The sequence below is a fragment of the Lepidochelys kempii genome, chromosome 6 (genome assembly GCF_965140285.1).
Source record: "Lepidochelys kempii isolate rLepKem1 chromosome 6, rLepKem1.hap1, whole genome shotgun sequence".
In the NCBI taxonomy this organism is placed as follows: domain Eukaryota; kingdom Metazoa; phylum Chordata; order Testudines; family Cheloniidae; genus Lepidochelys; species Lepidochelys kempii.
Window position 1 is genome coordinate 113,751,811 of NC_136385.1, and position 144,179 is coordinate 113,895,989.

The 144,179-nt window shown below is 42.3% G+C and overlaps 1 protein-coding gene across 11 annotated transcripts; it reads left to right on the plus strand.

The window, feature by feature from the left end:
• Nucleotides 1–9,435: 9,435 nt before the first annotated feature.
• Nucleotides 9,436–120,471, plus strand: MARK3 (microtubule affinity regulating kinase 3). 11 transcript variants are annotated; one of them, XM_073349738.2, is made up of 20 exons: nucleotides 9,439–10,146; nucleotides 24,371–24,409; nucleotides 33,532–33,723; nucleotides 47,245–47,298; nucleotides 53,495–53,543; nucleotides 56,310–56,375; nucleotides 62,089–62,159; nucleotides 72,909–72,965; nucleotides 73,856–74,092; nucleotides 74,188–74,307; nucleotides 75,674–75,773; nucleotides 76,031–76,143; nucleotides 81,434–81,587; nucleotides 90,864–91,081; nucleotides 97,831–97,908; nucleotides 98,692–98,795; nucleotides 106,023–106,280; nucleotides 110,230–110,256; nucleotides 116,707–116,751; nucleotides 119,912–120,471. In XM_073349738.2, the coding sequence occupies exons 1-20, from the start codon at nucleotides 10,096–10,098 to the stop codon at nucleotides 120,255–120,257; spliced, it is 2,379 nt and encodes a 792-aa protein (XP_073205839.1). In that variant the 5' UTR covers nucleotides 9,439–10,095; the 3' UTR covers nucleotides 120,258–120,471. The 11 variants fall into 11 exon arrangements, with proteins under 11 accessions (XP_073205849.1, XP_073205839.1, XP_073205842.1 ...); XM_073349741.2 differs by lacking the exon at nucleotides 116,707–116,751 and having other exon boundaries at nucleotides 9,440–10,146; XM_073349739.2 differs by lacking the exon at nucleotides 110,230–110,256 and having other exon boundaries at nucleotides 9,440–10,146.
• Nucleotides 120,472–144,179: the final 23,708 nt, after the last annotated feature.

Consider the following 144,179-nt stretch of genomic DNA (forward strand, 5'->3'; position numbering starts at 1 on the left):
GAAAGGCCACATGGCTATTTTTAGCGTGCTACTGCCATAGGCAGCAGGTATAATAAGCCAGAGGAGGCTATGGCTCCCCTGACGCAGCCGCTTCCAACCTGCCACCGGATGCCTGGGCCGTGGTGGCCCCACCTACGCTCTGCCTCTTCCCATCCCTGTTCTGCCCCTTCCCCAAGACCCCCACTGTCCGCCACTGCCTGGCTGAGTCACCTCCTCTCCTCCACTCCACCCCCCTCTCCATAGGTCCCTGCAACTCGCTGCATCCCTGTGGGCAGTGGGGGGCTTCACGGGGAAGAGGGTGGAGGGAGAAGGGATGCTGGGAGCAGCGGGCAGTGGGGGCCTCGAGGGGGAGGAGAAGGAGGAAAGTGACGAGTGGTGGCAGCGGGGAAGGGAGGCCTGGGGCAGAGCAGGGGTGCTGTGGGCAGAAGAGGCGGGACAGGGAGCTAGCCTCCCCCAGGGGAAGCTTTATCCGCTGCTCATGGCCAGTGCTAGTCTGTCTACCCAGGCTGGGAGGCTCGCTCCCAGCTTCAGTGTAGACATATCCTAGGTGTAAACCTAGTAAACTAAATTGCAAAATTATCTTAAGACAATTTTCATTAGAAAATTAAAACCTCCCAAAGTTTAGCAGTATAGAATCGTATCTGGTTTAAGACCTAAGTAATGCTTCACTAGTTTGGGTAACATCTTGTAATTACTATGGTTTTAAGCAAGAGGAAAATTCTTACATTCTTAGTGTTTGTATGTTTTTCCAGCATCCACTTCTTTCCCTGTGTTTTATTCCTGAGGTTCATGTGTTTTTCCAGGCTGTCACATCTTCCTTTGTGTCTCGTGTCTTTTTCTTGCTCCCCTTTTCCACTCCAGTTAGCGTCTCAAAGTCTGTCTGACCCATGCTGTTTCACTGAAGTTGTCCTTTTTCCCTGTAACTTAGCATCACAAGGTCCATCTCTAATGGAAAAATGATCCATTGCTGATATTCCTATCCCTCTCCCTATGTGGTGTTGAAATCAGTCTAACTGCTAGTATTGATAGAATAAAACTGCTGTCACCTAGAGCTAGTCAAAAAACAGAAATAAATGTTTGCAAAAAAGTCATTTTCATTCTGCTGGTTTCAAAAAGGAACAATTTTTTGTTCAGAATTTTTCATGAAAATGTTTTATAAAAAAACACAAGCTTGATCCTCCCCATCTCCTTTCCTTCTTTTAATCTCTTTTTGCCTTTCTTCCCCTTTCCCTCCCCATATTCCTTTTTTCATATTGGCACTAAAAAAGGTGGTGGGAGAGGAGGAAAAATGGGTGAGGGAAATGTATAAACATTTTCACAAAATGCAAAACTCAAAAATGAAAAAAACAGACTACATTTTCCACAAAATGTTGTTTAAATAATGGAAAATTTTGAAAAACCTCAAAGCCCCAAAACTATTTAATAAAAAATAAAGTGGTCTTTTTTTTTTTTTGACAAAAAAGATTTATGCTCAGAAAGTTTTCAGCCACTTCCATTTTCAATACCACAATGGAAAATGGAGAGAGACCTGGTAGAACATGAAGTCTATCCCATTTTTTGTAATGGTGCTGAAAGGTTGTTTTTTTGTTTTTGTTTGATTTGCACTGATACCATATTCAATTCCAGCCAAAGAAAACCCCATTGGTGGTAATCATGGATCTAATAAATATTTCCATCTCTACCTATGTGATCCTATAGTCTTAAGGGCAAATCTTGCCAGAGAATCCTCATCCTTCACACTAAGGCTATCAAAGAGCAAAGAGGTCTGGAAAAAGCTAGTACTTTTCCAATGATGAAGTGGGACACTGCTCAGAGAGGGCAAGGGAAAAATAACAGAAAATGGGGAAAGAGCAATAGCCAAGGGAAGAAAAGTAATTTGTGTTAATTTCCTGTGTTTATACTGATACATTTGCTATTATTTTTAAAACTTTACATAATTGTATGTAATATATAAAAAATAAATGAGAAACATACAAAGAGAAATTCCAAGATATATCAAAAATGAATAACTCCTGTGTGCACCAGATCTCAGGCCAAATTCTGCCCCAGGAGGATACATGTAATTCACATGGACTTCATCCTAGAAGGGAAGATTTTTATTAATTTAATTAATTAATTTATTAAACTGCATGAAGCACTTGATGATCCTGGCAGGTTGCACAAAGCTGGTCTGTCTAATAATAAAAATAACGAGGAGTCTGGTGGCACCTTAAGGACGAACAGATATATTTGGTCATAAGCTTTCGTGGATAAAAAACCCACTTCTTCAGATGCATGGACAAGATGCATCTGAAGAAGTAGGTTTTTTACCCATATATTAGTCTTTAAGGTGCCACCGGACTCCTCATTGTTTTTGTAAATACAGACTAAAACGGCTACCTTTCTGATGTCTAATAATGGCTCATGCTGGTCGCAGACCCAATCCTGTGACTTTTGCCATCACGTTCCATGAAAGCAAACTTGGGCTTCATGTCAAGTGGCAGCTAGTATCCTTATTCATTCTTTTTCACTCTTCATTGACTTGATTATTCTGGGACTAAGTTATAACCTTCTCTCAAAAATGATTAGTTTTAGGCATGTCACTCATTTTAAGGACCAGATCCTGCCCTGGTTTACATCTTGGGGAACCCCTGTCAGTTTCATTAGGGTTGCACAGGATGTAAGTTAGGGCAGGATCAGGTCCTATATCAGCAACTTCAGTTGACTATGCAGATAAATTCTATTATTAACCTAGTTTTGCATGTGTATAATTCATGTTTGCTTGAAATGATTGATGGTCCTTTCATTTGAAGATTTCTTTGATAATGTCAACAATTTCTTGTAATATAATTCACTTTTGTTTCTACATATCTTGAAAAGATTATTTTACTTGGATAATAAAACATGTCTTTCTATATAAAATGCGGCTTATGTGTGTATGTGTCATGGATCGAGAATTCTACCCAGGATTATTATGATGAATGTTAGAAACTATTCATATGATTTTGGTGGGATGAAACTGTTGTCCTTCCACCAAGTATTTTCATGTGAGTGTCTGATTTCTTTCCACCACCACTCCCATTTCCTGTAATTAAAAAAAGTGTTACAACATACCTACAGTTTGAAATCTGTAGTGAAAACTGAAAAGAACCCAACTGTTTGTATATTCCCTGCTGCACCCAACATAGACTAAGTGGAATAGCAGACAGAAGGAGGCTTAGAACTGGAATAGCAGAGGTGTTGTAGGTCAAGATTTAAGTACTTTGGTAAAGCTATGTTGGGAAACTTGCACACCATCTGCCTGCACTCAAGTCAGTCCTGTAAGTTCCTTGCTTTTATCTGCACTATATTTATTCATATTTTTGACAAGGAGAAATGTATTTGACGCAGCATATTACAGCAAAGGCACCCAGAATACACAAACAAATTAAATCCTTATTCCGACGTTTTTGCAGAAGGTTGTTTATATGTAGGACGTACCTTAAGCACTACATATAATTGTAAGGTTAATTCATTTACCTAAACAAATTTTACTTCACTAGAATTTGTAGTGTGCCTGTTTGTGTCAGTATGGAACTGAGGCCAAGCTGGGGACTTTGGAACAGAGTGTTTTTGGGAGCACATGGAACATCGTGGATGAGCCAGGGAGTAGGATGGGTTTGGTCAGTCGGATTGCCAGCTGCATGGATCCCCTGGCCACTAATCCTTCAGGGGGGAATGGGATGGCATATACTAATACTATAACCAGCTGCAGTAGCAGCCATTGACCAGACAGTCCAGTGTTCTACTTCAAGCCTCTAGGCCAGGGGAACAAGTCTATCTTCCAAACCTCTGTGTGGGTCCTTCACATAAAACCCATTTGCTGTTTACGAAGGTGTTGTGAATTTCCCCCTGCTGTGTGTCTAGCACCTGGAAGGACTATACATTTACGTGTTCTTATTTAACCCACATCAGTGCTACCAACTGTGGGTAATATGCACCACAAAAGCCCAGATTTTATCTCATTGTTATAAAACAATTTCTTCCCTACTATGTTCAGGCACATCAATTATTAACTTGCACTTGAAAACATTACATGTACTAGAGTCATCTATTCTCTTCCCATCATAGTGAATGGAGCCTTTGATTCAATATTAACCACACAGGAAACACAGTGTAGGTGGAACAGTTACATGCCTGACTCAGAAGGCAAAGCATCTGAAAGGATTTATGTTTAAGATGTAACTCCATCGGGGACATATGATATGCATAGAATATGAAAGGAAGCTCGTTATAAAACAACTCTGTTTTAAACATATTTGACTTAATTCATTGCTAGTGTCCCTTCACTGACTTCAGTGTAGTTACACCAAGAAAAAATTTGGCCAGTTGTTCTTTTGTATTTGTATGACCCATGAGAGTTCACTGATTTATAGAAGCTAAAATTAAGGCATTCTAAAACTTTATTTTTAGCTTTCTAAACCCTGACCTTGTACCTAACATGTAATCACACTGTTTTAACCATAGTTTCCTCAATTCAGTGATTCTGGCCCAAATCTTGCCCACCTAGCTGCTCCATGCATGCTCATGGCCCAAATGGCAGTGTAACTGGTGTGATTCTGCCATGTGTAGGAGATGGCAGAATACAGAGATACCATGTAGGAAGTTCACTCCCATTTTGGTCCATAAACATTGCTCCAAAGGCACTAGGTCTTCTGTAGCATAAGGAGTGGAGTTTGGAAGTTAGGCATAGACAGATCAGGAAAAGGTGCAGAAGTGTTGTCAATGGATCTGCAGTTATGCACCTCATAGCCAGTTCTCTTCTGTCCTTTCCCATTTGCAGGCAGGGGGGAAAGCAGTGGAGATGGAGCAGCTTTGCTACCATTCTGAGGAGATTCTATCTATTCTATGTTTCAAAAAAGAACTAGATAAATTCATGGAGGATAGGTCCATCAATGACTATGAGCCAGGATGGGCAGGGATGTTGTCCCTAGCCTCTGTTTGCCAGAGGTTAGGAATGAGCAATAGGGAATGGTTCACTTGATGATTACCTGTTCTGTTTGTTCCCTCTGGGGCACATGGCATTGGCCACTGTCGGCAGACGGGATCCTGGATTAGATGGACCTTTGGTCTGACCCAGTACGGCCGTTCTTATGTTCTTCCACCTCCAATGTCTCCCCTGTGGAAAGGTCATTTACATAGGCTTTGCACAGGGTCCAAGATTTGGGCAGTTCCTAATTATAAGTCGACATGATATATTGATTCAGCTTCTAGTTGTAGGCAGTGATCAGCTACTTGTCTATCAATAGCCTCATCGTGCACCATTTTTAAAAAAAATACATTTTCCCCTTTATATTATAGGACACCCCTAGGGTTTTGTATTCTTTAAAAGTTATTTGCTATTTTAAACACAAATACAAAGAGTGACAGAACAATCCAATAGATGTTCCATTGCACAACATTGCTAACAGGAAAAGTAGTATTAGGAAACTATTTCATATATTTTTTGTCTTTTAATGCTATTTAGCATCTGTGCACAGAACTGTCAATGACCTTGATGCTGCAAACACTTAGGCCTGTGAGTAACTACTTTCACCTGCTGATAGTTACTCACAGACCTAAGTGTTTTCAGGATCAGGGACACTGATGTTAGTGGGAGTCCCATAAGTGCAGTCTGAGACCATTAATCAGATTAATGAGCAAACCTGTCTATTTTGTTCCTTTTCTTGACTTCATCATAAGTCAATTACAGTTTTTAGAAACACCACGTAAGGAACATATTCTATTAGCAGCTGAGAAAGAAAAGGGTGAAGAATAGCTTCGGGGCTAACGCACAGGACTGAGTGTCAGAAGACCTGTATACTTTCTCTAGCTCTGCTTTAGACTTCCTTTGTAACTTTGGTAAGCCAGACAGAGGCAAATCCCTCCTCCTTCTGCAGAGGATCCTGCCTGCTACAAGAGAAAATTGTATGTGTGTGTCAGCATGTGGGGAAGCAACACATTTAGACAGCCTAAACTAGGTATGCATAGCCCTGTGTGGCACAGGTCCATGAGGACTTTCTGTGCAACTATACAGATCCACTGGCCATTGCCCCACAGATGTGGGCAGGAGGCAGGTGTTGTGGAGATTACTCTAGCTCTAAGGATAACAATGTGACACTCCTCTGCTTGGGGAGTGTTAGGACAGGATCTCTAAAAATAGGAACAATAATACCTATCCCCACAGGGGGTAGTGATTAAGTTCCCCAGACGCATTTTGGCATAGAATGGCAAGGTATTATTCTCATGGGATCAAATCCTCAGCAGTGCTGCGAAAGAAAAATGGACGGTACTGAGCACTTGTAGTAGTGACTTTTCTTTATGTTCTTTAATTCAAAATTAATTCTGCATCCAAGATAAGGAATATGAATATTCTTAAAACTGGTTATGCAAAATAAGTACTGACTGTCTGCAGTGTGTTTTTGTAACCCACACACCTTCTGGGTGTGGTGTTCTGTCCCATTTAGTGGCACTGAGACCACTAAGAGAGAGAGAATTAAATATGTCTGCTCTACACCCTTAGCTAACAGCCAGTTGGCTTTTAGCTCATGGGGTGGAGGCTTATGCACTAAGCATCAGATACCCCAGGTTCGATCCCGCCTGCCAATGACCAGGGTCTGTTGGCATTAGATTTTGATAACACAAATTCTCACCCCTTCCTACACACAGGAGCCAGCCATAATGTTAACACTAAAGCTCACCCATAATATTGTAGATCTCAATCTTACAAAAGGTCCACAAGTGCAGCCCCTTACTCCCATATGAAGTCCCACTGGACCTGTCACAGTTCTCTACTCACCCCTGGGGTGCCTTCTTGTTGCTGCATCTAGGGAACAGCTCCACCGAGTCTGAAAGCCCCTTCTGTCTTTCACTCACTTTGCAGCCCCTCTTATGATCCAGGAATTGCAGTGCTCCCTCTTTGTGGCTTGGGCCTCAGACCAAGTCACTATCATTTTCCCCTTTCGGGGAATCAAAGTCACTGAACTGGTTGACCAGGTATCATTCCTGCCAGTCCTCCAGTTCGAAGCTATGCCACTTCCCCAGTGACTAGTAGGGGAACTGAGGCCCATCCTGTACACTGGATTCCATCTTAGCAACCCTCAAATTAGTGTTCAAGGTCTGCACTATTTCAAACCTTACAGCTGTTTTCCTGATCCTTTTCCTACCACATCTCTATCAGGCTTTCACTCCACCACCCTTCTTGGTAAACCCTTCCTCAGGACCTGGACCTGAAGCTTCTACCTTCCCCCTGGGTTTCTTCCTTTCTCTGTCTAAACCCAGAGAAAGACTACAGGCGTGCACAATGCCACCTTTTGCTTCTTCAGTTCTGTGGTGTAGCAGACTCACTTCCTGAGTCTATGACAACATGCACTGTACTGCATATCTTGTTCATGACTTACAGTCTCACACCTTTCCCAGTATTCTTAAAGAATTGCAAAAGAGTAGTTTTTTTTAAAATTGGGCCTAGGGTTGCCAACACTCCAGGATTGTCCTGGAGTCTTCAGGAATTAAAGATTAATCTTTAATTAAAGATTTTTATGTGATAAAACCTCCAGGAATATTGCCAACCAAAACTGGCAGCCCTAATTGGGCCCCATTTTCCACCTCTTGCTGCTGTAAACTTTCTGACTTTATACCAGCCCTGCCTACTCCTGTCCAGGTGGGCTCCATGTCAGTGCTTTCCTGTCAAACATAAACTCTCCCTCAGTGTGGCCTATCTGGTAACTTAGCCTCTCCTGAGCCACACTGACTCTTCCCAGGCTAGTGTGAGGTGAACACCCCACCACAGGGCCATACTTACATAGCCCCTTTTTAGGGCTGGAGCCTTAAATATACCGTACCACAAAGGGAAATGAAAACTTCTGGATTGAGTATAAGGGCCCTATCTTGCAGTCTCTTGTGATTTTGCTTTCAGCAAATAAACTTCAGGATTGAAAACCCAGGGGCGTAACCCCTCACTTTGTTAATGCACAGCTGAATCAGCTCCAAAGTTTTCATTTCTAGACCAGAGATTTCCCAACATTTCATACTGTGGACCACATTTTTATAAAGAAATTGTCTCTGGCCTTCACCCCATCCATTCCCAATAGCATCATTCTGTTATTCTTGCTAACATAGACACCTCCCAATCACAAGTGCATGGACCACCTCCTTGCTGCTTCACAATCACATGTATTACCTTCCCCTACATCCTTCATGATGCACCATCTCCCCTTCCATTCACAAGCATGCAGGCCCCCTTCCTTCCCAGTCACTCTCACATGAACTACTTCCCAGCATTTCCGCGATCCTGTAACATTCTAGTGGCAACTACAGCAATTGTTTACAAAAATTAATATTAGGAAAGTATTTAATGTGTTTTAGTTTCAAATGCGTTAGCAGCAGGAAACAGAAAGGTGGAGTGAGCACTCTGAGATTGGCAAGCTCGCAAAGGCCACACTGAGAAACCCTGCAACACCCAATTGTTTTCAAAGGGAGTCAGTGTTAGACTGACCCTTATAACAAAATGGTATTGTATGTACAGGTTTCAGAGTAGCAGCCGTGTTAGTCTGTATTCGCAAAAAGAAAAGGAGGACTTGTGGCACCTTAGAGACTAACCAAATATGCTCAAATCAATTGGTTAGTCTCTAAGGTGCCACAAGTCCTCCTGTTCTTTTTATTGTATTTACAGTAACTGCCCCTACATGGCAGCATTGCTACTGGGCCACAGAGTGACTTGGGCCATTACCACGGAATACGCCACGCCGGCGGAAGTGGAGCAGGGCCATGGCAATGGCGCTATTGCCATGCAAGGCCAACCAGGGCAGTGCCCTGTGCGATGCAAGACGGAGCTGGGTAGTGCCACTCGGGCTGAGGCTGTGCGTGCCAGAGCAGAGTGTCACCACATGAGGTGGAGCAGATCCGAGCCGCTGGCGCCAACGCCACATGAGCTGCGTTGCCACCGGTACCAATGCCAGGGTGGCGTCAAGGCCACGCGAGGTGACTAGCGGGCTGCCACTAGGGCCAATGCCACAGAGGCAGAGCAGGGCAGTGCTGCCAAGGCCACGGAGGTGGCGCAGGGCGGTGCTGTTGGTGCCGCTGCCACGCGAGGTGGAGCAGGGTGGTGCGAATGCCCCGTGAGGCGAGGAGGGCGGTGCTGCTGGTGCACGCCAGGAGCCCAACACCTGGGCTGCGTGGCTGCTGGGGTGGGTGCGCCTGTGGCTGAGGGGCGGGGTGGGTGAGCTCAGCAGCCCCAAGCCAGGACTGACACACAGGGAAGCTGACTGGGTGCCACCCGCCCCCCGGGGCGCTCAGTCCCTGCGGAGGCCTCTCCCCTCCTGCGCCCCGCCAGGGCCAAGCCGCCTAGCAACAAGCAGCCGGCGCCGGCCGCCCAGCCCAGCGCCAGGGCAGGGGGCGGGCTCTTCCGGTTCAAGTCGGAGCGGAGGAAGCCGGGCGGCCATCTTGGATCCTCCATCCCGGAGCGGGCGGCGCTGAGCCGTGGAGTGGGGGCGGGGGCTGCAGGCTGCCGGAGCCGGCCCGCGGGGCTCCTGACACCCGGCTCGGAAGGCGCAGGGGAGCCCGGGCCAGCCGGGCGGCGGAGCGGGTGGGGGAGGCCCGGCATGCTAGCGGAGGCCCGGTGAAGCGGGGCTGGGGGGAGAAGGGAGGGGGAAGCGCTTCGGAGCGGGCCTGCCTGGCTGCCAGTGCTCGGAGCTGGCTGCGGAGCGGCGGCTTGTTTTCCTGGCCGGGCTCTGCAGCGCCCCGCTGCCTTCTCCGGGCCGCTCCCTCGCCCCCCCTCAGCCCGCTGCGCTCTGCAAGGATCCCCCCGCCCTCCCCCTCTGCGCCCTGGGCTCCTAAGCTGGCTGTAGGATGAGCCCGGAGGACTCCCCGGGGGAGACGCTGCTCCATCGCCAGGCTGGAATATAGCTCGGAAGTGGGGTGGCGGCGGTGGAAATAAGCAGCCCCCCCACCCCTTCCCTTTGATGGTGGCCCTTCGTAACCGCTGTCTCGCAGCAGAGTGACAAGCATTCTTGGGGGGGGGGTGGTCGGCTTTTGTTGGGGGAGGGGGTGTTTTGTTTTGCTGTCGCAAGCAGCCAGTGGCTCCGGCACAAGCGAATTAAAATGTCCACTAGAACTCCCTTGCCTACGGTGAATGAACGCGACACCGAGAATGTAAGTAACCCGGGCCGCCGGCTGGGCTTTCTGGGGCGGGGGCGAGTGGGCGCTGGGGTGGCCGGACCTGCCCGTCACCCAGGGAACGGGTGGGCTGATGTGCCTTGGGGGCTGTGTCGCTTGTGTGGCTGAATGTGACTGCTCTACACAAAGGACGGCCTGCGTAGAGAGGGGTGGTTGTATTGTGTCCAGACACACAAATGTCTCAGAAGAAAAACTGCTAGAGAGAAATGTGCATTTGTTTCAGCAGTTGTTGGCCCTCTCTGTGCCAATATAAACCCATAGTTGTAATTTGAGTGAAAGACCCTGTACAGAATCAAACTGTGTAATTTAAAATCCCCAAAGTGGAGCCTGGCATTGTGGGTATATATTATGTTCCTACTGTTGTGACACTGGTTCAAGGCACTGTCCTGGCAGCTGGATGCTGTTAAACATCTGATGAAGTGAGCTGTAGCTCATGAAAGCTTATGCTCAAATGAATTTGTTAGTCTCTTTTTCTTTTTGCGGATACAGACTAACACGGCTGCTACTCTGAAACCTGTTAAACAGATGTTTCACAGGTGTGTGAAGAGTATTGTTAGTGTGAGTGCTGTCATTGAGGTCCAATGCCTGCTTATTAAATTACTTAAATTACGGTTTAACTTAGTGTTTTTCAAGAGCTTGGTTTACTAGTGGTGGTAAAAAAAAAAAAAAAAGACAAACCCTGTAATGTTTTAATGATGTATCTTATATGGTGCAAATTCAGTACTGTCTCGTATATTAGTGATGCAGAATTTGAGAAAAATAATCCATCTGCTCTGATGTTTGTAAGCTGAAGTGTAAAATAATCGCTAAAACAAGCCAATAAAGCACTAGTAAACAGGGTGCAGAGAACAGTCCTGTACTGGCAGGGGAGGACTCGATGACCTAGATAATAAGTCTTTCCATCTCTAATTTGTATGATTATTAATGACTAGAATAATAGCTTTATTGTCACTTGTTCAGATGATATTGGAAGGTCCCCTTTTCTGAATTAGCAGCAAAGTCAGAAAGTCCTTCCTCTGTTAAAAGGTAGTATTTGGCAGTGAACGCTAAACATATTCTAAATAAAACTGCATGTTTTTAATGAGCTCAATCAAACAGTAATATAGTTAGCATTTTATCTGAAATATTTTTAATATGTAAATAAATTGTATGTAGAAACTTAATATAATCAAAAATCAAACTCAGTGAGACAAACCCTCTCTAAGTAGGAACCTTATTTGCTTAAAGTTGAGACCAAACTTATTTGACCTCAGAATAATCATTCTAAAAGGAAAAATTATTAGGGAAAAAACTGGTCTTTTTGTGTGAGAAGGTATGCAGATGAGTTGTAGTTTATACTGCTCTGAAGCACAAATTAGCAAAATCAGTGAGCATTATTCATATTTCTTTCTTTATGAATATAACCCAGTGTCCTTTAGAAACTATATGCTGGGTCTAAGTGAAAGTGATTGGGGAGAGAGATACCTGTTTTGGACTGAAATAAGGAAAAAGAAGATTTAGGCTGAATATTAAGAAAAACTGCTAGATTTGTTAGAGAGCAAGTAGTCTTCTAAGGGAATTGGTGGAAGCCCTATTGCTTGAGACATTTTAAAACAAGACCAGACAAAGCATTAGAAAACATGCTGCATAAAAGAATCACTGCATTGGCAGGATTTGGATTTTATTGACATAATACTCATTTTTCACTTCTATGTTCTTTATTTGTCTTAGCCTTTGGTACAACCTGCCGGCTAAGGGCTGTATTGAGCAAAAAGTCAACTAAGCATATTTTGTTGCAGAATCTCAATGGGCTTCAGCCCAAGGGCCAAAGCTGCCGTGTGGAAGAAAAGCATTAAAAATGAAAATTGTAGTGGCCTCTTGTATTCAGCTGAACTTCCAAATGGCTAAAACAGATTCCCCTGTGATGTTTTGCCCAGTCATCGTACTCCTAGCTGCATTGGATCAAAGTTTTTAAATTCCATTTTGGCCTCATCTTGATCAACCAGTCAACAGTGCCCTTGTTGCCAAGAAGGCCAGTGGCATTTTGGGCTGTATAAGTAGGGGCATTGCCAGCAGATCGAGGGATGTGGTCCTTCCCCTCTATTCGACATTGGTGAGGCCTCATCTGGAGTACTGTGTCCAGTTTTGGGCCCCACACTACAAGAAGGATGTGGAAAAATTGGAAAGAGTCCAGCGGAGGGCAACAAAAATGATTAGGGGACTGGAACACATGAGTTATGAGGAGAGACTGAGGGAACTGGGATTGTATAGTCTGCGGAAGAGAAGAATGACGGGGGGGATCTGATAGCTGCTTTCAGCTACCTGAAAGGGGGTTCCAAAGAGGATGGCTCTAGACTGTTCTCAGTGGTAGCAGATGACAGAACAAGGAGTAATGGTGTCAAGTTGCAGTGGAGGAGGTTTAGGTTGGATATTAGGAAAAACTTTTTCACTGGAGGGTGGTGAAGCACTGGAATGGGTTACCTAGGGAGGTGGTGGAATCTTCTTCCTTTTGAAGTTTTTAAGGTCAGGCTTGACAAAGCCCTGGCAGGGATGATTTAGTTGGGGCTTGGTCCTGCTTTGAGCAGGGGGTTGGACTAGATGACCTCCTGAGGTCCCTTCCAACCCTGATATTCTATGATTCTATGAAACCACTTTAGAAATTGTTTAAAACTGGTTCTATAATTTGGTTTAAATCCTAGTTTAATAAGTTGGAAACATGTTATTTGACATTGGAGCTAGAGATGAAGTTTTTTTCCACACAGGGTATTTCATTCTGGTTTCAAAATACAGAACAAACTCCTCAATAATTTTCTTAATTAATGTACAGTGCTTGTCACCTTTGCTTACAGATATGTCACTTTATACTCTGATCAAAGCAGATTTGCAAGTTAAGCAAAACTGAGCTGGGTGACCACTCAGGAATACCTGTAATTAGTAGTAGTGTGATTCAGTAAGCTAATTCTTCCTTTTTAGTCACACTGAACCAAAACCCAAATATATAGTACTGTACTGCTTGAGGTGCTGCCTTTCAGATGTCGTGACCATCAATGATAAAAACATTTGCTCTGTGATCTTTAATGTAAAGTGTTGTTCTGGCCAAATTTAAACTGATATTTACATTCTTTCTGCCTAAATTACCTCTAAATTCAGTTGGATACAAAATTAATTTTATTCCTATTTTAATTCTAAAATACAGTATCATTCACTCCTAGTCTAACTGTTCTTCCACCTCCAAGATGGTTGTATTTTATTAGAAGGTAAAATGAAGCCTTAACTACCTAGATGAGGCTTAATTAGTTAATGTTCCTAAAGAACTTTGATCTTTAGATGAAAGGTGCTTAGAAATGCAGAGTATCCAGGGAGCCTTTTGGCCATGGTCATGGGACTCCGTAATGTCTTCTGTATACTAGGAAAATTACCTAGTGCTGATAAAGGATGCAGTTTAACCAGTGTTAAGTCTGGTTTAACTGGACATATAGGCAAGGCCTCCTCATCAGTGCTTAATTTTTTTTAATCTTTTAATAAAAGGCAATGTATAGCTCTCTTTGTTACTGAAAGATCCTTCAAAACGTAAACCATTAGAGTGGAAAGTTTGTGTCAGTCGTTTTCCCTTAAGGCCATTGGTTATTCATGTTTCCCAGCCAAAAAGGGCTGGCCATTGAGGTTCAAGAATCTGTGACCAGGAGTCCCTTATATTTCTCAGGAAAAGGATCAGGGGTGACTCATATATAGGGGAGCTTTCTGACTTCCACTGATAACACGAGGACTGCTGCAGGCTGGCTGACTGCCTGAAAATGAGCTCTGAGCTACCATTGTAGCTTCTGGCCACAAGGGTGGAGCAGCTCATCTTAGGAACCTGCTAAGCTGAAGGCTGTTGGCCAAACCTACTAAGTCTCCTGGTATTTCAGGGAGACTCCCATATACCACCAAAAATTCCCAACTCCTGATTTAATAACGTCGCCCACATAAAGATCCATTTATGTCAAATTAATAAATTCAGTTATATTACCCAGAATCGTATGCATCAGCTACATATGCGCATCAGCCTCTCTTTCTCCCTCAGTCAGTGAGAGACTGATGCACATGTGTGACTGACTCACAAGATTCTGAGTAATGTAGTTCAGGGTCTGTAAAGTGCTATTTAAAGTAAGGGGTGAAACAAGGCATCTCGCGGTCCGCCAGGGGCTTACCCTGAGCAATCCGTGAACCAAGTTTGGGAACCCCTGCTCTAGAGAACAGAGAATGGGGAAAATAAATGGACAGAATGAGAGGAAGGTTTCTTCTTGAGGAGAGAAGATGAGGAAACTGTAGCTAGAAATGAGAGGAAATATAAATGGTATGGAAATCCTTAGAATCAATGAGATTTTAAAAAACATGAAGAAATGGAAGGGGTGAGAGAACCACTTTCAGGCTAATTAATTTTATTTATTTATACTTCTATTTTATTGTATTTCCATTACATAAACTGTATATCTGTAAAGGGGTGAGGTGACTATTTTGAGCATTTATTAATTTTGCTAACTACCCTGAATTCTAAAGTTTAAATAATTGGAGAAAAATAACTACAATTTGCCCTTTAGTAATCTTCATGACCACAGCGAATGTGGTGGATTACCCATTTAAAAATTGTTGAGATGTTGGCAGCTATTACTCCTGAGGGCATTCTGCATCAAAAAAATAAAAATTCTGCAAGTTTTATTTGTCAGTAAATAAATGCAGAGGCTCCACATGGCAGTGTGGCGCATAGGCCACTGGCTGCATGAAAGTGGGAGATCACCCTGCAGTTCCCCCACTCCCACACCGTGGACACGGACTCAGCGGTGAGGCTGCACCTGACTCTGACACAGTACAAGGCCTGGGTCTGCCCCAGAAACACCCTGGGGCCCTGCCCCTCTGCGCCAGGCACACCAGATGTGGGCAGGCAGGCTCAACCAGCAGGATGCAGATGTGAAGGGGCTCAGTGTTGGGGGGTCCAGGTGTGGCGTGAGAGGGTTCTCTGTTGGACAGTCTGGGTGCAGGCAGCTCAGTGTGGGATCTGGATACACAGAGGCTCGTTGGGGGGTTCCAGGTGCAGGGGCAATGGGACTCTGCAGGGGCTTTCAGATGAAGGTGGTTGGGGCTCAGTATAGCGGTGTGGGGGTCTCAGCAGGGGAGTGTGGGTCTGTGTGCAGCTAGTTGGGGGTAAGTGATGTGGGGGCTCGGGGTGGTATGGCTCATCAAGGTGGGGGTTTGAGTGCAGGGAGCTCAGTGCGGGGGTGGTCTGAGGTTCAGGGATGGGAGTCTGGAGGCAGGGGGTCTGGGTGAGGGGGGCTCCAATGCAGGAGTTGAGGTTCAGTGGGGTGGGGTTCGGGTATGGAGTGCTAGGGGGTTCTGTGTGTACGGGGTGAGGCTTGGCAGGAGTGTCTGGGTATGGAAGGTCTGGATGCACGGGGGTTGGGAGGATGGGGGAGCAGCTCCCCATACAGTGACCCCTCCCCCCCTGCCCCTGCAGCTGAGGAGTGATGGGGGCAGGAAGCAGGGGAGGATGCTGAGCTTCCTGCAGTTGGGGGAGGTTTCTTGGGGTTGGCCTGACACAGCCGCAGCCACTCCTTGCAGGGGAAGAGGAAGTCCCGTCTCTGACGGGTTCGGTTACAGAGACCCCCTTGGGAATGTCACCTGATGTGCTGGAATTACCTTTGAGCCCATTTTCCACTGTCAGCTTCAGACTCCAGAACCCTGCCTTGTTGAGCCAGACACGCTAGTCTGCTGCAACACAGACCCAGGTCTGGTCCACACACCCAAAGCTGCAGACTTCAACCAAAAACTGCTCAGCAAGTTATCTATTTCCAGCACCCAGACACCCAGTTCCCAATGGGATTCAAACCCCAAATAATTTCGTTTTACTCTGTATAAAGCTTATATAGGGTAAACACATAAACCATTCGCCCTTCATAACACTGATAAGAATGGCCCTTCTGGGTCAGACCAAAGGTCCATCTAGCCCAGTATCCTGTCTTCTGACAGTGGCCAGTGCCAGGTGCCCCAGAGGGAATGAACAGAACAGGTAATCATCAAGTGATCCATCCCCTGTTGCTCATTCCAACTTCTGGCAAACAGAAGCTAGGGACACCGTTCCTGCCCATCCTGGCTGATAGCCATTGATGGACCTATCCTCCATGAATTTATCTAGTTCTTTTTTGAACCCTGTTATGGTCTTGGCCTTCACAACATCCTCTGGCAAGGAGTTTCACAGGTTGACTGTGTGTTGTGTGAAGAAATACTTCCTTTTGTTTGTTTTAAACCTGCTGCCTATTAATTTCATTTAGTGACCCCTAGTTCTTGTGTTATGAGAAGTAGTAAACAACACTTCCTTATCTACTTTCTCTACACCAGTCATGATTTTATAGACTTCAATCATATCTCCCCTAGCTGTCTCTTTCAAGCTGAAAAGTCCCAGTCTTATTGATCTCTCCTCATACGGAAGCCGGTCCATACCCCTAATAATTTTTGTTGCCCTTTTCTGAATCTTTTCCAATTCCAGTATATCTATTTTGAGATGGGACGACCACATCTGCACACAGTATTCAAGATGTATTTCTTGAGTGGTAACAGCTAATTTAGATCCCATGATTTATATGTATAGTTGGGATTATGCTTTCCAGTGTGCATTACTCTGCATTTGTCAACATTAAATTTCATCTACCATTTTGTTGCCCAGTCACCCAGTTTTGAGAGATGATCTATATATAGAGAGAGATGCACAGATGTTTGCTCCTCCAGGTATTAATCACTTACTTTGGGTTAAATAACAAAAGTGATTTTATTCAGTATAAAAAGTAGGATTTAAGTGGTTTCAAGTAATAACAGACAGACTAAAGTAAGTTACCAAGCAAAATAAAACAAAACAGGCATGTCTAAGCCTAATACATTAAGAAACTGAACACAGGTAAATCTCACCCTCAGAGCTATTCCAATTTCACAAACTAGACTCCTTCCTAGTTTGGGCCCAATCATTTCCCCTGGTACAGTTCTTGTTAGTTCCAGCTCAGGTGGTAACAGGGTTTTTTCTCATGACTGCAGCCCCCTTTGTTCTGTTTCACCCCCTTTTATAGCTTTGGCACAAGGTGGGAATCTTTTATCTCTCTGGGTCCCCACCCCTCCTTCTAAATGGAAAAGCGCCAGATTTAAGATGGATTCCAGTACCAGGTGATATGGTCACATGTCCTGTGAGACCCCGCCCCCCAAGCCTCCTTTCTTCCCACCTGACTCTCAGGAACACTGGAAGGCTTACAAGTAAACAGAGCCATTTACAACCAATTGTCCTGGTCAATGGGAGCCATCAAGATTCTAAACCACCATTAATGGCCCCCACTTTGCATAATTACAATAGCACTTAAGAGTAATACTTCATATTTCTAGCTTCAGATACAAGAATGATACATTCGTACAAATAAGATGAGCACATTCAGTAGATTATAAGCTTTTGCATAAAGCATATTCCAGTTACATTATATTCACGCTCATTAGCATATTTCCATAAAACATATGGAGTGCAACGTCACACCGTCCTCTCCTGCCACCAGCCCAGCCGGGAGTAGCAGCTGATCCCGGCTCAGGGTAGGAGCCACTGGCTGGGGTGTCCCCAGCACCATAGTGATTTACCTCTCCGCTGGCTGCTCCAGATGCCTGAAACAATGTACCTGCACTGCTAGGGAGTGGTGTTTGATTGCTCTTGCAGCTTCCCTGTCAGAAAGTCATTTTTCTGCAGGGAAGCAAAGAAATCTGTGGGGGACATGAATTCTGTGCATGCACAGTGACACAGAATTTCTCCAAGAGTAAACTATGCTTGCACAAACCAAACCACAAGTAGGTGGACTCCACTTCTGCAAAAGGAGGTTCCTGGTAGCTCTGAAGTCCAATCACTCCCTTTTTATTTCAAATGAGTGAGTGAAGTTTGGTGTGGGCCCAAAAATTCATCTTACTAACCCTCCCAAAATCCTAAATCTGGCTCTGAAAGTATTATATTATTATTTAAAGTACATTAATTTATGCAAATTAGGGTGTTTGCAGACAATCTGGAAGATTAGATTTGATTTATGCAATGTTTACCAGAAATGTCCTATTATAAATAGAAGTATGTAACCGGAAGGCTATCTCTGGCAACATGAAATTAGGGTCAGAAAAATTCTGTGTACCTATTACCAAAAGAGGTTTTTTTTAGACTCCTCCCCCCCCCCCGAGGGATAGCTCTCCTTGAACGTTTTCATAAGATATTTTAAACATTGAGATAACTGAGAAGAGAAGGTTCAGAGGTGACTTGATTACTGTCTGTAAGTACCTATATATGGAACAAATATTTGATAATGGGTTCTTCAGTCTAATGGAGAAAGGTATGACACCATGCGATGGCTGGAAGTTGAAGCTAGACAAATTCAGATTAGAAATAAAGCATAAATTTTTAACAGTGAGTTTAACCGTTGGAACAATTTACTGAGGATCATGGTAGCTATTCCATACTAGCAATTTTTAAATGATGATTGGATGTTTTTCTAAAAGATATGCTCTGGGAACTATTTTTGTGGCAGTTCTATGGCCTGTGTTATATAGGAGGTCAGACTAAATTATCATAATGGTCTCTTCTGGTCTTGGAACCTGTGAATTGCTATAAATTAAATTGCCACCTTCACTTAGAAGAAATTAAATATTAATAATATTATATAGTTACATGGGAAACTAATAATATAGTTACATGGGAAACTCCACATGACATGTTTTGTGCTTATCACAAATTTAAATTAAGAGTGTGAAATATACTCCTTTGGATTTTTTAGTAATTGGGATACCTTTAAATACAGCATTGTACTTCTGGACTACATCTAATATATTTGACTATTCTTGTAGTGTACTAAGAGTTAATAGTTTGACATGTTAAAGTTAGGCATGTGACATGCCAATTTGAACTACCCTGAATCATCTAATCCAATGGTTCTCGAACTTTTTTTTTGCGGACCACTTGAAAATTGCTGAGGGCCTTGGCGGACCACTTAATTATATTTCCAAATATTGTTTGTACCGTTAGCTAACTATTGTAAAGCACTTTGGATAAAAGCGCTATATTAAAAAAACCCTTAATATTTTTTTGTTCTGCAAATAAAAGCACACAACTCATATTTTAATATCAGTAGTCTTACCTTTCTAATGCGATGGATGTGCCCTCTCTCCCCTGCCGTGGCAGCCCCTGAGCTGGGGCTGGGAAGGAGGAGGGTCTCTCCCTCTCTCCCATGCTGTGGCAGCCCCTGAGTTGAGGCTGGGAAGGAGTTGGGGGGGTCTCTCCCTGGCAGCCGCAGCCCTGGAGCTGGGGAAAGTCACCTCTTTATCTGGACACTGCAGCCCTACATGTCCCAAATTCCCCCCCCCCCACTTTCATCCCACTGCCCCCTCCCACCTACCCCCTATTCCCCCAAAGGACACCACCTCACCTTACATGTGTGTCTTCTCCAGGGTCCAGGCACCTAATTAGTGAAGCCATGCCTGTGCAGCTCCACTAATTTGGTGGGTGGCCCTTCATTGTCTCTTGTGCGGCTGTCCAGGCACGCACCTTAGAGGGATCTATCTGCGGACCACCTTAATGGAGCTTGTGGACCACCGGTGGTCCGTGGACCACTGGTGGTCCACAGACCACAGTTTGAGAATCTCTGATGTAATCTGTATCTCCCAAGTTAATTGGGTGTTGTGGCACGGCTAAAATACCTTTTTTGGGATGAGTTTCACAAAATACATTTTTGCATTTTGATTAAGTGGTTTCCATTCTTTCTGTTTTACACCACATTCACAAACAACTAAAAGAAAACTGTACCCCTCTAGCTTGACCCAGAAATCTTGCAAAGAAACCAAACAACTTCTCGTTGACTAAAAATCAAGAGTGGTGCAAGCATAGATAATTCTGGCTAAGATTGGAGGTAAGTGTCCCTCTCCATCCCCTGTTTCTCACAATAGCATATGTTTTCGCTACTTCCTCCCATGCTTGGTCAAATACCACATCGTTCTGGGACTGTGCTGGCACAAAAATGGGAGGACTAAGGGCTTGTCTACACTTAAAGCACTGCAGCAGCCGTAGCTGCGCTGTTGTAGCACTTAGTGAAGACGCCACCTACGCCGACGGAAGGGTTTCTCCTGTGCGTATAGATATTCCATCGCTGAGAGTTGGTAGCTAAGTCGACAGGAGAAGCCCTCCTGTCAGTATAGCACTGTCTAGGCCAGGGGTTAGGTCAGTATAACTACATCGTTCAGGGGTGTGGATTTTCCACACCCCTGAGCAGCATACATGTACCGACATAAGTTGCTGGTGTAGACCAAGCCTAATCAAGCTTCTTTTGAGGATGGGAGAATGATACCTTGTTCTATTTAGAGTGGAGAATGTCCTCCACTTAAATCTGTAGAAGTTGAACTGCAATGGAGATATACTTAATAGACTATATATGCATGTAGGGGTTGATTTTGAGGGGTGCTGAGCACCCTTAGTTTCATTTAAATCAATCTCTTGAGGTCCAATTTAATAAGTATATTTATGGGTCAAAGCATGTGTCTTCTAAAATGGCATCTTGTTGTGCCATTGTATATCTAAGCTTTTATATCAGATTTATTCCTGCAGGATTAAAAGTCTAAACAATGTTTTTCTAACTGCAAGCTTGACCTGGTGTCTGGGTCCTTTTCGTTTCATACATATTTACTAACGATGATTCTGGAACCAACTTAGTTGGCAATTTTATTGATGATGCAGAGCAGAATGTGGCTTGCTCCTCTTCAGCTATTACTCTCCAGTGCTGATGTTAGTAAATATTCATTTTGGTCAGTAAATAAAGCAAATATTACTTGGAAAATGATAAATTTCAAATCCAGATATGTGAATATCAAGTGCCTTAAACTTTATTTTCTAAACGCTTCCACACTTGGGTATATTTTGTATTAAACAGGATTCCTATATTGGGTTTTGTAACCTGTGATTAGCACTAGACAACAAAATACACTTTTATTTTCATATAGTATATGGAGTATGGCTCTCACTCATCATTTGCTGTGTCTGTTGGAACTGAGAAAAAACAGTGATGTGACTACACCGGAAGGGGTCTCCGAGGCGGAGTAGCAGCAGCACCCTTAGTAGCCTATTGCCCTACAAGAGCAATTTGTCTTATGTCTATGGTTATTGAGCCTTAACTAGCAAATTATTCCCAGGTCTGGATCTTTGGTGTTATGATCATCAGCTTTGTCACTGAGCTTCTGTCAACAGAACTCTTTTTGTCCAACACAGTTATTAGTATTTCTCATGCAGAGCTAACACAAAACATTTGAGGGATGGAAATTTCTTTGCCACATATGGCAGGGCATCACACATCCTGTTGTTGGCCAGTCAGTGTTGTTAGCCCTCGCATGTCTATTGAATGCAGTGTTTTGGGGCTCTGTCACATTTGCTGAGACTAAGTGGGTGTGTCCCCAATTCAATTATTTTCCTCCCAGGGGAATTAGGGGTATGTGTCATGATGTCTAGGCTATTTGTACTAAAGATTAATTTCTCGATTTTTTTTTTTTTAAACTGATTGTTGTTTGGCAAGTGTGACCTTGTTTAACTGGCCAATCAATTTCATTGAGTGTCATACTAGTTGGACAAATGGCAGAAGGTTATCTGTCTGAGGCCGTAACACTGTATTTTCACAATAAATTGTTTCTTTTTGAGAGCAAGACTCTGACTTGGAACCATCCAAACCATCTCACTAAATGCTTATGGTTTAGTGATAGAAGTTTCCTTTATCCACTTCTTTAGTCAAATTCTGCCTTAACTTTTATATGCTCTATTTGATCACATTGATCATAATGGTGTGATAGCACATGTAGAAACCATTACTCCTGGGGGAGTTCTGCGCCACTGCGCATGTGGAGAATTTATGTCCCCCACATATTTCTTTGCTTCCATGCAGAAAAATGACTTTCTGACGAGGAAGCAAAGGGAAATGACGAGCGGTCATGTGACCTTCCCCAGAAGTATGTTTCTGGTGCCCAGGGCAGCCAGTAGAGAGGTTAATCACTGTAGGGCAGGAGGCTGGACTGGGGAAGACCCTGCTGGTGGTTCCTCCCTGCGCCAGGCTCAACTGCTAGTCCTGGCTGGGCTGGGGAGCACAGGACTTCCTCTTCCCCTGCATGGCATCTAGGGTCAGGTCAGACACACCCCCACATTTCTCCTCCAGCTTCAGGAAGCTCTGCAAACTCCTCCCCTCCTTCCCACTCCCCCACCCCCCCCCTGCTTCCTGCACCCATTGCTCCTCAGCTGCAGGAGGAGGGATCCCTGTACAGGGAGCTGCTCCCCCGTCTGCCCAGCCCCTGAGCATCCAGACCCCCTCATACCTAGACCTTCCCACTGAGCCTCATCCCCCCCCTTCACTCAGAACCTCCCCCCCAATGAGCCCCCCTCCCTCTGCACCATCCCGACGAGCCACCCACACCCGGATCCGCACCCCACCGAGCCCCAACCAGCTGCATCTGGATCCCAACTCCACTGAGCCCCATTCCCCCAGCAGCTGGACCCTACAGTGAGCCCCCCCCGCCCAGACCCCACCATGCTGAGCCACAACCACCTTCACCTAGACCTTCCTTCAGAGTCCCATTACCATTGCATCCAGAACCCCCCAACAAGACCCTATGCATCCAGATCCCCCCCCGTACCCAGATCCTCCACTGAGCTGCCCGTACCTAGATTGCCCCACACAGAACCCTGTCAACCCACATCTCTATCCCCCCACACTAAGCCCCTCCACACTTGGATCCTGCCTTGCTGAGCCTGCCTACCCACATGGAGGGGCGGGGCCCTGGGGTGTTTCTGGGGCAGGCCCAGTCCTTGCGCTGTGTCAGGATTGGGTGCAGCCTCACCACTGACTCCATGTCCCAGGGAGGAACTGCACAGTGATATTCCACCTCTGTACAGTCAGTGGCATGTGCTCCCCAATGCCATGCTGGAGCCTCTACATTTGACAAATAAAATTTTGCAGAATTTTAAAATGTGTGCAGAATTTTTATTTGGAACAGAATGCCCTCAGGAGTAAAACTATGTACTTCTGCTAATGCTCTAGGGGCCAGATTCTGTCCCAAGTCCTTACTTGTGTTGAATAGTACGATGTATAGTCCCATAAATGTCAATTGGATTATGTGTGAAGTAAGGAACTACTACTCAGTGTGAACGAGGGGAGTGAACCTGGTGTTAAATACCTTATGGTGCTCTAATATTTCCAGTAACTTGATAATGTGACTTATTAAATGGTAATGGGAAATTAAATTACTTCTAATACAGGTGAAGTAGAATTTAACACTAGGTTACTATGAAACTGAATTTCAGACATCCAATATGTTATGTTTGCATTCTGTGTCCGGGCATGGACAATGAAAAAACTTGTCAGTTTCTTGGTTTTACTTAATTTCTCAAATATTTGCATGATGTTTGAATTATAAACACTGCAGGGAATGCGATTTTTAACGTTTTTCCATTGAAATTTTAAAAAGCACACATGGTGCAGCTAGTTAAATTGACAGGATTCTTATTGGCTCCATTACTTTCCAGAGGGTTCTATATAGCAGCCATAAACATTGATAAGTCAGGTCACTTTACTTCGCTGTAGCACAAAGCTATGGGTGACTGCAGAGGCAATGGAGATGTCTACAGACGTTGGAAGACAGCACTATATATTGGCTTATGTTTGCTTGCTATGTGGAAGGCTGTCGTCATAACCACATGAGCTAGAGACTTCAATTTTTTAAAAGACGGTTTTCGTTCTACAGAAATTGATATAATTGACCTCCCTCTCAACAAAGCTTCATAGAAAGCCTGAGTGAGCACGTATATGTTTTTTTTCAAACCCTGTGTGTAGTTTGTTTAATACTTTATGCCCACTGGAAGAATTTATAATAAAATTCCATTTACCCCAGGTTTTCCCAGCTCTGTTAGCAATTTCCTAGAGTACTATATTTAACTCTGAAATCTTACTAATTAATGAATCTAATCATCCTCTCTGTCTTGAGTGTTCCTGATGCACCCATCGGGGTGTCTAAGCTCTGAATATTTAGATGTAATGTAGAGCTAACATTGTCCAAAGGAATGTCAACTGTGTGCTCCTCCAGGCTTCATTTGCTTTTTCCTTTTTTCCTTCTTCTCTTTTATCTTTTTTCTCTTCATGCTTATCATTATCTGGCCTTGAGAAAGGATGTCGTCTCTTCACTGGGGGAAGGCTTTTGCGAAAAGGTGGGTTTTGCATTGTGTTCTGAAAGCTTAGGCTCAATCAGATCTCTTGCAGTAAGGTGTTTCACAACTGCGAGGTCCTGTGCACCTCCTCCTTAAATGTCTTCCTGAAGTCAGAATCCCTATGGAGAAAAGCTGTCTTCCTGGGTTGGAAATGGAGAGGTGGCTTCTAAGATAGCCACCTCTGTGCAAGAGCACCTTAAAGATTAAGACTTTGGATTAGGGTACTGCATGTATCAAGACATGGAAAAAGCGATAGTTTTGTGATAAGGGCGCTGAACTGGAATTCAGGAAATACATTTTAATACTGGCTGTGCTACAGACTTCCTGTGTGTTCTCTGGTTAGTCAGTCTCTCTCTGCCTCAGTTTGCTATCTGTAGGACAATGCAGTTGTTCCTTAACTGACCATGATGCGAGGATAAAGTCATTTTGTGACACTCTGCTGTGGTAAGTGTCATAGAAGAGCCTTACATTTTTTTAAACTGTTTCCACATATTTAACCCACCAGTCATTTAAAAAAAGGTTAATTGCTAATAAAACCCTAGATGGGGTTAAAATATTAATGTTTTATTTGTGACTTTAAAAGTTATTAAATGGCCCCAGCCTGCCCTTTGCTTCCTGTTAGAAGGCTGGGGCTGTTACAGAAGCCCTTACTAGATGAAAACCAGTGGGCAGAACTGCATGTATTAGGTTGGGACTCTGCCTGTGAAAAAAACAAAAGCTTCTCTAAGGATAAGTTGTGTGGGAGGGAACTGAGAATCTGCTTGTGCTGATGGGTTAACAATGTGTTGAAGCAGTTGGTCAGGAAAGCGGCTTTTGAGCTATGCTGCTTGCCAGGGGAGGTGGGTAACTCCATTAGCAGGATAGGAGATACTATACTACTTCTCTTGCTTCTCAGCTTCCCCAAGCTTTCCTGAACAAGTAGACTTTCTGGATCAATTACTCTCTGTACCACACCTCTGCTCCTTTGGGAATGTTTTGGATAGGTGGTAGGAGATTTCTTGTCTTTTTTTCGACATGTGGAGGAGACCCAGTGTAGCAGAAGGAACTTTGCCTGTCACCTTGTGCTGCCCTGATGACTTCTGCTACATGCATTGACAGAAGAGTACATGAAAACCTCCTCTTCAACCAGGGTGTGGAGGCTTGGGCTATTAAAAAAAATAATAATCATACACTCAAATTTAATACAAAAAGTGTATTTTCATAGGAACTCATACTGAGTAGCCATAAACGTTGACTTTTTTTAAAAAGGTGATTTGATGATAGAAGTAGTAAGAATTATAACTTAAAGGGTGGCTTTTGTCACCATCACAATTAATGAGGCTTCATCCACTCTCAATATGCTGCTGCATCATCCCTCTTTAAAAAAAATTTGCATCCTAATTTAGCAAGTTCATCGAAGTTGCTGTGTGGAAAATTGCCCTAGTTGAGAAAATGAAAGCTAGTGTAAATCCGATACTTCAGGAAGATGGAATAGAGGAATAATTACCCTTTCATATGAGAGGGGGACTTATTTAATTGTTTAGCATTTTACAGCTCTGAAAGGATGCATAGGAACAGAATTCTTTGGTAATTGATATCCCTGCCTTTTGCATTTTACCTGTACAGTGTCAGGCCCTCTGCTCTACCATCAGTTTCACAAGTAGAAGCGGATCTCATGCTGGAATTTATAGAAAAAGTTATAGATGTAATTTTCTACTTGTGGGGGAATTCTGCACCATTATGTCTGTGCAGAATTCATGTTCCCCACAGATTTCTTTTCTTCCCTGCAGAAAAATGACTTTTTCACAGGGAAGTCGCAAGAGTGATCACCTGCCCCTCCCCACCAGCATGGGCATATTGTTTCAGGTGCCCAGAGCAGCCGGCAGAGAGGTCAATCACTGTGGGGTGATGGAGCTGAGGACTCTCCAGCTAGTGGCTCCTACCCTGCACCGGCTCAGCTGCTAGTTCTGTCTGGGCTAGAGGCAGGAGACGAAAGAAATTGCTCTTCCCCTGCAAGGAGTGGCTGGGTCTGGGTTAGACCCACCTCCAGAAACCTCCTCCAGCTGCAGGAAACTCTGTACCCTCCCCGCTTCTTGCCCCCATCGCTCTTCAGCCACGGGGGAAGGGGCGGCGAGGAGGAGGAGCAGGGAAGCAGTCACTGTATGGGGAGCTGCTCCTCCATCTTCCCAACCCGTGTGCACCCGGATCCCCCACACACAGACTCCCTACACCGAGCCTCATCCCTTGCACCCAGAATCCTTCCACCAAGTCACCCGCACCGAACCTTTGCCCCACTGATCCTCACCCCCTGCACTCCGAGGGGCCCCCCCGTACCACTCCCTCCCACTGAGCCCTAACCCCTCTGCATCCAGACCTTTGTGCCCAGACCATCCCCCACTGAGGCCCTTGCACTTGAACCCCCACGGTGATGAGCCCTACCCTCCCTGCACCTGGACCCGCAACCCACTGAGCCCCAACCAGCTGCACCCAGACCCCCACTCCTTCAAGCCCCACTCCCCAATACCACTGAGTCCCCACATCCAGACACCCCTGCTGAGCCACATACCCCCCCAGACACTTTTTCTGAAACATAGCCACCTTAATCTGGACCCTTCTGTCCCTTCACCTGGAACCCCACAATGAACCCCTGTGCATCCTGATCCCCCCCTGCGTCTGGTACCCACTGAGCCATCTGCACTCAGATTGCCCCACACAGAACCCACTCACCCCACCCTGGATCCCCCTCCACACTTGGATCCTGCTGAGCTGAGCCTGCCTGCCCACACCTGGTGTCCCTGGCGCAGGGGAGCAGGGCACTCGGGTGTTTATGGAGCAAGCCTGGCCCTTGCGCTGTGTCAGGATCGGGTGCAGCCTAACTGCTGAGTCAGTGTCCTGGGAGCAGGGAGGCTACAGGGTGGTCTCCCACTTCTGTGCAGCCGGTGGCCTGTGTTCCCCGCTGCCATGCTGGAGCCTCCACATTTATTTACTGACCAATAAAAATTGTAGAATTTTAAAATATCGTGTGCAGAATTTTTATTTTTTTTTGGTGCAGAATTCCCTCAGGAGTAAGTTTTCTAACTCAGGAATCCCTTGCATCTCACCCAGGGGAATTCCATATTAGGCCTGATCTTGGCGGCGAGAGAGAAGAATTAATCACTTGCACTTAAGCAACCACTAATTTTAGTTCTGTGATTGATTTGACTGCCTTTTTTATATGCAAACAGAATAATTCCAAGCCACTAATGTGAATATACCTGGTGCTGCAAATGGGTCAGTTTCACAAAGCTGAAAACAGTTGAGCCAAATCAGTTGGGGGGAGAGAATATAAATAGAAAATTGAGAATGGTATATTGGGCACTGTATAAGAACATTTTACTAGATGTCCAGAAAGTACCATTGAGAGAGGATACACAGGTTAAAAAAACACAGCTTGTCTTAGGAGGGGAAGTGAAAGCAGGTATAAAAAAGGGGAAATTGATACATCGAGAGAGATATCTAAACGGGGAGAGTGAAAGCAGTGAATATAAGCTAGGAATTGTAGAAAATTGATAAGGGAAGCAAAAGGACATCTGTGACCTGCAGAATTAAGGACAAAAAAAGAGTTTTTTAAATATATTAGGAGCAAAAGGAAGCCTAACAATCGTTTTGGTTCGTTACTAGATGGAAATGGTAGAATTCTCAGTAATAATGCAGAAAAGGTAGAAGTGTTCTATAAGTATTTCTGTTCTGTATTTGAGAAAAAGCCAGATGATGTATTCATGTCATATGATGTTAAACACTTTTCTATGCCAACAATAACATCCTTCTTAATTATATAGCAGCCACTTTTAAAATCAGCCGCTCTAGACAACTTGCATCCAAGAGTTTTGAAAGTGTTGGCTGATGAGTTTAGTGGACCATTACTGTTGGTTTTCAGTAAGTCTTGGAACACTGGCTTTCTTTCTGTCCTCTGAAACAACCCAGCTAATTATAGGCCTGAATTGGTCCCAGATAAAATGATGGACTGTCTCAGATAGGACTCAATTAATGAAGAATTGAAGGACAGTAACATGTAATGCCTGTCAGCAGAGGGTTATGAAAAATAGAACTTGTCAAACTAGATTTTTTTCAAATGAGATTACAGGTTGGCTGATGTGATATAGTTAGATATCTGTATAAGGCATTTGACTTGGAACTTCATGACATGATTAGGAAACTGGAAGGATTCAAAATCAGCATTGCATACATTAAATAGATTAAAAACTTCTCTAATGACAGGTCTCAAAATGTAAATTTAAAGAGGGAATCAGTATTGAGCACATGTTTATAATGGAACCCCATAAGTATCAGTTTTTTGGCCCTACATTATTTAATGTTTTTATCAATGAGCTGAAAGAAGATGTAAAATCATTACCAATAAAGTTTGTAGATATTGCAAAGATTGGGAGACTGGTAAATAACGAAGAGAAAAGGTCACTGATACGGAGCAATCTAGGATGCTTGGTAAACTAGGCTTAGGCTAACAATATGCGTTTTAATACGGCCAAAAGTAAGATCCGTCACCTTGGCCTGCATTTTTTGTTCTTTACTTACAGGATGGGCAACGCTGTTCTCCAGAAACAGTGACTCTATAAAAGATGCGGGGCGACTTTGTGGCTAATTAGCAGAACATAAACTGCTCCCAATGTGATGCGATGGCCGAAAGGGCTAATGCAATTCTTGCATGTGTATATATAGGGTTATCGAATAGGAGTATTGAGGTTATATTACCTCTATATTTGGCACTGGTGGAATATTGTGTCCAGTTCTGGTGTTCACAATGAAGAAGGATGTTGATAAATTGGAGAGGATTCAGAGAAGAGCCACAAGAATGATTAAAAGATTGAAAAGCGTATCTTATGGTGAAAGACTCAAGGAATTCAATCTGTTTAGCCTATAAAAAGAGAAAAGTAAGGGATGACTTGATCAGTACTTACAAGGGGACCAGAAATCTGGTAATAGAGAGCTCCTAAACCTAACAGACAAAGGTATAACAAGATCCAAGAGCTGGAAGTTGAGGTTAGACAAATTGAGACTAGAGATAAGACACAGATTTTTAATAGTGAACGCAATTAACCATTGGAACATCTTACCATGGGTTGTGATGGATTCTCCATCACTTGAGATTTTTAATCAAGATTGGATGTTTTTCTAAGATATGCTCTAGTTCAACCACTGGTTTTGGACTTGAAGTATGAGTTAATTCAGAGAAGGGTTATGGCATGTGTTATGTAGATCAGACTAGATGATCACAGTGATCCCTTCTGTCCTTAAAGATCAGTGAAGCATTTTTCGTTGCAACTGACACTTGAGCATTTGCAACCTTGTCATACCTGCAGTCCATTTGTGATCTTGTGCACATAGCTGAGCTTGGAGCGAAATAGAATTCTGCTGGCGTGATTCTTCCAGATCAGTGAGGATTGCTGGGGCACTGGTTTTAGGCTGTCCCCAGCTAAAAGAGTAGTAGAAGCTGCAAGCAGAGTGAGGAATTGAAGGAAGAGGTGACTGGGATCCACTTTGGAGGTTGAGATGGGCAGCACCAACAGTGAAATGACAGCGGAACGGACATGAGCTAGGTGGCAAGAAATACTTGCGGTTGGGGACAGTGTTTAGATACCCAAGTGTGAAAGGTGTGTATGGTGAACGTCCTGGGGGTTGGGGTGGACAGTATGGAGGATACAGAAAAATATTGGGTAAGTGGAGAGTAGGAAAAACAGGATGGATACAAATTAATTTTTTTTGAAGGATTTTTTAATTTAAATACATTTTAATTTAAAAAATAAACTTATTAAATCTGAAATTATGGCAACCCGTGTTAAAGCCTAAATTGTCTACAATCAATCATTAAAATAAAATGTAAAAAAAATATCCAAGCAGTATATATTTGCCAAAATTTTAAACACAGTCAGACCCCTGAACTGGTGGAAGTTAGTGGTTAAGCATCTGGATCCAGAGTGTGTTCAAGTGCTAAACCAGCTTTTGATAGCAGTAGCCTATTTTGTAGGTGCAAAGAGAATATTTTCTTCTTCTCAGTTTATTCTACTAGTTCAGTTAAAGGACTAGTCTATCAAAGTTGAGAAACCAATTGGGAATCAAAAAAGCAGAAAAACTTTGTTTTCTTCTTTGAATCCGTAAATCAAAACGAAGCATAAGAAGATGAAATCTGTTAGTTCTAAAATCCTGAAGAACATTGTGACCCAGAAACAGTTCAGTTGACGACAGATAATCAATCTTAAATGAGAAATGTGTTTTGATAAACTTTTTTCTTATGTATTCAACATATTAAAGGTAGTTTTATTTAACTGATAATTCTGAAATGCTGTTTTTGTGCATGTTTCTTTGAATTCCAATTTCCATTCAAATGCTGCTCAACACAAATAATGTGTAATATATATTACACATTTGTGTGTGTATATATATGTATATGCATCATTTATATTTTCTAACTATTCAAATATTAAGACTGAATGTATGTTAATTTATATCATTAAATTAAATAAATATATATAGATATAGTATACCCTTTTGGTTAGCCAAAAGTAGTACTGAATTTATTGTAAAGACTATGTTTAGTTACAAATCAACATGTTTTAATGGTAACCTGGCTTTAGGAAAATAACTAAAAAAAGTACAAATGCAAAATAATATTAAAATTGATGATTTAAGTCAAAGTTTCCTGCTTGCTGATTTAAATAATTATTAAACTCAGTGATTAAAATAAATCCATCCTCAGGAAAAGGAATGAAGGGAGAACAAAAACAAGGAAGCCATAATAAGGCTTTGTTTTATAGAGTTTCCTTTAAATCATATATGAAAAAGAGATGGGAGGAGAAGCATGGAAAGAGGTTTCACCTCCTCACAAAATACCTGTTATTGACTTGATATACCAAATTAGTTCAGACAGCACAAGGGGACCCATATTATTTTATGCATCCAAGTGAGACCATATGGTGGGAAAGAGGAGAGAATTGGGACCAAAACCCAGATTCTCTTCCACCCTACCCTGCTGTGGTAGATGCTCCCAGCAAAAGCTCACTGGTTTCAATCTTGTCTGAGAAATGTAATTCAGGGGTTCGTCTAAAATTGGCAACTGTGCAAGAGGACGGAGGCAGTCAATTCCCATGGCGCTAAATTGAACAGACTGATTACTCAAATGCATTGAATCCTCCTTTCCCATATAGACTTCTTGGATACATGTTAACACTAGTACTACTTCAGAATGAGCAGTTGATCCAAAGGCCTTGAAACAAATACCACCATGATAGGATTTGACAATTAAACTCTGGGCTATTAGGGGTTATTTTCCAGGATACTTGAAGTTCTCTTTCTAAAGTTTGTGGATATACAAAAATGTATTTCTGTTGGCATTGCAGCATTTCTGTTATAGCAAAGTTTTTGTTAGCAGAAAATAGCTTGAAGGTTTTACATTCAGCTAACAGTTAACAAATGATATATACTGTTGGCTCCTTGCCATGAGAAAGTGCTACAGTACAAGTGAGTTCAGGGTACAAATAATCAGAAAGTTGACAAAAGGGTTAAAAAAAAAATTCAACAGAAATAGTTTTCCTTTTCCTTTTTTTTTTTTTTTTCAACTAGGTCTTGTTTGGGAGCATTTTAAAAAAACACTTTGAGGAGGCAGCAAACTCAGCCTGTGGAACAATTTCTTTAGAGCAACCCCATCCTTCCTTATGTGACCCAGGGTGTCTAGGGTAGCCCCCATTGAAAATGCAAGGTCAGAGCAGGCTGCAAAAAGGAGAGCAGATTCTTGCAAATTGGAGATGAGCACTGTTAGATTCACCAACCGGTCACAAACTATTCTCCTGGTCCCCCACACTAGTTATCAAGAAGCTGAAAAAAGAAATCACGCAACCCCCTTTACTGCATTCCAGTTCTCTAGTTCCCGATCAACACCTAGGTCCAGTAAAGTGAGAAGTTATTTACAACTCTGCTCACTATTACAAAAGGTTCTTCTAAACACCAAAGGGCCAGCCACGTTACCAGGTCAATATTAGTTTGGATCTTACCCAAAATACCACACTGCCAGCCAATCCTTTAGTATCTAAAACTAAAGGTTTATTAGAATAGAAAAGAACAAGGAGAGCGTTGTTAACTTGTCAAAGCAGTCAGATACATACATGAAACTTCAGGGTCCATATATCAGATTCTTAACTGTATTGGTGAGTTTGCTGGCTCGAAAATCCCTCTGGAACACATCCAAAGCTTGGATCATTCAGTCTTTGTTCAGAACTTCAGTTTGTATGTAATGAAGTTACTCCAGAGGTGAGGCACAGGATTGAAGACAAAATTGAGAAGATGCAGCTGCCTTTTATATCCTTTGCCATGTGGCTTGTACTTCCTTTGTCCCAAACAAACTCTCAACACATGGGCACTTGCAGTTCCCTGTACAGACTTGTCCTTACTGTCCGGCTGACTCATAGGTGTAATCTCTGCCTTCTCTCAATGAGTTAATTGTATGGCTGATTGCCTTTGATAGGCCATCAAGCAGGCAAGATAGTGCTGATGCCAATCTGTCTGGGGCGTGTCACCCAGAAACACAGCACACATTTGAAGTACAAATATACAATACATATTTATAGATTACAATACAAAGATGATACATACATATAAATGTGATTATTATATTTAGCGAATTAAACTTTTACACTGATATCTTACATGGCATATCTGGTAAGGTTAATTACATTGGCAGGATATTATTGATACCAATATTATAAGTGTCTCATGTATTCCATACAGCATCAGACCATATGTCAAAATCCTAAAAAGTACTGAGCCTTTGTACCTAATACTTTATTCAGTGGATTTTGTGGGAGTTCAGCACCTTTTAGAATTGAACCCTTAAACAGCGGTGTGGAATCAATACTGAAGTTGATCAGAGCTGCCTCTAACTGCTGCCATATAGGCCCATAAGAAAGGAGAGAGTGTGTGGATCAGATATACTAGTGACACCCAAAATGTGTAATTGTAGATTGCTGTAAAACAGAAATTTCTCCAGTTCAGGTTAATTACTCAGCGATATGTAATGCTTCAGAACTTCGTTTTTGTAATTGATGTACTTGTTTTATTTAACACTTTATCTTACACATTTATTATCTTTATCACAGCACACCTCTCATGGAGAAGGACGTCAAGAAGTTTCCTCACGAACTGGGCGCTCTGGAGCTCGCTGTAGAAATTCTATAGCTTCCTGTGCAGATGAGCAACCTCATATTGGAAATTACAGACTTCTTAAAACTATTGGAAAGGGGAATTTTGCAAAAGTAAAGTTGGCTAGGCACATCCTTACTGGCAGAGAGGTAAAATGCTTTTGTTAACTCTGTAAAGCATGCTCTATTGCACTGGTTCTGAAAGTGCTCTTTAAATAGCGTTATGTGGAGTCCAAGAATAACATGGCATTTTTCTTTAGAGAGAAATGGATAAACCCCCAAAACTTCTATGCATTTGCTGGAAAGTGAAATGTTGAAAACAAAAATATAGAAAACTAAAGTCTTGGCTTTTAGTGATGTATACAAAATGCTGTTTATTAAAAAGGGCCTGTTTTATACTGGATCTTTAAGAAATGTTTGTTAGCAAGTTGTTGTCTTTGGCAATTCTTCAAGGTTGAGGGTGATTTCTTTCACAAGTTCTATTTTTATTGAGGAGTCTGATTGTTGCCACAGGCTCGTTGGCAGACGTTGCAGGTGGTGTTGGCCATGATTGCTGGGTGACGGTTGTCTGGCATTTTTCTGTGACCAGGGCAAGGCAATTCTCCTCAAGTGGACATTCCTTCTCTGACAGGTCTTCACCAGTTATCCCTATCCCGGGCTACTGCCTCGCAGCGTGTGGCGTCAAAGCCACATCTCTTGATGTTTATCTTGAGGGTGTCTTTAAAGTGTTTCTTTTGACCTCCCCGTTTCCTTTCCCCTTTGGTGAGTTGGGTGTAGAGCAATTGTTTTGGTAAGTGTATTTCAGTCATGCACCCACAGTGCCCGCTCCGCCTCAGCTGGTGCTGGATGATCCGGGCCTCAGCACTGAAGATGTTGGCCTCTGTGAGGACACTGGTGTTAGTGCGGCGATCCTCCCACTTTATGTTGAGGATCTTCTGAAGAAAGTGCTGGTGCTGGCATTCCAGGTTTTTCAGATGTTTTCTCTAGGACATGGGGCGGCTCTCCCAATGTTGCTGCCCCAAGCAGTCGCCGCTGAATTGCCGCCGCTCCCAGAAGAGCGGCAAAGCTGCCGCCGAATTGTCGCCGCAGGACGTGGACTGCCGCCTGATTCCAAATGCCGCCCCAAGCACCTGCTTGCGAAGCTGGTCCTTGGAGCCGGCCCTGTATAGGACACCCAAGTCTCACAGCAGTAGAGGAGAGTTGGGATTACCACTACTTTACAACCTAAAAGTCGAGGGTGTGTTCTGAAGTATCTGTTAAGTAAATGAATAATATTGAAATTTGCTAGGAGAATTCCTTTGCATATGCAAACAGAGGCAGAATATATAGCACTTATAAGCTCTTTGAAGCAGGGAGCCTTTGTGTGTTTGCACAGAGTCTTGCACAATTGAGCCCTGACCCATAACTAGTTTCCTAGGTGCTACTGCAATACAGTTAATAAGTTGTAATTTACATCTGACAGTTCCTTTCTGTGGAAATAAATTATATTCCTACTAGTAAACAGTTTATTTGCTATAGAAGGTGTTTCTTGTTGCTGTACCTTCATTATCAATAGCTAGTTTCAATCTACTGCAGGGTAAAGACTTTTCCTTTTCAGCACTTCTTGTTGACTTAAATTGATGGGTTTGGAATGAACTTGGGCATTGTGAGGTTGAAGTGACCCTATTGGCCAAGATCTACAAGGAAAACTAAGTTGCTGAACGCAGTAGTATTGGGGATTTAGTAGGTGGCGTTTCCATACCTGAGTCAATACAGAACCAATGGTACTGGAGGCAGTGGAGGTGTCATCTCTAGAATGGGCCATGGTTGACCCATCCACCACCTATCTCCAGAATAATGCTGGTGTCCTGACTTCTAATTTGGGTAATTACATTCTGACTACTTAAATTCACTTTGCATTAATAATATTCATTATTTTGTGTCCTAAGCTGTTGTGTAATATTGCAATTTTCTGTTAAATATGGTTTAGAGAATGTGAATGCCATGGACTCCAGAGGTGGGATGTAGCATGTGACAAAGACCCAAAAAAGAGGATACCTTTTTCCCTTTGGTGTAAATCTTTTGTTTAACCTCAGTTTCATGATGTTACATTTCTGAAGAAAATAACTTTCAACAGTAAAAGTGAGGGACCATCATATTTGTGTGGAATTTACGTAATTTGGAGACTAAAATAAATGGCATCTCTCAAAATGAGGGACACTTAAGAGGTATGCTCTTGTAAGAGTAGCGTATAAAGTACTTTGAACTATTTCTGGAGGAAAGACAACATATAAATATGGCAGGTTTCAGAGTAGCAGCCGTGTTAGTCTGTATTCGCAAAAAGAAAAGGAGTACTAGTGGCACTGTAGAGACTAACCAATTTATTTGAGCATAAGCTTTCGTGAGCTACAGCTCACTTTGTCAGATGCATTCAGTGGAAAATACAGTGAGGAGATTTATATACACACAGGTTTCAGAGTAACAGCCGTGTTAGTCTGTCGGAATATGAACAAGAGGCTGCTCGGCAGCTCTCCAACACGAGTTTCTACAAGCCATTACCCTCTGATCCCACTGAGAGTTACCAAAAGCAACTACAGCATTTGCTCAAGAAACTTCCTGAAAAAGCACAAGATCAAATCCGCACAGACACACCCCTGGAGCCCCGACCTGGGATATTCTATCTACTACCCAAGATCCATAAACCTGGAAATCCTGGGCGCCCCATCATCTCAGGCATTGGCACCCTGACAGCAGGATTGTCTGGCTATGTAGACTCCCTCCTCAGGCCCTACGCTACCAGCACTCCCAGCTACCTTCGAGACACCACTGACTTCCTGAGGAAACTTCAATCCATCGGTGATCTTCCTGATAACACCATCCTGGCCACTATGGATGTAGAAGCCCTCTACACCAACATTCCACACAAAGATGGACTACAAGCCGTCAAGAACACTATCCCCGATAATGTCACGGCTAACCTGGTGGCTGAACTATGTGACTTTGTCCTTACCCATAACTACTTCACATTTGGGGACAATGTATACCTTCAGATCAGCGGCACTGCTATGGGTACCCGCATGGCCCCACAGTATGCCAACATTTTTATGGCTGATTTAGAACAACGCTTCCTCAGCTCTCGTCCCCTAAAGCCCCTACTCTACTTGCGCTATATTGATGACATCTTCATCATCTGGACCCATGGAAAAGAAGCCCTTGACGAATTCCACCATGATTTCAACAATTTCCATCCCACCACCAACCTCAGCCTGGTCCAGTCCACACAAGAGATCCACTTCCTGGACACTACAGTGCTAATAAACAATGGTCACATAAACACCACCCTATACCGGAAACCTACTGACCGCTATTCCTACCTGCATGCCTCCAGCTTTCACCCTGACCACACCACACGATCCATCGTCTACAGCCAAGCTCTGCGATACAACCGCATTTGCTCCAACCCCTCAGACAGAGACAAACACCTACAAGATCTCTGTCAAGCTTTCTTACAACTACAATACCCACCTGCAGAAGTAAAGAAACAGATTGATAGAGCCAGAAGAGTTCCCAGAAGTTACCTACTACAGGACAGGCCTAACAAAGAAAATAACAGAACGCCACTAGCCGTCACCTTCAGCCCCCAACTAAAACCCCTCCAACGCATTATTAAGGATCTACAACCTATCCTGAAGGATGACCCAACACTCTCACAAATCTTGGGAGACAGGCCAGTCCTTGCCTACAGACAGCCCCGCAACCTGAAGCAAATACTCACCAACAACCACATACCACACAACAGAACCACTAACCCAGGAACTTATCCTTGCAACAAAGCCCGTTGCCAACTGTGCCCACATATCTATTCAGGGGACACAATCACAGGGCCTAATAACATCAGCCACACTATCAGAAGCTCGTTCACCTGCACATCCACCAATGTGATATATGCCATCATGTGCCAGCAATGCCCCTCTGCCATGTACATTGGTCAAACTGGACAGTCTCTACGTAAAAGAATAAATGGACACAAATCAGATGTCAAGAATTATAACATTCATAAACCAGTCGGAGAACACTTCAATCTCTCTGGTCACGCAATCACAGACATGAAGGTCGCTATCTTACAACAAAAAAACTTCAAATCCAGACTCCAGCGAGAAACTGCTGAATTGGAATTCATTTGCAAATTGGATACTATTAATTTAGGCTTAAATAGAGACTTGGAGTGGCTAAGTCATTATGCAAGGTAGCCTGTTTCCTCTTGTTTTTTCCTACCCTCCCCCCCAGATGTTCTGGTTTAACTTGGATTTAAACTTGAAGAGTGGTCAGTTTGGATGAGCTATTACCAGCAGGAGAGTGAGTTTGTGTGTGTATGGGGGTGGGGGGGATGTGAGAGAACCTGGATTTGTGCAGGAAATAGCCCAACTTGATTGTCATGCACATTGTGTAAAGAGTTGTCACTTTGGATGGGCTATCACCAGCAGGAGAGTGAATTTGTGTGGGGGGGTGGAGGGTGAGAAAACCTGGATTTGTGCTGGAAATGGCCTACCTGATGATCACTTTAGATAAGCTATTACCAGCAGGACAGTGGGGTGGGAGGAGGTATTGTTTCATATTCTCTGTGTATATAGTCTGCTGCAGTTTCCACGATATGCATCTGATGAAGTGAGCTGTAGCTCACGAAAGCTTATGCTCTAATAAATTGGTTAGTCTCTAAGGTGCCACAAGTACTCCTTTTCTTTTTGTATATACACACAGAACATGAAAAAATGGGTGTTATCAAGGAGAGTACTGTTAGCTACTGTAAGGAGAGTGATCACTTAAGATGAGCTATTACCAGCAGGAGAGCGGCAGGGGGTGGAGAAAACCTTTTGTAGTGATAATCAGGGTGGGCCATTTCCAGCAGTTAACGGGAACGTCTGAGGAGCAGTGCGGGATGGGGGAAATAAACATGGGGAAATAGTTTTACTTTGTGTAATGACCCATCCACTCCCAGTCTCTATTCAAGCCTAAGTTAGTTGTATCCAGTTTGCAAATTAATTCCAATTCAGCAGTCTCTCGTTGGAGTCTGGTTTTGAAGTCTTTTTGTTCTAATATTGCGACCTTTAGGTCTGAAATCGAGTGACCAGAGAGATTGAAGTGTTCTCCGACTGGTTTATGAATGTTGTAATTCTTGACATCTGATTTGTGTCCATTTATTCTTTTACGTAGAGACTGTCCAGTTTGACTAATGTACATGGCAGAGGGGCACTGCTGGCATACGATGGCATATATCTCATTGGTAGATGTGCAGGTGAACAAGCCTCTGATAGTGTCGCTGACGTGATTAGGCCCTATGATGGTGTCCCCTGAATAGATATGTGGACACAATTGGCAACGGGCTTTGTTGCAAGGATAGGTTCCTGGGTTAGTGGTTCTGGTGTGTGGTTGCTGGTGAGTATTTGCTTCAGGTTGGGGGGCTGTCTGTAGGGAAGGACTGGCCTGTCTCCCAAGATTTGTGAGAGTGATGGGTCGTCCTTCAGGGTAGGTTGTAGATTCTTAATGATGTGTTGGAGCGTTTTTAGTTGGGGGCTGAAGGTGATGGCTAGTGGCGGGGTTCTGTTATTATGTGTGTTTATAAATCTCCTCATTATATTTTCCACTGAATGCATCCGATGAAGTGAGCTGTAGCTCATGAAAGCTCATGCTCAAATAAATTGGTTAGTCTCTAAGGTACCACTAGTACTCCTTTTATTTTTGCATATAAATATGAGAATTCATCATCCTACTGCATGTATAATCATCGATCTGAATGTCCTCCCCAAAGGTATTGCTCAGAGGTTTTTTTTGAGAGATATTACAGCTATTTTTGTGGTCATGTACCACTGTTTTGGTCAGTGATGTTTCTGAACTTCAAGAATAATCAGCATTATGTGCTGTTGGTTGTGCTGTGCCCTCTTGCTGTCAGTGAGATATGCACTGAGAGAAATCCTGATTCCTAGTATGAGGGGTAAAAATTTTACTTTAAAAGCTAATTTACTTTTGAGTCAACTCTTCCATAGAGTTTTAACATTGTGTGTAAAGTTTTATTGCCACAGTGAAAATACCTCTGTATACTTGAGTTCTGTATTTTAAAAAGCTCCCAACTACCTCATAATGACTCAAGAACTAAAAGGGAAAAAACTACTCATTCATGAAACAAGTACATGCTGAAGTTAGTTACTAAAATGCTATAGAAACTTTTCAACTATTTCTATATTTTTTTCTAACTGTTCAAGTACAACAGACCATAATAAACCATATTCTAAAGAGCTCAAAGTAAAACTGAGGATAAACATATTTTCAAAAGCATCTAAGGGACTTGGATGATGTCAGCTTTCAAGTACCTTTTTAGAAGTGACTTAGGCACTTGTCATTTAAATGACATATGTGCTTTTGAAAATGTTAACACCAGCAGGTCCCAGAGTGTGAATTCATCCCATCTTGATCAGCATCCAGTCAAGGAAAGAATCAGAATTATAATGGTATCTGTCATCTGCTGTGAAGTGGAACAAAAGATGCCCAGCCCTGTACTTCATTCTCTCCTAATTGCAAAGAAAACTGCTAGGATCAGAAGTTTCAAATTGGAATACCTCAATAGTTTAGCAGAAAAGTCAAAATTAAAATATACTTGAACCTGCTTGGGCACCAAACGTAGGCAGTGTTCCTATTTAAAGCAAGCTCTCCTTAGTCCCATCTGACAATTCAACAGGAGAAATTTGTTTTATTTTGGAATGACCATGTTCTCAGTGTAGGTTTTTGCCCTTTGCTTTGTTTTGGTTCTGTTCCCAGAGTATTTATGAAGATGTTCCTTGTTGTAGCAGCCATCAGGGAGGAAGGGATCCATTTCTATCTCCTCCTAGACAACCATTGGATCAGGGTACAATCCAAAGACCTAGCAGAAGAAAACTCTCCATGAGCATTCCAGACTCTGGAGAAGCATGGCTTTGTCCTCAATCAGGAAAAGAGCCAATTGACTCCTCCATGGAAGATTCAACATTTGGGACTAAAATTGTGATGGTACAGGTAAGTATTTGTGTCTCAGGAGAGAGAGAGAAAACTAAGAACACTAGTTTTGAGTGGTTAGCAGTTTCAGAGGAGCGTCACTATCCATTTGTTATGTTGTTTCTGGAAATGATGGGGTCATGTATGTGTTCCCTTCAGTGGACCCAGGCTCACATGAGACTTCTTCGGAACTGTTTTCTATACCAAGTTTTATCTTGTCCAGTATCAAATGTCCAACACCTAGGAGTAGTACTGAACTCACTCCACTAGTACCTGTGGGGCAGCAGATTTACATAAAATAGTCGTCATGCCTGAGGGCCAGCCTAGAAGGTTGCAATACCCATTCAGGAAACTAGAACAATCCTATGATCGTGGGTTTCAAAAGAGAGAGGAGGCCCATTGTAGATGTCTGGAGCTTAGGGTGATACAGTATAGCGCTGCTTCCCACCATGAATAATGGTTGGTTGTTAGTATAATGGAGAAATGTCTGCCACAACTTGCTTACTTGTAAGGCCTCTGTCTTCAGAGGGAGGCACAACAGCAGCCTCTCCTGAGTAGAAAGAACCTGGGAAGGTTAAATGTCACTGACGACTGGAGCAGCAGGAGGAAGATAGACCAAACAAGGTGGAGGGTTTTTCTGCAGATTTCCACAAACCTGACAAGAACATTTGGCTCTTCAGTGGCAGTCCTGGTTTGCTTCCCTTCAGTTTCAAGGTTCTCAAATTTTTGCCCATCAGAAGGACCCAAGGGTCATAGCAACAGATGTCCTGTCTTAGTCCCGGCACCAGAGTTCTTATATGCTTTTTCCATTGCTTCCTTCTTTTATTGAGGATTAGTCATTAGATCAAGAGGGAGAAAACAATAGTAATCTTAGTGGCACCCCTTGGCCAAAGAGGCAATGTTGTCCCAACCGAGTCATTTCAGCAAAGAGGTCTCCCTCGTTTCGGGTACACTGGAGGGATCTTTTATCTCAAGGCTTAGTGTTTGTGTGGTGGTTCCTGAGAAAGAAAGAGAGGATATTTGGAAAAGTTCATCTCCACTCTGGAAACCTCACCGTGATTCCTTTCTGACATATGAGAGAGCATGGCTGATATTCAAAAGTAATGGTATAAGATCTACAACACTCCTTCAACATTGACCACGATGTTTGGAATTCTTGCAAGTCGGCTTTGTATCATGGGTATCAAGAGTCTCCATTCTGAAGGGCTGACTGATGTTTTGTCAACCATACTTAGTATAACAGGTAAGACGAGGGTTTTATCTCTTCCCCAGGATGTCAGCTGTATGTAGGAGTGGCAGAATTTGGTTTTTATCGTTTTTTGTAATTTTGATCAATCATATTGATTTTTATCTTTGTGTTTATTTTTAACTTTTTTAATTTTCACAGGTGCGGGAAATTAGGGGGTGTATGATTAGGGTGGTGGTGGTGACAGTAGAGTTGCAAAGGGCTTTCAGCTCAGCCAAAGGACCCGAGATAACCCCTGAGTGCAAGGTCTGGGGGAGATTGAAGTCCTGGCCCAGCAGAGCAGAGATCCCCAATCAGGGCCACAAGGAGGAGGAGGAGCCCCCAGCTGCAGGGACCGCCACCCCACTGCTGAATGGCTCCTGCCCAGGGATGGGCCCTCTGCTCTTGGTTGTGAGTGAGTGAGTGGCTGTGACAATGGAGCTACAGAGGGCGCTCTACGCAGCTACTGGGCTGGTTTCACTGGATCCCTGCATACACTAGGTGTATGGGAGGCTGCACTTGCTGACTTTTACTGTTGGATTTTTTTGTTGATTTGTGTGTCCAGTGAAATTGATGTTTACTGATGACTGGCAAGCCAAATCCTGCCAGTTTACTGGTATCAGAGAGCTTTCTTTGGTGGCAGTAGTGCCATGTGTATAGAGGTGAGAGGTGGACTTAGTTTACAGGACCCAAATCCGTTGAGTCTTTATAGGTAGAATCAAGTATCTTTAAATGCCACCCAGAAACTAATTGGAACCTAGTTCATGTCAGAGAACAAATTTGATCTGCTTCCTGCAGGAAGCACCACTTAATCAGACATCTGCATTCTATGCCATTTCCAGGTGGTCTTGAGGGGCCAGCACCATGTACAACATGTTAAAGTAATCCAATCTACAGGTGGATCACTGTGCCTCCAGTCTGTATCCAAAAGAGGTCTCAAGGTGTAAATAACCTTTTTATCTAGACAAGTGTAATTTGACTGATGTGATATGAAGATAAAAATATGTCTTGATCCCATGCAAGGTAATGAATCAAAGGAAAGAGACTTATTACTCAGTGTGTTTGTAGGTTTTTTTTTCTAAAAGGGATGTTTCAAGATTTCATAATAGAATTTAACCCCAGAAAATGGTAGTGAAACTGAACTTTGTTTTTTCACAGCATACTCTGTAGTGGAATGTACTACCCAATCCCCTCCAACGTTAAAATGCTTTTTTTGTAGTCTACTGGTGACAGCTCACCACTGTCTTACATATAGAAAGAGGCTCAGAACAAACTTGAATCTGAACTCTCTTGAACTGTGGGAATATTGAGATGCTGATCTGGTTCTGAACTTCAGAGTTCAGGCCTATGTCTGTATATAATGGCTTCTCTGATAGTGAAGGTGGTTCTTTAAGTGCTGGTCTCTGTTTATTCCACTATGGATACTCATGTGCTTCGTGTACCTGAGGCATGAAAATTATTGCTAGCCGTGTCCTTTGGACCCTCGGCCTCATGCTCTGAACTTAGGATATAAGGGGCAGTGTGGACCGAGCACTTCTCCAGTTCCTTCCTGTGATCTAAGAGCGAATGCTTCAGTGTCCACAGAATTTGCTGCGTCCTTCAGCATTTTTTAAATAGTTTTATTTTACAATAGATAGCTAGAATAGATTGGGCTTGGAATGTCTGTGACAGGATGCTCTACCCACTGCAGATATAGCATCTCCTGCTGGCCCTTCTGGGAAATAGCCCACCAGGTTGACACCTCTCCCCACAGTTGCAAGCTGTCCCTCCTCCTCTGTCTTTGTCTGCAGCCCCTCTTTAGCTCCAGGAGCTGCTGCGGCCTCTTCGTGACTCACCCCTCCGGCTAGTTCACTGTCATGGTTCCCCTTCCAATTGGGGGCTGGAAAGGAAAGGAAATCTCCCAGACAGGCTCAGGCAGTTTTCCTATGCACTACCCCACTGGTGCTACTTCCACAGTGACTGGTTGGGGAACCTGGGTTCACCCTCTACTCTGGGTTCCTGCTCTGGGACCCTCTAGTCAGCAGTCAAGGTATGTTCCACCCATACCTTGCTGCATTCCTCTGAGTCCTGTCCTAACCTTCTGACTCTTCCTCCCTTCTCTGGGTCTGTCAGTTTCACTGCTCTGTCCTCCCATGGAGCAACTGCAGCCTAAGTGTGTCTGCAGTCTCCAAACGCTCCTCCCTCTTCCAAGGGAGTGACTACAGCTTATACCCTTTATACATGAATTTAAGGAGTACTGTTATTGCCTCTCTTCCTTATTCAGCCTTCCTGTTAAACTTTAATGGTTGTGAACTTAGACCAGTTTGATCTAGCCTTACCCACATAAACCCATGTTGTACATCTACCCTCTCATATTCACACCATTTATTTTCAGTTGGTTAATTTATTCATGGTAACCTGCATTTGTGCATTTCTCTCTTTGATAACTCAGATATTTAAACATGTAAAAGCATAAAGGTGGGCACTTCTGCTGTTGGACAATAATCTCCCTTTGAGAACTGTAAAAGGTGTAAAAATTGGCATGGTAGAAAAGGGTGTGTTGTTGGAATCCAGAATCTTTTTCACAATGTTGAAGTCTTAAGTGTATTTAAATAAACAAGAGATTCTTTGCCAGAAGCAGGAAGCCTGTGAAGAAGTCGGTGGGTTAAGGGGAGCAATTAGGAAAATAAGGACATTGCTGGAAAGCTAAGAGACTCATTGATCTTTGCTGCAGAGGATATTGGCGAGATACCTGCCTTGGAACTGCTCTTTTCTGGCAGTAAAGATGAGGTACTATCCAAGACTAAGGTGTCAGAAGAAGAGATGTTGGAACAAATTGATGATTTAAAAATCAGTAAGTCTCCAGGCTCAGATGGTACACATTCAAGAGTTCTGAAGAAGCCTAAGTATGAAGTGGCTGAGCCGCGAACAGAAATATGCAGTGTTTTACTGAAACGGCTGCTTTTCCAGAGAGTTTGAGGGTAGCAAATGTTTTACCTATGGTTAAAATAAGGTCTTGCAGAAGTGATCTGTGGAATTAGACCAGTGAGCTGTACATCTGTTCCTGGCAAACTGGTTAAAATAGTAATTAAAAATAGAATAGTGAACACTTGGAAGATCATCGTATCTAAATCTAACCATTACTGCTTCTGCAAAGGAAAACAGTCACACTAATCTATTACAATTCTTCAAATGTGTCAGTAAAGTAGTGGATAAAGGAGATTAAGTTGACAATTTTAGACTGTCAAAAGGCATTTGAGAGGGTCCCTCACAAGAGATTGTCAAAGAAACTAAGTAGTCATGCGGAGAGAGGCAAAGTATTGTTATGGATCAAAAATTGATGAGGTGACAGGAAACAGAATAGCATCCAATGACCAGTTCTCATGGCAAAACAGTGGGGTACCTCATGGTTCTGTACTAGGATCAGTGTTGTATATATTAAATTACTTGGAAAGGTAGTGAGCCTTGAAGTAGCAAAATTTGCAGCTGAGACAATCTTATTTGGTTAGTAAAGACCAGAGATGACTGGTGAAGAATGAGGAACATGATGGCAAATAAAGTTGTGTTGATAAGTAGAAAATAATGAAGACTGTAGGAAAAATGTACGCTATTCATACATAGGGCCATACCAAATTCATGGTCCAATTTGGTCTATTTCATGGCCACAGGATTTTAAAAAGAATAAATTTAATTATTTCAGGTATTTTAAATCTGAAATTTCAGTGTTGTAATTGTAGCAATCCTGACATAAAAATGGAGGGGGTGGGGGTCGGTGTGTGTTGTGGTACTGCATTCAGTGCTGGGCAGCTGGAGAGCAGCAGCTGCTGGCTGGGAGCTCAGCTCTGAAGGCGGAGATGCTGCCAGCAGTAGCGCAGTAAGGATGGCATGGTATGGTATTGCCACCCTTACTTCTGCGCTGCTCCCTGCAGAGCTGGGCCCTCAAGTCAGCAGCTGCCACTCTCTGGCTGCCTAGCTGTGAAGGCAGCAGCGCAGAAGTAAGGGTGGCATGGCATGGTATTGTAACCCTTACTTCTGCACCGCTGCTGCTGGAGCACAGCCATCCAGCTCTGAAGGCAGTGCAGAAGTAAGGGTGGCAATACTGCGATCCCCTAAAATAACGTTGTGACTCCCCCATAAGTCCTTTTTGGGTCAGGACACCCAATTTGAGAAATGATGGTCTCGCCCGTGAAATCTGTATAATCTAGGGTAAAAGCACACAAAGGACCAGATTTCACGGGGGAAGACCAGATTTCATGGTCCGTGATGCATTTTTCATGGCACTGAATTTGGTAAGACCTATTCATACACCTTACAAGGTCCTAAATTTAACTTGGAGAAGGGACCTGGTATCATTGTAGGCAGCTCAATGAAACATCTGCCTGTTGTGGGTTTCATACACCTTTCTCTGGAGCATCTAGTACTAGCCATCATTGGAGAACAGGATACGAGACTAGATGGACTTTGGGTCTGATCTGATAATTTCTATAAATGGGCTCTTTTTAGTCATAAGAAGTTGTCTAACTTATTTTGTAGCTCAGTTGAAACAGTGTCTCCCCTTCCTTACTTCCCTGCATGCTCTTGATTTAGAGATCCTTTCATGTCTTCCGATGAAGTGAGCAGTAGCTCACGAAAGCTTATGCTCAAATAGATTGGTTAGTCTCTAAGGTGCCACAAGTCCTCCTTTTCTTTTTGCGAATACAGACTAACACGGCTGCTACTCTGAAACTGTCATGTCTTATAGTGCGTGGCAGCCATGGCACTGAATTTTCGTTTGATCGGTTTCTTGAACTCTTACATTTCAGTTTTTAAGAATTAATTGGTTCAAAATTTTTGTGCAATGTTTACAGAGAAGATGGAAACCTGATAAAAGAATGAATGTTGGTGCGGTGTAGTTCATTTCTTTGTTATATATAAGATGCCATTTCTCTTCTTACCAAGAAGGGAATAACATTAATAGAATGCTAACGTTGAGCACATACTTCTTCAGTGAATGGCCAAAGGTCAATTTAACTGCTGTGAAATTTGTGTAGCAGTACCTGTAATTTGCTATGAAACTTTGCTTTTAAAACATTTTCACAGTTTGCCAGTCTATAGGTATCATTTTATAAGATTATAATCTAGAGGAAAATTATTTCCCTGCAATACAGTATTTAATATTTAAATTGCATTGCAATACATCTTACTTCCTACCATTTGAACTTTTCTCTGCTGTAATACCATTAAGTGCTGTTTTTTGTCTGATTTGTCCAATATGTCCAACAGAACTGAAGCCTACTTTTATTTTCTTCAGGAGTCATTTTGTTCCAAATACGTTTATTCAGAGTGTTTTATTAATAAAACTATATCTGTGAAATCTTCTTGATCTGATTTCATGCCTTGCATTTCTAAGACTAAACAACTGTAACCATGTTACAGACTAATCACATCTAAACTGGAAATACTGATCATAAACTTTTTTCTTCTAGGTTGCAATAAAAATAATTGACAAAACACAATTGAACCCAACTAGTCTTCAAAAGGTAGGCTTCTTTGTTTAACTGTTCTTATCTTTCACCTGTACTACAACTTGTTTCCCTTTACCTCTTCCTTCTCTGACTCCTAAATTCACATGTTGTGGTCCCTGAAGCAACACCTACCTCACATTTCATATAAATACACAACTGAGCTACTGCACCTTAATGCTAACTTTCCTTGTAAAAGGCCTGTTTTGGACAGTTTTGCAGTCTTGCAAGATGAGCACATCCTTCAAATAAAGAATACATACAAAGCTACAAACAGAGAAAATTACATGTCTTTTGCCAGTCTTACTTTGTTACGCAAATGACCTGAACTCTTAAGTAAATTGAAAAAGAGTTCATCTGGCTTCCTTTTTTTTTCCTTCCACATGTGTCCAATTCAGTAAAAATGGCATCCACGAGCATCTGTTTTATCTCAGTCACTTCAATAGTCACTTTGTTAAATTTACAACTACAAAGTTTCAGTCTCTGGGCTAAAAGTCAAACGGTGGCTATGCCTCATACATAATCACCAGCAAAAAAGATTCTGCTAATTGAAATGTAATTCTTTTGATGAGTGGGGGTGGAGGAGAGAAACCATCTCACTTTCTGCCATAGTCATATTGGCTCATCTATGCTAGCAAGAATAAGTGATAAATACTATTTTTGTCACTAAGTACACAGATACGACCTAGAGTTGTACACAGGGGGAACACCTGTTAGGCACTTTCCTGACTAAAACACTGATAGCCAAAGGCTTTTATGTATGTACTTTAATAAAAATATATGGATTTATCCTATTTTGGTAAGATATAATACCAGGAATTTGTTTTATGTGAAATCAAGCTAAATACACTAGATAACAGATATTTATTCAGATTTATACAAATGGTTAAAAGACCATATGCATAGGTGCTTTTATCTAAATTAATGGCACAAAAGCAAATGGGGAAAACACAAGCTTTTGGGGACTGGATGGCTCAGTTAATTAAGAGATGGAGTTTTTCATTTGGCTCAGGTAAACTATGACTGTAAGTTATCATCTGATGGCTCTTTAGCTTCTCTGAAAATAGTTTCATTCAATTTTAAGTAAAAGGTACACCCATCACAAAAGCAACCACCACAGTCCACTTTTTTGGGGGCTTCAGCAGAAGTGCAGAAAAATGCAAAAATGTATAAATATACATTAAAACATTTGTGATGCAATTTGTAATTATATGTTTGTTGGCTTTATTCATATTTTGTATTTAATTATATGAGTTTTACACTGAAGTTTTAAAATATTGTTATGAAAGTGTATGTCACTTTAAATAAGAGAAGTTACTACATTGTTGGAAATCTACACATGAAAGTCAAATGATTTGTTAGTTACTCGGAGCACCTTGGAAGAAGAATTGGGGGAGAGATGGAAAGACAAACAGAGATAGTGGCAGGTAATCAGGAATGTTCAGAGCAGCTTTTTTGTGAGTGGTGAAGGGGCGGCCAGAAAAAAGAGAGAGGCATGGAGCAGCTGAGGAGAAACAATATCCATATCTTAGTGTATTTCAAAGATCTCTACTATCTGGAACTTGTACCACTACGCGGAAAGCAAACACCTTGCAGGTCACAGGATTTAACAAACCAGGAAAACCCAAGGTTAGAAATATGTACTCATTGATCCCTTTCCAGTTTTCAACCTGTTCCATCTCAATTTCAAACCATTGTTATGGCTTGATGGTTCTCATTTTCATTTTATTTTTTTATATTTACACTTCAGTTGTGTAGCTGGTTTTAGTAGTTTGGGTTAGGATTAGATTTTCGGAAATTATTGCCACCTATTTCCTTAGTATCCGAAGATCAAATGACTTGTTATTTCTTAAAAGAGAGTCTGGCAGAATAGGGTCAAAATATTGGGATGTAGATGAGATTAACATTAAAGAGATGAAGTTGCTAACCTGTTGGTTTTGGTGAAGATCTCATGTTTTAAGAGAGTGATGTGATTGAATGATTTACTCTTCCGTGATCAAGCAAAGACGATAATTTATTTCTTGCAATAACTTTTCAAAAACTTGGGGCACAAGTGTAATTGTGGAAAATACACATGCCCAACGTAAGTAGAATTTGTGCATACAGAGAACCAGTTAGACATGTACCTAATCATCCACACACGCATGCAGCTGCATGTTTAAAGGGTGATGTTTCAAAAGTTTGCTGCATGTTGTTTGAAGTTAATCTTTCAGCATCAGGGTTGTGTAGCAGAGTTTATAGCCGGCTGTGAATCAGCAACGAAGATGTGCAGTGCAGTTTGCAAAGGTGGAAGCTGTCTCAGCCTAGGAACCTTAGAAGCATAGATAAAATATTTGGTGGTGATAAGAATGGTACATAGTAGCTAAGCACTGACACTCCAGCTGTATATGAGTCATCTTTAGGTGACAGAGCCAGTGATGGTGATGCTGGCGCCTTCCAGTCTACTAGTTTCCTCTCTCTATCCATCTCTCATCCCAAATGTTTGGGTTTTTTTGTAGGGACACTTGAGATTGATTTGTGTAAAGACAACTTACTTTCTAGAACCTAATTACTATGATAATACCTCTGCATATTTTAAATTTATTTGAATACTGTACTTCCCTGTTCTTGTAGCGTTTTCCCTGCTAGTATTGTTAGATTAATCAAATTTTTCTAAAAGCCCTCTCTTGCCCCCCAAAATATAACATGTAATTTTTTGAAAATGAGTTTCTATATTACAGAAATTCACTTTATTTTAGCTAAGATACTGTGTATCTTGTGTACATTATTAATGCAATGATTTATGATTTATAACTAGGTACTGTACTGAAAATTCCTTCCTAGTGAAGAACTTGACATAAATAAAATTGCTAAGTCATTCTGGAAAAATACATTAATCAGTTTTCATTTTGTGTGTTTCAACTGTCTTAGAAGGAAAAATAATTACCATACTATGGTGCAAATCACTTGTTAATTTCTTTTTTTAAGTTAAGTATCCAAATATATGATGGCTGAAGAACAGTGTGTAGTTATTTGGCAGTTTACAGGCACTTTCCTTTAAGGACTTCAAAGCATTTTACAAACAGTTAATTTAAACATACGGTGTCCTTTCTGTGACACAGTTTTATCTATGGTACCTACCTCAAGGATAAGTGTCCGGGACTAGAAATGTCCTGCCTGTTTATTGTAACCACTTGTCTTATGCTTAGATTGTGAGTTCTTTGGGACAGTGATAGAATTTAAGTTTTTGTACAGTGCTTAGCACAGCATGGTTCTGGTCCCTGATCAGGGCTCCTAAGCACTGCCAGAATTCAAATAACAAGCGTCTCTCACAATGAATCAGTTCATAGTTACAGATAGAAACAGAACTCCAGCCCCCTTTTCTGATCACTAGCCAACACTTCAGTTTGCATGCATCACTTCCTATATCTGTCCGAATATAGGTTTAAAACTTAATTTAACTTTAGGAACGTGCACAAAAGCCCTCTCCTCCTGAACTATTTCTCTTTGTGTCAAGGCTGTAAGGGTGTGCTTTTAGGCTAGCTGAATTACTGATTGTAATCTTAATTTTCTTTGTTGCCGCTTTTGTTACCTCTTGGTTTCTCAGTAAGGGTCACATGGGTTTTTAGTAATTTTTCACTGAAACTTAATACCTAATGCTAGCACCATTTTATTCTGCTATGTAAATAAGCTCTGAAAAATAGACAGGCTTAGTAAAAGTAGTGTGATTCTCAGTGTCTTGTTTTCCAGGTTATTGTGGGGGCCTAGGGGCACTCTGGGGCATGGTAGAGAGTCTGTATACACTTTTCTTGCCCGATGACTACTTCTGCTCAATCCCTCCAGTAACAATTTTGCTTAGTTCTTCCCCTATATCCAAGCCTGCACACTCCTTAAATTAGCAAAGGTGAACACGTGGCTTTGTTTGTTAATCAAATGTGGTAACACACCTAGTTCTCTCATATTTTAGCATAGTTGCTGTTGTGCCTGCCGCTCTTACTTCTTTCTCCTCCTCTGTCTACTTCATCCGTGGTGAAACACCACTGTTATGGACCATTAGGATTATTCATGGTCAAAGATGTTTGTGCCATTCAACAGGAATGGTGCAAAGGATTTTCTTTTCCTCCATTTTGTTGGCTCTTATTTTTGTTTCTCACACCCCAACCTTTTTTTAATGTAAATTATTTTAATGTCCATTGAGTCATAGCTGCAGCTGCTACTCCCTGCAGATTACAAGACACATTTAAATAGGGAAGATACTAATTTTTTAGAATGTGCGGATAGATCTTGTTGAGGGAAACTTGCAGTAGCACTATGATGTTCTTATTTTCATCAATTCTTGTTATCTCTGACTTAATCTGCAGGATCCTCTAGGCACGGAACGGTCACTCATTTTTGTCCATTTTGTAATGTAGTGTATTTTCGACTTAGATCTTTCTTTATTAAGTATACCATAGCCTTTTAATTCACTAGTGAAACTGTAAAGCTACTGTTGGATTTAAAAAAAAAACCCACTTGATTGCTCCCTTTCTTGTCAAGCCAGAGCAGCTTTCACAAAATAATCAAGACTTGAGAATGCCAACCATCTGGAGTCTTGGGATGATGTGAGGGGATGTGAACGGTTTGCAGTTGATTACAACTTACTGCGCTGCCTAAAAAGATGATTTCTTGTGTCCCCTTCTCTCAAGCCTCCTGAGAATGGACATTTGCAAAATAAAAGGGAATGTATATACAATAGCATTTGTATTTCAGTGTTCTCATAGTGATGTCTATCTTATATTTAGGTTGTCAGTTAGAAGAAATGAGTGTTTATGGCATTCATAATTCAAGTTTTTGAAGGCAGTACTACATATTAAAATAACATGACCTACATGTCAGTTTTTCAGTGTAACAGAAAATAAGTGCATAAAGTGCAGAAGGGTTAACTTTGTCTTTTTTAATTTAAGAAAACTATACATCAATAATCCAAGACTTTGCCTTAGTGTAATTTGTCATCTTGGCTAATATCAGAAAATTGGGGACTGATTATCTTATTTTGATATTAAAAAAAATAAAACCCTAGCCTAACACTTGTGTGTGTATATATATAGTGTGTCAAATTTGACCATGATATAACTTCTAAAACTATTTTATAAGAAGGGCCACATGGCTTCCCATTTCCCATATAGGCAACAAAGTTCCCACTTGTGGAATTTCCGTTTAATAGTCCCATCATGGGGAGGCATGGTTTGTATGCCTCTCTCCTCTCCCCACAATGGAACTGGCAGGCAGTTGACCCCTCCTAACCCTGCATACCCCTCTGAAATCTAATTAAGCAAGGTCCTCTCCACTCAAAGTATAAGAGACGATAAAGGACATTTTATGTAATCAGTAAGACTCTAGAGGTGAGGCATTGCCTGAGATTCATGACCAAATAATCCCCTACTTGTCATAATGGAAGGGAAATGCGATGGATTTTGTTTGCTGTCATTCATTTTGGTAAGTAAATGTAGTGTTCATGAAAGGTATTGGATTGACATCCCAGAGGCCAAAGTTGGCTCTCTAGCCACAGAACAAATACAGCATAGGCTGTGACAAAGCAAACATCATCATCATGAATCCCTGCAACTGTGCCTCAATTCTTACTTGGAGGGACCTTCCTCTGGGACCAAGAGGGAGATTCTCTCTCACCTACTACCTGATTAGTGCTTGCTTGTTGGCAGTATCTGTAAAAATTGTTGTGCTTTTTGTGATGTAAATAGTTAATGTTGACCAGTAACTTATTTGTGACTATCAGATAGTGACTGCTAAGCCATTCGAGAGCTATCTTAAAATAAAATCCTTTAATACACCATGGTATTGCCAGTATTTGGAATATGAAATGCTGCAGTAAGTATGACCTTCATAAGTAATAAATGTAACCTTTTAATGAAACTTATTAAAGTGAACTGGATCAGAACCAATAATCTTGAGATTAAAGCCTCAGTTTATCTCTTGAAGTATCCAGTGTCCCTTTAGAAGAACTTTTTTTAAAGCTGGCATTTTACTCCTCTTGTCTGAAAAAAGATTATTCTGTCCATTTGAAAGTAAAATATGTAGTATTCCTGTGTTTCTCACATTTACTCTACCATTTATTAGGATTAGGTATGGAACTCTAAACATTAGATATAGAACAAAATAATCAGCTTCTTAGAAAGAAATGAATGGTAATTGTTTTGTCACTAGTTTATTTGATTTCCTATTATCTTTTTTATTTCAGCTTTTCAGAGAAGTAAGAATAATGAAGATTTTAAATCATCCAAATATAGGTATTTCATGTTTTCCTAACATGTTGGTTCTGTGTAACTAGCTTTTTAGAAGACTGCTTGTTTTCGGAGTGATTGCACATGTCCATTTTGCTTTTGGTGTGTGAGAGCTCCAGTGCACAGTTGTCAGAGTTTTTTCCCTTAGTGGTACCTGGTGGGGCAGCATGAGCACCCTCTGTTGCCTCTCATACCGCAGGCAGGTATAAAGAGCTGTACCTCCCCAGGGTACAGAACAAGCTGGCAGACCACCTCAGCAGGTCGTTTCACAGCCAGGAGTTGTCTGTTCACCCGGACATCACAATTTCAATCTTCCAGAGGTGGGGCTTTCCGCAGATAGACGGAAATTCACCACGCAACACAACAGGAAGTGCCAGCAGGTCTGCTCCTTCCAAAATCACAGCCCAGGCTCCAGCGCGGACGTGTTCCTCCTCCATTGGGGAGGTTCTCTCCTATACACCTTTCAGACCATACCATTCGTTCACAAGGTTCTGCTCAAGATCCGGAGAGAATAAGCTCAGGTCATATGGATAGCACCAGCCTGGCCCCATCAGCACTGGTACACATCTCTCCTAGACATGTCTGTGGAATCCTCAATCACCCTGGCGCTCATCCTGGACCTTCTGACACAAGATCACAGTCATCTTCAACATCCAAATCACAAGTCGCTTCACCTCACGGTGTGGAAACTCCATGGTTGAACCTAATGGAGCTTCCCTGTTCAGACCAGGTTAGAGAGGTCCTCCTTGGCAGCAGAAAACCCTCTGAGAGCCACATACTTGCTTTCCTCCCAAAGGTTGTGTCACAGTTTCAAATCAACCAGGACATCTTTCTCCTGGTATTCTACCCTAAGCCTCATTCCAGCAGCAGGGAGCAGAGGCTTCGCTCTCTGGATGTCTGCAGAGCACTAGCCTTTTACATCGAGAGAATGAAACCATTGAGAAAATCAGTCTAGTTATTCGTGTCAGTGGCGGACAGAATGAAAGGTCAGCCTGTGTTGTCACAATGTATCTCGTCATGGATAGTGTCCTGTATTCATAAGTGCTACAACCTGGCAGGTGTTCCTGCACCTCCAATCACTGAGCTCTTCACCAGGCGCAGGCTTCTTCAACAGCATTCCTGGCTCAGGTTCCCACTCAGGAAATCTGCAGGGTGGTGACATGCTCCTCCATCCGTACTTTCGCCATGCACTGTGCGATTACCCAGCAGGCCAGAGACGATGTGGCGTTCGGACGAGTAGTGCTCCAATAACTGGAAGACTCCAACCCTGCCACCTAAACTTGGGCTTATGAGTCACCTGATTGGAATGGACATGAACAAGCACTCGAAGAAGAAAAAACAGTTACCTTCTCGTAACTGTTGTTCTTCGAGATGTGTTGTTCATGTCCATTCCAATACCCACCCTCATTCCACTCTGTCGGAGTAGCCAACAAGAAGGAACTGAGGGGGTGGCGGGTCGTCAGGGCTCTATATTGAGCACCATGAAGGCGTGACTCCAGGGGGTGTCCCAACCAACCAGAGGGAGGCTGCTTTGGGAAAGAGTCTTCTGGCTACTGTGCATGTGTGCGCGTGCGCACACCTGATTGGAATGGACATGAACAACACATCTCGAAGAACAACAGTTACAAGAAGGTTTCAGAGTAGCAGCCGTGTTAGTCTGTATTCGCAAAAAGAAAAGGAGTACTTGTGGCACCTTAGAGACTAACCGATTTATTTGAGCATAAGCTTTCGTGAGCTACAGCTACAGAAATGGTGTCCATTTCCATGACCCATCCTCCTTCCCCTCTCTATCAGAGTCTTTCTAGAGTAAGGAACTGAGGAGGGGGGGTCGGGGCAGCTTGGCCTTTTATACCTGCATGCAAGGTACTTGAGGGCACTCATGCCACCTTGATGGGAACTGTTAAGGGAAAAACTCCCCAACTGTGCACTGGAGGATGCACATGGCTACAGTGGAACGGACGTGCAACATATCTCAAGGAACAACAGTTATGGAAAGATTAGTTACAGGTTTTTTTGTTGGTTTGTTTTAAGTTAAAGCAGTGGTATACAAGTGTAATGAAGGTTCTGCATCATGGAGCCCACTTAAAGTGGTGATAGGGAGATAAGTGCTTTAACGTAAGGGCATTTCATTGGCTGCATAGACTTGCCTTGCCACGCTGATGCACCACTATATCTGAGAAGTGGTTTTTAAAGAGGAGAAAAAAGAATACTTATTGCCTGGGACCCCATGAATAATGTGATTATGCAGTCACACAAAGGACTGAAAATTGCTGCATAATTGTGCTCCAGAAGCCAACTTTCACTTAAATAAAATTTAAAAAAACCTACTCCCATGGGAGAGGAGAGAGCACTCAGAATGTAAAATTAATTTAAAGTGATACAGTATTGTCTTCAGATTCTGTAGACAATAGTTGAGGCAACAACGTACCCTGTATATAATGTATACAAATTACTGTTACCCAGTACTTTGTTTTTTGGGAGCTATGCTTAAATTAATTGATTTTTTTTCACTTGACCCTAAACTGAGGGTGTTCCAAGCCAGAATTGTACATTCATAAAAGTTTGACCCAGACTGCAAACTACTAATAAAGCATTTCAGTTTTTCCATTTAGAAGCATGAAATGGAAATAATTGCTTTTGAGAAAAGTTGTTTTGATATTGTCAAGCAGCAGTAGTCTACTTTGAGAGAATCTTCCACAAAGAGTAACAGAAAACTAGACTCCTATAATTGGTTGTAATCTTTTAGTAAATAACTGCTCTTTTTTCCTCTAGTGAAGTTATTTGAAGTAATTGAAACTGAAAAAACTCTCTACTTAATCATGGAGTATGCAAGTGGGGGTAAGTATTTTCCTTTTATGTGATACAAATGTAAAGAAATTGCCAAATGGTATTAAAGTTTTCTTTTGTAATATTCCTTAAAACAAGAAACATTGATTTCATGATAGTGCAACATTTCAGGTGAAATGTTAATTTTTTGGGAGGCATTTTCTTAAAGCTGTGCAATTTTTTAAGTAAGCCAAGCTTTATTGAAATCCAGAGGGAATTTTTTTCATAATTTTCATTGATCAGTCAGTCCATCATAGTGGTAATAGCAAAATAAGGATATTCACAATAGGCAGGAATTGGTATGACAGTTGGTTTCATTGATGTGGTATTTGGTAAAGTTAAGTATATATTCAGATGTAGTATTGTATGAAGTAATAGCATATAACATTCAGGTGGAAAAGTGTAGCAAATCTATTTGCCCTTGCATTTTAAATAACCAGTACTTCAACATTGCACTTCTTGTTTTTGAATGTTGGTGACATATGGACTATCCTGATTAAAGTGGCCCTTTTAAATTAAAGTAAGATCTGCAGTTACCAAAATCTTCTGGACTCTTCATTCTGACAGCCACATGGGCCTCTTCACCTTGAATGGTCCCTTGAAAAATTTAACTACTTGTGCTAAACAATCTGTTCCACCTTGTATTTAGCTGTGACGCTGAATACGTTTCCCAAACCTGAAGAGCTGTGAAAGCTCAAAAAATTGTCTCTCACCAACAGAAGTTGGTCCAATAAGATATTATCTCACCCACCTTGTGTCTGTAACCCCCTCTTTAAGTTCCTCCACTGACTCCCCCTTTTGAATAATTAATTCCGAATTTTTGAACAAATGTGAACATTTTCTCAGTGTTTTCCGCTGTTTGTAACTATAGCTAGAATCAAGGCATCCACTTCCTGGACACTACAGTGCTAATAAACAATGGTCACATAAACACCACCCTATACCGGAAACCTATTGACCGCTATTCCTACCTACATGCCTCCAGCTTTCACCCTGACCACACCACACGATCCATCGTCCACAGCCAAGCTCTGCGATACAACCGCATTTGCTCCAACCCCTCAGACAGAGACAAACGCCTACAAGATCTCTATCAAGCATTCTTACAACTACAACACCCACCTGCGGAAGTGAAGAAACAGATTGATAGAGCCAGAAGAGTTCCCAGAAGTCACCTACTACAGGACAGGCCTAACAAAGAAAATAACAGAACGCCACTAGCCGTCACCTTCAGCCCCCAACTAAAACCCCTCCAACACATTATTAAGGATCTACAACCTAACCTGAAGGATGACCCAACACACTCACAAATCTTGGGAGACAGGCCAGTCCTTGCCTACAGACAGCCCCCCAACCGGAAGCAAATACTCACCAACAACCACATACCACACAACAGAACCACTAACCCAGGAACCTATCCTTGCAACAAAGCCCGTTGCCAACTGTGCCCACATATCTATTCAGGAGACACCATCACAGGGCCTAATAACATCAGCCACACTATCAGAGGCTCGTTCACCCGCACATCCACCAATGTGATATATGCCATCATGTGCCAGCAATGCCCCTCTGCCATGTACATTGGTCAACCTGGACAGTCTCTACGCAAAAGAATAAATGGACTCAAATCAGATGTCAAGAATTATAACATTCATAAACCAGTCGGAGAACACTTCAATCTCTCTGGTCACGCAATTACAGACATGAAGGTCGCTATCTTACAACAAAAAAACTTGAAATCCAGACTCCAGCAAGAAACTGCTGAATTGGAATTCATTTGCAAATTGGATACTATTAATTTAGGCTTAAATAGAGACTGGGAGTGGCTAAGTCATTATGCAAGGTAGCCTATTTCCCCTTGTTTTTTCCTAAGCCCCCTCCCCCTCAGACATTCTGGTTAAACTTGGATTTGTGCTGGAAATGGCCCACCTTGATTATCATGCACATTGTAAGGAGAGTGGTCAGTTTGGATGAGCTATTACCAGCAGGAGAGTGAGTTTGTGTGTGGCGGGGGGTTGGGGGGGGTGAGAGAACCTGGATTTGTGCTGGAAATGGCCCACCTTGATTATCATACACATTGTAAGGAGAGGTTTCAGAGTAACAGCCGTGTTAGTCTGTATTCGCAAAAAGAAAAGGAGTACTTGTGGCACCTTAGAGACTAACCAATTTATTTGAGCATAAGCTTTCGTGAGCTACAGCTCACTTCATCGGATGCTCACAAAAGCTTATGCTCAAATAAATTGGTTAGTCTCTAAGGTGCTACAAGTACTCCTTTTCTTTTTGCGAATATAAACTGTGTTCTAGCTGTTATATTTGAATTCCTAGGCTCCATAGATGCATAACTAGTTTTCTAGTTGTCTAACTGGGACTAATGGTAGGGAAGGGCATAAGAATGGCCAAACTGGGTCAGACCAATGGTCCATCTAACCCAGTATCCTGTCTTCTGATAGTAGACAGTGCCAGATACTTCATAGGGAGTGAACTTCTAAGTGACCTTCCTTAGAAGTTTTTAAGGTCAGGCTTGACAAAGCCCTGGCTGGGATGATTTAATTGGGGATTGGTCCTGCTTTTGAGCAGGGGGTTGGACTAGATGACCTCCTGAGGTCCCTTCCAACCCTGATATTCTATGATTCTATGAACAGACCAGGATAGTTTATCAAGTGACCTATTCTCAAGTCCCAGCTTCTATCAGTCAGAAGTTTAGAGATTCCCAGAGCATGGAGTTGCATCCCTGACTATCTTGGTTAATGGCCATTGATGGACCTATCCTCCATTAACTTATCTGCTTCTTTTTTTAACACAGTTACATTTTTGGGTTTTGCAACATCCCTGGCCCTGAGTTCCACAGGTTGACTGCGCATTGTGTTAGGAAGCACTTCCTTATGTTTGTTAAACCTGCTGTCTGTTAATTTAATTGGATGATCCCTAGTTCATGTGTTATCTGAAGGGGGTAAATAACCCCTTCCTTATTCACTTTCTCCACCTCATTCATGATTTTATGGACTTCTATCATATCTCCCCACAGTCTAAGCTGAACAGTTCATCTTTTTAATCTTTCCTCATATGGAAGCTGTTCCATACCACTAATCATTTTTGTTGCCCTATTTGGTACTTTTTCCAATACCAAAATATATATATTTTTTTGAGATGGGACACACTGTATGCAGTATCTATCCTTTTCGTAATGGTTCCTAACGTTGTTAGCTTTTTTGACCTCTGCACATGGAGCATGCTAGTGTGTGTGCACCTCTCCCTTCTTCGATAGTTTTTGACTTAAAAGTAAGGTAATACTGCCATCTAGTGACTGGCTTGCAGAGGATAAAGGCCTAAAACTACTACAGATAACTGAGGGCATGTCTACGCTACAAACTTAAGTCGATCTATGTTAGCTCAACTTATACCTACCGTTGTAATTACTGCTGTGGTTCGTGTCCGCACTAACTTCCTTCTGTTGGTGGTGCGCATCCTCAAAAGGAGTACTTCCACTGACTTAAGAGGCGTAGTGTGGAGGACTGAGAGGATGGGCTCTCAGCTCCGCATGCAGCTTTCCCCTCTGTCCCCCCTAGCTCTTGGCTACCTGCTCCCTGCCAGGAGCCCAGCTGCGCCCTCAGGCTCTTGGCTACCCGACTACTGGGCTCCCAGTGGGGAGCCAGGAGCCCAGGCAGTAGTGCTACTGAGAGCAGAGAGCCGGGGGCAGCTGGGCTCTAGCTGGAGCCCTCCATCTGCCCTGGGGTGACAGCCCAAGCTGTAAGTCCGGCTTTCTTGTCAATTTCACAGTTCCAACAGGGAGCTGTGAAATTGACAAGAATGACAGCTAACAGCAGATGTAAGTAACCTGCAGTGTCTACACGGGCACTGCGTTGCCCTAACTACACCAGTGTAAGTCCTACACCTCTCATGGAGGTGGAATTATTATGTCGGTGTATTAGGACACTTACATCCATAGGAGCAAGGCTGTAGCGTAGACACACTGACATAATTAGGTCAACGTAAGCTGCCTTACATCAGCCTAATTCTGTAGTGTAGACCAGGCCTGAGACGCTCCTTTTAGCTGAAATGAGAGACCTGTGTGTTTGGCACAGAAGCCATTAGTACTATTATATACTTATGGAATATGCTACATGAAAATATAATAGCAGATGACTGTGCCCCAATATGGATTCCATTCCGAAAATTCCCCTTTATCTACATTTTAGTCATCTGTCTCAACTTAAGTTAAATATTCAGTAAGTCCCTCGGTTATTTGAACTACTGTTTTTCTCTGCTTTTTATATTCCTGAAACATTTCCGATAAACAGGGTTGGAATTTTTCTTTGTCTGATCCCCTGCATTTCTATGAATTTTTATTTACTAATACTTTAAAAAGAAATAGCTGTAAGATATATTTCAGGGAGTTATCACTGACTGTTGTATTTTAACTGCTGCTCTGGAAATAAAAAAAAATCTGTTCAGAAGATGCAAACTTATCAAACCATTCACGCAAACTCCTTTTGTCAGATGTTGTGTTCTTTATTGTAGTGTCTGTTGTGCATTCTGTACTTAAATCAGTTTGAGTTGATTCCAGGTTGTGACTTTTTCAAAATTAAAAGTACTTTTAATTATATATTTTTCCTTTTTTGAAGTCATAATGTGAAAAATGTTCTCTAACTTATCTGAGAGTATATAAATATTAAAATAGTGATTTGATCTTTGAACTCCTAAAATCTTAGATTATTTAAATGAAATGATTTATTTGTACTTAAAGACCTAATTATGTATGTGGAAGCATTACCTCTTCCATATCTAATGCTTACAGTTTTTCAGTAGAAAAACATTTAAGTCACACTGTGACAAACAAGTCGATATTTCACTGGATGGATAGCAACATTTAAAAACTAGTCAAGGAGGCTAGTTATAAAATGCCAGACATTAATTGACTGTTTAAAAATGCAGCCCTTTTCAATTTTTCTTCAGTACTATGTCCTTCAAATGTCCCTTGACATGTTGCATTGTTTCGTTCACATTTTGGAAGTCTTCCAAGGACCTGTTATGCCAGGATGCTTTTCTTCAATGTCTTATATATATGATTAAATTCTGGCTTTCTTCATCACATCAGTCTGGATGGTTTTTATAATAAAGACCCCATTTTATTTCAACCACAGGTTGAAACAGGGATTTGCATCATTGTAATATAATTTTTGTACACTTAGATTAACTATATTATAACACTCTGGGGCTACAACCATATTTACAAGATCCTTTAAACATTTTTGTACTGTAGATGAGGCTTATGACAGTCATCTCTGTGATACAGCAGATATTTTTCTAATGGAAATCTGAAAGGAATTCAGGACTTTTTTTTTTGTAAAGAAAGGCATGCTGCTCATTTTCTACCATAAATGATTGAAAACAAGTATTTTGCCTACATTCGGTCACCCAGCTAGTTCTTTTTAAAGTTTTTCTTTTCTCAGTGAAATTACTACATCATAGTAAATCACTCTTCTGGGCTCTTGCTATGAACCTTTTGCAAAAATGAAAAGTTAGTCCCTGTTATGATTGTTTATTCATGTGAAAAATCATTCTAACTGAAATCTCAAATTTAGCTCAAATTTTGACATTTATGTAGCTCATACAATATATGTTACTCTTACATTTACGAAACTAACCCTAGATTTTGAAATTAACTAGCTAGTATTTTAAAATATTCAACAGTTCTCATTTAATCTTTGATATGTTTCAATTGCAGGTGAAGTATTTGACTATCTTGTTGCACATGGAAGAATGAAGGAAAAGGAAGCAAGAGCTAAATTTAGACAGGTATGTATGATAGACTAACAGCTCTTAAATCCTCAACTTTAGCATTAAAAAACAGTTGACAGTGAGCTTTCCCATGGGTGCTTTCAAGCACGCTCTGTTGCTGACTTTTTGTTGCATTAAATAACAGCAAAACTAGTAGATTCCTGTAAAAAGTGAATCTAGAGTGCTAAATTATATATGACAATTAAGGACAGGGATGTCAGCAGTACAGCATGTGATGTTTAGTCCAGTTCATGTGCCAGAAAACATGACATAAATGACATCATAAACAATAATGAATATGGATAATAAACTGAAAACTTATTTGCAAATGTACTGTTATTCCCCAGTCTTTATTTTCCTTACCAGCTTTTGTTGATGATCTATTCCATGGCATACCATCTGTGGACAGTGATCTAAGAAGAAAGATCAGGAGTTAACTTCATTTTAAAAATCTGATAGCACAGAGGGAACAAGCACAGCTGTTGAAGAAAATCATATAATTTTACATACAATCTAATGTTTCAATTATGTTAAGGACATTTTGCATGAAGTAAATCTCGTAACATAAATGGACACCTTTATGCTTGTCTGTTCTGTCTTGAATAGAATAGTGTGTCCACCATTAGTTATTTGGGAAATAGTGGAAAAGTAGGAATAACTCGCTTATTCCCTGTATCTAATATTTGAATGTGTGTAATATGTTTCTGTGGAAATGTACTGTGCAGAGAAGTTTAACTGATACAAACAGTAACCTCACTAAAGTAAATGTGACAGTCGCAATAAACACTAATAGGAAAAAAGGGCAGTATTATTTAGGACAGCTTCCATTATAAGGAGGCAAAAATAAAATCAATAAAAGAAAGCACTATTTCTCTATTCATTTGAATCCTCCCTAAGTCTTGCAGTATCCTCCTTAATCTTTTGCAAGATCCAGCTGGCAGACATCACATCCCAGAAGATATTCTTTGAGTAGTGTGCAGATTGACAGGCATTAAGAGCCATTTCTGCCACTCATTCACAAAACCCTGGCGTGTATTGTTTTTGTTTGACAGGCTGTATTCCAGGTTCCTATGCTTAAATTCAGGAAGACAGAAAAATCTCCCCTTCAAATTCAGAGTTTTTGTGTGTGTTGCTTTTGCCCTCTGTCCCTTACAGTCTCAATGATATTAGCTTCTGGAGTTGTCATTCCCATCTCAGATATTGGGCTGTACCATTTTTTTAAATCCGAAAGGTTATCCTTCAAATGCAAACCCAGTAATTTAAATAAAGTTTTTCTAAGATTCAAAAGGATCAGGGAATTTTCTACCCACTGGCATGCCTAATACTAATTTTCAGCGGTCAGATCTGCTTCACCAGTATGTTCACTCTTCCCCATGGCTATTGTTCTTAATCAGGAGATTTTTTTTTTTTTCAAAAGTTCTGTCACAGTACTTACATGTTTTATTACTTCATCTACAATGTTGTATACAGTTGACCCTTCAATCCCAGTTATTTTATTCAAGTCCACTGACTTCTCTGAAAGGGAATTTGAACCAAGCCACTCTTTCCCCAAAGAGTTTATAAAACAGAGGTCACTGAACTCCAGTTCTAGAAACCTGTCTCATAGTATTTTAAAAAAAACCTGAAGGTATACAGCAACTTTTAGAATGTTCTACTAATCATATCGTCCTTTTGAGTGAGCATTTTCCATCATGGCACTGTCATTTGGGGGCACAGGATAATAAGAGCAATATTTTGGTACATGCTCAACTTCCTTGCTGTCATCCAGGTTTTTCTTCTACTTTGAAAAAGTGTGGCCATGGCTGATTATGCTGCAGTAAATAGCTTATGTATTATGCATAGAACGCATGTTTAACAGGTGAAGTATGAAAGTGTGCAAATGCCAAAAATATAACCATGCTCTGCTGCTCTCCATTTTAAGCTGCTTTTGTGCCTCAGAGAGCAAATATTTGCACTTTAAAGATGTTTTGGATTCTTTATACAATTTACTTCCCCTTGCCCTACCCTCAGGCCTCTGGGTTGATAGTCTGCTCTGATCATCCTTCCTCAGCAGAAAAATTCTCCAATGTGTGAGATGTATGAATAAAAATTAATGAAAAAAAAGGAACCCAAGTTTGTGCCTTTTGGGAAACGAGCAAATTAGGTAATTGATGCCCCCGGACTGCTCCTCGCCTGCATTAGTTTGTTAGAAAGTAGCTTTCGTTAATCTTTCTGCCTCTTCTCTGAGAAACTCTAGAAGCAGGGCTGTTTGTTAATATTCTTCTTTGAGTGCTTGTTCTTGTCAATTCCAGTTAGGAGTGTGCGCGCCACGTACACAGTCGTCGGAAACTTTTCCCTTAGCTCCCATCCGGTCAACTGTGAAGCCCCCTGGAGTAGCACCTTCATGGTGGTGGATATAGGACTCTGCTGACTCTGCACCTCCTCAGTTCCTTCTTACCACCAGTGACGGTCATTGGATCTGCGATCTCTTGCCTAGCAAGCGCTTCCCTTAGCATTCTTTACATAGCGAGGTTAGTTTAGTTTAGTTGTAGTTATTGTTAGTACATAGTGTGTATATATAGTAAGGTTTGGGAGCAGGGTTTCCCCAATCCCAACGCCCCCAACTCTTGGGCACCGGGGCGTGCCGCAAGCCCAAAGCTTTAAACCCTGCAGAACCTGCAGTAAGCCTATGCCAATGTGTGGCCTCCATGACTCGTTTCTGAAGCATCTGGGGGAGGCACACAAGGCAGAAAGGTGCAAGATATGCAGGGCTTTGTGCCCCAGGACAAAAAAGGAGCGAGATTTCCAACTTAGGCAATTGCTCATGGAATCCTCTCTTCGTCCTCAGTCTGCTGTGGACCACCAGGACCCAGCACTGAGCGCGTCCGTACGGAGCATCAGTACGTGACAGAATGCCAAGGAAGGACTCTAGTCTGAGACCCTCGTAACTGGCACTCTCCGGCACCACATGCTGAGGAGACAACCCAGCATCCCTCGCATTCACCGGTGCCATACAAGCGGCATAGAAAAGCCGACAGGGGGCGGTCCCCAGTGCTGAAAGCAGCTGGACCCGCAGGTGCTGCACCGGTGCGTCCCTTGGAGGAGCATCCGGCACCCAAGCAGCAAGAGTTGGCACCGTTGACTTCAGTTTGCCTGAGGTGAATGTCTAGTCCGGAGTCCAGCAACTCCTCAGATGGGCAGCGCCAGGTGGAGGAGTTGGAGCTACCCTCCACCCTGGACAGTTTTGCAGCTGCCAGAGATTTAATTGCCATGACGGCTCCTCAGCCCCCGGTGGTCAGAGATGAGCTCTGGTGCTGTCTAGAGACAAGCAGACCATGATGCAGCACTCACCCTCTCTTGTCAGGCACCGTTTTCCTCGGCCCCCACTCCAGATCATCATCTCCAAGGCACCGCTCTTCTGCTCTGGATTCTGTGCGGGGTTCCCCAGCATTAGCAGGATGTTGCTCCCCTTCCCTGGCACAGAGGATGGCGCGGCACCTATCCCCGGCTCCGAGAGAGGACGGCACCAGATTCCTGGCACGAGCGCCTTGACACCGGTCCCCCGCATCATCAACTTGGCACTAGTCCATAGCACAGGACACTTCGGCTCCACCGTGGTCATCACAGTGGAGATCCATCTCATCAGACTCAGTGATTCCTTCTATTCCTGTTGAAGCCAACACAGATCTGACAAGCAACGGAAGTAGGCACCAATGGCATGGCACTCCCCCAGTGACAGCCTCCAGCACAATGGCCCTTTTGGACCCCCTGGCCTTACCCTCAGGCCCAAGGCTCTTTTTCTAGGGGCTCCCGCTCGGTGGCCTCTGAGCACCAACCACCCCAGCCAGCCAAGGACCGGGCTATGCCCTGGGGATCTGAGGCCACTTTGGCACAAGCCTCCCAGATCGCTGCAGAGGCAAGACCCATTGCAAAGTCAGGCTACCGCCACCATGGCTACGGTAGCTACAGAGGCCCCAGATACTGACCAAGAGGAGGTCAGGAAGCCGGAGGGCCAGGAGGACCCCGTTCCGCCTCTGGCCTCTTCATCTTTGTTCCCGGACGAGGCAATGGCAGGAGCTTCAACCTCAGGCCCTCCTCCAGTTGACCACAGGGCCCACTAGGACTTCTCCAGAGGATTGCCCACAACATGGGATTACAGGCAGAGGAAGTGGTCGAACCCAAGGACCCCATGGTCGACATCCTCCCTCCAGAAGGACCATCCCAGGTAACTCTGCCACTAATAAAAGCGATCCAAGCAATATTAAGACTCTGTGGCAGACCCCGGCTTCAATCCCGCCTACTGCCAGAGGTGTGGAGCGCAAATACTTCATCCCCTGTAAGGGGTACAAGTATCTGTTCTCTCACCCACAACCATGTTCTCTGGTAGTGTCAGCAGTTAATCAGAAAGAGAGACAGGCAGCAGGGGCTGGCCCCTAAATCCAAAGAGTCGAAAAGGATGGACCTTTTCTGCAGGAAGGTATCCTCAGCTGCAGTTGCGTAAAACCAACCAGCAAACTGTCCTCCACAGTAGATATAACTTCAACTCATGGGACTCTGCGTTGAAGTTCAAGGAGCTGATTCCACCAGACTCCAGAGCCGAGTTCTCTGCTATTATTGATGAGGGGAAGGCAGTGCCGCGGACCTCTTTGCAGGCTTCGTTGGACTCTGCGGACTCGGCTGCCCGCACTCTTTCCTCAGGAATAGCCATGAGGAAGAGCTCATGGCTTCATGCATCCGGGTTGCCCCTGGAGGTGCAGCAAACCCTGCAGGACCTACTGTTTGAAAGCGCAGGGTTATTTTCGGAGCAGACAGACTTCTGCACAGCTTAAAGGACTCCCGGGCAACTATGAAATTGTTGGGCATGCACTCCAGAAACCCAGTGAAAACATTTCAAGCCCCAACGGCAATAGCAGCGCCCATATCCTCCTCGGCCGCGGCAGGATTTTTATAGTTATAGGGGCAGGAACGGCAGGCACAAACTTTCCAGTCCCCCTTCTGGGCAGGGCCAAAGCCCAACCTTCGTCAGGCTGTAAGCAGGCCTTTTGAAGGCGAGCCTGAGGACAGCACACCTACCACGACACCAGATCCTTCCCATTGCTTCATGAATTGTCTATCCCACTTCTGCCATGCTTGGTCCCAAATAACATCGGACCACTGGGTTCTTCACATGGTAGAAGTGGAATGTTCTGTCCAATTCTGCTCTTCCTCTCACCCCCTTTCCCTGTCCCTCTTCAGAGACCCTGCTCACAAGCAACTCCTTATCTAGGAGGTGCAGGTGCTCCTCGCCATAGGAACAGTGGAGGAGGTTTCTCAGGAGCTTTTGGGCAAGGGATTCTATTCCCACTATTTCCTAATCCTCAGGGCAAAAGGGGAGGAGGGCTTCAGACCCATTCTAGACCTGCGAGGACTCTACAAATTCAAGGTGAAGTTGAAGTTCTGCATGGTCTCCCTGAGCACAATTATCCCTTCCCAGGATTCGGGAGACTGGTACTTCGTCCTCCACATGAAAGACGCGTACTTTCACATAGCCATTCGGCCTGCACGCAAACGATTCCTACGATTTGTGGGCAACCACAAACGTTATCAGTTCACGGTCCTCCCATTCGGTCGAGCGTTCACCAAGTGCATGTTGGTCGTAGCAGCCTTCCTCTGGAGGAGGTGGGTGCACGTATACCCATACCTCGACGACTGGTGCTCAAAGGGTGCACCAGGGAGTAGGTGGAATCTCAGGTCCATTTAGTCAGATCCACTTTCAGAGGACTGGGCCGCCTCCTCAATGTGAACAAGTCAACCTTGTCTCTGACCCAGAGAATAGAGTTCATTGGAGCAGTGCTGGACTCGGTACAGGCAAGGACATTTTTACCAGAGACCCGATTCCAAGCCATGTCAGATATTATTTAAGGCCTCCAGCAGTACCCGACCACTACTGCACTTAGGTGGTCTGGCATGCCAGACTGAGTCTCAAACCCTTGCAAGCGTGGCTCACGTCTGCCTTCGCCCAGGACGCAACAGCCTGGACTCAGTGGTGAAGGTGCCAAAGCACATATTAGAGTCCCTCCAATGGTGGCTCAACCCTCGGACGGTGTGTGAAGGAGTCCCCTTCAACAGCCCCCAGCCCTCCTTGACCCTGGTAGTGGACACGTCAGTTCTGAGTTGGGGTGCGCATTTGGGAGATCTCCAAACACAGGGCCTGTGGTCACAGGATGAGCTCTCCCTTAATATCAATATAAAGGCGCTCAGGGTAGTACGACTAGCATGCCAAACTTTTCAGGCCCGGCTGCAAGGACAGTGCTTGGCAGTGATGACTGACAACCCCACTGCCATGTTTTACATCAGTAAGCAAAGTGGAGCCCATTCCTTCCCCCTGTGTCAAGAAGCCCTCCTTCTATGGGACTTCTGCATCGCCCACTCCATTCACCTGGAGGTGTCCTATCTCCCAGGAGTTCAGCACGAACTAGCAGATCACCTCAGCAGATCATTCCTTAATCACAAGTGGTCAATCTGTCCAGATGTCATACACTCCACCTTCCAAAGGTGGGGTTTCCTGAAGTCAATCTGTTTGTCACCCAGAGCAACAGAAAGTGCCCAATGTTCTGCTCCTTCCAGAGTCACAGCCCTGGCTCAATCACAGAAGCGTTTCTGCTACCCTTAGGAGGCAGACTGCTATATGCCTTTCCACTGATCCCTCTCGTGCACAGGGTACTTCTCAAGGTCTGCAGGGACAGAGCGGAGGTAACTCTGGTGGCCGCAGCATGGCCTCGACCACACTGGTACACCATGTTTCTGGAGCTGTCAGTGGACGCCCTGATTGCATTACCACTCTACCCCGATCTGATCACTCAAGACCACGGTCACCTTCACCACCCAGACCTCCAGTCCCTCCATCTCACGGCGTGGAAGCTTCATGGTTAAACCCCATGGAACTTCTGTGCTTGGAACCTGTAAGAAAGGTCCTACTTGGCAACAGGAAACCATCCACCAGAGGCACTTAACTAGCTAAGTGGAAAAGGTTCACTTGCTAGTGTGCCCAACAGCACACACCTCCACTCCAGGTACCTGTATCACTTATTCTAGAGTACCTTCTGCACCTGAAACACCAAGGCCTGGCAGCGTCATCCATCAGGGTACATCTCACTGCTATCTTGGCCTTCCACCGTGCAGCATCCAAATGCTCCATATTCGCCAACCCCACCGGTAGGACGTTTTCTCAAGTGTCTGGAACGGCTACATCCTCAAATTAAACAGCCTGTTCCTGTGTGGGACCTTAACCTGGTCCTCGCCATGCTCATGGGGGGGTGGGGGGCTTTTGAACCTCTGGCGACTTGCTCACTCCTTTACCTGTCATGGAAGGTAGCCTTTACATCAGCTAGGAGGGTGTCAGAATTAAAGATCCTTACCTCCAATCCACCCTGCAGAGTCTTCCACAAGGATAAGGTGCAACTCAGGTCTCACCCAGCCTTTTTTCACAAGGTAGTGTCACGCTTCCATACTAGCCAAGACATTTTTCTACCTGTCTTCTATCCTCAGCCTCATCACAGTAGTCGAGAGCAGAGGCTGCACTCATTAGATGTTTGGCGGGCGCTAGCGTTCTACATCGAATGCACAAAGCTGTTTAGGCAGTCGAACCAGCTGTTCATGGCGGTAGCAGACCGGATGAAAGGGCTCCCGGTCTCATCTCGAGGAATATCTTCCTGGATCACTGAATGCATCTGCACACATTACAAACTGGCCAAGGTCCCGGCCCCAGCACTTACAGCACATTCTAAGAGGGCACAGGCCTCGTCAGCGGCATTCCTGGCTCAGGTCCTGATACAAGAAATTGTCAGAGCAGCAACTTGGTCCTCAGTGCATACGTTCACCTCTTGCTATGCTATCACCCAGCACAGCAGAGATGTTGCAGCATTTGGCAGAGTGGTGCTCCAGTCAGTGATTCCTTAACTCCAATCCCACCTCCAGGGTGGAGCCTGGGAGTCACCTGATTGGAATTGACAAGAACAAGTATTCGAAGAAAAAACTGTTACTCACTTTCTCGTAACTGTTGTTCCGAGATGTGGTGGTCATGTCCATACCAATACCCACTTGCCTACCCCTTTGTCAGAGTAGCTGGCAAGAAGGAACTGAGGAGGCACGGGGTCCTATATCTGGTGCCACTTCAGGGGGCTCCACAGCCCACCCAACGGGAGCTGCTAAGGGAAACTTTCCGATGACTCTGTGTGCACCACAACCTGATTGGAATGGATGTGAACAACACATCTCAAAAAACAACAGTTACGAGAAGATGAGTAATTGTTTGTTATCCATAATGATATTTGGAATTGGGCAGATGTCAGGGCAGATTTGTAACTGTTTAGGCCTATAAAAAACCTCCACAAATTAAATCAGCAGTGCAGTATGTATCAGACAAGTAAGAAATCAACTGCTAGTGACAGCTCCACAATTTAGGTAGATTTTTCAGACTGAGACACCAACTTCATAATGCGAACAGAAGGGAGAAGGAAACCAATGAGATAAACAAAGGGACCCAGCCCAGAGAAAATTATAAATAAAAACATTTTTGGTACAGTTCTTCATTGAATTTGTGTTCTTTTCCTTCATACTGTTGGTCTCCTTTCCTTTCCTTTCCTTTCCTTTCCTTTCCTTTCCTTTCCTTTCCCATGCCTGCCCTTTTCCCCTTTCCTTTCCATTCTTAGCTGTTGCTTCACTGTTTCAGCCCCTAAATTTGTCTACAGGTGCATCAGCTAGTACAGAAATGTCAGCAATGAAAATCTCATGATCAACATGTTGTTTCTATGACCATTTGGGATCAGAAGTGACGTTTGCTTCCAGTTGAGGATGGCGTAGCAATCAGACCATATTCTGTCTCTGCACGCTATTCAAGTGAGAGGCTCATGAGATACTAGTCATGTTGATGGCCCTGAAGACCTAGGGTTTCTGGGGATGGTTTGGGGAGGTGAGAAATATAGTAGAGCTCTGACTGGGGCTTGTGGTGCTAGAGTAATAGAGGAAGAGAAGAAGGTAGACAGGTGGATGGGGTGTGAGGAGAAAGCTGATCATAAATTAATAAGCATTATAAAAAAGTCTATACTTATAGAAAAAGGAACACAGAATGAGGGAGACAAATACAGAAGGAAATAAAAGAAGTAAATAAAAAATAAACAAGTGACTGTATAGTTAACCTTTTTATAGAACATCTGCTTCCAAGCTGTTGTCTGATATACATAAATACGAAGGCTAGGACTATAACAGGGTTTAAAAGAGAACTTGTTAAGTCCATTAATGGCTATTAGCCAGGATGGGTAAGGAATGGTGTTCCCTAGCCTCTATTTGTCAGAGAGTGGACATGGATGGCAGGAGAGAGATCACTTGATCATTACCTGTTAGGTTCAGTCCCTCTGGGGCACCTGGCATTGGCCATTGTCGGTAGACAGGATACTGGGCTGGTCAGACCTTTGGTCTGACCCAGTATGGCCATTCTTATGTTCTTGTAATTTATAATACAGACACGACATATTTTCATTTGAATACCAGAATGAAACACCTATCATTTAAGTGTAAAATGCAAACAGATCTAGTCTAGACATGAAGAATTTTTACTCTAACATGCTTGCAAATAACCTTGAGTTACCATTCTGAACACTGAAAAAATAAGAGAAAATTCTTTCTTGACTCTGTTTGCATGGTCATACGCAGAGCATTGGACTATTACCCAGCTATAGCGGAATTGTCCTGTTCTGATGTGAAAACTGGCAATGAATTACAAAGTTTAACATTACTTCACCTTTTTAAAATTGGTGATCTTCTCAAATGAAACCTACTAATAAACTTGCTCATAAAAAAATTAAAAGAATATAAAGATTGATGTTTCATGACCTTTCAGTGTTGCTATGCAAAGTTGATTGCACGTCCAACCTTAATTCTGACCCGATGTTCATGTGCATTACGATAGTGTTTCATTACATGATCATATACTGTGTGTCAAATAAGACAGTGTAATGTACAATTTTTTCTACAGCTTTACATACATACGTCACAGCTTATATTAGAGTACTACTCTGTGAATGCCACTGTCCCCGAATGCCTTATTTAAGTCATTCACTGTGACCTTATATGATCCACCATGCAAAGTTGCAGAAAAAAATATTCTGTATTTGAGAAATGTGGTCATGAAATTATTGTATGAAATACACCTAAAAGTACACTGAACAAGACCAGAGTTCTTTCACATTCCCTTTAGTTTGCTACTCATTGCATAAAGTGCAAAGTAAATGAGGTAAGGTGTGCTCAGATCCTTGCCTGGCTCATGATGCACAAACCTTCAGTAACTTATGACTCCCTACTAACTTATCACACAAGTTGTTTCTCTCACTCAAATCGCTGAACCGTTTCCCCCCAAAGTATCTTTAAAAAAAAAAAAATCTTCAGGCACAGACTGAAAAATTTCAGTCCAATATTGAAAATTTCAGAAAGTTGTGAATGAGTAAAGACATGAAATGAAAACCTTTCCGTGACCTTAATAAAAGGTGAGCCTGCCCTGCTTCGATAATCAGCCATGCAGAAACAATGAAGTCCTTTCAAAGTGTAACAGAAGTCAGTATGTTGAATAATAAGTTTATTTTTAATTACACTTTTATTAACTTTACTCTGAATGTGGTGACCATTGTGGTGGTTGGTTGTATGGCTTTGAATGCATAAAAACTTGTCAATTTTAACAACTCATATTGAAATTTCTGATTACACATCTGTTTCTTTGAGGTGTCACTTATATAATTGGGCCTGTTTTCTATCCAGATAGTATCTGCAGTGCAGTACTGCCATCAAAAACATATTGTTCATAGAGATCTCAAGGTGAGTAGAAAAAACCCCAACCAAAGTTTGTGTGCAATAGTTTCGTTCTTTGTGCCTATAAGATTTAGAGTTTTAAATCTTTTCTATGGCTTACAGGATGTTTCAAATGCTATTAAAATATATTAAATATGGAGCTATTTCTTTTTTAAAAAAAATTGGGGGTGGAGGAGATGATGAGATACATCTTAATGTAAGGATTTGGATGGCATATGAGAAGTGGAGCCTCTGACCTCTGTCACTAATTGAAATCTTGCTCAGTTTGGTAATGATAAAAAACATTACAGTTGGATAGCAGATGTGAAAATCCTTGGTGATTCTTGTTGCCGATATTAGTAGACAACCCAAAAAACCCCACCATCATGGATGGGGTGGCTTCTCTTAGGTTTGGCACGAGTTGGTGTGGCATTATGAGAGCTTGCTCCATTCCTTATACTATAACTGTATAAGGTTGCTATTACTTGCAACCGAAGTGTGGCACATTTCATAAATCTTATCTTCACTTTATAGTAGAGATTTTATGTACTACAAACTTTTGTAAGCATTTACCAGATAAAAGTGTAGGTTTTAAGAGAGATGCAGTTTCATTTTCATCTTTTTACATGGAAACATTAAAGTTACAGAAATACCAAATAGTTTTTCATGAAGTAACCAAAGGGATGATACATGTGACTAGCTTTATTTAGTGTAACAGGTGCCATAAATCTGGTGAGATTTTAAAATAAATATGAAAATTACTAATTTTGTTAAGATGTTTTATTGTTTTCAATAAAAAAGCAATTTTAGTACACTTTTGGCTTTTTCCTTTAAGAATGAATAAAAAATTGAACAATAGCTTTTGTAGAAAAATCTGAAATTTACACAACATAGTATTTTTCTTTTCTTCCTCCCAGGCTGAAAATCTATTGCTAGATGCAGATATGAACATTAAAATAGCAGACTTTGGTTTTAGCAATGAGTTTACAGTTGGAAATAAACTGGACACATTTTGTGGCAGCCCACCATATGCTGCTCCAGAGCTCTTCCAAGGCAAGAAATATGATGGACCTGAAGTAGATGTTTGGAGTTTAGGTGTTATTCTTTACACTCTTGTTAGTGGATCTCTTCCTTTTGATGGACAGAACTTAAAGGTATATTACTTACTCTACTAACTGTTGTAATAATTCAACAACAGTATTTTAAACTATGCCTCAGACTTTTTATAATTCTCTTCCTTTCTCCCAAGGAACTGAGAGAAAGAGTACTAAGGGGAAAATACAGGATCCCTTTCTACATGTCAACAGACTGTGAAAACCTCCTCAAACGTTTTCTGGTGCTAAACCCAACTAAAAGAGGCACTCTAGAGGTAATAGCATGAATAAAATACTTTCAGACAAAATAGTAATTAAAGGTGATTTACCAAGCTTCATTTGTACCACTAATACTTGCTATTCCCCTCCCCCATTAGCAGGTATTTAACTTCAATTGATATTTGGTGCCTTAAGAGTTCTAGTGTGAGTTTTGGGCACAAATATGGCAAAGTTGCACCTGTTCCCTCAAGTCAGTTTCTCAGTGCAGTGAAGAAAGTTTTTTTTTCTGTGCGTATGCAATCCAACGCAAACTCTTAGATGGTTGCCTACTTACATGTGTACTCTGAGCATGCACCTGGGATTAAGTGGGCAAATCCATAATGCGTGAAGAAATTGGGGTTTCGTGCATGCAACCCTAATTTGAATACACATCAGTTGTTTTCATGCCTACGTTGGGAAGTCACTTAAGAGCGCACATCTTTGAAAACTTGATTTTTTTCTTTGTTTCCTTAAAAGCTAATAACCCAAAGCACAATAGTATCACTATTGTAAACTGTAGTTTTGGACTTTCAAAATGTACCGTAGTATTCTACAGTAAGGTATCTTGAAGATGTATAGAGTAATCACATGAGGAGGAGTTACTGATTACTACCTTCAAAAGTAGTGCACTATGGCTAGGCATGGCTTGCATTTTAGTACATTCCTATGAAAGACTGTTGGAGTACAGTAATATCTGTGACTTCCTAAATAGTGCAACATTAGAGAAGGGTTAAAATCTCAGTTTGGATTTTCTTAACCATAATACTTTTAAACAAGTGCTTTCTTTTGTCTGCTCCTCTTTTTCTTTTGTATTCTTGATCAATACTTTATGCTTTAATTTAACTCCTTGAGAACTGTCTAGTTCCCAAGTGAGTAATATTTAAAATGGTGAAGTCTGCAAGAGGTTTTGTGGCTGAAAGAGGGCATTAGTGTACAAAATCCAGTGAAGATTTCCTGGATTAGGATGGTTTCCTGCATACAGATTCTTGTCTGGAAGAAGTCTTTAACTACTCTCCTCCCTGTGCTCTCACTGCAACCAATCTCTCCATACTAGTACTTAACTTTGACCTTTATGCTGGAATACAGCTGATGGGAAGTAGTCTGTCTAGGAGCACAACTCCAGGGAGGAGAGGGAAGAGGACTGGCAATAAGGCTGGCTAGTTTCAAATATGAGTTAGGAATTATTTGGAGCTTTCTGGAAAAGAATGGTGGGTAGAATTAGAAGAGGAAGCAAGGGACATACCTCTTTAAACCCAAGTCTGGATTTGCTTGTTTTCAGTTCTTCAGTGCCATACATTTTTGATAGATGGGACTTTGACCTTTCAGTGTCTTGTTTCGTTTACAAGTAAATATCTTACACTACTAAGCAACCTATCTTTGTAGCAAATCATGAAGGACCGGTGGATCAATGCCGGGCATGAAGATGATGAGCTAAAACCTTTTGTTGAACCAGAGCTAGACATCTCAGACCAGAAGAGAATAGGTAATTCAGTGTTTTCCAGTATGTCTGCATTTAACTTGCAGTGTTATGAGTTCATGTACTGTATAGTCAGATCTGATCTGTGCTTAATATGTATATTTAGGTATTTGAAAAACAACTTTATTATTAGTATCTAATAGACATTGTTCCCACATTTAGATGTTTTGTTCCATTGTTAGAAATAGGTTTTTTGAATATGGAAACAATCAGTGTATCTGTTAAAGCATATTGTGACTTACAAACTCCTTCCCTCCTTTCAGATATTATGGTTGGAATGGGATACTCTCAAGAAGAAATTCAAGAATCCCTTAGTAAAATGAAGTATGATGAAATTACAGCTACATACTTATTGTTAGGGAGAAAATCATCAGAGGTGAGTATAGAACAGGAAAAAAGTTAAAAATATTCTGATGGTAAATGCAGAAAAACTATGCAGAGCAATTCAAGTGAAAGTTATGGTTCCTCTTTGAGAAATTGTTTACATGAATTCCACTATTGGGTGCATGGTCCACCATGTGGACAGGATCAAATTTTTTTGGCCAATAATGTCTGTTGTGGCTTCACCTGTGTCCTAAATATCCTTGCATGTCCCCCTACCGAAGGGCATAAAGGACAGAGCAGGCCCCATTGTCCCTCAATTCTTCAAGTGCTTGTCTGTATATATTCCACTGTTGATGTGCACACACTCAATACAATCCTGTTTGCATTCTTTTACCCTGCAGTGTCCATTCAGGCCCTGTGTGCAGAGTGAGTTTCCTTGTACCTCTAGCCAAAGGCATAAAATGTGCGGTGATCCCAACTTCCCCTCAGTTCACCACCCCGTGTCTTGCAGTGTGTGAGCCTCTTCCCTCACTGTGTGTCATTTACCCATTGTTTTGTAAATAGAGACTTAATAGCTGGTGATCAGTGTATAATTTTTGATGGCATTTCCTTTCTTCTTCATCAAGAAGGAATTTTATTTTGCCTGAGCATCTGTCCTGGTTATCTGATTGGTCATAATGACAGAACACAAGTCTCCAGGCTTTAGGAATTGCCCTTCATGTGAGATAGTAATACCTCTAAATGATGGGTATACCAGATGCTTACTGTGTCTGGGTGAGAGGCAGATAACCGAGAAATGTCATCTGTAAATTATTTTTTAAGAGAAACCAAAGATCTGGGGAGGCTTGCCTGAAAGTGGTCCTGCTGGAGAGGTTAAAACATCCTTCTTGAAACCCTGAGATGGCTGGGGCAGGAGAAATTTCTGAGCACTCATCTAAAAGGGCTCTTGTTGGCTCCTCTACTTATAGAGTTGAAATAGCTGCCTCTAAGGATCTGATGAAAATCTCAAGGGATAGGGAAGGAAAGAACAGAGTCCACACCGGGAAGAGATATAGGTCTCCATCACCAGGTCCTTTTTCAGGAGCCACAAATCCTCTTGAGCCTCAGTTGAAAAGGGTAGCAGCATGCCCGAAAAGGTATGCTCTGGAACGCAGTCAGGCATCGAACCCAGTGCTTCTATGCAGTCTTCCCTTGTATTGGTGCCATCCTCTCATAAAACTTTAGTAAGAACATGCCAATACGAAAGTCAGACAAGTGGTCAAAAGGCTAACTGGTGTTTTCAGGACTGGACTCCTGACATCTCTTTAACTCCTTTGTCCCTGGTTGTGGTGTTCCTCCCCCCCCCCCCCCCCCCCCCCGCGCGGGGGCTTCTTCTAGGACTCAGAAGACACACATACTGCACTCAGGAATGTGGGCTAACAGCAGGATTGGACTAGACAGACACTACTGGGAGCTGTCAATCAGAGGGGGACCAAGAGCTGCCAATTGGAAAAGAAGGAAATTGGGCAGTATGTTCACTGGAGTCAGGTTGAGAACAGGTGGTTATGGAGTATTCCAAGAGGGAAGGAAGCAGGGCAGAATGTGCATGGAGCAACAGAACCAAATCTGCAGGGAATCCATGTGGTAGAACAGTAATAAAATGGAAGAAATTAAGAGAAAAAGATGATAGCTAAACCCAACTTAGCATATCAAATTCATTTCTCTTGATTTAGCAAGTAGATTTTGTGAACATTTGTGACTGGAGTCCAACAAAAAAGCATTACTACACTGCTTAGCTGTGTTAAGTCATTGTTAACTTTAATGTAGATGCATTTTTCTCAAAACATTATTTAATGTGGTGCCTCATGGCATCAGAAGTCCTGATTAAAATTATACCAAAAATAGATTCCCAGAGTGAAGGAATAGTTGCTGACCTAGGAATATACACACAATCCCAATTCTGCTGTTCCTTATGTTCAAGTTGCGTTCCGATTTGCAGAGTCATTTGTTTCTCACTAGTAGCCACGGGTGTGGCAGTTGGGCCAAGTAATCCTTCATATGTGCCATCTCCTTCATGCAACCAATGTAGAGTAAGGGTAGTGATTGGTTGAATTACCTCTTATCACAGTGGTCTAGGACTCTTGGCATGGCATAGATAAATGCCTTGGTTTTGCACAGGTATAATTAGTAGGGCTGATTAAAAATATTAATCTTTTTAATCGCGTGATTAATCATGCTGTTAAATAATAATAGAATAACATTTAAATACTTTTGGATGTTTTCTACACTTTCAAATATATTGATTTAAATTACAACACTGAATACAAAGTGTATGGTGCTCACTTTATATTTTTTATTACAAATATTTGCACTGTGAAAAATAAAAGAAATATTTTTCAATTCACCTAATACAAGTACTGTAGTGCGATCTCTTTATTATGGAAGTTGAACTTACAAATGTAGAATTATGTACTAAAAAAACTGCATTCAAAAATAAAAATATGTATAACTTTAGAGCCTACAAGTCCACTGGGTCCTACTTCAGCCAATTGCTTATACAAACAAGTTTGGTTACAATTTGCAGGAGACAATGCTGCCCGCTTCTTGTTTATAATTTCACCTGAAAGTGAGAACAGGTGTTCACATGGCACTGTTGTAGCTGGCATTGCAAGACATAGATGTGTTAACGATTCATATGTCTCTTCATGCTTCAACCACCAGTCCAGAGGGCATGTGTCCATGTTGATGGGTTCCGCTCGATAACTATCCAAAGCAGAACGGACCAACGCATGTTCATTTTCATCATCTGAGTCAGATGCCACCAGCAGAAGGTTGATTTTCTTTTTTGGTGGTTCAGTAGTTTCCACATCTGAGTGTTGCTCTTTTAAGACTTCTGAAAGCGTGCGCCACACCTCGTACCTCTCAGATTTTGGACGGCACTTCAGATTCTTAAACCTTGGGTCGAGTGCTGTAGCTGTTTTTAGAAATCTCACATTGGTACCTTCTTTGCGTTTTATCAAACCTGCTGTGCAAGTGTTCTTAAAACAAACGTGCTGGGTCATCATCTGAGACTGCTATAACGTGAAATATCTGGCAGAATGCGGGTAAAACAGAACAGGAGATGCAGTTCTCCCGCAAGGAATTCAGTCACAAATTTAATTAATGCATTATTTTTTTAACGAGCATCATCAGCATGGAAGCATGTCCTCTGGAATGGTGGCTGAAGCATGAAGGGGCATACGAATGTTTAGCATATCTGGCACGTAAATACCTTGCAACACTGGCTACAAAAGTGCCATGCGAACACCTGTTCTCACTTTCATGTGATGACGTAAATAAGAAGCGGGGACCAGTACCTCCTGTAAATGTAAACAAACTTGTTTGTCTTTAGCGATTGGCTGAACAAGAAGCAGGACTGGGTGGACTTGTAGGCTCTAAAGTTTTACGTTGTTTCGTTTTTTAGTGCAGTTATGTAACAACAAAATCTACATTTGTAAGTTACACTTTCATGATAAAGAGATTGCACTACAGTACTTGTATGAGGTGACTTGAAAAATACTATTTTATTTTTACAATGCAGATATTTGTAATAAAAAATAATATAAAGTGATCACTGTACACTTTGTATTCTGTGCTGTAATAGAAATCAATATACTTGAAAATGTAGAAAAACATCAAAAATATTTAATAAATTTCAATTAGTATTCTATTGTATAAGTGTATTAATAGTGATTAATTTTTTTAATCATGATTAATTTTTTTGAGTTAATCACATGAGTTAACTGCGATTAATCAAGAGCCCTAATCATTAGTAAAGTCCAAATGGGTGAGAACTTAAAATTGGACTATAATAAAGCTCAGATCTCAGTGCTGATTGAATCTGTTGATATTCTGAACAGAAAGAGCTCTCAGCTATCCTTGTAGCTGTTTTCATTGCTTCACGCTTACTCAACGCACATTCTAGTTAGTGAAAATCCTGAAATCTTACTATATAGATTAACAGGACACTGAGGATACAAATCTGCCTACACAGGCTATTGTCTTTAGAATGCCTACCAAAACATGGCAGACTCTACATCTGATCTTCTTCCCACTCTGTCTCACCCCACCTAGCCCCAGAAATTTAAAACAACATAATTACTCTCTTAATATAACGCTGTAATGGAAGGAGAGTGTGGGGTCTCCTTTTTCCAAAAAGGGTAAGGAGATATGAAGACTGGTTGGGGTAATGTGAGAATCATATATGAAGAGATGTCAGGGCAGTTGGCAGCTAGAGCAAGGGTGAGTGCATGGCAGTATAATAACTTGAGAGCTTCCTGGCTGAAAGATAATAACTAAGACTCTACCTAATTTGTGGTAGTGTGGAACTTGCAGATCTCAGCAGTATTAGGCTTCCACTGCAATTTTGTCAGCCGTCTGGGGCTGACAGCAGAAGCCCCAGCCGCCAGTTGGCTGAGTCTGACAGTGGGAGCCCTAGCCATCAGCCACTGATGGCCAAGGCTCCCACTGTCATCCCCACACATAGTTGCACAAAATGTCTGGTTATCAAAAAAATATAGCAGGCATAACATAATACTGGAATGTTTATATTCTAGCAAATTTTTCTTAAACATATAGGTCTTCTCTGGCTTTTCCAAATTACCACAATTAATAAAGGTCCATTATTACTTTTCTGCAATTTTCCATGTCTAATCTGCAACTCTCAGCTGCAATTACTTGACAATCATCCCATGATTCAAGTAGGGCCTTAACAATAACTTTATTGTGGGCTAAAACATCATATTTTGACTTCAGCACTATAGCCTATCATATTCTGGTTACCTTTTAAACAAAAAATACCTTCAAATATTGGTTAAGCATTTTAACGTATTTTTAAAGTTGTCTATTTTTGTATTGTAGCACCAAAAGTGTGGTAGGCACTCTATACTCACTTTGGGGCAGGGACTACATTCTAATGTCCGTATAAACGGAAGCAAACTGTTCAGAAGCAAACACCCTCATCTCTCCCCAACCTTATCCCATAAGGAAGGGGTTAGAAGATCTGTTTCTTAGCAAAATAACTTTTTCATAAAATGCTCCTAACATTTCAGAAGTAACTCAAACTATGCAATGTTTTGTATAGCTAACGTAGCTTTGTACAGATTTGGTTACTTATTTACCACCAGCTGAGTGAAAAATGAATAGAGCACTGTTCATATTTTTACTGGTCCTTTAGGCACAGAACTGGATCTGACTAGTGCACTTTTAAGGAACATTTTAGAGTGAGAAACTTTTGAAATTTTGCTTACTTAAGATTACAGTCAGAATCTCTGGACATTGTTAAATTCATTTTGATTAAACCTCATTTTTAAATTTTCTCTTAGTTGGATGCTAGTGATTCAAGCTCCAGCAGCAATCTTTCCCTTGCTAAAGTTAGGCCAAGTAGTGATCTCAACAACAGCACTGGACAATCGCCTCATCACAAAGTGCAGAGAAGCATATCTTCCAGCCAAAAACAGCGACGGTACAGTGATCATGGTGAGTGACCCTTTTTCAGTGTGATGACACACATCTACTATAAAATATTCAGTATTTCCTTACAGCCTCCACCTTTTAAAAGGGACCAACTTGCTTATGGTCTGGTCATTTACAACGTAGTGACTAATTCATTGTTTTACAATGATCAGGTATTCTTATGTATACTTTAGAAGATCTCTCTGAAGAGGTCTTAATGTGTACTGAGTGAACCAGCTTATTCTATTATCATGGCAATATTTTCTCCTGCCTGTGGGACCATCCTAGGAAAGTCTTGCTACACAAGTTAAACAGCATCACCATCCCCCACTTCCATTATGGCCATACAGCTTTTGTTTCTTTTGGCACTAATAGGTCAGCCTTTATCTAAAAGAACTTGGAAAACTATCTGTCCCCCACTATTTCTTCTTGTTTCCTGTGGGGGCTGTCACTTGAATGCCCTGCAAAGGTCCAGTTTTTAAAGAGTACCAGTGACTACAGCCAAATTTAGAATTTTTCTGCCTCATGGGTATGCAGAACAGTCACACAGAGTTTACTAAATATCTTCTAAATCTTCCTGCCTATACACTGCCTTACAAAGGGAATCTCCTTTTGGCCAGAACATACTACAGTGGTTATTTGCAGGCAGGAAAGGTTGCTTTCCTGTCCCTGTGTCTTCTCGGATTACGTTGTCTTTTTTGTTAAATTTTCTAATCTGTAGAATCAGTTTGGTTATTTTTGTTTGAAGAGAGAAACCAAAACACTTGCATGGTTTTGACTTGATTTTTATCCCCATTAAAGTGTGTCAGGAGAGAAAGGGAAGTCTGACTTTCAAAATATAACATCCACATCTCAACTTCTTACATTTTAATAGCTGGGAAAGGATTTGTACAAATAGTTGGGCCTTTGGACATTTTGCCTGATCTTCACGTGTACCAGAACAGCTTTCTGCCATTCTTCCCCAATTCCGCAGGCATGTGGGGGGCCTACAGCACAAATTAGGGTGGGTTGTGTGCCAGCAATAATTGCCCGCAGGTGCCATTCCACCATCTCAGAGTTGCTGGAATTTAGCTTAGTCTGGCTGGGTTCTGGAATGCCCATTGAACCTGCCATGACAACTTTATGCAATCAGAGATCCCTTGCTCAAAGGAAATCCCTAACTGGGTTTAGACTAGCTTTCCAACTTACTGTGCCAGTGGCGAGAAAGGGAATAAAGCACAGCCAAATATATGGCTCAACACTTAAAGTAAAAGAGGAATTACTAGAAAAGTACAATAGGCAGTGTTCAAATGTTGAACTTCTGGAGCCAAGCAAAACAAGGTAAGAGCCTTAAGGGGACCTTTCAGAGTGTCTAATGCCAGATGTTTCTTACATTAAAATCTGAGGAACATAGAATCCTAGAATATCAGGGTTGGAAGGGACCTCAGGAGGTCATCTAGTCCAACCCCCTGCTCAAAGCAGGACCGATCCCCAATTAAATCATCCCAGCCAGGGCTTTGTCAAGCCTGACCTTAAAAACTTCTAAGGAAGGAGATTCCACCACCTCCCTAGGTAACGTATTCCAGTGTTTCACCACCCTCCTAGTGAAAAAGTTTTTCCTAATATCCAACCTAAATCTCCCCCACTGCAACTTGGCACCTTCCTTGTTCTGTCATCCACTACCACGGAGAACAGTCTAGAGCCATCCTCTTTCAGGTAGTTGAAAGCAGCTATCAAATCCCCCCCCCCCCCCCCCCATTCTTCTCTTCCGTAGACTAAACATCCCCAGTTCCCTCAGCCTCTCCTCATAAATCATGTGTTCCAGTCCCCTAATCATTTTTGTTGCCCTCCGCTGGACTCTTTCCAATTTTTCCACATCCTTCTTGTAGTGTGGGGCCCAAAACTGGACACAGTTCTCCAGATGAGGCCTCACCAATGTCGAATAGAGGGGAAGGATCACGTCCCTCGATCTGCTGGCAATGTCCCTACTTATACATCCCAAAATGCCATTGGCCTTCTTGGCAACAAGGGCACACTGTTGACTCATGTCCAGCTTCTCATCCACTGTTACCCCTAGGTCCTTTTCTGCAGAACTGCTGCCGAGCCATTCCGTCTCTAGTCTGTAGCGGTGCATGGGGTTCTTCCGTCCTAAGTGCAGGACTCTGCACTTGTCCTTGTTGAACCTCATCAGATTTCTTTTGGCCCAATCCTCCAGTTTGTCTAGGGCCCTGTGTATCCTATCCCTACCCTCCAGCGTATCTACCTCTCCTCCTAGTTTAGTGTCATCTGCAAATTTGCTGAGGGTGCAATCCACACCATCCTCCAGATCATTTATGAAGATATTGAACAAAACCGGCCCGAGGACCGACCCTTGGGGCACTCCACTTGATACCGGCTGCCAACTAGACATGGAGCCATTGATCACTACCCGTTGAGCCCGACAATATAGCCAGGCTTCTATCCAACATCTATCTTCTACCTAACATCTCCAAGTAAAGAATTTAAATAGTTTTATGTTCACCACCCATCTGTCCTTGTACCAGAGAAAATGTATACAAATTCTGTATCTTTGGTGGAAAATTGTGCTAAAGGGAGCTTTAAGAGTTAGCTTAAATCTCCAACTTATTAACATTTTAAAAATTGACTTTGTCTGTGAGCAACTCAAGTTTTTTACACATTTTTTAAAAGGCAGAGGTTGTTAATATTCAGAAGTTTGGAAAAGTTCTTCGAGTGCTTGCTCATGTCCATTCCATTGTCTGTGTGTGTGCTCACCACATGTACTGGAGCCGGAAGTTTTTCCTTCAGTGGTATCCGAGGGGACTGGCTTTGGCACCCTCTGAAGTGGCACGCATATGCGCTGGTATAAGGGGCGGCCGCCCGCTTCCCCCTCTCTCGGTTCCTTCTTACCGTCAATGACAGTGCTAGAACATCTCCTTGCTTTGGCACACTTTCCTATCTCTACTGTGTCTAATAGTGAATTTGTTTTATATAGTTGTTTAAAGTTGTACAGCTAATAGTTCCCTTAGTGTTAAGTTAGAAATAGCTAGTTCCATATGGGACTTAGCCTAGGGACGGGGCATGCTCCAGGCTTCAAACCTTGTGACTGTTGCACAAACTTATGACAGTCAGTGATCCCCATAGAAGCTGCCTGAAGTGTTTAGGGGAAACCCACATGAGCAACAAATCTTGCATTTGCAAGAGCTTCAGGCCGCGAACCAGGAAGGAGCAGGACATTTGTCTCTGAGCGATCATTATGGAGTCGGCCCCCACACTAGCCTCAGAGTCGACGAGATCGGACTCTGCTCCAAGCACTGTAGCCTCAGTGCAGAGTGCGCTGCCAGCACCAAATTCTGACTGGCGCTGATCCCCCTCCCCGGTACCGGCTAAAAAGCAAAGAAAGGCCAGGAGGGGATGTTTTCCTATAGTCTTATAAAGGGAAAGAGAGAGCCGGAGAGCAAAGACCCATGCGGGGTAGCTCTTCCCCTCTGGATGGTGGCCAGGCTCTGACTCCTGTTGAGCTGTCAAGGCCGCTTCAAAACCCACCCACCACCCCGGGAAGCAGCAGAGGCACTCAACACCTGGCAGTGCCATCCATGCTGGAGGCCTTTCAGGCCGCTATGGACATACTGTCCCTTCCTGTGCAGCCCACCTGGCCACTGAGGTGCATCGTTCGAGGGGCAAACCTGCCCTGGGATCCTTCCAGCGGTCTCCATCAGTACGGCACTGCTCCCCACGTCAGGGAGTGCCCTGCTAGCGGTCACCTGAACAGGGTGACCACCAGCCTTTGGACACAAGTTGGCTTGCCTGCCAGAGTTCCCAGTGTCGGTCCCCAGACTCTAGGCAGTGTTCCTCAGGCTCTAGGTGTCAATTGCCAGCAGTCTGGCACAGACCTACAGAAGCGTGGCACCTGTCCCTGGTTCCGGGAGCATCCAAGCCACTCTCCCAGCCCACGGTGCCAGTCCCTGGAGCCATGTCACCGGATTGCCGGCCTGGTGTGGATCACCATAGGCCTATTGGCGGTCTCCGAGACATCAGTCTTCTCACTTCTGTTCCAGCTCACGGTATATGGAGCGGCACCACTCTCTAAGCACGAGGCATCTATTGCTGCAATACCATAGCCAAATGCCGACGCTGGTCACTGGGGTCACAGCACCGAGACCCATCACCCCCGTACAGGTCCCCAGTGGAGGTCCATGGGCAGAGCCAACGAGATTGGGGTACACAGGCAGCCTCAGTACCGTTCTGGTCCCCCAGATAAGTCTCTCCCTCCTCAGGTTTGGACACTTTGGAGAACCTGCCTGCAGCCCAAGGCCACCCACTGGGGCCATCAGCATTCCCCTCTTGGCTGCCAGAGGCCAGCCCCCTGGGAACTATGGAATCCTTGGGGGTTTCCCCACTCATCGCAGGGGCATAGGTTGGTCTCAGGGGCATCTGATAGACAGTCAGTGACGGTCTCCCACTCACCCCCTGACTTGGACGCAGAGTCAGAGCAGCTCCCCACGGTCAGCCAGCCTCAGACGAGGCTCCCCTAGCAGAAGTGGTGGAGTTGGCAGATCCACCTGTACCTGCCTCATCATCATCTTCGCCCAATGAGGCGATAGCGGGGTCCTCTCACATGATCCCCCAGGATGATGCCAGGGCCCACCAGGAGCTTTTGAAGAGAGTCGTATCAAACCTGGGGCTGGAAGCCAAGGAACGGGCGGAGCCCTTGGGCTCCCTGTTCGATGTGCTAAGTTCAGCAGCCCCCTCCAAGGTGGCATTGCTGGTGCATGAGGGAGTGGTTAAAATTACTAAGGCCTTGTGGCAGACACCCTCCTCCCTGTCCTCCATCTCCAAGTGGGCAGAAAGAAAATACTACGTCCCCGCTAAGGGATATGAGTATCTTTATTCCCACCCTGCCCCAAGCTCACTGGTTGTGTTGGCAGCCAATGGGCGTGATAGACAGAGCCAACCCAGATCAACTTCTAAGAAAAAGGAGGCAAAGAGGCTTGATCTCTTTGGGAGAAAGATTTATTCTGTGTCCATCCTCTAGCTGAGAGTGGCCAACTATCAGGCCTTACTTGTTTGTTATGATTTTAATATTTGGCAGTCGATGGCAGAGTTTGTGGATTTGCTGCCAGAGGAGCCCAAGAAGGAATTCCTGGCTATCATAGATGCAGCGCTTTGACCAGGGCAGCCCTCCAAGCGGCCTCATATGCGGCAGATTCTACGGCCTGGGCCATGGCTTCGGCCATTTCTCTGCGGTGTGCATCCTGGTTGCAGTCGTGGGGCCTGTCAGTGGAGGTTCAGCAATCCATCGAGGACTTCCCATTCAATGGCCTGGCACTCTTTTGGAAGAGACAGTAAATTAAATGGCCTGAAAGATTCTAGGGCTATCTTGTGCTCCCTGAGCCTTTACATGCCGGCGCTGTGAAGGAAGCAGTTTAAGCTGCAACAGCCCCACAGGTTCAGGAGCCAACCTCAATCAGAGCCCTTCTTGGGGCTATAAGCGCTGGCAAGGTCATAGGCCGGCCACCTTAGCTCACTCGAGCTCTACCCATAACTAACCGGGTAACAAGCAGGCATTTTGAGGGTGCGCTCGAGCCTGTGTCCTGCGCCTTCCAGCCTGTGTCCTGGATCTAGCACCCCAGTCATTTCCCAACCATTTGTCCCCCTTCCTCCCTACCTGGACCTCTCTAACATTGGACCAGTGGGTCCTCAGCACGGTAGCAGGGAGATATAACCTCTAGTTTATTTCTATCCCCCCTTTCCCACCCTCCCTCCTCGTCCCTCTTCAGGAATCCTTCTCATGAGTATCTGCTCACTCAGGAGGTGCAAGGCTTTCTGTGGTTGGGAGCCGTGGAGGAACTCCCTCTGCATTTGTGGGGGAATGGGTTTTACTCCCATTATTTCTTTACACCAAAAGCCGAGGGGTGGTTGTGTCTGTGCCCCATCCTCGACCTGCGGAGCCTCAACAAGCATCTCAAGAATTTGAAGTTCCTCATGGTCTCCTTGGCCTCCATCATTCCTTCCCTGGATCCGGGAGACTGGTACGCCACCCTTGACCTGAGAGATGCTTACTTTCCCATATCGATATTTCACGGACACAGACGGATCCTACGTTTCATAGTTGAGACTGCCCACTAGCAATTCGCAGTGCTCCCTTTTGGCCTATCAATGGCACCCAAGGGTGTTTATGAAGTGCATGTCGGTGGTGGAGGCCTACCTCAGAGGTCAGGGTATCCAGATCTGCCCATACCTCGATGACTGGCTCATCAAGGGCCAGTTCAGGTCCAGCACAACGTTGAGACATTGCGAGCCACGTGTCAAGCTCTGAGCCTGTTGATAAACTATCTGTTGGACCGGGATCAGCATTGATTTTTGTTCGTTTATCAGAGAAGTATTCTACTCTGCCCAAGCGAGAGCATTCCTGCCAGAGGCTAGGTTCAGGAAAATGTCAGATCTGATTGTCAGCGTCACTGCCCATCTGCTCACCACTGCCTGGGTCTGGCTCAGACTATTGGGGCACATGGCAGCATGCACGTACGTTGTCCGAAATGTGAGACTCAAGCTGCGTCCCCTCCAGATGTGGCTGGTGTCCGTCTACTCCCTGACCAGGCATCACCTGGACACGGTCATGACGATCCTGCCATGGGTACTTACCTCCCTGCAGTGGTGGTCCAACCCAATTCTGGTGTTGGAAGGGGTGCCGTTCGCGAGCCTGCAACTGACCCATAGTCTCCCTGATTTCAGATGTGTCCGACCTAGATTGGGGTGCACATCTCAGTACACTACAGACTCAGGGGTTATGGTCTCGAGAGGAGCTCGTATTACATACAAACGTCAAGGAGCTCGGACCCATCCATCTGGTTTGTGGTGTCGCTCACCACCTCACAACTTGGATACTGGGTGACTGAATCCAGAGGAACAGGCAAGTTTTCTTGGAGAGCAGAAAGCCCTCCACCAGAGCAGCTTACCTGGCAAAGTGGAAGCGTTTCTCCTGCTGTGCATCAGAGCAAAATATCTCCCCGACCAAGTCATCTCTGCAGTCCATCCTGAATTATTTGCTTCACTTAAAGCACCAAGGCCTCGCCTTCTCTTTGATCAAGGTGAACTTGGCAGCCATATTGGCCTTCCACCTCGCATCCCGGGTAGTTTGGTGTTCTTGCATGAGACGTTGATCAGGTTCCTGAAAGGACTTGAAAGACTCTTTCCGTCAATCCGGGACCCGGTATCCCAATGGGACCTCAACCTGGTCCTCTCCAGGCTCACGGGTCTGCCCTTTGAGCCTATGACTTCTTGTTCCCTTTCCCACTTATCTTGGAAGGTTGCACTCCTTGTAGCTATTACCTTGTTGAGATGTGTCTCCGAGATTAAAGCCCTCACTTTGGAGCGCCCATACATCTTATTCTACAAGGACAAGATTCAGCTGAGGCCCCATCCTGCATTCCTGCCAAAGATGGTGTCACACTTTCTTGTCAACCAGGATATCTTCCTCACGACGTTCTGTCCAAAGCCTCACACAACCAATGAGGAGAGGCAGCTGCACACTCTAGCTGTCAGGCGTGCCCTGGCTTTCTACCTGGAATGCCACAAGCCCTTCCTCAGATCGACCCAGCTCTTCATCGTGAGAGCTGACAGGATGAAGGGTCTTCCAGTGTCCTCTAAGAGGATTTCCAATTGGATCACCGCCTGCATTCGTACTTGTTACAAGTTGGCACAGGCTGTGCCTCCACCGATAGTGATGGCCCACTCAACTGGGGCTCAGGTGTCTTCAGCTGCCTCCCTGGCACATGTCCCTACCCAGGACGTCTGCAGGGCCGCGACATGGTCTTCAGTACACACGTTCACGATGCATTACGCCATCACCCAGCAATCCAGAGATGATTCATGCTGGATTTGGCAGTGCTGTGTTGCAATCAACACATCCATGAACTTCTATCCGCCTCCAGTGGTACTGCTTGGGAATCATCTACAATGGAATGGACATGAGCAAGCACTTGAAGATAAGACGGTTACCTTTCATAACTGTTGTTCTTTGAGATATGTTGCTTATGTCCATTCCATGATGCACCCTCTTTCCCCTCTGCCGGATTTCTGTCAAGAAGGAACTAAGGGAGTGGGGGAAGCCAGCAGTACCCCCTATACCGGTGCATATGTGCACCGCTCCAGAGGGCTTCAGAGTCGGTCTCCTATGGATACCACTGAGGGAAAGACTTCCTGCACCGGTGCATATGGCAAGCACGCACACCTACAATGGAATGGACATGAGTAAGGCTAAGATTGTCGCAGAAGTCACTGAATCCATGACTTTCAGTGACCTCTGTGACATTGGGGGGCCCTGCAACTGACTGGCCAGTGGTGGCAGGGCAATCCCAAACTGCCCAGCCACAGCTGCTGGCAGCCAGGGGACCCCGGAGCTGCTCAACAGCTATGGGCCACCCCCCAACTCCTCCCCCTTCCCACAGGCTGCCCAGCCACTTCCGCTGGCAGGGGAACATTGGGAATCATTAAGAAAGGGACAGATAATAAGACAGAAAATATCATATTGCCTTTATATAAATCCATGGTATTCCCACATCTTGAATACTGCGTGCAGATGTGGTCACCCCATCTCAAAAAGGATATATTGGAATTGGAAAAGATTCAGAAAAGGGCAACAAAAAATAATTAGGTACGGAATGGCTTCTGTATGAGGGGAGATTAATAAGAGTGGGACTTTTCAGCTTGGAAAAGAGACTAAGGGGGGATATGATCGAGGTCTATAAAATCCTGACTGGTGTGGAGAAAGTAAATAAATGTTGTTTACTCCTTCTCAGAACACAAGAACTAGAGGTCACCAAATAAAATTAATAGGCAGCAGGTTTAAAACTGACAAAAGGAAGTATTTCTTCACACAACACACAGTCAACCTGTGGAACTCTTCGCCAGAGGATGTTGTGGAGGCCAAGACTATAACAGGGTTCAAAAAGAACTAGATAAATTCATGGAGGATAGGTGCATCAGTGGCTGTTAGCCAGGATGGGCATGGATGGTGTCCCTATCTTCTGTTTGTTGGAGGCTGAGAATGGGCAAGAGGGAAATGGATCACTTGATGATTACCTGTTCTGTTCATTCCCTCTGGGCACCAGGCATTGACCACTGTCAGAAGACATGATATCAGGCTAGATGGACCTTTAGTCTGACCCAGTATGGCCCTTCTTATGTTCTTATGATCCTCTGACCATTGTTCCATTTATTTTGACTTTTAAGATATGTGCATATAAATGTATTTGCATAATGAATAACAAACTTGATAACCTCCACATTTGGGAAAAAAAAAAGTTTTGTTTTGTTTTTTAGCTGGACCATCTATCCCTCCAGTAGTGGCGTATCCAAAAAGAAGCCAGACTAGCACTACAGACAGTGACCTGAAAGAAGATGGAATTCAGACACGGAAATCTAGCAGTAGTGCTGCTGGGGGAAGAGGAATTGCTCCAGCTAGCCCTATGCTTGGAAATGCTAACAATCCAAATAAGGCTGATATTCCTGAACGTAAGAAAAGTTCTGCTGTCCCCAGTGTAAGTGGAAGCATTTATTCTTTAAAGCATATGAACATGAAACACTTTAAAAGTAGGAGGATGTCACTCAACCCAATGGCCTGTCGTTGGTTTTTGCTTTATTTGATTTTTTTTAATGCTTTTATCTTCATCTCACTTCATTCCCCAGGAGCAAATGTAAGTATCGCATGTACTTATTTGTATACTGTTTGCTTCAGTCACCTGCCCAGGAACTTAGTTCTTTTGCCTATTGCCATTTTTGAAATAGTTCATTAGGGTAGGAACCAGAGGTACATTTTAAATAAATCCAAGGCAAGAAAAGGAACTAAGAGGCTATCCTATGGAGCAGATAGTATGGGTCATGGATGGTCTCTGAAATCCCACCCACTCTTTTGGATTTCCTCCTCCCAAAAAAGGGATCCCGGCCACAGCATTTATATCCCATATCCTTTTGGATACATTGATAAAAAGGGTCACCTGTACTTTGCACTAGGCATTCCTTAACACATTTTAAAAATGCAATAATACAGATTACTCCATGGACTCCTGCCCTCTGACCAGTAATTAACATATTACCAAACAGCTGTAGCTTTAAATATTTCCCCTGCCCCCAATAAATAAATAAATACTTATTTGAACTGAGTTTTTGCTTAAATACAGTGCTCAGCTTTGGGACTTGAGTTCTCTTAAAATGATCCTCTGATCTTTCTGCTGCAGTGCTTTGAGCAGATTAGTTTCAGTGAAACTCTCCCACAGTAACTTCCAGATCCTTCAGCTGGTAAGTTACTAGGGAGCTGAGGTTATTCCTCCCTTCAGCACCTATACCTTAGCTCAGTTCCCAGTCCAGCTTGTCTCCATTCAACTGAACATTTTGCTTGGTTGCCAACTTTATAACTAAGGTTGGAAAACAGTTTTCACAATAAGTCTGTTTCCACAAACTCAGAATTTCTGGAACATTCAGCTTCTGCACAGAAATCTTCCTTGCATTGTGAATTTTTTAAAGTATCAACAAAATCTCTTCAGCCGTTATCCAGCTTGGGATGGTATATGTTTCTTTAAAGATGCCATCCTGGGCATTGCAGGATCATTGCATGGCAATCCTATTGCACTTGGATTCCATGGTCGCAATATAAAAAGTGGCAGAATTTCCCTAGTGCAAACGTTTTTAGTCCTCTGAGGCCAAAGAGAAGCTCTGCAGGAGGCCTTCAGCCTCACTTATTAGTTGTGTACCAGCAGCAGCACTGCTTCGGTTCCTGAAACCTTCCAGCCAAGTCATTCTCAGCTACAGTCTGGCAATGAACTCCTCCTGCAAGAGGGATCCCCTCCCCTCGCCTTCTGTTCAGCTGTGGTTCATACATCTGCTCTGACTGTGCTATGTGTATTCTTTTCTGACCTTCTCTCCACCCCCACCCCTCCTTCTTCTGATCAGTGTTTCTGATAACTTTCTGGTAATTGTTTGTCTCTCTTGGTGTTCTGGGTTACCTGGTCCCAGAGTGCTAGAGCCTTTAAATTGGTTTTGTCCTACCACTGGCCTTCACTCCAGTAATCTTTTTTTGTTTGGCAGCAGTATGTTTTTGCTCCACACTCAGTATTATTGGTCTTTTTTTCAGCCCTGTTGCATTATAGCCTCAGTGTTTCATTCTTTGGTATTTTGGCTTGCTCTGTTACACCAGCTAGATCCTGACATCAGTGGCTTTATTCCAGTGGTTTCTGGTTTTACATTGTTGTAACTGAAATCAAAATTTGGGCTATAGTGACAGATCCATGGAATACTTGCTTTGTTCATGGTAAAAGGGTCTGACTTGCGCGCTGAATCAAACAATGGCACTAATATGATCAGAAACCGGATTATAACACACAATAGAATGGAGTCATAGTTTGATTCTTTTAATATTTAACCATATAAACTTAACAGGTTTTCCAGTGTGAGTTCTTGTCATTTTTAGAGTTCGCTGTTATAACTGGTGTGTATGGGAAGCTGTTACTTCCCACACAGTTCAGGAATTGGCTAGAGAATTTAAGGGCGGTGGTAGTTGGCATGCAGCCAGAAGAAAGTGGGTTGTCTTGTGCTGACCTACCATTCTGAGTGCAAAAAATCCTTCAGGTACAGACGATCCATCCTGCCTCACTGATTGCATAAAGCCTAAAATTGATAATCCCTTGAGATAACTTCCAAGAAGCAGAATTACTAGTAACTTCTCCTTTCCTTTTTTAAAAAATTTAAAAAGTAACCACTTTTTTAAAAACAAAGCTACTGCAAAATGGCAGAACTTTGAAACTTGGTATGGGAATAGTCCTTGTTGAAGACTAATGTATGATTTTGAAAAAGTCAAACTTTCTTTTTTAACTGCTAGAACCATTAAACAATTGCATATTAAGCTTGTACAGCAGAATATTTTCTAAGTCTGCAAGTATATACTTCAAGGCAAGTGTTGTGCATGTGTGTGCAGCTGATTAGTGTGTGTGGGTTTAGGAAATGTAGAACTTTTGCTTCTAAAGCTGATAGAGCATGCAGGCTCTTGCAAGTCAGATAGCTCTGCAAACCGAACAGCAGTACAGTAAGAATCAGATTAGGTCCATTAGCAAAATACTTCTCAAATTTATTTTGCTTTATAAAGTTGTTGGAAACTAATATGTAGTCTGCTCAATTAAAATCTCAAAAAAAAATAAGGCTTTAGCAGCAACATAATTCTGCCATATTACTCATGCATACTATTCATGGATTGTTTGATATTTCCAAATGTATACCTTATTGCTGTCTCCCAACCTAAAGGGCCTTCAGAATAGTTCAGGATGGCAGTTCAGAGGAAGGCAATTATCGTGGGTGAAAGAGGCTTCGGAACCCTAGCAACAAGAAGAAAGTCAAGGAAAGTGTGGGCCCCTTACTGAATGATGGAGGCAGCCTAGTGACAGAGGATATGGAAAAAGCTAATGTACTCAATGCTTTTTTTGCCTCTGTCTTCACGAACAAGGTCAGCTCCCAGACTACTGCACTGGATAGCACAGCATGGGGAGGAGGTGACCAGCCCTCTGTGGAGAAAGAAGTGGTTCAGGACTATTTAGAAAAACTGGACGAGCACAAGTCCATGGGGCCGGATGCGCTGCATCCGAGAGTGCTAAAGGAGTTGGCGGATGTGATTGCAGAGCCATTGGCCATTACCTTTGAAAACTCATGGCGATCTGTGGAAGTCCCGGATGACTGGAAAAAAGCTAATGTAGTGCCCATCTCTAAAAAAGGGAAGGAGGAGGATCCTGAGAACTACAGGCCAGTCAGCCTTACCTCAGTCCCTGGAAAAATCATGGAGCAGGTCCTCGAGGAATCAATTCTGAAGCACTTAGAGGAGAGGAAAATGATCAGGAACAGTCAGCATGGATTCACCAAGGGCAAGTCATGTCTGACTAATCTGATTGCCTTCTATAACTGGCTCTGTGGATGAGGGGAAAGCCGTGGACATGTTGTTCCTTGACTTTAGCAAAGCTTTTGATGCTGTCTCCCACAGTATTCTTGCTAGGAAGTTATAGTAGTATGGGCTGGATGAATGGACTATAAGGTGGATAGAAAGTTGGCTAGATTGTCGGGATCAACGGGTAGTGATCAATGGCTCCATGTCTAGTTGGCAGCCGGTATCAAGTGGAGTGCCCCAAGGGTCGGTCCTCAGGCACCTCATGGTGCTCATAAATGATCTGGAGGATGGTGTGGATTGCACCCTCAGCAAATTTACAGATGACACTAAACTGGGAGGAGAGGTAGATACACTGGAGGGTAGGGATAGGATACAGAGGGCCCTAGACAAATTAGAGGATTTGGCCAAAAGAAATCTGATGAGGTTCAACAAGGACAAGTGCAGAGTCCTGCACTTAGGACGGAAGAACCCCATGCACTGCTACAGACTAGGGACCGAATGGCTCGGCAGCAGTTCTGCAGAAAAGGACCTAGGGGTTACAGTGGACGAGAAGCTGGATATGAGTCAACAGTGTGCCTTTGTTGCCAAGAAGGCCAATGGCATTTTGGGATGTATAAGTAGGGACATTGCCAGCAGATCGAGGGACGTGATCCTTCCCCTCTATTCGACATTGGTGAGGCCTCATTTGGAGAACTGTGTCCAGTTTTGGGCCCCACACTACAAGAAGGATGTGGAAAAATTTGAGAGTCCAGCGGAGGGCAACAAAAATGATTAGGGGACTGGAACACATGACTTTTGAGGAGAGGCTGAGGGAACTGGGATTGTTTAGTCTGCAGAAGAGAAGAATGAGGGGGGATTTGATAGCTGCTTTGAACTACCTGAAAGGGGGTTCCAAAGAGGATGGCTCTAGACTGTTCTCAGTGGTAGCTGATGACAGAACAAGAAGTAATGGTGTCAAGTTGCAGTGGGGGAGATTTAGGTTGGATATTAGGAAAAACTTTTTCACTAGGAGGGTGGTGAAACACTGGAATGCGTTACCTTGGGAGGTGTTGGAATCTCCTTCCTTAGATATTTTTAAGGTCAGGCTTGACAAAGCCCCGGCTGGGATGATTTAGTTGGGGATCGGTCCTACTTTGAGCAGGGGGTTGGACTAGATGACCTCCTGAGGTCCCTTCCAACTCTGATATTCTATGATTCTCTTGCAGACTTTCTGCAAATGTGCTATGACATCTTTAGAAGAATCAGCAAGTGACTCCTTGAAAGCCACTCACCTTCTCTCCTTCCTCTGGTTTTGTCTCCGACTGTAGCTGATTGTACATGCAGCTAACTCGTCCAACGCAGCTGCAGCAGCTGCCAGCCCAAGCTTCTCTTCAGTATGCTCATGGTGTTCAGCTCAGCCTTTGATGGCATCAGAGGATGCTCCTTATTCCCAGAAATATGTAGCCACCACCTTCAAGTGTACTCTGCAAAGTCCCACTCATGGGATTCATTCTTGTAGCAGTGCCTGTTAGAGAGCTCACTCACCCCTCCTGCTCCCCCCTGCATTCCTCTGTGTTCTCCGGGTATGCCTATAAAAGGGAATGTGCCCTTTGCCACCGCAACTCCATCCAGCTGCGACAGCAGACAGATGTGAACTTCTGTGGATCCACTGAACCTGAATTTTCTCTCTTGAAGAATAGTGTCTTAGCTTAGTGTGTGTTTGTTTAGTTTTAAGTTCAGCTTAGGATATGTCTGACTTAACATGCTGCAGCTTCAGTGTAGACACTATGTGCTCCAACAGAGAAAAGCTAGAAAAAGGGGTTGGAGAGGCTCAGCTGTCAATCTATCATATAGTGGCTCAAAAAAAAAATATTTGGGAACAAACGAGTTCATGAATTATTGTGCCAAAAGATGTACATCATACAGCACGCAGGGCAGTGTTGCCAAGTTAACCGTGCTGTTACAACCTTTTGTATTGACTGGCAAGTTTAATGCATTGTTAAGGTTGCAAAGTTAAGTTTTCATTTTCATATGCATGTATGTGTAAAATGCATTGGCAGATTCCTGTGGTCTTTATATGGACAAACGCCCACTAAAGTCATTATATGTTATAAGTGAAAGCTCTGTAGAAAGCTTGATGCAAATTCTGTAGCAAGGCCTCTGGTTTCTTAGCAATCCAGGGCAGCAGACTAGAGGTTTTCCGGCAGCTTCAGATAAATTAAAAATTGTTTCATACTGAATTTAATATGAAAGTGAATAATACAATTAGTTCACAATTTGCTGTTGCTTAATTTGGTGTTAAATTCAACTTTTTACACTTCCTCTCAATTTTTATCTTTCACCACCATGTCATGTATTTTTCTATCTTCAGCTGGCTGTTTTGCCTACAATGTTCAGTAAGTTAATGCAGTGTTAACTTTTAAGCCTAATAATAATAAACATTAACACCCCATTCAAATGAATGGTGACTGTTCATATTTAGAGCTGTTATTTCAGCTATTGGCAGGCTTGAGCACATGACTCTGCATCAGCTTATAACCAGTTCAACTTTTTAAAGTCTGCAGCAATTGCTAGAAATTTCTTTTAAATGAGACCTTGGATTCAAGTGTACAGTTCTGAAGAAAGATGGATTTTTCGTATATTCTGCAGCTGTGGAACTGTGGGGAATTTGGAACCTGATTATAAACAGATACGTATCAGAACTTTGCCTGAGAAAGGACTGCAGGGAGCTGTCTGATATATTGAACAACAGGTTTTTTTACTGACCCCCTCTTGGAACCTTTTTCAACTTGAAAAGTTTGTCAGTGGCTACTGTCTTTTTTTTCTTAGGCCCATTTTTCCTCAGTATCTTTTTACCTTTTATTCCATGAGAAACTACTGTAGTCATTCGTTTTTATGCGGAACCTTATCTCAAATTCTTTTTTAAAATGCACTGAGTTTCCCTTGTCTATCACAGCAGTAATTCTCTAAAGAACTAGAGCGGATTAGTTAAGCACTATGTCCTCTTCCTAAATTCTTACTGGCAATCTGTAATTGACACCGGCTTGTCCATGTGTTCACTGATAACACCCCTTAAACTGGTTTCCAAGATTTTTCCCAGCAATGGATGTTTAAACTCGGTAACCTCTCTTGTGTCATGCTTTGTCCCTCAGTCCTTTTTAAAAACAAAGCACAGTAATGGATTTATTTTCCAATCCTATGGAATGTATCCAAAATCCAGTGAACTAGAATGAGAAGGGGGGAGTCAGAGATTCACCAGTTTTCTTGCTTGCTTCCACTAAAACCCATGGGTGCATGTTTATCTGGATCTCATGCTTTTTCTACATTAAGTGCATCTAACTCTTTTTTTTTATATGTATATAATTCTGTTATCTGTGCACTACCTAGCTCCTCAGTCGTTCCTGGAAAATTGACCGCCAAGTTGGGCATATCTCCACCCTCTTCCTCTGCAAAGACAGAGGCAAAGTAATTAATTCTATTTCTTTATCCCCCTCTAAGGTCTCCATTTTCATTTTCAGTGGCCCCGTGGTTCTCTTGTCTTCTGTCTAATGTTTTTGTGTATTTTTATATTTGAAAAATGTCTTAACTGAGATTTTCTGGAATTTGCTTTTTTTATTTTAATTGTTCATTATTGGTTTCAGAACTTTAGACTCCTTTATGGCATTAGTATTTTTAAGAGCTGTTATTTATTTACTTCCCCACTGTACTTAGCCACATCTGTTTGTTTCTGATAGATCTTCACTTTTCCTGTCAGTTAACTTGTTTGGGGTTTGATTCAGTTTCAGAAAAGTGTTTTAAGAAAAGAAAATAATTTCCACATTCTAAAAGTCATAATATATCTTTCAAGAATATCTGGTAAAGGAACTACAGATCTAGATTAACTTCCATAAAATTCTCATTTTTATTTACATCAATAGTTGAGGGCATTTGTGATTAAAGTTAAGCTTACTCTATTAACTCTTGTTGAGTAGTCAAAATAAAATGAAATTGTGTTTCAAACAGTTCATTCATCTTAGCACTTTCTTATAAAGACCAGCAGTGTCACCATAACTAAAGGGTATTTCTGTTTATCTTACCTAATTTGGAAACAAATCAATGTGTAATGCTTTTACTATAAGCCGTAGAACAAATTATAGCATAAATTTAAGGAAAATAAGCTCTTCAACCACATATTGTTGATATTGATTTTCCGTGAGTCTTGCACAAACTTTTTGGGTGGATTAACACACATTGTATCTTTAATTGTAGAATAATACTGCACCTGGGGCAATGACACGCCGCAATACATACGTTTGTAGCGAGAGAACCACTGCAGATAGACATTCAGTAATCCAAAATGGCAAGGAAAACAGGTATGAAATTTCTCAAAGAAAAATCTGCTGTACTCGTTTTCTCATGCTTCGAAAAAGTTGTATATGATTCAAAGTGAAGCAATACCATTAAGTGTTATGTTTTTCTCTTAAAGGTAAGTACGAATCCACAGCTCATGGATACTTGCAAGTATTTTAAATTTTTGCAGTATGTAGACCTGCAGTATTCTACTAAGGTTCCCAAAATTTGTAGATGCTAACTTATGGACCGTGATCATATGTTCTGTGGTTGGATAGCCTATGTGCACAGGTTATAACTTGAATCATTCAGTCATTCTTCTGGATATTTGGACAAGGAATGCTCTGTTTCAGTAAAAGATTTTTGGTTTTAGAAAATTAAAGAAAGGCATCTATTTGTATTAGAGGCCAAATAAAAACCCGCCTGAAAATGGTAGTGTGTGTGTGTCTGTCTGTACATATTCCACTCTATGCTGTGCTCATTATCTTGCCAATGGAGTGTCATATTTTAGAAAATCGCTGATTTACTCTAGAAAAACTGCCTTCAGACCAGATAACAGTGTGGGGCCTGTTACTTATATTGTAGAATTTGCAGGCTCAATTTGCCTCCATCATATCATGAAACATTAAAATTTAACATAATCCTACCCTGTCAGGGGTAGGAGGGAAAGGAAGAGGAACATATCAGTGTGAGCATCCCCTTCACCCACAGAGGCAACTTGTCAAGTAGGATATTTGGAGCACATGTGTGATTTCTTTATTAGCTGGAGTGCAAGTCAAGAACCCAGCCCAGTCCCCCATTACTGTGCTGCCTGGAGCTTTACTGGCTCTAGAAATTGCCAAGTGGGGGGTTAATTTTGTTTTTCTGTCAGGAATTGGGGTGAATTTTAACTACAACCAGTTGAATTTGAAGCCTGCACCAGTTAGTTACAGTTGTATGATTCTGCCCTCCAGGTGGCTACAATCTGTGGCAAGTTATTGAACAAATGGGACTGTAAAGAAGCAAAGCTCCTCTCTGAGGACATGTCTACACTACAAACTTAAGTCGTTCTTTGTTAGTATCCACAGTAATTACTGCAGTTTTTCATGCTCACACTACCCTTCTATCGATGGCGCGCATCTTCACCACGCGCACTTCATTACATTGACTTAAGAGCAGCAGTGTGGGGGCTGAGAGCCTGGGCTCTCAGCTCGTCACACAGCTCCCCACTGGGAGCTCGGCTGCCCCTCTGGGCACCGCCAGGCTCCCAGCTGCCTAGAGCCCGGGAGGCAGCAGGGCTCCTAGCCGAAAGCAAGGAATCTACCAGCCTTTCTTGTCAATTTTACAGCTCCAGCATGGATCTGTGAAATGGACAAGAATGACAGCCAACAGCCAATGTAAGTAACGCAGTGTCTGCATGGATGCTGTGTCTCCCTAACTACACAGGCCTACACTTCTCGTGGAGGTGGTGTTATGTCAGTATAGTAAGGCACTGACATCGGCGGGAGCAAAGCTGTAGCGTAGACACTGACATAATTAGGTCAATGTAAGCTGCCTTATGTTAACCTAACTCTGGCTTGTAGACCAGGCCTGAGTGAGGGTTCATATACTGTTCATACGCAAATACGGGCTGTCTCCCTAAACTAGGTTTCAGAGTAGCAGCTGTGTTAGTCTGTATCCGTAAAAAGGAAAGGAGTACTTGTGAAAATTTGTTAGTCTCTAAGGTGCCACAAGTACTCCTTTCCCTAAACTAGGTGACTGTTAAGTTTGAGGGGAGTTACATTATGCAGGAGATTTGAGGTTGCCAGTCAAATCAATGGTGGTAATTTTTTTGCTGGATATCTGGGAAAAAAACAAATAGCTCCCTTCTCATCAGTTTCTTTCCATTGATCCCTATTTTGGGATCTTTCTGGCAGAAGAAGGGAACAGGCACTTGCTGCAGTCACTGTGTGGCGTTGCCGTCATTTCACAAAGGGTATGGCTTTGCCTCCTGCTTTCTTCTCCAGCAGCATGTAAAAGAAGAGGGACTGAGTTGGACGTGCTGAATGAAGGTTCGGCATCATCTCCACTGGTGTCTGGGATAAGGGACATGACTCTGACCTTTTGTCTCCTTCCACTGGCCTTCAGCAAGCCTGGCAGGAATTAGGGAGAGTTAAAACCGAAGTCTAAATTGACTCTGCACACTTCTCTTTTCCCCCTGCCAACCTGGCCAACTGGGCCTGTAATTGACTAGTATGCAAATTACAGCCCTATTAAATAGTGGTGTCTGTCTATCTCTTCCTCCATTGACTAGTCCTTGTTAATATTACTAAGTCTTTGCTTGAGTTAAGGAAAGGGATGGAAAACCTTTTTAATTTAAGATATGTTAATGTGTTTTTCTGGACAAGTTCTTTTTAAACATGATGCTGCATGCAACCAAAATGATGTCCAAAATGTACAGTTCTGAACAGTTGCTGTACCACTTTAGAGATACGCCACCTGGTATCAATCCAAACACACATTTTCACTCACCTTGCATGCAAACTGCTTGATTATATTCTGCATTTATTAATCTTGATCTTAAAACTGCTTTCCTGATATTTCAGTAGCTTCAGCATTTTAATAGCTCTGAGGTAAACAATAGTCATTAGAAATATTCATACAATGCATGTGAAAATGTGTCCCTTCATACCATTGTTTGTTAGAGCTCATTACTTGCTTAGTTAGGTAGTCTGCTCAGTTTCTTTTATAATCCATCTTTAAATTAGCACTCTGTTTTGCAGCATCTTCTGGTCTATGAGGTCTTAACTTGAAATAAACTTTCAGGTTTAAGAGATTCCAGTGTTATCCTCTTGGTCTTCTGCTAGAAGCAGCTTCATTCTGTATTGCTGAGAAATTGCTCCTTTGTCTTTTCTGGCTTTGACTTTCTCAGTATTAAAACCATGCTTCAGTAGACTTCATTTTGTCCAAAGTCAGTGCTATGTGCTACATAGCAATAAATAAACCTGTGTGTTGGCCCCACGGACCTTCATAGACACATACTTTATATTCTGTAACTTATCTTCACTTTCAAAAATGCTAAACAGTCCTGCCTTCTGCAGCTGTCAGCAGGGAGGGAAGTTTCTATTCTTGATCAGAGTGTAATGCAAGTAGAAAACCTATTCCAAACTTCAAATTTGTTAGGACATACTTTGTGTCCTCGTTAAGGCATTTATACGGTTGATGTCAGAAATTTCACATTAGCTTTTACCACTTTTTACTTTTGGTTAAAACATGTTGGACTTGCTGTTATGGAGTCTATCCTTTGATATAACAACGTCTTTATTGGGTTCCATAAACAGAGGTACCACGGTAACTAGCAAGATCAATAAGTGTTCATTAAAAATACTAAAGTTTGACAGAATAAAACACAACATTGTTAAGTTTGTCTTTATAACTGGAAATTCCTGGTTGTGATTCAGTGGATTTCACTATTTGTGCATGTAATAGTACATCTTAGATTGGCACAGTCTGAGAATTGCTGTAGAGGGTAATAGAATCATATCTCAATATACGTGGTAGCTGCTGTTGGACATAAGCTTGACTGATTTAGCATCTTTTAACACAGATTGCCGTAAATGCAGTATTGATTGGATCTAGAATAAATGCTGCTTTTTCAGTTCTTTTAATCTCTCCAATACTCTTATCTCTGAACTCTGTGAAAGATAAAACTCTAGAATGATCTGTGATGTTTTTCTTAGATGGGATTCTGAAGTAGAAACTTTGTTTGAATTCAGGGTTTCTTTAGAAATGGGTTTTGTGGCTTTCAAATTGCACTTCTCTGTGATAGGAATTATTGTAAGGGAGAACGGCTTTAAAGAACATTTCAGCTAAGATTTTAGGTTTACTATAATTGAGGATATTGAGAATAGTGACCCACTGAAGACCTGACGAGCTCTTCTAATGTCAGGAGAGAACGTGTGTATATATAAAAGCTTAAATGTGTTTCATGCCTTTCTTTACAAAACATGTTATCCCACCATATGCTGCATACTTGTGTTTTTTTACACATTGAGTTTTGACACAGGCAGCATATTTTAAGAAAAAATAATCAATTAGTGTAGGGACCAAATATAATGCCTTCCAAAGAGCTACTCTCTTTTTCCCACTCAAAACATCCCAGCTTGCACCACAGTTTGTCACAACTGTGGAAAACTGTTGGAGGTGGCTTATGGGGTTCGTGTGAGTACATTGTTTGCAACACCTCGCCTTTTTTTATAAAGATTTTTATTGTAACAAAGTAGTAGTATATCACAAAAGAAACAGTTGCAAAACCATGTTAGGCGCAAAGTACTTAATCATTGCCATCACTGGTGTGCAGCAAGCTTACAAACCAAAAAAGCAGTCTTAGCAGCAGGATATGACAGCACCAGGAAAATGACTTCTGGCAAAGGTGGGATACAGAAGATTCTGAGGGAGAAAGCTCAAATGTTAAGCATCTGTTTGGAGGTAGGGGACCCAGTTTCTATAAATCTAATAATGCCCTTAAAGATAAATAAAATTTAGAACAAATAATCCCCAGAAGGGGAAACAGTCAGTGTATCTTTATAATAAATTATACAAATTAAGTTTTGAACCTCTAGTGATCAGGTGTTTCAGGATTATTTATCCGTTAAAAAGTGTTTATCTACTTGAGATGCTTGCTATTGAGATTAAGACCTCTCATGCAGCTCTGTGTTCATCCTCCCACAATTTCCTAACTCCCTGGTGTTGAAAATTTTAATGAAAGGCAAAATGGGTTGGGCTTCTTATTAAAATAAAACCATTAATAAAAAAGAAGTGATTATAGACAGGTATGCTGATGTATTCATCTGGGAAAAAACAGGAATGATAAAATAACATATCAGATCCATTCAGTGAAAGGCTTTTTAAAAAAAATTACCCAATTTACGTAAGAAAAAGCTCTATTAAAAATGACTGGCATGTTGACTCTGAAACTTTTTTCAAAGCATGCTAAATAATCTCTAAATCTATAGTAGGCAGCTGATAGTCTAACTCAGGAGTTCTCAAACTGGGGGGTCAGGACCCCTCAGGGGGATGCGAGGTTATTGCACGGGGGGGTCACAAGCTGTCATCTTCCACCCTAAACCCCGCTTTGCCTCCAGCATTTAAAATGGTGTTAAATATTTTAAAAAGTGTTTTTAATTTTTAAGGGAGGTTGCACTCAGAGGCTTTCTATGTGAAAGGGATCACCAGTACAAAAGTTTGAGAACCACTGATGTAACTGAACCAGCATCCTTAAAGATCTTCTGGAGTTCTGACTTAACTGAATGACACAGACTCCAGAGCTTGTGCCCCCAGTATCTGTAACCACAAGGGCATTTCTTAAATGTAAATGTATGTAACTTTTTCTTTTGATCACATGGAACAGCAGGTTTGGAACTCCTGTTGCCAGATACTGAGTTTCTTCCCTGAGCCTGAACAATGCTTATATTTTACCACCTAGTTTAAACTATGAGGCACCACATGACAGCCATCCATCCTTTTTGCTGAAGAAGATTCAATAGACCTTCCTTCAAAGCATGAATGTTAATCAATGTACTGCTTAATAATCCCCAAGTACAAAGTACTCTCGAACAATCTTGTCCCTTGCTCTTCACAGAGATATTGAACTGCCATTCCAGCGCTCCAACACCCCTAGTCCTTGTAGCAGAGTAGACTCATGAGTAGGATAAACTCATTTTTAATTTTAATTATTTTTTTATTTTTTTGCTATTCAGCATAGATATCCTAAGCCTTCAAGTCTGGGTTATGTCCATTAAGTCCTCAAACCATTACAGTGGTTGAGGTTTATTAAAATGAGTGTCCCACTGGAAGAGCAAATTTTAAAAAAATCTGGACACTTTCAAGCAGCAGCAGAGTACTTGACTGGAATTACTGTTCACCCAGGAGATCATTCCCGATCATTAGACCTGGGGTGTTAAGAATGTTTTTAAAAAAGCATTTTTCATAGGAAAAATAACTGATACAACCCGCACCTTTATTTCAAATAATACTTTGGTGCAGATCACTAAGAATTTCAAGGCCCAAGCTTCTATACATCTAACTAGTCAAGACAGGTGTCCACAAGCTAATGCTGTCAATGCATTTGAATTGTCACATTGCAGAAAAGGACAGTTTTAAAAAAACAAATAAGTTTTAGTCAGTGTAGAATAGTTAATTGCTCTAGCTCCTACGCAAGTGATGGTAATGCTTATATTCTCTTTGACACAAGACAGATGTTTGTGAGAAGAAGTGTTTTCTTTTCACTATACACAGTAGTTTGCACTTTGTCATGGGTCCATCATGCTGTTCTTTCTGCCTCTGCCTGAACCCAAACCCCCTCGCAGCCTGACAGAAATGTTCGCTTATGCAGCTAGCCCTGCTTCAGTTTGTACCACCTCCTCCTCCAGCATTCGGCTGCGACATCAGAAGTCAATGTCCGTGTCAGCCTCTGTGCACACGAAGATGATGCTACCTCCAATAAACAATGACGCAGATAACTTCAAGCTTATGTAAGAAAAACTGAAATAATTGTGAAACTAAGTTTTACCTGCTTTTTAACTTTGTGCTGTGGAATTTTAGTCTTAGATTTGTTCTAGGCTGTATTTTCTGCAAGATGTTTCCTAATTTTTAGTTTTGTTTACATTTATTGTTTTGTGGTGTTTGTGATATCCTACCATAGTGAACATTTAATACTTTTTTCTTACTACTAAAATGATAAAAAATCCCCCTGTTCTTGAACACTTTGTGGGGGGATTATATTCTAATCTTTTTGTACTGTTAGGAATTTTAATATTTTCAAGTAGATTGCTGGTATATAGAGTTCTGTTACAAGATGTTCACAAATTAGCAAGGTTCTCCACAGGCATAGAAAGGAGAAAGCAAGGTTATACATTATCCATTTCCCTCACACACACCTGGAAGGAAGATTGTCCTTCCTTCTTTCATCAGTCTTGTCAGTGAAAATCTGTATGCACAGTTTCCTCTAATTCCCAACTGGCTTGCTCAGTATTACATTTTTCTAAATGCACAGATTTGTGTTTAGACTTTCTTTATTCCTAACTTCTTGTAAAATATTACTTGATTCTGTAATGTGATGTAGTAACTTTTTGGTTTTTCTGCCATGGCCTATATAAGGATATCTTTAAGCGTACTGTATTGTAGAATTTACGGTTGCACATTTGTAGGTATGCATTTGTTCCTGCAAAACTTTGGTGTTTCTGTAAAAGATAATATGAAACTGTATAATATGTTTTTGTTTCCTTCTGTAGCACTGTTTCTGATCAAAGAACTCCTGTTGCTTCAACTCATAGCATTAGCAGTGCAACTACACCTGATCGCATTCGTTTCCCAAGAGGAACTGCCAGTCGCAGCACTTTCCATGGTCAACTCCGAGAGCGACGTACTGCTACATACAATGGACCACCTGCCTCACCCAGTCTATCCCATGAAGCAACACCCCTTTCACAGACTCGGAGCAGGGGCTCCACTAATCTTTTTAGTAAATTAACTTCAAAACTAACAAGAAGGTAAGGCTTGTTTTAAAATAACAGCTGTAATAGTGAGAATTTTTCTTCGCTTAAGTACTTCCCATTCTCCAAATACTTTTTTGCTGCAGTTCAGTTCTATTCATATTCATTGAACAACGTGTTTGAGCTGTTTCTGCAATTTGAAATGCTAGATGTATTAGTTTTTGAATTTTTTTGAGTTCTTTAGATCTTTGAAAGCCATTGTTCTTATAGTTTATAATTATAGTCAAATTAATTTCTATAGGGTTACATGGGTTATAAGTTGGCAGAATTTGGCCTATCATACTTCCTGCTAGGAAACATAATCAACATGTCTCACCTTGATCTGTAACATACTTGGGCTTTTATCCTGCAGAGATTTACTCACATGGGTTAACTTGACTGTTCATTGCAATGGTGTGGTCTGTCACTAGGACTGATTTCTGTCTGGAGTTTAATGACAGATGGGGCTAAGGAGCTATAAAGCTAGACTTGTCAACTTTCTAATCACACAAAACCAAACACCCTAGACCTGCACCTTCTCCGAGGTCCTGGCCCTGGCCACTACATTCCCCCTCCCTCAGTGACTTGCTCTCCCCCACCTCACTCACTTTTACTGGGATGGGGCAGGGGGTTGGGGTGCGGGAGGGCTGGAGGACTCTGGGAAGGGGACAGAAATGAGAGGTTCAGGGTGTAGGAGGGGGCTTCAGGCTTGGCAGGGAGTTGGGGTGTGGGAGGGGGTGAGGGCTCCGGCTGGGGGTTTGGGCTCTGGGGTCGGGCCTGGGATGAGGGGCTCAGGGTGGGGGAGGGGGCTCTGGGTGGGGCGTGGCTTTACCTCGAGCAGCTCCCGGTCAGTGGTGCAGCGAGGGGGCTAAGGCAGGCTCCAGAAGCAGCCAGCAGGCCTGGCTCCTAGGCAGGGCGCTAGGAGGCTCCATGCGCCAGTCTCACCTGCAGGCACTGTCCCGCCCTCTCCCCAAGCTCCCATTGGCTAGTTGCTAGCCAATGGGACTGCGTAGCCGGTGCTCAGGGTGCGGGCAGTGCACGGAGTCCCGTGGCTCCCTCCCCTAGGAGCTGGACCTGCTGGCTGCTTCCGGGGCGCAGCACAGTGCCAGCCAGGACAGGTAGGAACTAGCCTGTCTTAACGCCGCAGCACCGTCGACCGGACTTTTAACGGCCCGGTCGGTGGGGCTGACCGAAGTCATCAGGGTCCCTTTTTGATCGGGTGTGCCAGTCGAAAACCGGAAACCTGGTCACTCTATATAAAGCTGCCCTAATTTTTGAAAGAGTCAGCCTAGCCTAAAAGCTCAGTTTAAACAGAAGCCGGCTCAACTCTTGAAAGATTTATTTGTGTGGCGCTTAGTTTAGGCATAGACCTGACTTAGTCTTAAACGTTATAGCCTACCCAAGGAGCTTAGCCTAAGCAGAGACTTGCTCCTGTTTTGAGGGTTTTTACTTCAGCAGGAAGTTACAACGTTCTGAATTTGCCATTGGTAACTTAAGTTTCTTCTGTTCTCACAGGAACTAAAATTTAAAAATCATATTTTTCATATACATCTTAAACATTCCAGAATTCTTTATTTTCCTCTTTTTGGTATCTGAGCTGAAGACCTATAGTTCATGCATGTTAGAGAACTGCATGACATTTGTGTGTTCATCTTCGAGCTTATGTGTACTTTTTTTGTAGGAGTGAGGCTTTGGGTCCTATACACACACTTTCTGATTCTCTTCTACCTCTGTTGTGCCTTTAGTAGCCTAATCTTGCTAAATGATTTATAGACTATTCCACTTGAATCTTTGACTACTTGTTTTGTACTAGGCGTATACCCCACAAACATTGACCCATTCACTTACTTTCTTTTTTATAACCTTGTATACACTATTTCTCACAGTCTTCTATCCTTTCTTCAGAACTGTGTGGGCTAAGTCAACCTACTGTTTCCTTATATCTAACTAGCGATTCCAGTATGGGGAATTTTTGCTTTAAAATGTAGAAGTTTTCTTTGACAAATCCAAGGCGCCTCAGTCTTGTATTTGGTAAGCTTTTGCCCTGCTCCAAGTTCTCCCCTCTCTGCTGTACATTATTTTGAAAAATTACCAGGTTAAAGAGGGGAGATGTGTGGAGATTTTTTTTATCATTAAGATGTCTATTTTTATCTCAGTAACTTTTACCTATAAATGTTGGCTTAGAAAAAAGCTTTACTTATTCAAACATTAGATCCTTTTGGAGCATCTTTTTCTGTCTGTACTATTGCTAGTTTTATAATGTTTCCTTTCTTAATGTTTCCATCTACCATTAAAAATGTGGATGCATTCATGTACTATGAATTTGTAAGCTTTGAGCCCTGCTCCTGGAACCTATTAGCGAGCATTGTCAATTATTTAGAATATAATTAAGCTTGTAAAAGCTTGAACTCTGTTTTTTAATTCACAGCAAAATAGCTTTTGGCCAGACCCCTTTTGACAGTAAATAATTCCACTATCTGGGGATTATTTAATAAACTGCACAAATGAAATACAAAATCTCAATTTCTTGTTACATACTATGTATTAAGTATGCATTCAGAAGCCCTGTTCAGAATCAGGCCCCTATCTTGCTTGGTGCTCTACAAACTCATAGGAAGGCACCCCATCCCTAAGGACTCAGCACTTCGTTGTTTCTTTTTCACCTTTGCAGAAAAACATCCTTTTAATCTTAATCTTTTCATATCCTGCTTCATTTTTCCTATGGGTAAACTCTTGTGACAATAAATTACTTATATTAAGGAGTGGGCAATTTCACACTTTTGCCGCTAAATATAAATGCATCGTTGAGGCAGTTTGTGACAGGTTGGGTCAAAGAGACTCCCTTGGGACTGCCACCTGATGTGCTGACACTACCTCTGAGCCCATTTTCCCTGGCAGCTTGGGACTTCAGAACCCTGCCTTGTTGAGCCAGACATGCTAGTTTGCTCCAACACAGACCCAGGGTCTGAACTACGTCCCCCAAAAGCTGCGGACTTAACTGAAGACTGCTTAGAAAGTGCTCCTGTCTCTAGCACCCAGATACCCAGTTCCCAATGGGATCCAAACCCCAAATAAATCCGTTTTACTCTGTATAAAGCGTATACAGGGTAAACTCATAAATTGTCTTCCCTCTAGAAGTGGTTCCAAGTAATGACAGACCAAACAAAATAAATTACCAAGCAAAATAAAAAAAAACACGCAAGTTTAAGCCTAATACAGTGAAATACAGTCTGCTCTGTGAAAGAAGCTTATTGGAACATCTCTGAGGGTGAGATTTACCTGCATTTAGTTTCCTACTGCATTAGGCTTAGACTTGCATGTTTTTGTTTTATTTTGCTTGGTAATTTATTTTGTTCTGTCTGTCATTACTTGGAACCACTTAAATCCTACTTTTTATACTTAATAAAATCGCTTTTTGCTTATTAATTGACCCAGAGTAAGTAAGTAATTCTTGGAGGAGCAAACAGCTGTGCATATCTCTCTGTCAGTGTTCTAGAGGGAAGACAATTTATGAGTTTACCCTGTATACGCTTTGAGTTAATGAGAAATGAGTTAATTTTGGAGCTATTCAACTACAAAAGTTGAGATTTTTTTTTCCTGTCTGAAATACATAGGGCAATAGACAAAAAATCAATCCCTTTGTAAGTGCATACAGTGCTACAGTTTATGAATATTTTTAAACTGGTATACATTTGAATTCATAATATTTAGTGATGACTCTCTTCAGAAGAAATGTTGGAATGCTCTCAGAAGGAAAACAAAGTTGAAAACAATAAAATTAAGAGGAAGTTTCCTCAGCCCTGAAATCATTCTTCTAATCTCAGAATAAATTTGAAACTTTTTATTTCCAGGTGCATTTAAATATGAAATCTCATTGTTATTGCATGTTTCACTTTTTGAATGAATTTTCAATTTAATTGGTACAAACTTTTTTTGTTAATTATTGTTTTGGCTTAATTTCTTTTAGAAACATGTCATTCAGGTTTATCAAAAGGTAGGATTTATTTATATTTAAAGAAGTGGCTCCTGCAATTAACATAAAATTTGGCTTTCTAGCCTTGGTTTTCTAAAAACTAAACTTTCTGCTGAGAACTAAATACTTTCTTCCTTGAAAGGAAAATATAGAAGGAAATCCATTGACTAATGATGATACTTAAGCATCTGTGGCACCTGTATAACAAGATGCAAAGCATGCCTTGTGCACTCTTCTTTCCTTGATAGAGTTGATAGTACCAAAAATAATTCTGTTCTTTGTACTAATACACTTAGCATGCTTATGTTTGAAGAATGACGTGTTTGATAACACTGAAAAATGTAGACAAAACATAAGGGCACAAATGTGTAAAGGTAAGTGATGCTCTACATACTTTATCCTCTAATTTTCTTTATTAGGAAAATTCTTATCAAAATAGTGTATTAGTAATTTGCTTCTGGTCATAACAAATTTAGACATTCACCAAATTTGACTTAAAATTACAAATCACTTGAGAGATTGGAAGTTTGCATGAGGGATGAAGGATGTACATTGAAAATCTGCAAATAAGAAGCATTTTGTAGAGTACCCAAAGCCAAATTACTTCCTCTTATACTGTCCAGCAATGACATAAATTGAAGCACTTAATTACAATTTATAGATAAACAAAAGCACAAAAGTTATGCAAGTGCATTGACAAAAGGAACCAATCTTGGAAAAACTATCCTACATAGAAAGGTTTTAAGAAAACAGGCAGAACTGATTCTTCTTGCTTTAATTCTGGCATAAATTACAAGTAATTCTGTTGAAGTAGGTGAAAAAAGAGCCAGGCACCCTATTCTCAAAGCTGTATTGCTTCAGCACTCTTCTCCTAGTTCTTTGGAAAGCCCAACCATCCATAAGCTAAAACATGGGAAAAAAAGACCAACAGGAAAAAAGCTACCAAAATATTCTAAAAATGAAGCTTGATGGAAATAAAAATTTTGACTTAAAAACTGCTTACATCCGTATTTTCTTCAGAGAATAGAATAAAAAATAAGGAAGCTTGAAAAAGACTGTGTTCCAATAACTTCATTTCTTTCAGTATAAAACTCTAAATTCAATTTCACAATGAGAAACTAAAAGTTGTAGGAAGTCCCTCTGAAAGAAATATTGCTAGAGCTACTCGCAACTCTTTGGTCAGTGAAGACTTCTAAAACTTTGAAACAGCTTTTTGATTTAGCTAAATTTTCTAGTAATATCCTACAGTAGCCTTTTAAGTGTTGCAGAGCTTCTCTGGAACGATACCATGCTCCACTGTTGAGAGAAGAAGTTTTGATTCAGAAGTGCCTGCCCCCCCAAAATTCATTTCAGCCCAACATACTTTACTTTAAAAATGGGCATCAATTTGTACTTTCATTCTAAAGGTAAAATCATCACTGATATTTGCAATTTGAAGTTTGTCGTACTTTCTTTAGGCAAGCTGTGATATTGTTAGGATATAAATTTAGTTAATTCCATTAGGAACTGTATGTAATTCAACTCCAAACTAGCTGCGGAAGTTCACATTCATTCAAGAAAGTCAGGCTGTGAAAAATACCCTGCATACTAGACTTGGAATGGTTTCTTTGTTTCAAAACAAATCCTAGTATTACATTACACGCCCTCTTAGTGCTATGTCTGGGGCATTCCCAAATGTGAACATATTTTAGAATTCTTTTATTGGATTAGTTGCCATTGGCATTAATTGTCGGTTTACAGGAGTGTAAATTGGAAGGAGGAATATACATGGACTCTTGTAGTTTTATTTGTTGATCGGGTAGATCAGAGAAGAAATTGAGTGCCAGCAATCTTGTACATTTGACAATAAATAAAGGCAAATTTCTTAACTCAGCGTGTAGCCTGAGCCACCGAATTCTGAACAGTTGCAGAGGTCAGTGTGAGTTCTGTGAATTGCACAGGGATCTGAGATTGAAAGAGAGGCTTTGCCTCTTCCAAAGCTACGGCTATGGCTACTGTAAAACATTAGAATGTTAATTGAGCAAATAAGCTGCTATTTCCACAACTGGACTCTCATTATAATTTAATTGTAAGCCTTTACTGCATTTTGAGGCAAAAAGTGAGATGCATCTGTTAGTTGGGAAGTTCAATTACATTTTATAACTCGCGTTCTAGTGAGTTACCTTTGAATAGAAATATGGTACTGTAATATAAATTTCAGCAGTGGTTCATGTTCTGATAGTAACTTTTTCAGGGTATTCTTGTTTAAAAAGAGACTTGTGCAACAATGCACCTCTGAATTTTTCTTTCTATTAGTAGATGTGTATGTGCATGTGACTTCTACCAGTGTGCCTATCTCTCTCCTTCTTGTAAGCAGGCAGTGAGTGAAGTGAAATACATTGTTGCCTATAGCAATGCTACTGATTTTTATTTATTTATTTATTTTGCCAAATTCTTTACCTGCTGTGAATCTAGTCTACTGAAATTCATTTTATTTTAACATTGGAATTTATTATAGTTGCCACAAGGACAATATTACAACTTCACTTCAGAGAGCTCGGCAAATTCTGAGTGCTACACATTTCATTTGTTTTTTAAAAATTAAATGTTAATAGTAGTGCACTGCATTCTGATAGGTTTTATATCTCTCATATCTCATGTAACATTAACAAGATACTATACAGTGTCCTTGCATATCTGTAGGGATGCCTGTATGTTGTGGAAGGCTAATTTGATACTTGGATAGCAAAGGTGTGTTGATATTTTGATAGCTTTTTTGTTGTAGAATCTTTTCTTTAAATAAAGGTAATTTTCCTTGAAAAACCAGGTTGTTTTCTTTTATGTATAAATTAATTAAATCTTATTTTAGTAGACTCCTTCCATTTCCACTCCCCTATAATCATTTATGGCTTTTAATCAAGCTGTGAAATATTCTTTAGACAGTTTTTATTTTTTAATGTTTCACTGGGTTTTTAACTATACATATATACATAGAGAACACTTGCAATGCACAAAACATAATTTATGATAGATATACCAGAAGAACAGTACTACGTCAACATATCACTTACGCTATTGACTACTTTTCACATACCATTTAACAAAAGTAAATGAAGTGCTGTAGGCATTGTAATACAGCTGTGGGCATAAAACAGAAAAATAAAATATAAAATTACTCTATCACAAAACTAATTAGCTTATTAGTCAGCTCCTTTCTTTAACACATTATCTGCTCAATAGTCTTCGGTTATAAACCAGGAGTTTGTGTTCCTTTCAGTACTGCAGACCACATTGGCAACTTGGAAGCCTAAAAACTGTATCTGACTTGGAAGCATATACAGTATGATTTTAATCAGAAGTGCACTGGTGTGTGTTTTACTTACAGAATTCTGTAAGTTTGCATGGTGCTTTATAGAGCATAACCATGCTTCGAGGTCCAAGGGGAAAGGAATATGAATGGGAAGACTGACACTGCTTCTCTGAAACTTCATGCCAGTTTTTATGTTGGAGGTCACACATCATGGAATGTAGTTTTGAGTATATTTATTGGTTCAGATTTTAATTTTTAAGCCTATTCACAATTATAAGTACTTCCAAAAGAGGCTTACAAATAAGAGTACTTAACTCAAGTTGTATCTTGGTGCAGGTGTTTAGTGAATACCTTTGATTTCTCTAAATGTAAATTGAGTATTTAGAAGTTGGTCAATTTTAACTGAACTTCAGCCTCATCTGCTAGGATCAGCTGAAAATAGGTCTGAAACCAGAACAAACTATTTTTGTCCCTTTGAAAGTCTGAACTTTTGAGTAAGCTAATCTTGAGGTTTCTTGTATCATTCACTACAGGGATGACAGGTCATACTCTTATTTCTTGAGCCTTTGTTGTCAACTGAGAAAGCGAGTCTGATGTGATCTATAAATGCTTGCAACTATAAGCAAAAATGTTCTCCCCTACTTCCGAGGAACAGATGCCTCTAGTGCCCTTCAGAGAGTATTTTTGAGTACAGCACTTGACATTTTGTCATCTGAGTCAGGAAGTGACTTCAAAGTTACAGAGAGAGGAGTTTGCTGTGCCTTCCAGAATGAGCCTTCCACAAGATCCTTTGCAGGTCTACTGTTGAAACCTCTGGATCTGTTCAGCTTTTATAGCTTTCTCCCTTCCCATAATTCTCCATGCTTTCACTAGTGTTCCATCCCCCGGAGAAAGTGATGTAAAGAGCAGCCCAGAGGTCTTGACTTGTACACTACAGACCTAGTAGGCTTTTTCCATTTCTGAGTTCTCTAATATCCATTCATTCTAGAGAAGCACATCAGCTTGACATATCTACTAAAGTGATTATAAATGTTATTGGCATTTTAATCTGTCTTTGACAGGCTTCACAATTCAGTAACTAAGAGAACTAAATTATTTTACTGACCAATATGGACAAATATGTTGCATAGCTTAAAATGATTGTCTCCATCCTATATTGCTAGAGGTGATGATAGAACCATCTCTTCTTATAGGGCCTGAACCTGCTTCCACTGATACAATGAAGAAATACACATTATTTTTAATAGAAGAAGCATCAGGCCCTTAGTTAAGAAACCCCTTAGAATAGTCGTTGAGAGAGGCCTACTCCGGACGGCCGTTGTGGTACTATACACTCTGTGTTGACATAGTATTCTGGCAATAATCTGAACAGGACTCTTGCTTCAGTGTGAGCTTCATTTAGCCCAGTTTTTTTCCCTTCAAGATTTTAAAATAAGACCGCAGTGTTGAGACACTTTGAAATGTGATTCTGACCCCAAAAAAGTAGCCGAGAGCAGTGTTCCTGTATGCCTGCAACAGCATTTTGTTTGTATTAGTTAGGAAAAAGTTTGATTTATTGTTTTTTTGGATTCTCTTCTATATACTTATGTGTACTTGTTTTATGTAAAATCTTGCTATAAAGAAGAAAAAATACGTAAAACACACCTTGAAACTCTCCTTCTAGTTTAAGGATCTTCTTCTTTTAATCATGTTCCCTACCCCCTTCCTACTATTGTTTGTTACATCCTGTCTTTAATCAGATGGTAAACTCTTCAGGGCAGGGACCATATATCTATGTCGTACAGTGCCTGGAAGCACAGTAGGCTTCTGATTGGGGCTTTTGGGCACTGTGGCAATATAGAATACTGGTTTACCTGTAATTCCTTATCTTCACTTTAACTTTTATGTTCCTTAAACCTGTCTCACTGCTTTCTTGCTGGTTTCAGAGTATTACAGTAGCACCTAGGGACCCTGGTCGTTGTTCACAGTCCCTGTTCTATTCAGGTTCTTATACCATTCCCTGCAGAATAGCATAGGCGCACCGTATCCATTTTGACAGGGATGTACACGTAAATATAGAATTCCTGCCACATAATTTATAAACCTATGTTAATAGATTTAAACGTCACTGTGAAATAGTTAGGATTGGTATACAACATACGTGACTTGAACCCACAAAAGCAAAGAAACTAAAAGCTACATGACAGTACCTATGTTCCCAAACCGGCATACACTTCATCACCACAGCTACCATACACCACAGATGATGCACGACAGTTTTAACTCTCCCTTCTCATCCTCACACCATTTACCAAGCTGCCCTAATCTACTATGATTAGTTTGGTGTGTTAATGTTGTGTATACGCCTGGGGTGAGAGAGGCATGGGAGAAAGTAGCCAGGTGCTTGGGGGAGATTTTTCCACCTTGAGTCTGTTTTGCCTTGAGGGTTGCTTAAATGTAACATTAATATATAACAGTGTTAAGTAACTTTTCTGCCTGTAATCTTTATATTGCTTAATTTCTTTTACTCTTCTGCATGTGTCTTCTGGAAGATGAGTCCGTGGTACAGGAATTCAGAAGAATTCATATTCAGAGGAATTTTACATATTGAGAAATCTTGAATTTACCTTGAAATTTTTCTTATGCTAACTTTAATTTATATCCTGGTTTAAGGGAGGGTGGGAGAAATTAATAAGATGATCATTTTGATCTACAAGTTTCACTGTATTTGATCTACAGGTATGAGTGTGCATATTAAAGCTGTTTTTAATACCATTGTTCTCTCTTTTATAGCTTAGCACTTTAATTTGAACAATAATTAGTATATCTTTGTTTACGCTGAATTAATAAATTTTACATATTTCTAATTCAACATTCTTCCCCACTGGAATCTTAACTTTTAACTTCATGTGTACATGTGTCAATATAGTATTAAAATTAATACTAAAAGTATCTACTTTTTAGAAACTGAGGCTTATAAATACATATTGTTTTGGTGGGCAAGACATTTGTGGTATTCTAAGTTTGCTGTGATCTTGAAAATCCATTGAATCGTTGTTGCCTAAAGTGTCATAACACAATATATTATAATTACGGTATCATTAAAATATTGCATTTAGCAGCTATTCAGCTATTATGTATGCTAGTGTAAGATTTGTCTTCTCTTTCCCACTTCCTTTTGTTTCTGCATTCTTTTCAATGAGGCTCCCGACTGAATATGAGAGGAACGGGAGATATGAGGGCTCAAGGTGAGGGTAATGATTTTTGTTTAAAATGTTACTTAGGCAAGCTTGAACCCTTTTCCCCCTGTTTATGTGGTTCACGGGTTCTAAGCAGCAGGTTTTGTTTCCTTTAACTCCACGAAACTAAACCAAGAAGTCCTCCTGTCTGCAAAACAGTGATTAAAGCATTGAGTGACTTGGTTCTAAACTCTTCCATCTTTCATGTTGCCTTTTCCCTATATGTATTTCTGCATTTTAGCAGCTGGGCAGGCAGGCAGACAGCCCCCAGTGAGACTGCAGAATGGTTCTATAATCCAATATTGGAGGGTGCTAAAGTGTGTGGATGTTTGTTTATTTATTTTTACCCTTTTCAAGGTTATGAGCATAATCTCTGACTCTACCAATCAGCTTGAGGCTGCTTCTGTGAAAGAAAGTCTCCGCTATGATAACTCACAGAATTATCAAATAGGTCATCTTCATGCTGAATTTGTTTAACTTTCTAATCAAGTTTTTAATTTTATTCAGTACTTTTTTCACAAAGTTCTGCCAATACGATGGTACAGAAGTCTGTTTCATGTAACTAGAAACTGTTCAAAAAATGTCCATAAAAGGGACTTAATTTAGTAATTGTTAAAATACTTGTCTTTGCAACGGAGGATGTGAGGGAGATTCGCAAACCTAAGCCACTCTTTTTAGGTGACCAATCTAAGGAACTGTCCTTATGAGGTGTCATTAGAGGAGGTTTTGGAACAAATTGATAAATTAAACAGTAATAAGTCACCAGGACGAGATGATATTCACCCAAGAGTTCCGAAGGAACTTAAATGTGAAAATTGCAGAACTACTAACTGTGGTTTGTAACCTATCATTTAAATCAACTTCTGTACCAAATGATTGGAGGATAGCTAATGTGACACCAATTTTTAAAAAGGGCTCCAGAGGTGATCCCAGCAATTACAGCCCTCACTTCAGTACCAGGCAAACTGGCTGAAACTATAGTGAAGAACAGAAGTGTCAGACACATAGATGAACATGATTTGTTGGGGGAAGATTCAACATGGTTTCTGAAAAGGGAAATTATGCCTCACCAATCTACTAGAATTCTTTGAGGGAGTCCATAAGCATGTGGACAAGGGGATCCAAAGGATATAGAGTACTTAAATTTTCAGAGAGCCTTTCACAAGGTCCCTCACCAAAGACTCTTAAGCAAAGTAAGCTGTTATGGGATAAGACGGAAGGTCCTCTCATGGATCGATAACTGGTCAAAAGATAAGAAAAGATAGGAATAAATGGTCAATTTTCAGAATGGAGAGAGGTAAATAGTGGTGTCCCTCAGGGGTCTGTATTGGAACCAGTACTATTCAACTTATTCATAAATGATCTGGAAAAAGGGGTAAACAGATGATACAAAACTGCTCAAGATAGTTAAGACCCTGGCAAACTGCAAAGAGCTACAAAGGGATCTCACAAAACTGGGTGACTGGGCAATAAAATGGCAGGTGAAATTCATTGTTGATAAATGCAAAGTAATGCACATTGGAAAACATAATCCCAACTATACATATAAAATGATGAGGTCTAAATTAGCTGTTATCACTCAGGAAAGAGATCTTTTCCAATTCCAATATATCTTTTTTGAGTTGGGGTGACCATATCTGCATGCAAAAAAGATATTTTGGAATTGGATAAAATTGAGAAAAGGGCAACAAAAATTATTAGGGGTATGGAATGGCTTCCATATGAGGGTTGATTAATAAGATTGGGACTTTTCATCTTGGAAAAGAGACAAATAAGAGGGGATATGATAGAGGTCTATAAAATCATGACTGGTGTGGAGAAAGTAAATAAGGAAGTGTTATTTACTCCTTATCATAACACAATAACTAGGGGTCACCAAATGAAATTAATAGGCAGCAGGTTTAAAACAAACGAACAGGAATTATTTCTTCACAAAATGCACAGTCAACCCGTGGAATTCTTTGCCAGAGGATGTTGTGAAGGCCAAGACTATAACAGGGTTCAAAAAAGAACTAGATAAATTCATGGAGGATAGGTCCATCAATGGTTATTAGCCAGGATGGGCAGGGATGGTGTCCCTAGTCTGTTTGCCAGAAGCTAGGAATGGGTGATGGGATGGATCACTTGATGATTACCTGGTATGTTCATTCCCTCTGGGGCACCTGGCATTGGCCACTGTTGGAAGACAGGATACTAGGCTAGGTGGACCTGTGGTCTGACCCAGTATGGCTGTTATGTTCTAAACTGAATTATGAATCTTAACATACCGCTGATTTTAAACTGTATGGTATACCATGAGAGCAAAAATAATCTTTGAAGAGGTTTCTGATGCAGAAAACACTTTTATGCACCTATCTGCATGTTACCAACTACTTTTCTGTGAAGGTTTCAGTACACAGATTTCAGCTCTCTCTTTAGCCATGTGACCACTAATTCATAGCTGAAATACAAGAGTGAGCTGATATTCTACAAATTTCTGGAACTCGTCTTCTGATCCATCTGTTTCCACCACCACCAAAACAAGAGAAGAACATTGTTATTACTATGTGCTTTAATTCTTACATTTGATAGTCATCAGATTTTCCCAATGTACCTTCTGTTGTTGTGACAAGGAGATTATTTTTGTTAACATTAGTTTGGTATGTTAACTTTCTGTATTTTATTCTGAAAAAGGCTCTCCAGTAACTTCAGAAGTTAGACTGTTCATCATTGCAAGTTATATGTCAGGTGTGGCCTAAGTCTTTAAGTTGTGACTTAGAGCTGCTATCTTAATGAGGGTTCCAGATTTCTAGAGCTTTCTGGTGCTATATGGCCCAGAATATTGGTCCATGTAGGCTGTAACCTTAATTGAATTACAGGTGAGTGAAAACTTACCTTCACCATGGTAGTAATCAAGTTTTTCATCGTCATGTCCCCATTTGTTCCAATTGTTGTTCACACTAGTTGTGTCTTGGCTTAATTAGATTGTATGCTTTTGGGGTGGGAACAGTCTTACTGTGTGTATATAATATGCAATGCCTAGTACATCAGGGTCCTGTTCCAAGTGGGGGGCCCCTCTAGGCACTTCTGTAATACAAAAAATGCACACTGAACATGGCAGTTACTTCACCAACACAAGATTTAAGAGGCTATTGGTTGTTCTATTAAATAATAAAATGTTTTCTTTCAGTCGCAATGTAGCTGTGGATCAGAAGGATGAAAACAAGGAAGCCAAGCCCCGCTCACTGAGGTTTACTTGGAGCATGAAAACTACCAGTTCCATGGATCCTAACGATATGATGAGGGAAATTCGTAAAGTCCTGGATGCCAATAATTGTGACTATGAACAAAGAGAGCGTTTCTTGCTTTTCTGTGTCCATGGCGAGGGACATGCGGAAAATCTTGTACAGTGGGAGATGGAGGTGTGTAAACTGCCAAGACTGTCACTGAATGGAGTCCGCTTTAAGCGGATATCGGGAACATCCATAGCTTTTAAAAACATTGCTTCCAAAATTGCCAATGAATTAAAGCTGTAAGAAAAAGTAATTAAGTTGTAAATTAAGTAGCAATTTCAAGTGTTTTTGAGAACACCGATGGAAATGTATAGAATAATATTTAGGCAATAATTTCTGCAACTTTTGAATCATGATATTAAAAAAAAAAATTGAAACAAGCTGCTGAGCTGGGAGGGAGAGTTGGACTTTTTTTTTATAAGTGCACTACAGCATTAAAGTTGCCTACTATGTAAAATATTACCCCTTCTGCTTTATTTCCATTGCTCTAAGTCTTTGACAACAAACTGAAACACACAATATATACATTTAAATATGCCTCCTGTTCGTGTGGATGTGAGAATGTACAGTATGTGTGTATAATATATTAAGTATTATCTGTAAACTATTCATTGAAAACATCAGAGCTGTACCCGTACCTCTTTTGGAGCTAATTTTGGTGCTAAAAATTGAAATGGCCAAGGAGGAAACACTTGGGTTAATATTTAAAATAATTGAATGGTTACCCAGTAAATGCAGTTTTACAGTTCACTGCTGTGTTAAGAAAAAAGTGTGAAGGGTTTGGATTTATGGTTGTGAACATTACTCCTGTTTTTAAGTAGATCTCATGAGATAATTAAACATTCACTTTTACTCAGTAAGTCTTGCATTATACTTCTCCCACTATTTATTATTTAAGTCTGAATCAGATTAAAAATTAGTTGATTTATGCATTAAAATTTGGGTAAATGCTTCAATTTCTCTGTTCATGTTAAACACAAGTGTAAAAATATATCCTTTTTATCTCTTTTGTCTTCCATGACTTAGTAGAATGGGTTACCGTTCAGTAAGCTCTACCATTTACTGCTACAGAATGTAAACAGTGTTCAATGAGAACATCACATTTAGTGTCTTATCTTGAGGTAGAAATGTGTTTTAAAAATCTGACTTGCTGGAGCTTGACTTAGTGACAATTTCAGACAAAGTTCCTACTGTAAAGGCTTGGCCAGTTTCTTCAGAAGAACAAAAGGACTCTCAGTGAATGAGAAAAGTTCTGGTGAGAATTACCACATGCCTGAGATGCTGTCTTTCTGCGTTACTGCTGGACATACGTTATCCTTTCCCCTTGAGCTGTGAGCGTGCCCTCTTGTTAAAATCCAGAAGTGGAAAGTCAATGTCTGCTGATCACTTTTCATACTTTAAATGAATTTAATAGTGATGCAAGATACCAGATTGACAGACCGCCTTAGAGACTGAGCTCCTATCATTTGACAAACACAACAGCGCAGGTGGCAGTGGTTCCGCCCTCCCTGTACCCCCTGCTAACGCCCTTGCAGTGCCCTCAGCCCTGTTCTGTGAGGGACTACTTACATAGGTGGAAAGAGAGTTCTATCTCCGTGTCAGTTCTAACTTTTGGTCTCTGCTGAGACTGCTAAGGAGTCACTTGCGGTGGGCTTTTTTTAGTGTGTGGAGAGGAAACCTGCCCTCTCTGAATTCTGTCTTGACCAACTCATTTCCTACAGACCACCAAGCAGCCATCAAATGGTACCAATTCTTAGTCGCTACTGACCCGGGATGGATTTGAATCAGAAACCTGGATTCCCCGATCCATTCAATCTACGTACTAATTTTCCCTTTCCTGTATTCAGTTTGCTATTTCACTAAGGATTTGTGTAGATGATACCCCGTATTATCTACTTGACTTTATTTTATATAAATTTAATGCTTATGGTCCTGTTCCCATGCAGCAGTTAGGCATGTACTTAACGTGCTTTAATTCAGACCCTTAGCTTGCTTTTTAAAATTACAGTGAGCTAATATAGTTCTTCATTGTGTGCGCAACTTAGGTTTGACCCAAGGTGCAAATGCAGAATCCCGAATATTTTGCACATTAAGTTTTGTGATCCATGCTCTGTAAACAAGAATTTCTTCCTTTATACCTCTTCCTCAGTCTCTAGTGACCTTGCCCTAAGCATTGATAATTATGCTAACTAAAGGATAATTATAGTTGTTAAATGCATTAAATATTCCTGAATTTACATTTTTTAATCTATATATATTTTGTATCATGAACTGGCTTTAGAACTCTTGGTGCAGATGGAGTTTGATGGGCTGTCAGTACTCGTGCTTACTTTGCTCAGGATGGTCTTGCCATGAAAACTCCATTCTGTAATAGCAATAAGAGATTTCAGGACAGATGTACTTCTCAGGTGAGGATTCACATAGCCTTTAGCTTTCTACGTTAAACACTGCTCAAGGTGTATTCTTTTCATCCAGTAGTGTACTTCCGGTTGTCTTATAATTTAAACTCCATGTTCTGATTAATCATAGCACTTACTGATTGTAAATCTGTATTCAGTGGAAATTCCAAAAAAAATTCATATTAAATGTCTCTTGCAATACTCTGGGTTTTTTTATCCGTTCAGTATATAATTGTTTCTGCAAAGTGCAACAGTAAGTATCATAAGTTTAAATATTTTTAAAAGTTTGTACTTAAGTATTTGTCTTAAAATGTATTCAAAAGGTACTTTTAGAAATAATCTGTATTTAAGATATTAAAATACACCACATGACGTATTTATTATCACTAGAAACAGGTTCTTAACAGCTTCCTTCTCAAATATAATACAAAACTGTCAATTGCAAAAATGTTACAAATGTTCTTGATCATAACACATACAATGTCCTTCATTCTAAAGTGCAGAAGCTTGTAATTATTTGTCTGGTTCACTGGTAGGACAATCACTGAAGGAACTATATTTTGCTTTATTAAGAAGATGCTTAATATAAAGATATAGGCCTCAATCCTGCATGGTCACTGGAGATCTTTTAGCTCAGGGGACTGCCTGCTGGTATGAGCTCGCAGGGTTGGGTCTATAGTTACTTTATATATCAAACCTCCTTGTAATCAGAGTCCAAGATGTGTGTTGTGGTGATAATAGCAGTCCTGGGCACCTTATGAGATGTTGATCCAGGGCTGAGAAATGCTTTTGTAACAGCATTAATTCTGCCCTAGAGATCGGAGTCTCATTTTCTAAAAATGTTTGTTGGCTCTTGACTAACACACTGTGCGCTCTCCCACCCAAGTCACTGCCAGGTCTGATTTTGAAATCAAGCTTTTCTTCCCTTGGCTCGCAGGTAAAAAAATGTTCTGAGTTTTTCATGGCATATTTTAATTACTATATTTTGCGAAGCTTTCTTTAAGTAATTCAATTCAAAATATTTCTTGTCATACATGGAAACTCAAGAGTAAGTGAGAATTAATAAGCTCAACCAAGCTTTTCTCTCAAAGGTTACAATTCATTGAAGCAATCTAGAAACCAAAAAGGCATAGCTCTGAGAGAAATAGCTGCATTTGCCTGACCAGATATGTTTTAAGACCTTGGACCTTGCTGTGAAGGAGATGGTATATAATTCAGCGTAAAGGGCAGTACTAGCTGTTCCTCCAAACTTTAGTTTTCAAGTATGTTACCACAAACCTTCATCATTGATATCCCTGAAGGAAGTGACCCCTATAGAAATTGGCCTGGTCAGTGTGGGTTCAAGGAACCTCAGCCTTAGTACAAGTAGCACAAACTCTGGGGTACTAATTCTCTTATTAATCATTTGCATTATGGTAAAAGCCATAACCAAGATAGGGGTCCTATTATGCTGGGTGCTATTGAAAACAAAAACAGTAAGATGCAGTCCCAAAGATCTTACAATCTAAAATAGGCCACGGTCTGAAAAAAGAGGTATTGCTTTCCATATTTTACAGATGGGAATAGAAGCACGGAGATTAAGTACCTTGCCCATGGTCACATAGGAAATCTACGTTCAATTCCCAGGTCTGCTACAGACCTGAGTTCTAGTCCAGTCTCTTAACTATAAAACCATGTCTAAGGCCCTGATCCAGCAAGGTACAGAAGTACATTGCTTAATTTGAATCATGTGAGTAGTCCCATTAGTGTGAATGCTAGGCACATCCTAAAGCACCTTGCTGGATCAGGGCCAAAGCCACTCCCTTTGAATCAATGTAACAACATTTGTGTATTTCAGCGGCTCTAGACTGATGGGTTATATTGTGGTCTTTGTGCTTCCCATGCCCTAGAGCCTTTTGGTGGCAGTCTGTGTACAATGAAATATTTGGGAACCATATAGTGGAGAAGGAGGAGGAGATGTGTGATGTACTCCACTAGAGCGTGTTTCTTTAACCAAATGTTTTGTTTCAAATTTATATCTTTAAGGGCGTAAGACACTGCTGTGTTAGGACATTGGTCTAAACATTGGTTGGAAGAACAACCTCTTTAGGAATGTGAATACACATTTCAAATTTATATTAATGTATAATTTTTCAAATAAATTTGTGCAGATGGTGACTGTTTTGATCTGCATTTTACTCTCCTGGCTATGTGTATAGTTCTCATTTCCTTCACTCTTGCTAGAGAAGCCTTGGAGCTTTGCAGTGGAGAATGGCTTCATTTTATTAAAAATCACTAGTACTGCCAATTTCATCACCGTTTCAGACATTGTGGTAAGTCGGGGACTGTTCTAGCCTTCAGTTTGAGTAGCAGTAAGTTATCTCTTAACAGTTTCAATATTATGTTTCTTGAAAGGCTCCCTACTTCAATAATCACATTATTGAATTCTTATCCAATTAGAAAACTCTTAGGATCAACACTTTGCTTCAGTATGTAGTGAATTTTCAGGTAGAAACTAATGGAAGAAATAAAGTCCATCCAATTTGTTGATCAGCTTTCCAAGGTTCCTATCCTGTTGGTGTTTTCTTTCCAGGCATTGACACTATACTGTGTTCTCTGGATGCGTTCTTGCTGGATGTACACCTTTCCAGCAGAGGCACTAAGAAAAGCAATGGCACTAAAACTGCTGCTCAGAATTTGAATTATTCTTAAATTGTCTTTCTCAGCCTTTCAGATTTGTCCTAGCGCTAAGAATAAAGTTTAAACTCGGCTGAATATGGTAGGCTTTTTGCCCCGGCAATGGTTGAGAGCAGAAGATCTGTAGATGTTAATACAAATCCCCATTGCAATCTGTGTGGAGACAACTTAGTGTCAGCAACTGCTACCTCTGGTTTACATTTACTTATCTAGAACTGTTAAATGCAAATAGTAGTAGTGGCAATTCATCAGGTAAGTTGTTTAATTCAAAAAATGTTAAACATTCCTGATGGAAATTGAAAATGATGGTTATTTCTTCAGCAATTGCTGCTCTGCGTCTGTGGAGTGTTTCTATCAAAATCTGTTAAAATGCAAATATAATACATGCATACAAAGTGGTAGAGTTATGGTTGCTGGGGGAAACCATAGCACTGAATTCCCTGGCTTTGGGGTTTTTCAGTTCTCAATCACAACAGTCTATTCTTCTTACACATTAAATTTAATAAAATAAACATTGAAATCATACATTTCGTGTTTCAGTGTAGTTCTTAATCACACTGAATGCATTAGGTGCATTTAATTAGATATTCTCACAAGTAATCAGAGATTTAAATGATCTAATCAAAATAATCTTACCTGTGCTTTTCAATCTGTGGCAATGGAAATTGAATATAGTCATGAAGGAAAATGCTATTGTGTGTATGTACAAAATGTTATTTTCAATCATTCGACTATTTCTCAACCAATATTTTTCTAAGTTAGAGGCATTTCTCATTAAGAACTGGTTACCTTGAGCACTAGAAAAAAATCCTTTTTAATTGAGTGCAAAAAAATCTGAAATTTTTTTGTAAGTGTAACAAGATTTGGGGTTTTTTCTGATTCAAAATGGGCGAATGACATTTAACTAATCTCTGCACAAATATTTCCCTGTGATGCAGAGAATAAACATGAAAACTGCCAGCCAAATAGGTAATTCATTTGGAAAGTAGTAGATCTTGAAGGTAGGGATGTAGAATGAAAGTGCCTTGAATATAATTACTCTGCTCCTGTGGCACAATAATGAAGATTAATAACAACTTGATACTTATAGAGAAAACAGTAAATGAAAGGCACGGCAGTTCCATTTTGTGCTTCAGAGGATGAGGACTGTTTGCTGGAATGGTCTTTCTTATGGTATCTATCTGTTCAATCTTGTATTTAGCTGAGATGCTAAATACAAGGTTTTCCAAGACCTGAGGAGGAGCTCTGTGTAGCTCGAAACCTGGTCTCTCTCACCAGCAGAAGTTGGTCCAATTAAAGTTATTACCTCACTCATCTTGTGTCTCATATCTTGGGACTAACACAGCTACAGCAACACGACTTTCTTACAGTAGATTCTCATGAAACAGAGGTGGAGTTATAGTGATCGCAATGGTTACAGGATGTCTCTCGAATTCAGAAACAAAAAGGAGCCACCATGGCTTGGTATTACTCATGATGTTGAGCAGTGACTCCAGAAAATACTCCATATGTTATAACTTTCATATGAACAGTAGAAGTATTGTAATTAACTTCGGCTTATTGCAAATCTATTCTAGAAAAATCTAGTGGAAGATATTTACTTGTATATATTTGATTGACAAATACCCTGGTGTTACATAATGCTATCTTTATCTCTTCATTACATCTCAGGGTCGTTCATAGGATTAATTTTTTTGTAAATTATGATTTTATCTTTTACATGGGAAAACAGCAGAGGTGCAGAAACCCTTTGAACTCCTCTCACCCTGTTTCTTCTCCCACTTCCCTATGAATTCATCATGATGCCCAATATAAGGGCTTGTCTACACTTACCAGGGGATCAATGCGCAGTGATCGATGCATCAGCAGTTGCTTTAGTGGGTCTAGTGAAGACCCGCTAAATTGACCACAGATTGCTCTCCTGTTGACTCCTGTACTCCACCTGAATGAGAAGCCCAAGGGGAGTTGATGGGAGAGCATCTCTCGTCAACACAGTGTAGTGCGGACCCTGTGGTAAGTAGATCTAAGTACGTCAACTTCAGCTACATTATTCCGTAGCTGAAGTTGCATATCTTAGACTGATCTCCCATAGTGTAGACAAGGCTAAGATTTGTCTGCTGGGAAGGGCAACAGCAATGTTTTTAAGATGAAATTCCTTTCCTGTTTTGTAAAGAGTAATAATCTCCAATTTCCTCTTTCTGAGATTTAATTAAATGGAATTATTTGCTTTGGTGTTTGTTTAAATATTATAATGGACACTTATCTGTGACTGTTCTAGTTAAGATTGTGAGCCAAGGTATTCCATGGTAAAAAGGCAACGTCAATGCCGAGTTATGGTTGCTTGGTTGGTATGTCATCCCCCTCAGAAGGGTGCAGAATAGGGTTAATGGTTCAAATTTAGATCCAAATTTCTATCTCCCTTCTGTTGATGTACCAAATTTCAAAGGAATCTGACTAAGCATGTTAATTTTAGAGGACTTAAAAATTTCAATCTTTTAAACATGTCACAAGCTCCCATGCCGCTGTAATAATATGATCTCTGATCAGTTTCCATTTCTGTTCCACTACATAACTTTCTGAAGCTTTGTGCCTATAGTTATCCATGTTTGCTCTTACAGAATGTTTTTATTTTTTAAATCTTCAGCTAAATCTTGCTAGCTGTATTTGGAGTTATGAGAGGGTTATGGGGAAAAAACACTTCCCACATTCTTCTGTTTTTAAAAAAAAATCCTCACTTTACCGTAGCCTTAATTATTTTAATAAAGTTTGAAACTTTAGAGGGAGCTAATTTTCAAAGGTCTATTTGTTTACATGATGATAGATGTGTCTGGATTCAGCAGGCATGGAAATTTGAACGCAGCCATTGTCAAGCATTTTCATTGGATGGCCATCTTATAGGAGAGGTTTGTGCTCATCTTGTCACCCAATTGTAATTGCATAATTGTGCCAACTGTAGCAATTGTTTACATGGAAGAATAATAGGGAAGTATTATATATTTTTAGCTTTAGATGCTTTTTGCTGTCAGAAACATGGATGAGTCAGCAGAATGTGACTGACTGTGGCCCCCAGTTTGGGCCCTTTGAGTGTATTGAATGTGTGCACTAAACTGAGTGTTCTAACTGCTGTTCTGCTCTTTACGTACATTCTGTAAATGTTGCATTACAAACGGTCCAAAGCAAAATTGTGCAGTCTGAACTTTAAAAACTGTCTTTATCTAACTGTTCTCTCTACAGACTTCCTCTGGGATTTGAAACCTATGGGCAGGTGCTTTCCTTCTCTCATCATCTCCACTATCCATTCTGTTGACCAAACCCTCCCCTAGTTACACTTGTGCTACCCTACATCTCTTTGAACTGTTCCAGTGGTGCAAAAGCTCTACAAAGTTCCTTTAACTAGCCACATAGAGATTCCCCTAGCCAAGGGGAAGACGTGTTTAAGAGCCTGCTTTATACCACTGTGCAATGCCTCTTCACAGCCCTTAGGGTCAAGTGTGCAACCGGGAGAGAGAGGATGTGGCCAAAATGTTGCTGCGGTTAAATTCCTAGCTGCTGGAATGGTGATTCTTTGAGTACTTGCGCGTGTCCATTCCACATTAGGTGTGTGCGCACCTCATGCACAGTCACTGGAAATTTTTCCCTCTGTGGAACCTGCTGGGTTGACTCGAGCGCCCTTTGGTGCCTTGTGCTTATCGCACTGTAAAAGGGGTCGCCCGACCTTGTACCCTCTCAGTTCCTTCTTGCCATCTGTGACAGTTGCTGGAACTGCTCCTCTTGCTTCGTTAGTGGTTCTCGTTTGTCACTCCATCCCTTCCTTTTTTTTTTCCTTCCCAATAGTTTTCTCAGTTTGAACTTTAGTTAGTAGTTGTAAATAGTTGGACTCTCACCGCTTTAGCTGAGATTCCTCTGCTTCCTGAGCCGTGCATGCCTCGTTCTCCAGGCTTCAAGCCCTGCGCCTCCTGCGCAAGGCCATGCCTTTGAGGAATCCGCATTCCAGTTGTCTAAAGTGCTTGGGTGAGACTCATATCAGAGATTGCTGCCAGTTCAAGCTGAATACAAAGAAAGAACAGGAGGCCATGTTAAAGTCCTCCTGATGGAAATGGCGCTTAGACCCTCCTTGGAAATGAGCTGGTCGGACTTGGCACCAAGTATCTCAGTGTCAGTACTGAGTGCTCCACCCACTGTAAGTGACTCTTGGCACTGTTCCCTGTCACTGATGCAGAGAAAAAACAGAAGCAGCTGGCCAGGATGTTCCCCAACGCTAAAAAGGCCATTCATGGGGTGAATAGCAGAATGCTCCCTGCGTCTGGTCACTCGTCTGCCCCCCGCACAGCAGGCTGTACTGTCAACTCCATCCTGTTCACAGGCTCCACTGAGTCCAGTCCCAGGTCAGCCGTCATCACCGGAGGGACAGTGTGGCACCAGTGAGATAACGGTGCCATCCACTCCAGAGGCATTAGTTGTGGCCAGAGACTTTCTTTCACTGTTCGTACTGCCATCACTGGCAGTCCAAGAATCAGCATCATCAGTGCTGGAGAGCAGAAGGAAGCATGTTGCCCTGAGTTCCCATTTGGTACTGGGGCCATCGGTACCATCTAGAGGGTAACTGTCCCTGCTAGCATCGACGTGGGCTTCTCCATGTCGGCACCAATCCCCTGATCCTTTGCACCAACCCCTGGAATCAGTGGATACCACATCTCCATGATCCCTGGAGGAAGGCTAATTTTTGGAGCGGAGGTGGAGTCATTCACCCAGACAAGAACTCACTACCAGTACGCCACCTATCAGTCCTATTCGATGGGGGATCCCAGTGTGGGGGTACCTCTGAGTGATTGGCCCAGTGGGCACTGACCTATGCAAATGCAATGGCCAATCTAGAACCCATAAGGCTTCACCTTGGTTCCAGTCCCTGCTCTGCGCGCACACACACACACACACACACACTTAGTGGTGTCGGAGAGAGGCTCCTCTGTCTCACCAAGCAGCAGCGGACCCGGACTCCAGTACCGAGCCCAGTACTGACATTCAAGACCTGGACCTATGGGATTTGCGCCATGCAGAGGAAGAAGAGAAGGAACCCGTGACAGTGCAGGCCACTGCCGCCTCTTCCCCAGTGTCAGGGCCAGCCACATCGCACCCTACCCCCAGGATGACTTAAAAGCTCATCAGGGGCTATTGAAGAGGGTGACCTTAAAGCTAGGTCTGGAAGTGGAGGTCGTAAGAGTTCCCCCCCACAGCCTAGTAGACATCTTGGCCATGGTGGCCCCATCAAAGGTGACTCTCTTGCTCCTTCAGGAATCCAGGCAGGAGCTAGTTGGCAGCCGGTATCAAATGGAGTGCCCCAAGGGTCGGTCCTGGGGCCGGTTTTGTTCAATATCTTCATAAATGATCTGGAGGATGGTGTGGATTGCACTCTCAGCAAATTTGCGGATGATACTAAACTGGGAGGAGTGGTAGATACGCTGGAGGGGAGGGATAGGATACAGAAGGACCTAGACAAATTGGAGGATTGGGCCAAAAGAAATCTGATGAGGTTCAATAAGGATAAGTGCAGGGTCCTGCACTTAGGACGGAAGAACCCAATGCACAGCTACAGACTAGGGACCGAATGGCTAGGCAGCAGTTCTACAGAAAAGGACCTAGGGGTGACAGTGGACGACAAGCTGGATATGAGTCAGCAGTGTGCCCTTGTTGCCAAGAAGGCCAATGGCATTTTGGGATGTATAAGTAGGGGTATAGCGAGCAGATCGAGGGACGTGATCGTTCCCCTCTATTCGACATTGGTGAGGCCTCATCTGGAGTACTGTGTCCAGTTTTGGGCCCCACACTACAAGAAGGATGTGGATAAATTGGAGAGAGTCCAGCGAAGGGCAACAAAAATGATTAGGGGTCTGGAACACATGACTTATGAGGAGAGGCTGAGGGAGCTGGGATTGTTTAGCCTGCAGAAGAGAAGAATGAGGGGGGATTTGATAGCTGCTTTCAACTACCTGAAAGGGGGTTCCAAAGAGGATGGCTCTAGACTGTTCTCAATGGTAGCAGATGACAGAACGAGGAGTAATGGTCTCAAGTTGCAGTGGGGGAGGTTTAGATTGGATATTAGGAAAAACTTTTTCACTAAGAGGGTGGTGAAACACTGGAATGCGTTACCTAGGGAGGTGGTAGAATCTCCTTCCTTAGAGGTTTTTAAGGTCAGGCTTGACAAAGCCCTGGCTGGGATGATTTAACTGGGAATTGGTCCTGCTTCGAGCAGGGGGTTGGACTAGATGACCTTCTGGGGTCCCTTCCAACCCTGATATTCTATGATTCTATGATTCTCTCCACTCTGGTGGAAGAGGAGAAGGCAATAGCCAGGGCTTCCTTGCAAGCCACCCTAGATGCAGTAGATGTGGTGGCCCATGTGAAGATGCTCTTGGCTCTAGTCCTCTGGCCTACTGGCAGAGGTGCAGCAGTCCCTTCAGGACCTCAGGTTTGAAGGGTGCTCACTTTCCTCAGAGCAAGCAGATGCAAAGCTCTACAGCCTGAAGAACTCCAGATCCACCTTCAAATCCCTGGGTCTCTATGTCCTGGCACCTTCAAGGAAACATTTCAGGCCCCAACAGCCCACGCATTTCTCTGCTCTGCTGCCCTGTCAGGACCTGCAGAAAGCAAAGTAGAGGCTTTAGGTGCAGGTAACTGCCCCCATCCACATCAGCATTGCTACCTGACCCTCCCAGATACTCGGGGGGCTCCAAACAGAACTTTTGATGGGGCGCCTGAGGACATTATACCAGTTCCCACATCAGATCCAGTCCCCTATTATTTCCAAACCATTTGTCCCACTTCAGCTCAGCATTGTCATGCATCACCACAAACTATTGGGTGCTGAGCATGGTGGAAGAGGGATATACCCTCCAATTTTTTTACACCTTGTCCCCCCCACCCCAGTCCCTCTTCAGGGACCCTTCTCACAAGCAGCTGTTAGTCCAGGAGATGCAAGCCCTCATCCGGGTAGGAGTTGTGGAGGCGGTTCCTCAGGACTTAAGAGGGAAGAGGTTTTATTCACATTATTTCCTAATCCCAAAGTGGTCTCCGACCCATTTTATAGCTGCACTGCTCAACAGCTATCTCAAAAAGCTGAGGTTCCACAGGGTCTCCTTAGTCTCCATCATTCCCTCCCTGGATTCCAGAGGCTGGAGGAATGCCTCCCTCAATTTAAGAGATGTCTTTTTCCATATCCCAGTTTTCCGAGGCCACAGAATGTTTCTCAGGTTTGTTGTGAATCAGACCCTGTTTTCCCATTTGGCCTGTCAGCAGCCCCATGGGTCTTTATGAAATGCATGGCAGTATTGGCGGCCTTCTTGAGAAGGTGAGGAGTACAAGTTTACCCATACCTTGATGACTGGCTGATGGAAGGCTAGCCCCAAAGCATTCGAGACTAGGGATATTGAGTGCTGGTGCCTGATGAAGGGAACGCCTGAGCCCACCAGTCGAGGGTCCCTCCTCCAGTCAAGGACCAGAGTGGGCACTGTTAGCACTGTGTCCAAATGATGGTGATTTGGCAAGTACACAGAGGCCATATAATATTGAAGGGATGTGAGGTGCAGTCTCACATGTATGCGCCATCGTCTGAAAGAGGTCTTCTGGGAAGAAGGCCCTGGCCTGGATAGAATCGAGCACCTCTCCTATAAAACTCTATCCCCTCTACTGGGATGAAGGTTGACTTCTGACTGTTTATCAGCAAGCCCAGTGCTTGAAAGGTTGCCTGAATGAGGAGGATACTGGCCTTCACCTTGAAAATATCCATTGAAAAGCATTGTGGAAGAGAACTATAATGAGGTGTATCCTTGGGCTGGGATTTGGCAGCTGTAACACAACCTCAGCATAGGTTTCGTGGAATTAGTTATGTTTCATCCTGTTTGTATCAGCCTTTTTTTCCTCCACTGACACTCAAGTTTCTGGCCTTCTATCTTCATCCAGCACAGAGTGTTCAAAAGCCAAGATCTGTGGGGGCAGTGGGGAGAGAGGGCCACTTGTTGGTGTAATGGGATGTATAAACCCCACATGGGCAGTGACAAGGTTAAAGGGAGCTGGAGAGCCCAATTAGCCCATTCTATGGCACCTGGAGGGAAACAAGTAATTGAGGATTAGATCCTGCTGGGGAGAACAAGACTGGGCGGTTCCGAGAACAAGACTGCAGGACAAGTACAGAAAGACGGAGAGAGGAGACCTGTAGTAGGGAGCTTATACCCTGGGATTGAGCATGAAGGGAGACGGTAGCAAGGCTCAAGAGATTCCAGGCAGCTGCTCAAGAGGCTAGGAGCCACCCTGAGAAAGCAACTCAGTGACAAACTGGGGAAAGCTTCACACAGAGAGACAACTCCAGGGAGAGAGAGCTGGAGAGTGCTGCTCCATGACAGATGCCTGCAAACATTGCAAAGGCAGGGAGTAGTGAGGGATCATAAGAAACAGACCCTAGCTGCTTTTCACAAAGGCCCTGGGTTGGAACCCAGAGAAGAGGGTGGGCCTGGGTTCCCTACTATCACCCCTCTCTCGCCCCGGCAGGAGGGTGATGTATGCCTTAGGAGTAAAGGGGCAAGGACTACTAAGCCCAGCCAGGGCCAAAGGCCGGGTACATGGTCACTAAGACTTTGGGTTTTCGTTTGGCCTCTTTGTTACCCCACAAGGGATGAGGCTGTCAGCGTCCTGGTCGGAGGCTTGTATCGCAAGAAGGAATGGTCTATGAGGGGCACACACAGCTGCTGACGGGGGGTCAGAGACACTTGAACTTGCCTTACCTGAGGCGCCTCTCTTGGATTCGATGTTTGCAGAGATGATTAATGCAGTGCTGCCTGCCATCTTTTGTCCATGTCTGGGGTGTACCAAGTATCCCAGGGAGGTGAGGGGGCTAGCACAGGGCTTGCAGCGTCATCCATCCAAGTCTCAGTGATGCAGCCTGTATCAAGTGCTTCATCACTGCTAAGGTCGCTCATTGTTTGGTGGCAGAGCTTGTTTTGATCAGCATCAGCTTTAGTTCATGTTCCTTTGTGCTGTCTGCTTCTGGCCCATGCCTCGGTAGTGCTCCGGTGCAGTGTACAGACATTAGGCATCTGGAATCTGGCTTCTTATGTCTGCTTTTCTGTTTCCATGAACAGTTACTCCCTGTGGCAGGTAACGCAGTGGATTGTGCCCTGGGAAGGTCTGAGTGGAGGAGTCTGGGTTGCCACATGCCATGGGAAGGGTGGGTATCTTTTGGAGCTGTAACCTGGCTGAGCCCAGGGAATGGGTGCAGCTGGAGCAGGGTATTCCTGGAGTAGTGGTGGGTGGCCTGGTAGCATGGAACAGCAGTGAAAATAGTAATAAGAGGAAGAGCAAATGGCATCACACACCCATTTCCTCAAAATACACTGGCTGTGTTATGGTGCCCCTGGGGCTCTTACCTGCCTTGGGCGAGAGGAAGGGAGATAGCTGAGTCCCAGCTGTCAAGTGGACTCCTGAGCAGCCTGTAGGGGCCAAGGATGGGGCTCCAGGCTCCTCCCCCATAAGACAGCAGCATTCTGTGGCAGCCTCCTTCCAGGTGATGGTTTCTGGGTTGGGGAAAAGAGTCACAGCATCATTTTCACCTTTTTAGAAAATTTCTCTCATTTCCGTTTCCAAACTTTCAAAAGTGAATGGCGGTCCCTGCTCAGCAATGTCTGGTGGTTTGGCAGAAAGCTGCAGCTGGTCCCTATTGATAATGAATATTCAATAATTTGCCAATAATCAATAACCAATTAATTGTTAGTTAAAGCTTGCATCAATTATTGGTTGTGATTATATGCTTAGTGAGAGGGGTACTTTAGAGTCCGGATTAATTTAATAAAAAACCTCAGCTACATTAGCTTTGATTAGATTTATTGATTTAACACATGGCACATACACAGAGGAATACGGTTAAAACAGCTGCAGAAGACCTTTCTCTGTAGCCTACTGAGAGCCAGCGTCCAGTCTGTGAATTATAGGGACAATTATACCCCTATCATTTATTTTTTTTTATCATTCCAGTCCTTATGTAGGTTGTTTTCTAAGTTCCCCTTCCCTTATAAGTTATAACTTTCTAGCTGCCTGAACAGCTTACAGTTAGTGTGACAAAGTGGGAATTTTTTGTAATTTTTTTATGACCCTTATGTGTGCCTCCATTTCCCCTATACTGTGTGCTGCTAGCAGGTGTGGGGGGAAGGCTTATGTTTGCTCTCAGGGCTGGCAAAGAGATATAGGTGGCTGTATGGGTGTATGTCACTTAGCTGCCTGAACAGACAGGATAGGTCATTAAAAGGACAGGCTGAAGCTGACACACACCAGTGAAAAGACCACACACCAGAACACTGACATGCTCCGCCAAAGACCCAGAGGAAGGAGGATTTCCCTGTCCCTCAGCAGGGAAGGTGAGCAGAGGCCTCAGCTCTAGAACAAAGGACAGTGAGCTGGGGAAATAAAGAGCTGGCTTCCGAACTGACTTAAGGAAGCAAGTCGGAGAGAACCTGAAAATGGAGTTCACCACAGTTTGGCTGGTGAATTGCTCTGGGCTGACCAGAATGGACTATGCTTTAACCTTTATTTTTTCTATACTAACCTAAGGGGCTTCCACTGGCTATGTTCCAGTTGACTAATAAACCCCTACTGTTTTCAAATCACTGCTTGAGTGTCACTGCAAATACTGGGTGAGCCGCAATCGTTCCTAAAGCACGTACCAGTCTCTAACCAGAGTGTCTCAGTTGGACTCACTGAGCAGAACACACAGCATGAAGCAGGAGTGCTGACACCCCAGAGGGTCAGTTTGAGTGCCAGTGAGGCTGGGTGGCCTACCCTGAAGTAAGAGTGAGACCCCCTTGGGGGCCTGCCATATCAAAGGGGCTCTTCTAAGAGACTGTTCTGAAGCTGGGAGCATAGCATCGATCTTGTGGGTTTGAGACAATCATAACTTAGTCTTTCTTTGAGGGGTAATGTTATTCATTGTACCTCTTGGACACATTTTGCAGTTATTAAAATACCTGTAGCAACAAGTTCAAAACAAGTTAAAATTTAGCTGCTTGATAGGCTCCCACTCCTTAAAGTTAGCTTAACTGCAAGGCATTATAGGAGTCTTGCTCCCAGGCAAACTTTCTTGGTCTGTCTTAAGTTGGCTGGAGCAGGTCTCCACTGCTGCTGTCCAACTCCATGATTTCCACGACTTGAGCGTTGCTAGGAATTGGGCTTGAGCTCATCTCTGTTAGCAGTACAAAATGAAACCGCGACACCCAAAGGGAACTAAACCAGACGTGCAATAGCAAGTCTGTATTGCTCCAGTACAGCACCTTTCATGTGAGCATCTCAAAACAGGTCCCAACCTCCAGCTTCACCACACCACTGAGAGCCAGGTAGAAAGTCACAGGAGAGTGCTAAATTAGTTGTTTCATTTGTATGAATAAGAACATAGCTGGGAGATTTAGCTACATCCCTCAATAGTCACAAATCTGCAACCGGAGACAGTAGGGGGAGAAAAGCACATTCCCCATTCAAAGCCTAAAGCCTGCATTCAGCAAATGCAGCGAGGAGCTAAGAGCTCTGATATGAAAGTCATCCTCTCCAGCCTGCTGGTGGAAACGCAGCATTTTTGAATGGCAGTGCCATTCAGGGGAAAGTGATTACAGTTTTGACTGCAGAACGGAAAGTTGAAAGCCGCCTGTTTACTATTCTGGCTTCAGCAAACGTGACTTTGAACTAGAGCAGACGGGAGTTACAACTGACTTGTCAGAGCCTGTTTTACACGCTGGGCCAGGGCTTGACTTTGCTTCCATTTAAGGAACTCAAGTCGGCTCCCCGATTAGATAGCTTTGGCAGATCTACAATATGCTGTTCTCCATTTTGTGGCTTTGACTATCCTGTTGTGCCTTGAAATCTAGTCCCAGATCCTACAGCAGGGAAGGTATTGGTACCCTGGACACGTCAGAAGAGCCTTGATTAAACACATCAGCAATGGGTCATTACTTGTAGGTGAATCTAAGCATGAGTTATATTTAAAAATCAGCAGCAAAACCAGCAGAGCTAGAGGGCATTGCTTCTGTTTCCATGGGAATGAGGAAAATAAACCTGGCAGGGGCGTGCCCTTCTGTGCTGCATATTTCCTACAGCAACCTCTCCCCATGCTGAGATTTCTCTCTGACTATTCTCTACCACTGTACACCATTATTTAGCTCCTCACTACTCCTATGGTGGAGGTGCCGGGGAACAATTCATTTTACATTGGTTCCTTCTATCAATAATCACTTCAGCGATACAGCACTGCTCCGTCATGCATTATTCTTGTCTATTAGTTATATTGCAACTAGCAAACAGCTATGCTGGTCAGGATCAGTGCCCATTGTGCTGGATGTTGAACAGACAAGGCCCTGATCCTGCAAAGATTTAAACACATGCTTAACTTTATGCACTGTGAGAGGTTCCATCAGCCTCCCTTTGCAGGATTGGGCTCACAGAAGTAGATACAGGCCCTGCACCAAAAACCTGACTGACTAAGATCTACAGGCAGTGAGAGAGTGAGATAATTAAGTACAGTTCTAAAATACAATTTGTTTTAAAATGTTGTAGTTAATAAATTATCACCCAAATATCAGCTTTCCTCAATACCCCCTCAGCCCAGCCACTAAACGCTGGCTCCTTTCTTGTAGGCGTCAAAGCAGGAGTGGGTATTGAGAAGGGATTGAAGGAGGACAGGGTCATGGCCACTCTTAACTCTGTAAGGAGTAGCATGGGAGGAAGCAAAAAGCCATCTGAGAGAGGCAGAGCAGAGGGAACCAAAGGACATGGGATAAAAATGAGCGTGGATACAAAGGTTGGAAAGATGGGTGGTCCAGTGGTTAACCTAGGATGTGGGAGACTGGGATCTGCCATAGACTCCCCGTATGACTATGGCCAAGTCATTTAATTGCTATATGCCTCTATTTCCCATCTGTAAAATGGGGATAATGCCTACCTCACAAGGCTGTTGTGTAGTTAAGTACATAAAAGAGTATGAAGTGCTCAGATACTAAGGTGATAGGAGTGAGATAAGTATGATAGATAACGAGGCAGAGTCATGAAGGATCTTTATAGGTTAAGCTCTCTAAGTTCTTCATGAACATTTAGTTAAGCACCCTCAAACTCAGTGAAATAGGCATTTGTCACCCCGGTTTACATATGGGGAAACTGAGTCACACTGACGGGACTTACCAAAGTCACATGAGTAAATGGCTGAGTAAAGTAGAGAGCCTAGTAGTCCTGACTCCTTGTTCTAATCACTAGACCACATTGCCACCTTTCACAATTTTCTTTTCTTTTTATACCAAATCTTGTAAATGGTTTCAGAAACATCAGAACTTCTCCTAGAACACAACAATGAGCTCGCCTGCCACACTGTTATAAACAATATGGTATTTGCCTTTTTTCCCCTCTGACACAAAGTGGAGGACAATTTGTTGCCTCATGCTGTAGGACAATTTTTTTCCCCCTTTATGTTGCAACTTGCCACTCCTACAATAAGATGCCATAGGCTGTTATGATATAAGATGTGATAACATTGCATAAGACCTGGAGTAAATCTACAGAGCTCTGTATTTGAACGTCCTGGGCATGGACCAGCCACACAGACACGTGGAAAGGCCCAGGAATGTCAAAATCATTGACAACACTCTGAAGTTGGTGCTGAAGGGATGGAAAGTTACTTCCCAATATGCAGAGCTGTTCTCCACTTATTGGATTGGAGGCGGCCTGAGGTATTTTTTGTCCCTGGAGAGAGAGACTCCTGAAATACTTCCTGTTTCTGAAGGGAAGTGGGGAACCGGAGCTCTCTTGAGGCTTGTATTTTTATTTTAATCATGAGAGAAGGAAACTAAAGCAGGGCGGGGCGGGGGGGACTCCAAATCATCTGTGACAAAAATACTGAATGACTGGCCCAGTGCAGACTGTGTGAGACAGGCTAGGGTGAAGGATTTTGCATGTCTGACAACAGAATTAGAAATGTTAGAGCATTACAGCAATTTCTTATGTAGTGTTTCTCTGGGGCTGAGGTTGTAGAGTGGAAAATAGGTGACCCCCATCACTCCACACCAAGTTCTGGGAGTATATCACCACCAGCGAGGGTGGGCTGGAGGAATGAGTGCAGGCTTAGAACTCAGCAGGCACTTAGCTCTAATCCTGGCTTGGGCCTGACTTGTTATATGGCTTTGGACAAGTCACTTTGTATTGGTCTCTGCTTCCCTATCTGTAGAATAGGGGTAGTGATACTTGCTTTGTGAGGATTAATTTAGTTAATGTCCATATGGCGCAGCTAAATGCTGTTATTACTAAACTCGACAGAGTTTAAGGAAAGAATATTCTTTCCAGGATCTGCTGGAGTTTGAGGATTAGAGTGACTATCTTCTCCATGCTCTGCAAATTTACATAAGAACAGCCAGACTGGGTCATACCAACAGTCAATCTAGCCCAGTATCCTGTCTTCCGACAGTAGCCAATGCCAAATGCTTCAGAAGGAATGAACAGACCAGAGCAATTATTGAATGGTCCAGCCCCAGCTTCTGGCAGTCAGAGGTTTAGCGACACCCAGAGTGTGGGGTTACATCCCTGACCATTTTGACTATCTAATGGATAGACCTATCCTCTGTAAACTTAGCTAATTCTTATCATTTTATTTTTAACCCAGTTATACTTTTGGCCTTCACAACATCCCCTGGAAATGAATTGCACAGGTTGACTGTGTGTTATTGTGAAGAATTACTTCCTTATATTTGTTTTAAACATGCTTCCTATTAATTTAGACTCATAGACTTTAAGATCAGAAGGGACCATCATGATGATCTAGTCTGCTCACCTGCAGATTGCAGGCCACAGAACTTCATCCACTGACTCCTGTAATAGACACACAACCTCTGGCTGAGTTACTGAAGACCTCAAATCATGATTTAAAAACTTCAAGTTACAGAGAATCCACCATTTACACTGGTTTAAACCTGCAAGTGACCTGTGCTCCACACTACAGAGAAAGGTGAAAAACCCCAGGGTCTCAGCCAATCTGACCCAGGGCAAAATTCCTTCCTGACATCAAATGTGGCGATCAGTTAGGCCCTGAGCATGTGGGCAAGACCCACCAGCTACATACCTGGGAAAGAAATTGCTATAATAACTCAGAGCCCTCCCATCTCTGGCCATTGGATATATTATTGCAGATCAGCTACATGCCATTATATGCAGTCTTGTCTTACCCACCCCTCCATAAACTTATCAAGCTCAGTCTTGAAGCCAGTTAGGTTTTTTGCCCTCATCACTCCCCTTGGAAGACTGTTCCAGAACTTCACTCCTCTGAAGGTTATAAACCATCATCTAATTTCAAGCCTAAACTTGTTGATGGCCAGTTTATATCCATTTGTTCTTGTGTCCACATTGGCGCTAACTTAAATAACTCCTCCCTGGTATTTATCTCTGAGGTATTTATAGACAGCAATCCTATCCCCTCTCACCCTTCTTTTGGTTAGGCTAAACAAGCCAAGCTCTTTGAGTCTCCTCTCATAAAGTCGGTTTTTCCATTCCTCGGATCATCCTAGTAACCCTTCTCTGCACCTGTTCCAGTTTGAATTCAGCTTTCTTAAATATGGGAGATCAGAACAGCGCACAGTATTTCAGATGAGGTCTAACCAGTGCCTTGAATAATGGCACTAACACTTCCCTATCTCTACTGGAAATACCTCGCCTGATGCATCGTTGGTCTGCATTAACCTTTTTCGTGGCTGTATCACATTGGCGGCTCATAATCATCATGTGATTAACCAGTACAACCAGTTCTTTCTCTTCCACAGTCACTTCCAACTGATAAGTTTATAGCAAAAATGCTTTTTGTTAGTCCCTAAGCCCTGGTCTACACTGCGGGGGGAGTCGATGTAAGGTACACAACTTCAGCTACGAGAATAGAGTAGCTGAAGTCGACGTACCTAGATCGACTTACCACGGCATCTTCACGCCGGTGAGTCGACTGCTGCTGCTCCCCCGTCAACTCTGCTTGCACCTCTCGCGGCGCTGGAGTTCCAGAGTTGATGGGAGAGCGCTCGGGGATTGATTTATCACGTCTAGACTAGACCCGATAAATCAACCCCTGATATATCGATCACTACCCGCCAGCCCAGTGAGTAGTGTAGACCTACCCTTAGTGCATGACCTGCCACTTTGAACTATTAAATTTCATCCCATTTCTATTACTCCAGTTTTCAAGGTGACCCCTGGTTCTTGTGTTATTGTGAAGGGATAAGTAACACTTCCTTATTCACTTTCTCCACACCAGTCATGGTTTTATAGACCTCTCTCTATCTCCCCTCAGTTGTCTCTTTTCTCTCTCCTCATGGGAGCTGTTCAATATCTTTAGGGTGACCAGATGTCCCGATTTTATAGGGACAGTCCTGATATTTGGGGCTTTTTCTTATATAGAGGCCTATTACCTCCCACCCCCATCCTGATTTTTCACACTTGCTATCTGGTCATCCTAGATACCTCTAATCATTTTTGTTGCCCTTCTCTGTACTTTTTTCTGATTTTATATATAATATATATAAAAGCGGGGGCAACCAGACCTGCACACAGTATTCAAGGTATGGATATACCATGGCTTTATATAGTAGCATTATGATATTTTCTGTGTTATTATCTAACCCTTCCCTAATGATTCCTAACTTTCTGTTCACTTTTTTGACCTCGAGTGCACATTGAGCAGATGTTTTCAGAGAACTATCCATGATGACGCCAAGATCTCTTCCTTGAGTGCTAACAGCTAATTTAGACCCCATCATTTTGTATGTATTTGCAGTCTATCTGGCAGACTGACTCAACCTCGGACCCCTTTTTCTGCCTTGACAAGGAAGAAGGAATTCAGTCAAGTTTGGGCCATGTTTAAAGTACAATTTAATTAAATGTTTTACCTGAAGTGTGAATGCCTTAGTAGAAAAGGAATCTGTGGAAAACACATCATTTCACTGAAGTACCCTGGTGTGTCTGCCTGGCTTTATTACAGCATTTCACCTAAGGTTACTATTATTAAAGCAACCCATTTTGGAATATATACTAAAAGGCTGTTTTGAAAGTGCTGTGACTCTAATAAAGACAATATCCCCTATTCCCTTGACAGAAATTGAAACTTTGCATTTAGCAGTGATGCTCTGAGTTAGTTTCCCAGACCTGAAGAGCTCTGTGTAAGCTCAAAAGCTTGTCTCTCTTACCAACAGAAGTTGGGCCAATAAAAGATATTACCTCACCTACCTTGTCTTTCTAAAGTCTGGTCAGCTAGGGCCATCTGAGTTCAATTAAGGGCTGCCTGTGACCTTTATGATCATCTAGTCTGAAAAACCCCTCTTCTTGTGAGAGAGAGGGAGGAGAGATGAGCTACAGCAGGGTGAAAAGGCTGCTCCTAAGTAGAAGGCTGCTCTCCTCCCTGTAAAGGAAGCAACTGAGCTAAGGGACTGTTTAGGGAAGGACTGGCACCCAGAGGCCAGCATAACAAGGCAACACCCCAGAGAGGGAGCAGGAGAGGAAGTTGGAATTTGCGTTAGGAACTTGGTCCTTAGTGTTTGGCTGAAGAGTGCTCCATGGGCCTACTCTGAGGCCCACCTTGTAAATACTGAAAAATAAAACCAAAGTGAGGCATTAAAGCTCTGCGGAGTGGGACTGATTTACTCCAGGCACCCCACCCCCCTCCTGAGGGGGGGACCCTGAGCCCAGAGAGGTGAGGAAGGTGTCTTGCATAACCACATACCTCCATGGCAAGCTGGCTGCTGCCACCCATGACTACCTCTACAGATGGAGTAAAGGGTCTTTTATCTCAGCGGGGTAGAAAGACAAGAAAGAACATGTTATGAATTAGCACACTGAGAAGTCTATGCTAAGATCAAAGATTAGTGGTTTACTTATTACTGCCCCCTCCCCCAAGCTTAGCATTAACTCGTGCTAAATGACCCACATGGGGAAATCAGAAGCAACAATTAATAAAGGTTTAATGGTGGAGGTTTTGTGTTTGAGAGTGGCAGACTCTAACAGCGCTAGGAAACTATAAAGCCCTCCCTTCCCCTCTCTCCCCCCCCCCCCCCGTTAACCAGTGGGAGCTGTGTGCGTGCACATTTTACCACATGGAATGAGCTGCTGTATCTTGCCTAGTAGAATTACATTCCTTTCTAGGCTATAATTATCTCCACACTAATCCAGTCTTGAGTACTTTTTCTAACATATTCCATTGTTTGCATCTTCTTGACACCTGTCTTATAACACCACTTAAAGATCATTTTCCTAGTCAGGGTTGGCTTTTAACTAAAGGGTGAATATAATTGTGCTGAAAAGGTTGGATTTTAAACAAGCCACATAATACACTGTGAGTCTGTACTGGTGGTTGTTTTTGGTGTAAGTTTCGCTCTGGTACTAAGTTGTCTAGTAGCTAAACACAAGCACAACAACAAAAAGTGAAATTGAAATGATCACGGTACAGCAGGAAAACACACACACAAGTATGCACTGAGAATAACAACTGAAAAAAGAGAGAACCAGTAGCTTGAAATAAGTTTTTGTTCTTTTAATGTTGACTTATAAAAAAAAATCTTTGGTTAGTTTCTATATAAAATCCATTAAAATTTTCCTGGGAAGGAATAGAAACCACCTCTTGTGTTACCTGTTTGTGGGGAAATAACATCCTGATGTCAATCAATCCAAGCCATTCCAGAGGGACATGACTACAGCACAACCAACTTATCTTCCAAACTCCTGTAACACGGATGGGATCTAGAGTCTTTCCTCCCCATGTCACTGGTCCAAATTCAGCCCTGACTTGTAGTGACTGAGAGCTATTGCTGGCTGAAGGCTGTTCAGGGGCTTCTGTGAAATGAGTTGGTGAATGCAGAGCAGTTCCTAGAGGTAGGAGTCTATGTCACTAACCTGTCACCAGAATGACCTCCATAACTGGCACCCTGAGAGAGACTAAGACCCAGGACCCCAACTTACCTTCTTGGCCTCTAGAGGTTTTTGGTGATCATTGCAATGCTGATGTGACATACAGTTAGTCCAGATGAGTCATGGCAGATTGATGGGGCAAGGTGCA

Coding starts and splice junctions, on each gene's coding strand:
- MARK3 (XM_073349738.2), top strand. CDS start 10,096: ATGTCCACTAGAACTCCCTTGCCTACGGTGAATGAACGCGACACCGAG. Junction 33,724..47,244: donor ACATCCTTACTGGCAGAGAG/GTAAAATGCTTT, acceptor TTTTTCTTCTAG/GTTGCAATAAAAATAATTGA. Junction 76,144..81,433: donor TAGGGAGAAAATCATCAGAG/GTGAGTATAGAA, acceptor ATTTTCTCTTAG/TTGGATGCTAGTGATTCAAG.